The sequence below is a fragment of the Ciconia boyciana genome, chromosome 10 (assembly GCF_034638445.1).
Source record: "Ciconia boyciana chromosome 10, ASM3463844v1, whole genome shotgun sequence".
Classification (NCBI taxonomy): domain Eukaryota; kingdom Metazoa; phylum Chordata; class Aves; order Ciconiiformes; family Ciconiidae; genus Ciconia; species Ciconia boyciana.
Genome location: NC_132943.1, coordinates 39110964 through 39255142, shown reverse-complemented (window position 1 = coordinate 39255142; position 144179 = coordinate 39110964). Strand labels below are relative to the sequence as shown.

Genomic DNA, 144179 nt, shown 5'->3' with positions numbered 1-144179 from the left:
CATAAATATTGTGGAGCTGCCCAAGGTCAAGGAATAACTCACAGCAGCCTTACCAGGCCTGCTGGTTTTATCATTCATTTCTCCATCCCTCCTGTATGAAATTCCTTTAAATTGTATCTGTTGCATGTCGGGACCAGAATGCCCACATGAAAACTGACCCTCCTGGCTGGTAGTTTTGCATTCACTTAGTTGTCCTTTCAGAGAATTATGGCCCCAAACTGGAAAGACCAGAAGAAAGCTACTTGGAGATTTCAGCCCATTAGTTTAAAGGTAAAGAGTAAGATGAATGGAAACTCCATTTCAGTGGCTAGCTGGGGAAACCTAGGGGTGCCTTAGGACCTGTGAGCAGGCAGCGTCATTTGCCAAAATTATTTGCAACTCTGTCCTTCTGCAATAAAAAGGTGGACTTCACCCTTCAACACCAAGAGCACAGAGAATAGCATGACTGCCTCAGCTACAACCTTTTAGCTGTCTCTCCTGCTTCTCACCTTACAAAGCTCTCTTGTACTAACCACCCAGCAAAGCCTGCCCTTGCGCACTGCATAGTCCTAGTGCTGATCTCCTCATGAGTCTTAGTCACAGCACTCAAGGCTGCTGGATGGAGATTTTGTGATTCAGAAGGAAACTGCTCAGAAAAATAGGTGGACTCACCCCTGCCTGAGGGCATGGAAGGCACATCCTCGTGTCTGAGTAGCTCAACACACCATGCTGTGATATAAACCTGCTTGCTCACCACTGCCCAAGATCAGAGACTCCAGACATGAGCACCTGGCAGAAAAGGAATTAAGTGCATAAAAGCTAATTGACCAACTATTTAGAAGGCTTAAACTCTTTTAAGGGATAAAAACTTAGGTACTTTCATTGACATCAAGATGCTGGTGCTGTATCATGTCTGCAACACTCTGAGTCTGCATCTGCACGGGCCCAGAGATACATTTTTGATGCACTGATGCCGGGCACAATCAGGAGGTTTGGCCAAGTCGTGCTGAAGGCTTTGATTTTTTCCATCCTGCTGCAGTAGAGAGCTTATGGGTTAAGAGGAAATCCTCCAGCTGTCCAAACACAAAAAAGGCACAGACCACAGCCGTGTAAAAAACCAAAACAACAAACACCCACCTTGTCCCATGCTTTAGCCACCAGCCAGCCTGTGTTCTAACACATGAAGTGATTCTTTTGAATTACTCACTGTGCCAGATATGAATTAATGACCACAAGGCTATTTTTCTGCTAATTCCCATACTCATTTAGACTCTTTCTCCTTCCCCTTTCTTCCACTTGGTTATTCTAGCATGTTTTTCAAATGCGTCATAATTAATAACATTTTCTCTATAATCAACCTCTCCTATGTTCCTACCAAATTTTTTTTGCTGTCTTCTCTCCCCTGTTACTCTTTATGAGGAAAGGATTTTCTTGAAACCATTATCCAGAGTTAATAACCTAGAGACTCAAATGTTCTTAAGAACACTTACCTCCTCCAGGGTTGCAGGAGACTGCAATTTCACTGAGGGACAGGGGCTATCCTGAACACGAACAGACCCAAATAGTGCATTCAGAACCATCTCGATTTTGCTGAATTTCCATGGACCCCTTCTCCAACGAGTTTCATTTGTCCTGGTACCCTGTGGCACTGGGAGGAGGGAAGCTGGTATCAGAATCATGAAAGAATCAAGGGGTATTACCCACCTCCAGTTCAAGCCAAATCTTTGGCAGGTTCCTGCTCTCACTGCAGGGCAGTTACAGCTCTGCAATTCGCCCATCTTGGGCAGGACTGGCAGGCTACAAACCTGCTCAAAATAGCTGACATCAGTCTGAGCCAGTTTTCAATGTCTGACACAGCAAGAAATAAAGACACATTGCTTCCACCTTCCCTCCTTGAGATGGAGGTAACCCCATCTCTGTTTCTCTCCCCAACCCGAGAAATGACCACATTTCCAAACCCAGGCAATGACAGATTGCAAAATGTAGATTCAGCACATTTTGCAAAATATCTCGACTTACACATCAGCATAATGGTATTCCTCCTCTCAGGAAAACATTCTGATAGCCCAGATCAATCTATTCACAAAGGTGGAGAGAATTTCCTTTTAGCCCTTTAACAAAATTATCTCGGTCATCAGAAGATCGGCAGTAGCAATTGGCTTGTGCCTAGCAAATTTGCAGACTCTGCTTTTTTGCATGTGTGGATTGCTTTAAACCTCACTTATATAACACTTATTTATCACAGCCGCACAGGCTAATTCATGTATATGTATTTAGTATAAAAGCATTTGAATTAATGTTCTCAGCTTGTTTACTTTGAAGGACTGAATGCCCCCTCAGGAAGACATATTGATCTTAAAGGAGGCCGTTCTCTGATGAACACTGGTTCCTGCAATATTTATGGCATCTGAAGCCTTTTCTCTACTCTTGATCTTTTGAAAAGAGATCCCGAAGGAGGGTGACAAAGCTCGGAGAGTGGAGGAGGAAGAAGAAGTACAAGAGGGGTCCCTTTGCTCCAAGTGCAACGTCAAAATGTAAACAGGAAGGTGATCAAGGACTGTGGTCGTTTCTAAATTAAGCATTTAAACTGTATATTAATGAATATGAGAGGAAAAAACCCATTGAGCCAACTTAAGAGAATGCTAGGATGGAAAAAAAAAGATCTGCAGCTTTTCTCAGTTTTGCAGCTCAATTCTGCTAATTTAGGCCATATCAACTGTGATTTTGAGGCCAGCCAAAAGAACTGATGTCAGTGGAAACATTAGAAAGTCACCCCTTCACGGTCTAGCACTTGCCATCTTTCTAATTACTCCACATGGCCATATTTATTATTAAAAATAAAATATTAAATACTTTTCTGGCTTCTTTTTCAGAACTGAGTTTGCACTCCATATGGGCTGAGAGAATGAGGAGTGCATACTTGCTGTCCATGTAAAGTTCTCCCTCCTCCTCCATCCCGAAGGGAAACTGCCGTTCCTTGGTTGGTTTTTGTTTTTGTGGCGTGGTGAGGAAGAGAAAAGGCAAAACACAAGCAGAAGGATCTTAGGGCTAGATCCAGCGCTCCAAAGTCTGTGTTGAAATACATCGCTGACCCACTATTTTGTCCGTACTCATTGATTCTCCTTAGCATTCTGCTTCCTCACCATAAACTGGGGTAATTTCTCCTCCTTTCTGTCTTTGGGGTAGTTGCAAATCACCAGGTGCAGGACCAGTCTTTCAGGAAGTTTAGAGCGTGCCTAGAAAGTGGGATCCTCGTTCTCACCTAAAGCCATTTTACTGCACTACAGAGGATGGGAAACACACACACAGATCTTGCCCAGACTCCACCAAGTAGCTATTATTCCTATCCCTACCGATCCCTCAATGGGCAGGAAACATCCAGTGTCTTGTGGGTCAGCTTCCTATAGCAGGAGAAACCGGTGCTGTCAACTGTGGCTACATCCCAAATTCACTTCACGCTGTTTGTGGCTATAAACAAGCCATAGAGCAGTGGTGGTTGGGAACAGCAGGCAGGACCACTGCTTCCCTCTTCAGAGACCACCACTCTCAGCCCATGTGGACAAGGAGCGAAGGCCAAGGCAGAGAGCAGTTTTGCTGCTGAGGTGGTCCCCACTACCTGGGCGACCTGCCTCCACGCTTTTAACTTGCTTTATCACATGCCATATACAATCATAGGGCTAACCCACCTCATATCTACAAGTTGTTATGGATACACATATGTATTTATATATGCTGGGATAGGACAGGTGGGCAAGGTATGCTGCACTGTTACCAGCCGCTTCTCTTCACATTCTGTTCCCACTTGGGAAGTGGGAGTACAGGTAATGAGTAGAAAAACACCCGTTTCACCCATTTCTGGAGGATGTGCTATGATATCCTGCAAAACAAGTAATAAGCAGAGTCATTTACACCGCTCTGGTGAATGGATGAGGTCTGTGAAGCTCCCAGCTTTGTGTTGTGCCTCCCCCTCCCCCTTCCCTTTATTGAGAATTTATTTTGTCAGGAAAATCCATGCTAATGTCAGAAAGCAAGGCTGAGCCATGGCTGGGAAAAGATGAGGCCAGGGACCAGGGTTACATTGTAAAAGATGCAGTTTTCAATCAAAGGGCTTTGTTGCACCTGGATAAAAAGAATTTGATGGAAGATTCAACCAAAACAAATTATTCATAGGTGTAATGTGATGGAAAAAGTAAAGACTCAGAAAAAATAAAAATAAAAATAATTGTAAAAGCATTAGCTTCAAAACAAGTCTGGAAAGTTTGACTCCTCAAAAGTGACTTGCATCTGACTCTTCCTTGCAGGAACAGAGGATGCAGATGGGATTTCCAAAGAGGACAATAAGGGGATGATGGAAGTTTAGAAGATCAAGAGCAGGATAAAGAAGCTGATGATGACACATACACTCTTGTTTGTACCTTTTCCACACAATACCAAGGAGATGTGTCTGCCTGCTATATTAAGATGAGCTACCGAAAGAAGATTTCTCCCCATAGACTTACCCAGTGGAACTGATTGCCCCAAGGTATTTCGGTGTCCAAGAAAAAAAAATTTAAGAAGCTGTTACAAAACCCATTAGTCATTTCTCTGGGTGACTGGAACCTGTATGCAGTCATAGCCTGTGTGCAATATATATCCTCAGCTACAAACCTCCTGGAGAGTCTTATTAAGACAATCCCTCTAATTAGGCAACCAGAGTTGACAGTTGTCTCGGGCATCCTGCACCGACCTGAAGCTCGGCATTTCCACAGTTCCCCGCACCATCACCCCCACCGAGAGGGGACTGTAACACATGTATCGAAGTCCCCTACCTGAAAGGTCCCTCTCAGCTGGGCAAAACAGTCCAGATCTCTGTGGCTCCAGATCAAGGGTGAGTAGGAAAGACCAGAAGCTGCAGAGGCAAAGCCTGACGCCTGTCAAAGTCAGCACTGGCACTCACCCTGATTTTGGCAGAGCTGGGATTTCTGCATTCATTTTGTTTCGATGTCAAGATGAGGGGGAGGGTTGAGATGTGCTGTCAAGACTTCTACCTGAAAAATTAAAATAACCAATTTCAGGTTAGCTTTTTGTTTAGTTACTTGGTGAAACTTGTCACCAAAGGGCCTCTTTCGGCTGTATAAAGCACTTCCCTGGCTTAGTCACATGGAAGATAGAAGTCGGAGCACTTTTCTCATCAAAATATTTGTTTTAAAGGGAGATCAGAAAACTAAACCACAGCAGAGGCTCAACAGGAGAGGTGGGAAAAGTAGTGTTTACCAAGTAGTTCAGCACTGGAGAGGTAAACGGACATTTGAGTTCATTTCACTACATAATGTTATTAGTTATATGAAATTAGACTGTCAAATACAGCTCTCTAAAATGCAAGGGGAATGCAAGAGGGCAAGAAGGAGAACGAACACACAGGGGACAAATCACTGTCACTCACAAACGAGTGCCTGGCAGACTCAGAATTAAGTTCACTCCTCAGGGCAAGCCATCCCCAGCTGTTATAAATACATTTTAATGCCCCTGTCAACGTACGGAAAGAAAGAGCCAGCCTTCCCCAACACAGTGTGTCAGGTGTTTTCTGTCATTCAGAGAGCTTGAAAGAGCCACATTTAGATTGCAGTTTTGTCACTTCTCCCTCTAGCAGTTCTAAGGCAGCTTCTCTACTGGTCGAACGGAGCAGGCAGTGATTTTGGACCAAAGCCAGGCACAGGTTGCTGCCTGCTCCAGCTCTCGGGAAGCAGCAATAGCTGGACAGTGCGGTGGCTGCCCACTGCTGCCAGGCTCCACCTTGCATCGCTAATGCAAACAGTGAGTTTGTTGGACTCCTTCAATCCCCCTCTGGGCTGTACTGCAAAATCATCATTTAACAGGCTGCTTGGCTTTTCCTCGGTGGACTGACGTGGCAGGAGGACTCCAGCCACGCTTGGGTGGTAGGGGAGGGCGAGCCTCTCTGGCTGACGGCCAGCTACAGGAGACCTCGCCCAAGCTTACACCGGGAGCTGTTGCTTCCTGGGAGAGCTGTTCCCAGAGGGGTGAGGTGAGGTCAAACCTCAAGCTCTGAGCAAAAAGCAACGATGCTGCCCAGTCCCCAGAGTATGGTGTTACCTCCCTTTTCCCGTTAGTCCAGGTCCTACTGCCTTCCCTAAGCTGCAGCTCAGCTACAAACAACTTTGGGGTGACTGTGAGCTAGGTTGGAGCCAATTCTCTTTGCTACTGCTTTATTTTTCATTTCTGAAGAGCCCTGCAGCACTTTCTTCAGAAATGAATGCCAGGAGGGGACTTTTCCCCTTGCTGTGCAGTGTTACAGCTGCAAGCCCAAAACACCATCTCTAGCAAAATCCGAGCCAGCGTTTGGGCTCCTGCCAGGCTGCAAAATGGAGATTGGCTCTGCTTGAGATAAGCAGCTCTCAGATACGGTCCCATCAACCCAAGAGGAGTGAAATCGCATCCCACCTTGTAAATGCACTTTTGGATTTCTGCTGCCTTTCACTTCCCTCTGAAACATGAGTTCGGCCCCAGCTAGACGGTGATCTCTGAGCAGGTAGGAAATACGCTGTGTTTAGCACACATGAGACCAAGCACAGACATAGCCATGAATAGGCAACCCAAATGGGAGACTCTGGAAGAGGAGCTCATTTCAAAGAGAGAGCATTTCCATGAGATGAGTGGGCTATTGCAAGACAGCCCGCAGTCAGCTGCCCATCCGAGGAGCCAGGCCTACAGGGCAAGACAAGCTTCATGCTTTCCCTTTGGGCTCAAGTCAGTATTTTGTTCTCTTCCTGGCATTAGGCCCGTGGATGACATGGCACACCCCTCCCTGCCCTCCCCCAGTTATACCAGTACAACAGCTTGCAAGACTTTGCTCTAACCAGAACGCTGAAACAAAACAAAAAACCAAACCCAACAAGCCTTTGAAAGTCACTGAAACCCTTATCACTGCACTGTTATGACTGGAGAGCATGGCCCCACAATTACTTGGATGACAACAAGTGTGAGGTAGCAAACATCCCTTTTACTGCCAGGGAAAGCCAGCAGTCAGCATGAGGCACCGATTCAGAGCCACAGCCTACTCCTTGGCAGGCAGATGTTGCCAAGGTCCCACTAAGTCACTGCTGAGGATGATAAAAATGAGCTTGTTGCTCTTGCATTGCTACTTCTGTTGCTCTGCTGACGTGACTATCTGACCTTGGGTCTTGACTGGTACAAACTGGCATCACATCCTTGAAGCCAATAAAAAAGATGGACAACTGCACCAGCTACTGATCTGATCCACAGCGATGCCCAGGGCTGCGGGACAGAGGCATCCTTTGGAAACGGAAAGGCTTTGTTCTGATGATTTGTTTCATTCTCATTTTATTTCTAAATGGCTCTTGTTTGCCTGCAATTGCCTCAGCAATATTCACGTACAGTAACATGCCAACCTACCACAAAACATCTTGGGAAGAGATATTTCACTCAGCTCAGCAGCCCTTAAAGGGAAGCGTCTGCTGTCAGAGGCGTGTGCTCATCACCCATTGATGCATGGGCCTGTCTGAGAGCAGACTTTGGTTCAGCGCGTACCCCCTGCGAGAGGGAGATTTTATCAGCATTACTGTTGCGGCAGTTCTTTAAAAACCAACGTGGGAACTCATATTTCTGGAAGCACATGTATGCAATTTACAACCTTACAGCCAGCAGCACCACGACACAGATTACTTAATCCATCATTTCCTGGGAGGGGAAGGCAGTTGCTAAGGCACAGGGAGGTTTCAGTTGGGTGAGACCTGGTCATTATCTATAGAAGTAACTGCTTCAGAGAACACACTCTGCTTTCTAAACTTCAGCTGAAAGTAAAATTGCATCCCCAAAACTGGAGCTCCCGTCCTGTCCCACCCTTAGCCAAAGCGTGGGACACACAGCCAAAGACTTCCATCAGAAATGCCACACCAGAAATTCCACTTATATATGTTCACAAGACACACAGAGGTAAGTAGCAAGTCTCAACAGTTGGCCTTATCCTTCTGAGCTTAGGGATGCAGCACTGGGACCAAACTAATGTGCTACAAAAGAGAGACTCTCCTGTCCTCTACCACATGCCATTTTACTGTCCTTATAATCAAAGGTTTTTTTCTAGTAGATATAAAAAGCCACCACTGATGATGGCATAGCAGCCTAAATTATTTCAAATTGCTTCTCCATTTGCTATGATTATTAACCAGCAGCACAACGAGAGGAAGAAAAGTGTTTTCTAAGTATATACTCTCCCTCTGAGAGACCTGGCCACAAGGCTGTATTAGGTCTTTCACAAGAACCCACTGATCTGATCAGAGGTGGTTGATAATTAGATTGAAAAGAGAGTGTCTGCTCTTTATTGGTGAGGGTCAGGGATGCTTATACTTGGTTTCACTGAGTCCAGGTCTCTGTCTAAGCTAAACTTGAGATGGTGCCAGTTCTAGATCATCAACTCAACACTAAGCTCCATGCGAAGAATACCACATACAAAATTAACACCAGGTTACGCAAAGTTATTGCTTTCCAGCCTCTGCACCCTGTGTTGATTTTATTTCCAACTCCCAATCCACAGATACCCAATTTTCTCCAGGAGTTTCTCTGGGGGCCTGCATGCAAAGGGTGCCGGGAGCACAAACACGGGTCTTTGAACAGCCATCAGTACAAAATGTTATGTATGTACTTGCTCAGCACTTCAAAAATCCTGCCCTTGCTTTCTGAGAGCTGGCTGCCCAGGGCTCCCACAACCTCCTTCATCACATGCAAAGTGACACCATCTTCATGATATCCAGAGCTCTGATTTTCTAATACATAACTTATCTTTTTCATATACAGCTGAAGAAAACTATCACACACCTCTCCCAGGGCTTGTAACCCACAAGGTGGAGGCTTGTGCTGACATACTCCCAACCCCCAGCACCACGGAGCACCCGATCCAAAGAGGCTACGTGAACTCTGAAAAGCAATATGAGGGGGGAATTAAAAATGCTTCATTGCATTTGCAACTCAGCAGATTGCATGACAGAGATGTAGGGTTAATTAGGCTACATGTCCTTAGAGATGTGTCATCAACAGTGGTTCCCCACCTCGCCCAAAAATATTATCAAAATATCAATATTACCAAAATCTTCTTCACTGAAGTAATTTGGTATCAGTGAAAGCACGCTCATTTACATCAGATCCTCAGCAGTTCCCACTGAGTGGGAGAAGGTGATTTTTCTCTTGGACACAGGATCACTTGCTCTACCACATTTTCTGCCTTAAAAATGTTCACTAGCCTGGTGGAGACCAGGAACTCCAGGTTTTGGTGTGGAAATGTAGGAGTAAGGGGAGAAAGGGAGAGAAATTATGACTAGCCTGAATCTGTTCTTTTCTTTCAGCATATCAACACAGAGCTTAATGGAGTCATAATGAACATATTCTTGGGTACATGTGCTTTTCCAGCAGGCTTTGCAGCTCTTGTATAAGACAGACAGCTCCATCTCCTGGGATATAGCTTAGTCCCAGGGCCATTAACAGAGTCCTTGAAAGGGCTCATTCTTTTTATTCTCTTTTTTCCCCAGTGTTGAAGAATCCCCCGTGAAAGTATTTGGTGACTGTGTGGGAGTGGGGGGAAGGAGAACATCTTGTTTTGCTTGTTTTGAGACGTCAGCCCTTTGGAGATGGTTAACACAATGCTGCGAACAACTAGCTTGCAGGCTTGGGGCTTAGAAAGACCATAACCCGCTGATTTGTTTCAATGGAGGCTTATGTTTGTCCCTGGATTTCCCACTCTTGTGGGCACTGTTACGCAGCCAAATCACTGTCCTTGACCAGGAGCAAGTCAGCGTTCCTAGGGAGCTGGCACTCCTGCTCCCAAGGAAGTGCCCCCTTTGGTCTCTGCTCAGACTGGGGCTCCTGGTGGGGTTTCCCGTTTGGAATCAGAAAAAAGAGAGTTGGGCTCCCAAACTGGAAGCCTCTGGGGCTTTGGGTTTTTATCACTTATGCTGCAACCCTGAATGTCACTTGGCTCTCAAATCTGGGGACCGATGCACAAGACTCACAATAAAAAACACAGGGTTTGGTAAGGATTGCTGACTGAAATCACAATAATAATTCGAAGGTGTAGGGCATATAACTGTGTAAAGCAAAATAATTTAAGAAAGTACATTACAAGAGTTAATACCCAAAATTAATAACAAACTCTTGAAAATAAAGCAGAAAATGGTCTAAAAATACTTGCTGCAAGTCCTTGTAATGAAATAATGACAAGATAAAACTGCAGCTATTTTTATTAGAAAATATTATTGAGTTGTTATGAGGACAGCGTCTAGCAGCTTCAGCTAGGGCAGGACTCAGTTACAAAGGAATGCACATTATACCTCAGGGTATATAAATTCCCACTCCAGTCAATATCTCTGAAGACAGGGCCTGAACAGCTTTGCCAAGGAAAGCCTGTTGTTCAGTCCTGCAGAGGACCCGCTGACCAGGGCTGTACACTTTCTGTCATGCTAGTGTGACAGTTTATATCAGCTCTGAAACTAAACTCGTGACTCCTGAAGCATTGACTGGTACTGCCTTTCAATATTAACAGAGCTAGGCTGCAGTGTGTCAGACCAGGCTCGTAGTTAATGGATAAGCAAAGGCATAACGCTGGAGGACATTAAAAGGCAAATCATTAAAAAAAATTACTTTATAGCTTTACAATAAAAATGGGCATATAAAAGAGGTTCAGAAGAGATTGCTGCTTCGTTCTAAACCAAGTCTAGAAATTAGCTAGAATTTATCAGACAGCTTTTGGATCAGAGCTGCAATAAATGCTGATGTAGTTGTTACTGCAGGTCTCTGATCTATTGTTCAGAATAGAAAATATAAACTTATCTACAGTTTATCTTTTCCTTTGGGGATTTTTTTTTCATTGCTTTTCCCTTTGCTTCGAACAATTAAATGATCCTATAGATAGTGCCCGCTTGATACAGGTACCCCACAACTGGAGTGGTGTTACTCTGAACTCTGCAAAAATAAGCCGTTGCACTATATGCTGCAGAATGCTCATCAGCTCATGCCAACATGGGTCAGTGACATGCTTGGGTCACGGGAATTGCCCTTAATCAGTCTTAACTATCTGGGGAAGGAGGGCACGAGGTAAGAGGAAAGTGTGCAGAGGTGCAAGAAAACAAATTTATCGCTTTCCCCAGCAAGTAACTTATCACATCTCTAACAGCTAATGATCTGCTTGCTGTTTTCTTATGCTGAAGTTCCATCTTTTGTGGGATAGGAATTAATCTGTACTGATTTACTAAGCAATATTTTAAAAATGTGAGCTCCTCTTTCTCATTTCAAAGCCAAAGCAGATAGAAAATAGAAGCTCCAGGGTAAGATTTTTCCACAAGTTCCCATCACTATCATCTCTCCGCTCTTGGTAGCAAAGCACCAACCGGCCCCTGATCTATACATGGCTGCTTCTGGTGCATGTCAGTGCCTGTATGTCTGTGCAGCCCAGAAAGTGCAGAATGAGGAAAGGAAGGAGCATATCCAACTGCATAGCAAGGTGAAGAGCTATCTGGAAGGAACACTAATTTTAGCCAAGAAGACTGTTTCAGCTAATAGAGATTCTGTAATGACTTTTAATGTTCACACGGGAAGAGTCACCCTTTAATTTCAAGGGCCTGTCCAAGATGCTTCTTGGCAGTAAAGTGTGTGGGATTCGCTCCAGGTAGGAGCATCACCTTGCCAGGACTCAGACTGAGATTTCAGGGAACCGAGGTCTGCTGAGGCACCCAGACCTTCACTCATGAAGTCTGGCACACTGGCACAGACCATGGGTATGTATTAGCCTGTTAACCCTAGTCTTTCTCATAAAGCTCACTGCTCCAGAGAAAGGTGACATTCCCCCACATGCTGGCCCTAGGCATCTGTGTGTAGCCACACTGGCCAGGGAGAGTGGAGGTCGGGAGGGAATAAAGCCATCCTGAGTCTGCTGGCAATCATCTTATAACCTGAAGTGTGAGGTTTAATTACCCGTGTCATTAGCTTAGCTTGCTTCAAAAGTAGTGTTTAACAGACACCATAAAGACTATCATACAAGCTCATTATCTCCTGGCTAGATGGAAAAAGAGAGGTTAATTTGGCCAAAATTAATAAACAAAGCAGAAAACAAAACACAATACAACCATGACCTAGAAGCAACCGGGTAAAGCCAAATGCAGTCCTGTATTGGAAAAGGTGGTTTTGGAACAAATGTTTAAATGAAAATAGTGAATTTCCTTTACCCCACTCTTAAATAAGGGAAATTACAAGAGTTTTGACAACACGAATATTCGTAATATAGATAAACATGTCTCCAACAAGAAAACTCTGTGGGTGTGTTCATCGCAGGCAGTGTGTTTTTTGGTACCTTTAAATATGAAGAGAGCAGCTCCTTTACTCTCCTGACTTGCACAATCCATCAGTGCCTGCACAACCCTGGGTCCCTGCGGGCTTCTACCACAGCTCATTTCCCGTGGCACCAGTTAGCACTTCAAATGCACCGCCAAGAATGAAAAATGAAAAAATAAATTGAATTTGCCAGGGCTCCTTGTGCCAGACAAAAGGAAACGAAAGAAGAAGGGAAGGGAAAACCATTACTGACCTTCCTCCACTGCCAGGACACTTGCTGGGGGAGAAAGGAGCCAAGATGTCTCTCTCTATTTTCTCGGGAAGAAGGGAGTTAAGGGGAAGACTGAGAGCCAGTGCTGGTGCCAGGCACCACGTGGACAGGGGCTCCTTGCTGCCGCTGGGTGGGATTCACTTCTGCGCTGCCTTGCCAATGTTACCGACATTTCCTTCCTGCAGAGACAGAGCCAAACCACGTGAGATGGAGTCAAATTAAATTACTGGGTGATTTCTGTGGCTTGCACAGACGGTCTGGGGGATGGAAGTGAAACAGTCCCATGGAGTTCCCCAGACCGCAAACTGGTTGGGAGCCCCACGGCAGCACAGACCCAGCAGCCGTGATGCAGTACTTGTGGCGAGAGCCTGAGCCCTGGGAGCCCCAGGGGAGCAGGAAGGTTGGGGAACGCAAAGAGAAGAGGGGCAGACTCTCAGCAGGGCAAACCTGCCTTGTTCCGCTCTTTCCAAGGCCATTTGTGTCACATGACCACCTATCTTGTAATCCACAGAATCACTTACAAATGCATCAAAGACTCCCCTTTGCTTTCTGAGGCTGCTTCATCCCACCCCATAAAGGCACATATCCATTTCCACTCCCTCTCCCCCTCCAAGCTTACCTCATAAAATGTTTTTTAAATGCATCCCACAGTGCCAAAAAAACCCCCCAACCCCCAAAAATCCCCCGTGTCTCCTCTGCTCCAAAGAGCAATTAAATCCCATTACCCTTCAGCTGGCTCACTCAGGCACAACGGTCACTGACAGCCTGTGAAACTGTCATCGAGCGATCATTGGCATGGTGGCTCCGAGCTGCTGTCGCTGACCCACCAGCACTGCTCAGGGAAGCCTCTGTCACAGGTTTGCTTAAGGTTCACTCTTTACTTGCACAGAGCCGTCTGCGGGGACGGGCATGGTTGTTTTCTCGCTGCAGGTGGGAGCAAAGAGCACACCGCAAGCACCTAACGCCCAGGGGGATCCATGGGCTCGTGATTACGTACCTATCTCTGGAAGCAAAAAACCCACCACAGCCAACAGTGAAACACAAAGGCGAGGCTGCGAGCTGTCAGCAGCAGGCTGCACACATGGCAATGCCATCAAATGTCCTGCTTTCCTTCTGCGTGAATTAGCAAGGCAGTTTTACTCCACTTGTTTTGCAGCTAGGTTTTGTGAAACATGTTGAATTCCCTTTGGCTCATCTGGCCTTTTGAAGGGTTTCTAGCAGGCCCTGCAGCCATGTCATCTTTATTAGACCCTAAAATGCTGGCTGTTTCCATCTGCCAGTCACACGAATGCATCCCGAGACTTTAGCAGCACATCACCACGTCTCTGTCTTCTTAGTGGGAGCGAAGACAGCCTCGCAGTAAAGTCAAAACCCACCAGCACAACACGTGACAGAAAATAATGAAAACTGGATCTTGATTAGCCAGGAAATTACCCAAAGAAAGGGGAGAGGTAAAGGTTTGGAGAAGAGTCCCCAGCAGACAAAGCTCAGCCAATCTAGTCTTGCTGTGGGCTCAAAGGTGGCTTTGCTCTGAGCCACAAGCAAACAGAACTAAAAAAAATACCTTACTTGAGCAGTCTAAGAGGAAAACAAAAAAAGCCATCTGGAGCATCAAGTCTGTCCCACCTTGTTTCAGGCAACTCCAGACAAGATATAGGGCTATCTTACAGGGTCAGGCCAGCTCACCCATGGGCATGTCAGAGGATCATACCTAGAAGAGACTTCATCCCTTCCCAGCTTAGCCTTTATAATAAGAAGTTGAAGTATATTCCCTCTGCGCTGTTCATCAGTCCCTGTACACGACTCAGTAAAGAGCACAGTGAAGACAGACATCACTTCTCTAAAACCTGCAGTCCTTAAGGTGTACCAAGTCATGTATCAAACAATAGTGACACCTTAAAATCACAAGTGACTTCTGAAAGCGCTGGCCTCTATTTTTGGAAGGCAATTCCTTCCCTTGAAGTATCTTGTTTAAAAAAATAAGTTTTTCCTCCCTTCTGTCGATACTTGTGACAGAATGATCGCAAGGTCTCAATTACTCTGTATTCGGTGTGCTAATCCCCTCGGAGGTAACGTGTTGCAGTCACTGTGAAACCAGGCACTTAATGAGATGATTGAAAATAGTAATCAGGCACTAGGTGAAACGCCTCTACCTAACCTCTGGCTATTTCGGATTACTGACTCTAAAGGACAAGTTGAATTATTTTTCTATTGCATTTATTCACAAATCCATACAAGCTTTTTATCCTTACATCAAAAATACATAAGCAAGGTGCTTCACTTCACAGAACTACACTTACTGTCACAGCTGAGACAATAGGTCAATGTGGCTGAAGCTCTAGATATCAAAACTCCGAAGAAGAGGGTTGGATGGACTTGTGCATGCAGATATGGCCAACTTACACGGCAGATCTGTGCTTCTTGTTAAGGGACCTTTCCCCTTCCTTGAATTCCTCCTTTGCAGCCCGTTCACGTGGTGGTGGGGAGTTCACAGACAAATGCCGTTACTGAACGAGTGTAACATCCCCGTATTTTCCACGCTGATGTTTTCCACACTGATGTTTTCCCCGGCAGGAGCAACTGTGACTGCAGGTACAGGGGAATGGCCAGTTTCTCCACAACCCCAAAGTGTCCTGGTTTCATGTAGGCAGAGAGCACTTAGTGCCTGTCAGTAGAAGAGCTGTTGGCACTGGTGGAAGCAGGTGGGAACCGAATCTAACAACAGGGCAACGGCCCCAGTCCTGGCAAGACAAGGACTCTCATCCAGAAGCTTTCACAGCACGTCAGTGAGAAAGAAAGGGAAAATCTAACGAAAAGCCTAAAACTGGTCTGCATGGTAGATGATGTTTCTCCTATCTCCTTACCATGAGATATGACCAGAAAGGAATACAAGTAAGAAACTACATGGTCTCTAGGAGAAGTCTTGATGAGAACAGACAAGCAAAGGAGCCTCCGTCTCAAGCTGAGGGGAAGTGAAGAGTGAGAGGCAAAGATCTGCCTTAACGTTTTAATCTGTTTATGTCTACCCCCATCAGCCAAGACCTTCTGGGGATGCTGTTTTCCTGGGAAGACTCCACTTTTCAGACCAATAGCGTAACAGAAAGCCCATACTGCAATTCCTTGCATCACTCCTCCACAAAGCAGGGCATTGCCTGTTCACAGGTAGGACGTGCTCCACAGCTCCTGCACGTGCTCCACAGCTCCTGCACCTGAAGGGCCTGCATCCTCCACACAGTTTTTCTTTTACAGAAGCGAGAACCACCACCAGGTATATAACCACTACATTTCAAGACATAAATAAGAACCTAAAGCAACCGGACCAATTTCCCCATTAAATGCATATTGCCACCATGAGGCTGAAATGAAGGCCTGGGTCTGAATGTATTGTTGACAGGAATCCATTTCCAGAGGCATCAATTATTTACGATTGCAATAAATCATTTACAAAGCGCTGTAAATTCCAAACAGGGTTGAACAAACACAAGGCTTCATCATCACCCATTTCTCTTACAGCCAGAGCTGGGCTGGGAAGAGGTGCCTATCTTAAACAGGATTGATTGGAGGTATTGTACTCAGGGTTTTGTACTCTGAATAAGGGGTAAACTTCATAAAATAAAGGGTAAATCAAGGTTAAACCTCATTCAGGCAGTTCCAGGGCTGCAGTGTTAACTGGTAGCAACGCTTGAAGTTGGTAATTTACAGCCAGTTTGGGGATGCCTGGAGGAGGTCCAGACACACCTCTTCTGCTATGGAGACGTGTGTGCACAGAAGAGGTTCTGACACCTCTTGAGATGATCAGGAAATGCTCCATGGCATCTTCTGCCTGACCTTGGAGGCTCACTGCGCTGACCTGTGGCTATGCTCAAATCACCTGGTTAGGGACAGCCCTGATCAGTGCGAGTCTGTCCACCAATATTAGGACTCAGAATTTCTCATTACATCTTTTTATAAACAAAACTTGGGATGGATCCTGTGAACAACGCCGTGTGAAGGTTTCATACACTAAGTAATCTGCTAAACAGGAGTGAGCTTCTACCCAGTGTAATGTGAACTGCACAGTGAAATGCTGCAGCCAACTAACATGAGGTTGGATCTATTCGAATGCTCCCCAGCTGAAGTCTGATCCAACTGGGGGAACCCACTGCCATGAGTAACCTTTGCAGTAGAAAAATCAGTCTCCTGGACTTTGGGAGCTTCTACAGCTTGGCCGTTATCCTGCAAATCCTTTCCTTACAAATAAATAAATAAAGCAATAGATAGATAGCGCTGACACAAGAGAGCAGCAAAATCAGCGTGCCTGTTTAAATCATTTGCTGTTCGGGATATATTTTCTCTGCCAGACTCTTACTTTGAGCCCTGTGGTTCACTTTCCCTTTTTTTTTCTGGACTGAAAACCTGCTACTGTTTTCTCTGAGAGTCTGAGTGCTGCTGACTCCTTTGTCTGAGCCGCTATTAGTCATTTGGGGCTAATTCCTGCCAGGGTTTTATTCACTGCAAGACCCACAGAGGGATTTAAAGCTTTGCAGCAAGCCGCAAAGGCCTCATTGATCATTTAGCCAAACCCAGGGCTCTCTGTCACCTACCCACATCAGCCCAGAGTGACTCAAGCAAGATGAAGGGTGACATGACACTGTGGTGGATCCAGCCTCGAGATCAGAGCCTGACCTCCAGGTTTGAGAAGCCATCTGGCCCAAGAAGGAGCCACGGGCTTGATTTCTCTTCACAGGGCACTGCTGGCAATGTAGTAAAGCAGAATCAGGCCATTTGGAAGCAATGAAGGCTGTGATCCAATGTCACAGGACTTGGCATTGACACTTACACCACTGAGCCAGCAGTGATTTTACCATACAGATATACCTTGAAAACATCCCCAGTACGCTGGCAGTGATTTGGAGAGACATGCTGATATATTGAGCATGACCATTGAGTATGCCATATATCATGTTTCTGTGCAATTTTAAGAATTGCAGTATCAGCCAAATCTCCACAGAATATTAAAAATATGAAAGAATTTATAAATATTTCACATTAAAATTCACTGCTAACAGTTTGCAAACTTCCTGCTGTAGCCTAATGCAGTCAATGGGTGACTCATTTTCCACACTTTTGGGGTCCATTTATCTAGTTGTGTAATTTCCAAATTGCCCACGTGTTGTGGGCAGTAATGGTTTTCTTTGGGGTCCATGCAAGGCACATAGCACAATATGTTCCTGGCCCACAACCTACCCATTAGGCTCAGTCCTTGAGATTATTACAGATAATGAACTGCTGGGAAAGAAACATGAAGAAGAGCAATGGAAGGGCAGGCTCTCATGATGAACAAAGGCTACTGAAGACATCAAGAACTGATTCCCTTTCTCTCTCTCCTTGCCTAATGGGAAACCTCTGCCATGTATTACTTCCAGCCAGGCTGTCAGTCCTGATGGAAGTCCAAGGGACCATGTACACATGTCCCTTGGCATGTACACATGTACACATGGTACCTTGGCAAAACAGGGAGCCTTGGGCCATGTATCCAGTCTGAGTCAAGGAGCTCCACCTTATCAATGTGCTTGCAGCTAAAACGGGCAAGCTGTGCTCTCCTAGCACGGACAACATGCATTGTCTGCAAGGGGTCTGGAGTTTTCCCCACAAAGGGCAATAAATGATGTTATTCCCAGCAGAAAAGGACAGAAGGATAATTAACTTTCTGTCTGTTTGATTCACATGAAGGCATTTGAAAGACATTTTGGGGTTTCCCCCCCTTTCTTTCTGTTCTGCTTGATCTGAGAGCATGCCTTTGCATTTTGCCAGCAGGTTTCCTTACTACGATATTTCTAAGCTGTGATACTTATTTATTTGTGAAGGGAAAAAAACCGCACAATTTGTCTCACTTCCTTAAGACAAAAATAAATTATAAACACTGATGTGTTTCCTCTGGGAATTCCCACTGTATTCCTCTGAGAGATACTTCACTTTCTGAATGTCCATAATTGGATGCATCTACACGTGTACATGTGCATATTCATATGGCTATTCTTAGAATACATCTATATCACCTGTTGTAAGCAGATACAAAGCCACCACGCCTATCCTAAAACCAGCCAAATGCCATTTACCTGTGTGAGAATAACATCAAACCTGTATTATCATACCCATCACTGCCCGTGGCAAGGCATCATCCTAGCTCAGACTTTTCTGGCCCTCCTCCTTGAATTTTTCTAGCTGAGTCTAAAAGTTACATAATTAAATAGCTGCATCTGCTTTGATATTTGGCTAATTATCACTGTCTTCTGGGTGACCTGAGATCGCTTGGGTTGCAGCAGCAGCAGCAGCAGCAGCAGTCCTGGGAGTATTTCACCTCCCTTTTGAAGCAGCCAAATCTGCAGCCTAGGAATTCTGCTTAACTAAAAATTTCACTCTCCACTTCAAATGTATTAAAAGGAGCCACATTTTTTAGAAAACAGTATGGAAATATGGCCCCTGTATTGAGCCTTCTGGCAGATGCCTAAACATGCAGGCACCTGAAAAACTTGGTGAAAGCCTTTTAAAATCTGTCTCTGATTTTAAAAGTCTGGTTTCCCAAACTGCTCAGTTTGTCATCTACCCACAAGAGGTCATCTTGTCAAAGACCTACTCCTCACTGGCCCCACCTGATACAGGATGGGGAGGTGGAGAGAGGTAATATTGACCTCCTGGCTCAGAGATGTGCAGCTCATTCCACATCTGTGGTCTTGTTCCCCTTTCCCTGAGATCTCCCCATGTTGCAGAGCTCAGGGAAGCCTGCAGGAAAGCAGTAACAAGGACATTCTTGTCCCTTTCCCTGCCAGGCTCAGGACAAGAGGTCAGATGCACACAGTCACCCAAATTACTCACACAGAGACCTTGAGAAAGGGAGGTAGGCTTTACCCAGCATGCACATTAGCTTTGGGGGTCAGTACTTGTAGAAGGTAGCTGCTAGCTGCAGCACGCTCGGTACCACTCCTCACTCCAGCTGCCCTGTTGTCAGAGGTACGTTTTGGGGACCCAGCACTTTCAAATACCACAGAATTTAGCCGAATTTTGGCGAGGCAACCAACCAAGGTTGGTTGGTTGTCTCGCCAAACCACTGCCACTGCCTTGCCAGACCACTGCCAGTATGTCTGCCTACCCAACTTGCTATGGCCCACCAGCTGGTGGCAAAGCTATTTGCTATTCCTTGTGATAACCTCTCGCTTGTCCTCCAGTACTCATCTGCCCTGGATCCCCAGGTTGCATGCATCTGTAGCAGCTTAAATGGACCCCAATCATCTTAAAAGTGAACAATGCATACCTGTGGCAAAAGTGAGCCCATGGCCCATGCAATTATTTGCAGACAACGCTCCGTCAGGCAAGATTTTGGGTACATTTCCTGTTTGCAATCCTATCTAAACACAAACCTTCTAATTTTCCACAAACCCTTTGAAATCATGTCCCTTCAAGCTTGCGAAAAAGTCTGAAAGTACAGAAAAGTTCTTCTATGCAACTCATTCAGTGGGAACCCCTACAGCAGAATGAAGTAAACCAAAGCTCTTGCCCAGAGATTGGGAATTTTCCAATTCAGGCTTTTGTGGCTCCCACCCATCTGCATTAGGACAATAGCGGGGCCATGTTTGGCTCTGTGGCAAACTCAAATGCAATTGGCAGAAATGGGGAAAGAGATATAATTGTGTTTCTCTGGGGAAAGTGGTCATTAGGAGGGTATTATCTGGATAGTCGTTATATAAACTGTGGCTGAATGGGCTCTATTTACAATAAGAAAAATTGCCAGAAAGTGATCAGAACATATGCGATCTGATGAAAAGGCTGCACTTGAGCAACATGAAAAGCCAATAATCTGTGAGGAAGTAGCTGTTTGATAGCTAGGAATTTTAAGCAGGGGTAGTGCTGGGGGAAGGATTTCAAATCTAATCAGACCATCAGTTTCAAATTTCTCAGTAGTCCCAAACCTTGTCTGAAATATGGAGTAACAGGCAGAGAGAAGGCTGCTGCAGCCCATGGGCCAGGTTCAGACTTAATTTATACTTTCTGCAAATCCAGTGTTTACACTAGCGCATCCCCTGCCCTTTGGTATGTAACCTTTTCACAGAGGCAAAGTCCTGTCCTCACACATTCACTATCGAGGAGGTCATACACATCTGAAAGAAGGAATCTGTCCCATTACACCACAGTTTGTCTCATTAAGCCAACGTCAATTGTGACATCTCTGAAATAACTTGTAACAGCCCCGAGACTCAGTCTCTCAGTATGTCTTCTGCACCTGCAGCCACAAAGTGCTGGATCAGCCCCAGTCAAATCCCTCTTTCACAACTTGCTGAAAAAGGTTGTGTGAATGACTACAAGATATACACAGGAGGTTTTACCTTCGATACCTGCCTTCATTGCACATTTCCCAGCACGGATTCAAGAGCAGCATTTTTCCTTAAGACAACACTTTCTAGAAAAAGGCATAATAATTTTTTAGCATTATCTTTGTGAATTTGTAAGCATAGACTGGGACATAAAAAACTTGGTCTATCAGAGGAGCTTAATTTAGCTTGACAGGTTTGGACCTTACAGGGAGAGTTCTGTAAGGAATTTAAGTAGCTCAGTGGAGTCAGGTACATACTTGGGTTTCTGCTACTAGATCCTTCATGAACTATAAACCACCAAACCACCACAGACGTGTTCCTCATGCAAGACCACAATCTCACCTAGCCAAAGAATCAGCTCCCTATGAGTTTTTGCCATAATTTGTAATTAATGTAAGAACATAAAACGGCTGCACCTCCAACTGTTTTCAGCTCATCACCTTCCAGCACTGCACGTGATTGCTGTGTGTGTATAATGCAGTGGATTTATTTTTCATGCACATGTTCCAAGTTCTATTGAATACGTATAAACTTGTGGTAACCGTCTGATTCCCACTCATTCTTTCTTTCCCACACAGGTTTTTACAGACTCCACCACAGGGAATCAGAGCTTTCCAACTTACTCCTCCTATGAAAACTAAACTCTTGATGAGCCTTGTTGCCTTTTCCTGAGCCTCCTTCCATTCTACTATATTCTTTATCAGATGCAGAGACCAGAACTGCCTACAGGATTCAAGGTGTGGGCCAGCCATGGATTTGTACAGCAGCACTGAGAGATGTCCCCTACTGGTCTCCCAGTCCCACCAGTATTTTGGGGTTTCTGCTAAGCATTGGGCTGAAATTTTCATGAGACTTTCCATTGTAGCCCTAATCTCTCTCTTCATTGGTAACGGCCAGCTCAAAGCCCACCATTTTACATAAGATGTTAGGTTTATTTTCTCTTAATGGCATTTTGTTACATCATGTTTGAGCTCACACTTTACTGCTCACTCACAAAGTCTCATGATGTTCACAGGCTTCATCCCCTACCCTGAGTAACTCTGTACCATCAGAATAGAGACAGGCCCCCTCAAAGAGAGATTTGTATCTTCCCAAGACAGACATTTCAGATAAGCAAGATGTGGAAGACACTCTTTCTCTCCACAAGATGTGTAACTTTTAGGCAGCAAAAATTAGGCAGGATGAATGCCGCTGTGGAGCTCTAATCCCTGAGTTCATGAAGGCAGGCATAAGAAAGCCCCTGTGATCTCTATATGACCTGACAGAAAAGTGGGTGTGCAATTCCTGGCAGAACAGGATTAGTATTAGAATTAGTATTGGAGTAGGATTCAAAAGACACAAGTTTCAGTCCTCTATCTCTACAGACTTTCCCTTCTCCTCCCTTGTCAACAGTGCTGAGAACCACAAGACGCAGTGCAGCATACTCTGCAGACACAGCTATTTACCTGACACCAGCTCAGTGACTATGGAACTTCCACTTTTGCAACAAGTGTATATACCTTCTGGGGGTTTAGTCTCAATCTTTTCCTGCTCTTAAATGTAAATCTTAAATTTAAGGTCTGACAAACCTCTTCTCTGTAGATCACTAGCCATATGTCCCGTTCCCATATCATAATGGCCACCTGCAATTTTACACACAGCATATGGAGGGAGATACAGTTGTATTTGTGTGAGTCTCATTCATTCGGCATGATTAGTCCTCAATCTTCCAGTGCAGATGTGAACACATATGGCCACTATCCTCATCATGCTCATCAAACAAGCAAGACCAACTTGTTCCTAACTTCAAGCTTTAGAGTACGTACAGACAGACCTTCACCCTAATTTCCCTGCTTGTTATTTTCCTTCTCTGTTCAGCTAGACAAATGAACACTGCACTCCCTGCACTGAAGAGAGAAGCACAAAGATTGTTCATTAGGAAATGACTACTCATCTGATTTGTGAGAAATGCAGACAGTTTTGCTCGATTTCTTTTTTTAATGCATTGTTCTCTCAAAAAAAACCTTCCAGCTGCCCTACACTTACATAAGGTTGTACTTACTCAATATTTAGATCGGTGACCTTTAAGGAAAAGATGGGGTATCAATGATTCAATAGTGTCTCCCTTCCTCTCAGAGTTAATGGTGAGCAATATCCAGTTCTGCAGTTGGCTGGAGGTTGGTTTTGATAAGGCGACAGTGAGATGGTCCAGCTGTTCCGCCTATTTGTATTGTTTGAAGATCTGATGCTAAACCACTGGGCACAAAAGAAATAATTTTTATAAAGCTGTTTGAAATTGTCTTTAATTTATCAGCTTTCAAAATAGTCCCTCTTTTAACAAACACTCTTGCAGCACTCATACTAAGAGATTTGAGGACTTTTCTGCTGCATTTGTAAAACCAAAACCATTTTCAAGACCACTTTTTGAAGTTTAATGAGAACAGCATTTTCTTTTCAAATTAAAAGAGTAGTCACATGCAATTTCTAAGATGTTGTCAAAACTAGACAAAAAAACCCCTCACAACATAGAACATATCGATCAGCCATTTGAATGCTCCAGAAGTGTTCTGGTAAAAGTCTGCTTAGCATAATTACACTCTATGCAAACTTCCCCACCAGCTCAGCCAGAAATTGGATGCTGTTTATCCTGCCTTAGCAAAGAGATGTCTGGTAGCATGGACCACATTCTTAACTGGATGACTACCTCATTGGTGCTACTTGTTTCACAGCAAAATACACAGAACACCTACTATGCCATTCATGAATGCATTACATTCCCAGGATGGCTGGTAGCCATTGCTTACATCCTGAAATATTAGGATATACGTATTTTTGCTTCTTTTCCCAAATGCAAACAATGAAAAGAGAGTCAGCGCAGGGAGAGAAGAAGAGAAGCTACAAAGCTATTTGATCCTTTCGTATCTGAGAAAATAATCCTCTGGGATCTCCATAACCCCAAAGAAATTAATGGAAAGTCTCCCAAGAGGATTCACTAGGCCTCAAGTGAGAAACTCCAGCCCCATCATGGATATTCACAGATGTATTCTTACAGCACTCTAACAGAACAGGGCATCCCTGCTTTTTCTTCTTTATCAGGGAGGGACTGACATAAAAGGCAAGGTTTGAACGGGATTAATACTCCTAAAATGGCCATTGGTACAAAGTATGATTTACAAAAGCATGAAGCTATGAAACTTCCCTGATCTGCATCTTTACATACCTCATTTACTGAACAATTTGGTCCTAGGTGACTACTGCTCTGAATGCTATCAGCTTCCTGCAGCCCTTTTCCCCTTTTAGCTGTCAGAACTGCAGGACCACCATGGCTAAGACAGCAGCACGGAGCTGCTCCTTTGCATGCATTGCTCACAGCTTGTACCTAAGCACCACGTGGATGCACCAGGGCAAATCAGCAGCCCACAACAGGCTTGCAGAGCTACCACTGAGGATGTGGCTTGCCTGCAGAACATTTACTACTGGAGATTAGGCATAAAAAGTAAAGAAACCAGCATGACCCTGGCAACTCAGGTTGGATTTGCAGGATTGCCAACAAAGGGGGAGGACAAGAAGGAAGCACAATGAAAAAAAAAAAAATCAGTAAAACCTTTTTAATTGTAAGCAGAGCACATTTTTGGTTGTGTGACTGAAAGGCAATAAACAGAGAGCCTAAGACAATAAGCACAAAGGCGTTTTCACAGAGCCTCTTCTCAGATTAAACTTAATTTCCTACTAGCTTGTCATTACTTTGATTATAGGACTGGTACTATTGGTGTGTCATAGCCTGAGATGTAATGCTGCCAACAGCGAGTACATTGCAACCCCTAACCAAGCGGCATGTCTAGGAAGTGCACCGCTATCACTGTCTGGAAGCACTCTAGAAAATGGCTCCAACCTACAGGATGCCAGTTTGCCAGCAGGCATTAGGCAAGGGAAATTGTACTGTAACTCCACACAAGGAAAACCATGGTAGAGCTTGGTGGTGTTAGAATGGGACTCAAAAACCCCAAGTTTAAGTCTTGACGTCGCAAGGGGCTTGTTGCATGAGACGGGATGGGGAGGCTGTCGGGCCTTTTCGTCCTTTCCCTGTGTCCACCACAGACACCGAGGGAAACCAGGGGTAGAAGAAGGGGATGCCGTCGGCTCGCTGGTCTGCTATCAGACCTCAGGGGCCTGAGATGCTCCAAGGAGATCCATGGATAAAGCACGTGCATTTTCCTCGCAATCACAAACATCCGCAAATCAGCATTATCAATCTGCTTTGAAGAAGCCACAACTGACTTGACGAGTCCAGCACTGTAACAATTTAGAGTACCTGCTGCCAAGCTAGCTACTCACTAGCTGCCTATAAATCTTGACTGACATATGCATATGCTATGTTTTCCAGCTTTCTATCCTTTGTTTTGTAATCCCAGAATGATTGCAATTAAGGAATACTATCTCATCAAAATGCCTATCAGTACACTAGCTTGTAAACACTTGTAATAAGTATGGTTAATAAAATACAGTTTATTAGCCAACCTTGTACAGTATTTTTACAGCCTTTTCCACTCATCATTGAGAAAAATAAATCCTTCGCAGCTGTGCTAGAGCTGGCATTGCTGCCAGCCTCCCTTGGTCTCACCTGTAACAAGGTGAGCAATTAAAGTCCTTATAGGAGCAGCAGGGTTTTTTATTGCCTGCCACAATCCCATCCTCTGCTCTTCTGACTGACTCAGAGAGGAACTGCCACAAATGTTTTTTCAAAAATAGATCAGCAATGAAACTTGCTTTTGTTGTGTTAAATGATGGAAAAATTTAGAATCTCAGCTGCTTGACAGTCCTTGTTTCCTGTCCCAGGATGCCAAGGAAAAATCTGGTGGCCCCTCAGAAGTCTGGTGGATCAAAATCCCTGGTCAGGAGTGTGGACTAGCTGCCTGTGAATTGTTGCAGTTAAAATGGTAACAAGCAAATAGCTGGAAGTAAGTGGGGTGGGGGGAAGCCTTCACTCCATAAAGGTCTCAGGAATCAATTAGTCTGGACTGATGGTAGATAAGTGATGATTTATTTGGGGTTTAAGGGAACTATAAACGTTTTGCTTTTATTTATGCCATGACATTGCTTGTTCTCAGCCACCAACTGGGCAAATGAACCACAAAATAGGAACATTGTAAAAAGCTTAAGCCATTGATTCAAAAGAGAATGTTTTACTTAGTGGAAAAACCATGCATAGTCTTCTCTAGCACAAGATGCTGTTTTGTAGGAAAGCCTTTTTTTTCAAAGGTACTTGGTGAAGTCAATTATCATGATATATGGAGTTACTTTCTATGAGATAAACACAAAACCAAATGCTTGGCAGTAAACATAAACCTCGCAAGTTTTCCTTCTCCTTCTGTCCTTTTATCTCTTTTTATTACCACATTCAGAAGTATAAATTGGTAATTTATTGAAAAATGAATGGTAACATTCTCCAAAGCAGCACTATTTGCTACCCATTTTACTGTGAAGAGAGTCTGGTTTTAGGAGCTTCTTTCTTTATGTTTTTTAACACAAGCATAAACAAAAATGATCCTGAAAAGATGACTTAAATATTTTCCCTCTTTCCTTGTTTTCTTTAAAAAAAGAAACACTGAAATAAACCCATGGAACGGAATAAGATTTCTTTGTGCAAATACTTTTCCCTGTCAGGGCCTGATGTGGCATGCCAGCACTGCAGCCTGGAGGAGGTACCACAGATAAAAAGATGTGTCCAGGGCACCTGGGAACCAGCCAGCAAGAAACCTCAGCAGCTTCAGTCTGAGATCCTTATACAGAGTAACAAAAATCCCTTCAACCCCAGCTACGAATTTAGACTATTCACCTGCTTAAGGCAGCAAAGTCATCAAAGGGATTACCCCTCACTAGCACCCAAGGTGCTAGGTTACACTTACTACCGGGTGTACATCCCCCAAACAGCAGATCACTCCTTCAGATAATGCTAGCCGTCATTTGCCCAGAGCAAGGTTTGCAGGGAAGGTGAATCGCTACAAGCCACACAATTTACATACCTGGAAAAAAAAAAATCCTTACTCATGTTATAAAGCAACCCATGCACTTAGGGGGCATGTGAGAGAACCACTGAGCAGCAGCTCTGATCAGACAGACCAGATGAGCTGGTCGTCCAGCTTCCCAGGTGTTTCCCTTCAGAGGAAGGTAACATAAATCAGGGGATCCTAGGAGAGGAGCTCAAGGTTGTAATCCCCTCCAGCTGAGGAGCAAATTAATATGTGGTGCTACTAATTACAAAATGCTGTAAATACATATTTTACCATACAGCCTTTCAAGGTTCACTGTAGAGTGTAAGCTCCTGGTCTTCCTGGGGCTTTTCCTTATCCAAGTGCCTACAGAGAGATTAGCTGCTGAACTGAGGACATTCCTTGCTGCCATGAACACATTCTAATGAAACCCATTTTATTAATATTTTCACATACGTAAAGTAACTCAGCTGGACTGGAAACTGTCCACATAAATCCTCTGTCACTATACTACTTACACTCTAATTCTTCTGTTTCTACAGGGCAAGTCACTCCTACCTTCTGCTATGTCCTGGAGTTGAATAGACAGTGATAACTTTCCATGGGACGGGTAATTAAATTAAATCCATTCAATTCCAGAAGTTATCAAAATTCAGAGGGAGCAAGTCTTTGTCTGCTAAACTCTCAAGGTTTGTAACAGAGAGCCTAATACTCTATACAATTTGTATAATGACAAGTGTATGAAAATTGTATAGGACTTTTCCATAAGAGCAGCATCCTGCATTGAGAGAAAATATCTCATTATAAATGCATCCTCTGAAGCACTCTAACCCTCTAAAAATACAGCCTAAGAGTGAAGTCACACTGTATTAAGCACTGCAGTATTCTATTTTATACAGTTCTTATGCAACCCCATTCACCAGATGCCTTACACAGTGCCCCCTAAGGATTCAGGCATCCTTTCAGTCATCCTCTCACCAGTGCAGAACAACACGTGAGTGGAATTGGGGGTGGATTTGGATTAGGTTCTCTGCATAAGTGGATTTTATACAGCTGCCCATTGCTATGGGTTAATATCGGAGAGGGAAGGCCAAACACCTCCACTGTGCATGGCAGGGAAAGGCTGCAGGATTTGTGTTTCAGAGAGTCACCCACAAAAAAATCATGAGGAGATGAGCCCTGCTCTTCAGTTGAGCCCCAGGAGCACTGCAGCTGAGCACAGCCCTTAGCCTGCAGCTTTTGGAAGCTGTTATGATGGCTTAGAGACATTTAGGCATGAGGCCCAAGACCTTGGCCCAGCTAGATAGTACCTGAGAGAACTAATGTAGGATAAAAGCAAGTTCCTTTTCCAAATACTTTCTGATGCAAATAGTTACTACGTGGGAAGAGAAAACAAACTCAAACCCTGAGCGGTGAAAGGAAGGTCATTTAACAGGTGAAGACCAGGGTTACACCTTGATCCCTTCCTGCTGGCTAGAAAGGCCCTTGGAGAAGGCTATTGTTAAAGTGGGTATGATACTGCAAGTCCAAGGGCCAGGGGGTTTTGCTTGGGCAAATCCCAACTGGCAAGGGATGTCTATGGACAGAGAATGAGATGTGGCTGGTCTCCAAGGCATACTCTGGCTCTTTAGGAAGTCTGTAGGACTTGCAAGTGCCACCCAGTGTCCAAATCAAGCTTAAAAGTCACAGCTGTAATGATTGGAAGGTCAGACTCCAGCCCAGCAAATTGGTGAGAAAAGGGTCTTAAATCAGCATAACAGCGACTAAAGACAACTACCATTATTTATTGTAACATGAGTAAATCTGTAATACATCCTCCCCTCTACACAGGATTAATTCTCAGATTAGCACCAGAAAGCCATTTAAAAAAGAATTCATATACAGCACTCAGTCTTAACACATGAGTTTGAAAATCTAACCAATGTGGAAGAGGCTTTCTCCATCCTCTTCTCTGACAAACATAACATTTCTGTTTAAACACTGGGAGAAGCCATTCTGTTTAGTTAATCCTGATCTGTTGAAGAAGATATATTAAATCAACACCTGTCACTTTTTAGTAATTCCTTAGAGTGAACAGCCTTTGTGATGGATTTTCTCTGGCAAGGAACGTAACAGAAAGGGATTGTGGTAAATGAAGGAATTCTGCAGAAAAGCCACTCCCAATTTAAAGCAGATAATGAGCACCAGAGCTAGTGTGGAAGCAATTAATTCTAATCACTTATGAGACAATAAAATTTAATTATGGGTTCTTTGAAAACTAAAAACCCAACAATTATTGTTAATAGGCTTTTCTTGATGGCAGATAGTGAACAGAATTTGTTGAGGCTGTTTTTCCTGCAGTTAATTTAAAAAAAAAAATCAGCTTTTAGTTAAAGATGCCTAGGCTTACACTAATATAAGAAACAGTGCTATTGCACTAAATTTAGATCCCACAGGACAGAAGTACAATCTTTGAGGAACTCTTGGATATGCTTTTATATAATTGGCATTCACCTCTCTGCTGAGGTCTCAGATCTTTGTTATCTCTTCAGAGGTACTTTCATCTCAGAACAGCTGGATGGCTCCAGCTTCATTTCAGGTACATTCATGCTAGTAAGAACAGCAATTGCAAGGGGTTGTTTTGTCATGCACTCATTTAGGTGCTGTACGAGAGCTTTAGTTGGGGAGTAACAGTGGTGGTAACCCAGACCACAGCACAACCAGGTGACTCCTGCTCTGTGTTGATGTGGCTGTGGCCCACATTCACTCTCTTCCTGCACCAGATGCTGCTGCAATTTCAAACAGAAAATGAACTACTTCCCCTCCCGTCTAGCAGCATATCTCACCCAGCCTGAACTGCATGAGGAGAGCATGAGGATGGAGAAGGACCATCAGTTAAATTCTGGTATTTCTCATTTTGATGCTCCACTCATCTGTTTCTCTCCCAGCTAGCTATGGAGCATGACTTCTCTTGCACTTTACATAGCTTCCCGCCCTTTCAAAGCATAACAACCTCTGAGGCTATCATATCTACCAGAAATGACTTAAAAGCATTTACTAACAAATGTAAGCTAACAAATCTGGAATTTGCCCAGTGATTTAAAAGTTAGTCCTTCTTCCCCTGTATTCTCTATCTGTGCCCTTTGGGGCCTGTGCATAAGTGCCCTTAGGAGTCTGTATTTTCTCTGTCTGGTTTCCACGGTGCTCAGATGGTGAACAGCATTACTATACTATATGTTACTGATGTCCATGATAACATGGGCATATACCTCCTCCTCACCACCATTACAGAACTTCTTTGCTTACCTGTGCCAAGCTCTAACAGCCATGTTTTGTTGTCCATATGAAAACTGCATAGGAGAGACTCCCCACGAGATACTATTGCTGAGGCACCATGTGCTTGGGTATCCACACAGCAATTCTGAATGAGATATAAATGATACAGCATTGCAGAGACCTTCATTTCAGGATCAACAGCTCAGGCTAAGCCGCAAAATAGATAAATACTGGTGCCTTTATAGCTGTTGGAAGAGCACTACAAAAGATTTCAATGCTTATTTTAGGATATACTAAGAACTCAGACCTGCTTGCAGTAAGAACACACTATTTATTTGCTTTCAGCTGACCACATCAATGCATTCAAAATTTGCCTAATGGCTCAGGTTTGACCCTCAGCAAAGGTCACATTTTGACCGCTTCACCTCCACCATTCTTTCTCACATGGATCATGAAAGGCAGCAAACACTTCATCCCATGCCCCATGATGCTTAGTCAGAACATAACCCACTCTTCTAAGAGTTGTTCCAAGTGCTTCTGTCATAAGGGGATGGATTGTAACGCCTCTCAAAGACAGTGAAAAGCAGAGGGCCATTTTAAGCTATAATGAGGTCTCATTACTACAAGAGATCTTGAGGGACAAGAGCTTGGCAGCATTTAGTAACGCTCAGGAAGTCAGAAAAAAGAACAAGATTGTCTAGAGCTGGAAGAGCAAATGTTTTTCCTGAAAAGGCTCCTGATTCTCTATGGTGAATACCTTGGGCAAAAGCAGTGTAAAATCAGCACAGCAACATTACGCTGGCTTTGCGCTACTGCAAGCAACTCTGTGGAGACTGACAGAAAACCATATCCATAGAGTTTAAGAAAATTCACACTATAGGAGTAAAAAATTGACCTTTAATAACAAGAAACTTTCCCTGGGAGGAATGAATTGTGCCAGAACTACAAACTCTTGGCACTCCTTGAAGCTCCCTGCAAAACAGCTCCACTTGCTACTCTTGGATACTGTCTTAGACAATCCAGAGCATTCATCCAAGATTATGGTAATCCCAAAGCACTAGCATTATTCCCTAGCAATTATTAATCTTTTCCCCAAAGTACGTTATCATAAAGCTTGAACATAATTTGCAACAAATGCTTTTGTCTCTCAGTTTCATCTTTACAAACTTCCCTGAATGAAAAGAGTTTATCTCAACTGGCATTATCAGAATTCAATATATTTTCATTATGAGGATGAGTGAAAGTTTAGCCTACCTAGTTAATGACAAAATATCATGTTCTCCATTTAATTAGGGCACATTAAAAGGTTCATATTTAAATTCTCTTAAATGTAAGGGTGAAACAAATGTTACACAGTAACTAGATTATTCCCTATGAATTACATTATGTAGTGTTAGACATTGAGATGCAGAAGGAAGGAAACCAGAGGCTTTGGGTACTATTTGGCAGCTGACTGTTGTAGCATAGCAGATTTCAATGTCCTGCAGATGGCTACAGCAGTAGCATTCATATGCTTCACGTGGCATGGCAGCACCTCCTGTCCTTGCAGAGATGACAACAGCACTATGTCTGCTTGAAAGCTTCCCAAGGTCCGGGGCTGCTCTGACTACAATTTGGTGTTATAAACACTGTAAACAGAAGGAGCCAGAGGTGCTTTCTCCTTTTACCACCTCATCTTGGTTGCATGAGCCCACCCCCCTGCTAGTGGTTGTTCGCATCTGACTGGGATACAGGCAGCAGCTGTGTGTCAAGCCACTGGTGTTGCACACACACTGCTGTTGTGGGTTTTAGTACAGTACTAACTTCCAATCCCTTCCCTACCTTTACGGATCACTTTATTATAAAGATATAGAGGTGCTGAGCTCCCAACCAGACTCCTAGATGCCTCTGATGCAAGCACAGAGAACCAAAGCACAAATAGGCTTTTAAACCCTGAGAGTGCAAAATACACTTGGTATGTGGGAGAAGGAAAAAAAGATGCCTTACAGGCTGGTGGCAACATCCTGTCCAGGAAAACCCAGCGACCTGCAAGCCAAGCAAGACTTATTTCTCTGCTCACCGCCAAGAGCTCTTTCAGATCATGGAGTCTTTCCTGCTTGGCTACTTCCTAGGACTTTCAGAAACCTGATTTTGACTGTTTCAAATGGTCTCAGAGCAAAGAGGTTTCTTAAAGCTTTTCACTATCTTTTTTCACTTCTATAACGCATATGCTTTCATCTTGCTGTGTTTTAAGACCTCTACCAGGAAAGCAGAAAGTGGTATCAATAAGTTGTCTTCTCTCTTACATTCTTTTCTTCCAACATGCCAAACTATCACTGCTTTGCTACTAACCTGTGCAGGGGCTGACTGAGCAATCTCCAAGTGATTTACATGGTGCTAACTGCAGAAGAATAAATCCAGGAAGGTGATCAACTGGATAACGAGCCTGACCTCCATAGTCAGCAATGCCTCCTGGGAAATCAAGCCTCCAGAGCTTCCCAGCACTTGACACACTTGGCGAGCTACGGCTCCAGAGAGTAGCTCAGCAGACTGACTACTGAGAAAAAAAACATCTCTGTTACTAAAAATTAGGTCCCTTCATATTTCATCATGGCTCTTGCCACCTTTTCTTGTGCTTATCTCAAAAGTTGTGCTTTGTACTGTCTCTTATACCTTCATGTGTCTCTTTATCAACCCTCTTTTAAGACAGTAAAAAAGAATAAAATTATTTGACTGCTCATAGATTAGCAAGTTTTTTGCTCCGAACAGCATCCTCTTTCATCTGTCATTGTCACCCTCCCCAAGATTAATAAGAAAAAGACATTTATAAGGCAGAATCTGTTGAAAAAAAGAGATGAGCTTGGTACAAAGGATACTAATTGTAACTTTTTTTTTTTTAGATCTGCATTGATCCCAACAGCTGTAGATACTTAAAAATCTTTTCCTAATGTGTCCGCACCTTCATTACACAAAGAAGAAAAGCATATCAAGAAGCACATTCAGCCAGCATTCAGTGTTTGCACAGGGTAAGCTGGGGATGATTTCCTGGCTCCTTCTGACCATGGCAGGAGTTAGAGTTTCATCTTGCAGCAGTCAGAGCAAAAGGAACTTTTTTTTCTTCAATAGGGGAAGGGGAGGAGACACCAAAAGGAGATGGAGGAAAAGACAGCTCAGGGGATGGTGTATATGTAGATAGGTCTGATTAAGTGTGGAAGCATATTAGTGTCACCTGCTTTGGAGGAATGGGGAAGGCACTGGTGTTTAGCACCAGCAGCAAAACATTAATACTACTGCATAATTAGAGAGTACTCAGCATATATTCATCTCTTGTGTGTTTTTCTACTAAATTCCACTCTAATTATATGAGAGTCTGTGGACAACAAAGAAGCTGTGGTTTAAGTACCTGCAGCTGCTGCAATAAGTAACAAGAACGTATAGAAACATGTATACATAGATACACACACACCCACACTGTTAGCTAATTGGCAGGAGCACTGTTTAAGAAAGTTGAATTAAGAGCAGTAAAGGTTTTCCCATTTTCCAAAACTGGCAGCCCCTTCTTTAAAGTTCCCACCTCTTTGACATTTCTTAGCCTGCTGCTCTATCATCTGGCTCCTCACTTACATTTCACATGTCCCTCCTGGGGGATCAGGGCTTCTCCTTTCTCTTGTGTACATGCAGCTGAAGAGAAAGAGCATTTGCTTTGTCCTGCTGCTCTTTTCCCACCACCTCCTCCCCTCTGAGGAACACAGCAGCTCTGCATTAAATGATGCATCCACTGTCAAACATAAGAATGATGGTTTCCTAACAGACTAGTGTTCATCAATGCTATTAAAAAAAAAAAAATTAAAAAAAAGAACAGCAGAATCCAGGCCACGCAGAACTTAAGAATGAGAAGTTGTCACAATCCAGGGCATTTATTTAATTTTCAGTTCACGAGAAAAGTGACAAAATAGAAGAGGAAGACCAAGAGAATACACATGTTTTAAGATGTCACTTTGTTCACTACTAGAGGTAAAAGCAGGGTGGGAGGATGTAAGATGACACCAGTTATTAATGGGATTTTTGCCACTGAAAAAAAATGTGGAGGATGTAGTTAGAGTGCTGCTTCACTAACCAACATTAGTCATCCATTTCACGACTGAATGGGTTAACACTTGATGGCTTCGGGCTGTTCTGGAGTTTTGGTTGGTTTTTTTGTTTGTTTTTTTCTTTTTTTCTCTCCTTTTTTTTTTTAATAACATCTCTACTCTAAAAGTGCAAAGCTCTCCCTGTGCACAGCAGGCAGGGTTGTGTTCATCACAAAAGTCAGTACTGAAGAAATGCCCATGACAAGAGCGCTTGGGATGTCAACCAGATCAGAAATAAAGTCCACACCTGGTTCAAAATTTGCTCTTGGCACCTAGCACCAATTGTTCAGAGAGTCCCATGATACCCAAAGGCATCACAGCCTCTGCCCACTCCTTTGCACTTTTCAGTAACAGCTCTCATCAGATTTTATATTCTTCCTGAAATGTTTTAGAATTAATTTTAAAAACCCCAGACTATCTATCCACCCTTATTCTCCCTCTACACTCGAAGCTTTTTGGGACCCAAGGGAACTTGAGAGCACATGTAAGAAGCAGCCTAGGTTTGCTCATCTCCTCAACACAGCCCTAAGTGCACTACTTTCAGTGTTGATAGCTTCAGAAAAAGCATTGCTGGATGGTACCCAGCTCCACCACCATATATCTAGGGCTAGCTGGCAGCGGTATTTCTTGGCAGGGCCTGCAGGTATTGGGGGATACATAAGAGGTAGGTAACTACAAGCTAGCAGTGCCCTGGGTCCAGCGTCTCAGGCAGACAGAGCATGGCTGAAGGAAAATGCTCCACTTTAGCTTACTCTAGCAAGTATCAGAGAAGTTGTCCAACTTTGAATCTTCCTGGCTCCAGGGTGTGCTGTGTACCTACTGCAACATGGGAGAAAAAAAGACAGACACATACATTCCTTAGCTGGTAAACACTTAGAGGCAGGCACTGTACGTGCTGCAGGATGCAGTACCATTGGCCATAGAGCTGCTGAAGTCTTTTGCCACGCAGACAGCAAGTGATAACATGCACCATGTGGCACAGTGGGTGTCTGCTCCATGGACAGCATTTGCAGGCATTGCCAGAGCTGAAAAAGCAGCAGAGAAGGCTGGAGTGAAAGTGAAGGGGTCTCTTAACTGGGAGGGGTAAAGCACTGCAACACTTTCACCTCGTTTTGAAAGGATTCAATTTTAATGCCCACAATCATGGCACAAAATGTTGGACAGCAACACTCAGAAGTCTTTGGGGAGTTCTCCACTTTTGAAGCCAGACACAAAGCTGAGAGAGAGCCTTTATGATACAGGGACAGCCACCTGAAATCAGAATGTTGAACCAGAATTTAAAAAATAATAATAATAACAGCCTGAAGGACTGAGCAGAACTTGGAAGCAATTCCAGGACACATATACAGCTTTCCTCTCCCATCAAATCTACAGGCTGAAGAAGATGATTCTTGGCCAGGGTTAAAAACCAAACAAAAAGTAGCTGCATCATGCCTGTCAGCTGTTGCAGGGAATCATGGGGAATTCATGTTCATCTGTCTTTTAAGAGCTCCTATCATGCTCATCACTGTAGCAGGCATCCATGGTATCATGGGGTGGATCAAGCAGGAGGATGTTTAATTGTTACATAAAGTCAAAATCCTCAATAATCAGCAATGGAAAGAAAGCTACATGTCTTTCTATGGGAGTCTGGGGCCAGGCTCTAGTAGTCCAGCATGAGAATAGCTGGGATTATGGACCCAAGGAAGGTGTTTATAAAGAGGAGCAGGCTTGATTATGAAAAGAAGGAACAACCCCCACATAGGATCATTTGTATCTCCTTTAATCTCCTCTGCTATGGTGGTGTCTGGATCTACCCATCTAGTAAGTAACTAATATTTGATCCTATCTGGAAATGTGGAGAAAATGGTGGAGAGGCTGGGGAGAGGATGGCTTTCCAATGAGCCATCAAAAGTATTGGCTAGGAATTAGTTTGTGTGAGTTGGAAAAAACAATCAGTGCAGATCCTATAAAATACATAGAAAGACGGTTAGGTGGATGATCTGAGATCCCTTCTCTTTTGTGGTGCCAGAAGCAGTAAGATTGCAGGTTGGAGATAGTTCTTCTATGCAGTGTTTCCATTGTCAAACTGTCTGTAGTGGAAGAGACTCCTGGAGTCCAATTTCCCAGAGTATTTGACAGCTTCAGCAAAAAGCTTTGTCACCTGTCAATATAAAGCAGAGGAGGACTGAGCATTGCAAAGCTTTCTGCAGAAGGCTGAGTAATAGAGCAGGCTCCGCAGTTCTACATTGTCACCCTGAGACTACCCTATGCAGGTCCAGTCCTTGAGTCCATCCAATTTCAAGGTGACTGTGCATGGGTGTTGGCTCCAGCCCTCTGGAGCCTGCCTGTCCAGCTGGAGACACGTAGAGGTGCTGGGCTTCTTTGGCAAGACAGCTCTGTCCCATGAGAGCTGTTGTTTCCCTCCAGAGCCCAAGCCTTTAAGAGAACACAGGGTTGTTTTCCTCTCTCAAACGCAGAGATTAAAACTCTGCAATCAAAAGGGTTCAATGAAATGCATCAAGCAGGTGTGGTAATAAATCTTGGATGGAAAGCCCTGTTCTGGTTGTCAGTGTGTGTTTTGCTAGTAGGCAAAGGGTGGGTCTTCAATTTCCATTCCTGATAATCATGTTTGGCATTATCCTGTCTATGAACTTACAGTTTGGCATTCTCTCTGCTCTCCACTCACTCCAATCACAGCAGAAGATTTTGCACAGCTGGACACCAGTTCAAGTCACTGGGTTCCATGTCAGCACCCACTGAAATCAATGGGAATTTGGCTGCTGTGCTTAATGAGAGCCAGATGAGGCTCTTTTGTGACAGTTGAAGCCACTTGCAAAGGAAGTCAAGGTACTGCTGGCAGCAGGAGTCCCACTTTGCATTACTAAATATCTCTTCCCCTATCAGTATGTGAAAGGGGTTTGTCAGGAGCTACAAACACATAATGACTGGCAATTGGGGGCTACAACAGGACAGGCAGCAGTTCCACATGGATGGCACTTTGGAACTCGATTGCCCTAAGGATCATTCAAGAAAGCCCAGCTACATCCTGCTGCAAGGTTTAAGGACCCTACTGGAAAAACATCGCACCTAAAAACTGTTCCCATGCATAACTTAAACAAGTTACAGGCAATCCTGTGCAAGAAGTTTGCTCTGAAGTGAAAATGATATAGCAACAACTTCAGCTGCAGTACAGGACTCAATATTTTCTTTTTTTTTCTTTTTTTTTTCTTTGAGCAATGTTATTTTGTATAGTAGCAAAAAGAAAATACATTCAAACAATTGTGTTGCCATGATTTTCAGGCACATTATTATTTATCAGAGATAATGAGGGTCCAAACACACTGGAATCTAAGGTCACAAGTGCTTGAAAGCTCTGAAGGCTCTTATGACTAAGAGGAGAAAGAACAACATGGGAAGTACCTGGAAATTAGTGAGCAGAGCAATCCCGCTGTCAATAGCCATCCTCCGGATCACATAATTATCATGGACAAACTTGGTGTTGCTGTTAGGCAGGTTAATCACCAGATCTATTTTCCCATCCCTTACCAGCCTGAAGAGACAATACACAAGACAGTATCAGAGTGTGTCTTGCTTAATGAAAATCTATGATGAATAGCACAGGCATGCAGGTAAACAACACTGAAAATTTTCAATTGAGTTTAGTCTTACGTCCCAAGAAAGGAGGGTTGGGGGGTTAAGGCACTAAGCTGCGACTCAGGAATTTGGGCTTTATTTCTGTTCTATTTGGTGATGCAAAGCAATATTCAGCCTTCATACAGCTCAGCACAACTCTATTAAAGGTATGACCGGCTGTCATTAAAAGCTAAATATTCAGATCCCACATACCCTTGCATGAAAATGTAGCATGGAGCAATACATCCAAGCCATATTCAATAGGACTCTTCAATGAGATGTTCATTAATTAAGCTGAAACCTCCCTGCTGTGGCAATTCCAGACAGAATCAGATAAAACAAAACTTTTGGATTGAATCCTAAGTCCCATTAAATCACTGTCATTGACCTCAGCAGGGCCAGCAATTTGCCCCTTGTATTTGCTGTCCTGGATGTTAACAAAAATTCGACAAGGTGAGTATTGCCCTTACCTCCTGACTGAAGGGAGGCTGAGACTCTGGCTTTCCTGCGATGGCCACGCCACAGGATTTGCCGGGATACCATTTGCATTGAGCCAGTCCGAGGTTGCTTCTGTGGCATAAAGCTGTTGAGGGAAAAAAAGGTTACTTACTCTGTGCTTCATAATACAGGAACTTTTCATTTAACTCATGTGGGCCTGACCCAACATGCAGCCTGGTTGTCAGAGATGATTTTGGAGGGCATTTTCCATCACAAGGGTGTCTCTCCATATAGAGACACACACAGAGAACAGCATGACTTTCCCAACTTTCTGTTATCTGTGATTTGCCGATGGATGATAGTCAATGAATGGTAGTAACACATCCAGAAGCAGTTAAGTGGCTTAGGAAAACCTAAATCCCTCTGACTTTCAACAGGGCTTAAGTTCAATCACTTCCCGCCCCTCGCCTTTTTCTTTTTTTTTTTCTTTTTTTTTTTCTTTTTTTTTTTGCCTAGCACTAAGTTTTGAAAGGCAGAACTGTAAATCCAGCAGTTACACTAATGCCACTGAGGAAAATAGTACTTAAACACTTAATACTAAAAAGCTCTCCCCATATTCTGTGGCCATGTTGTTAGTTCCTTTTCAGTAGAGGTACAGATGCAAAATGATGCAGAAGAGTTACAAGAGGGATGTAAACACTACAAATTTCGTATGTCTGCTGCTTGTGAATATCACTGAAGATGAAGCACTGTAAAGATCTTCTCCATATAAAAGGCTTCCCCTTCCTCCCCTCCTGTCATACGTGGCATGTTTTTGGCATTTTTGTTTCTTAGAGAACTTAGAGGAGTTTCTAATGTAACATCTTGGCTGCAGGCTGATAGCAGAGCCAGGATTGTTCTTGCCCTCATGACCTAGTCCTGTTTATTCAATTAAACAATCATGAAAACTTTTAGTTGGGTGATACCTGCTGACTTTATGGGTCACTTAGCTAAAAATCCCTGTTGTACTTCCAAAATGTCCTTTTTCCTCTGCCTCCAAATAAACTCCAATGTTCCCCACTCCTGTAGCAGGCTGAGTACATTTCAGGTTTGGAAAACTCTCTAGCTTTAAATAACTGAAACCACCTACCTTGAAACCTTCCTCATGCAGCAGTTCTGCTATGCTGAGGAATCTGGGGCGGAAGGACTTCTGAAAAAGGAAATTTATTAGATACAGCATCAAAGCTAGGATTTAGAAGTAGTGTTTTGTTGGACAACACAGAGCTCCTACAGACTGCCCTTAAGAGGCAAATACGCCTTTCTGTGCTAAGAGTGTGTTTGTCTGTGTGAGAAGGCATGTCTGAATGTGCATGTACAGTGCCTTTCCAAGAAAACTGTCTGGATCCTGAAGCCCAAGTCACTCCCAGCTAAGAAATATTTTGTTACAGCACCAGGATAAGTGTTCCCATACTAAGTTTGACTGCAACTGCAGAAGATTTACTACTGCATATGAAATATCTGGGCATCTGCCTTCTCAAATACACCAACTAGAGTCTCTTCTGCTCTTATTTAAACATCTTTTCAATCATTGCTCAAACATTTGGCCTTCTCTTCTGGCAGATAAATATATGGACAGGCTTTGGGCTGCCTTTGAATGCTCTGTTTGCAAATTCACATGAAGAAGAGCCTGTGTATATGTGAGTTCATTTCTAACTCCCATGGGCATATAGAAATGGAAAACACAAAACCACTCAGGAGACTGGGACACCCTATTCCCATGAGGACCCGAATGCCCAGGTACTTAGGGCGCCTTTGAAAGACCCTCTCATAATGCATACCCAGATCCAACATAATTTAGAAGAAGTAAAGACGACCTCCTATAGACATCTGCACTTGAAAAGGACATTTTAGAGCAACAGGTGAGTAAAAATTTGATCCCAGCATAACTTTCTTCGGGATGTTGCAGGTACAGCAATGCAAAGATCAGATGCAACACATGCCCTTCTCACTGCCAAGGCAGGCCAAACCTCGTTTTTAACCTTAGCCTGGTCTGGCCATTTGCAAGTAAGATTATTGCAAGTTCCCTTGTCCCTGCTGGAGTTACTGATAGCTTAACCTTTATGGGTGACAGAGCAACATTCTGAAGGGTGAATGATTTCCTATGAAGAAAAGGAGTCAACAGGGGGTTTTTTTCAAGCACTCTGGAAAGAACCTCATTCTGAAAGCCATCTTGTTCTGTACACTAACTGGAAAATATAAATATACAATGTGACAGGGTTGGCAGCTTCCCAGTCAGAGAGAACGGTTCTGCCTTCTGGTCAGGGGGGCTGGCTTTCACAACAGTATTATAAAGTTCTATCAAACATGTACTGAACACTTGTGACACATAAAACAGCCTCTCCATGAAAAGAAATTACAGCTGTCAGCTTGCATCGGAGCAGCCTCAGATTTACAAGCTGGCTGAAAGGACCTGTGTAAGAAACCATTAGTTACTAAAGGTGAAAAGTACAAGCAGATTTATTTAGTGGAAGATATTTATTGTAGGAGAATTGTATTCTTTTTCCTTTATTGGGAAAGTTCTATTTCTTATAACCTCTCTCTCATGTTTGCTAGCATGCCTTGCTATTTGTAAAGGGCTACATCCTCAGTTAATTCAATACAGCTACGCCAGTTCTCACTAAGATCCAGCTCAAAATGAAGCCAGCTCATCTCCTATGATAATCTTGAATTCTGTATCCAAATCCACTGTGGAGCATGCAAAAATTCTGGTACGTAAGGAACCAAGGCAGAAGGTTACCTTGAAACAACAGACTTGGAGTGCTGGGATTTAAAAATAAAATACTCCATCAATGCTTTCCGCATCTCATGGTCACCAGCACAGATGTAAGACAGATGCACTCCATCCCAGAGATATCACTGAATAGCCCAATCAGGAAAGAAAATAAAATGAGCTTTTCAACTCCTTTTGCACAAAATATAAATTATTTAATGGCAGACTCAGGGTTTCAGCATCACATATTTCTCAGAATTGTGAAAAGAAAAGAGGTCAGATTATCAGCTTGCATAAACTGGCCGAGATTCATTTGTCTAACAAGAAAGACATACTCCATCTACCCTAGGAGAGCACCAGGCCTTTAAAATCCTGGGAAGCCTTGACCTGCACAATGTCAGAGTGCTCACAAGTGAAGGACAATCCAGTGGGCTCACGGCCCCGGCTGGCTGCCCAACCTGCCTTGTGCAGTCCTGCAGATGTCGAGGAGCGCTCGCCTGTTTGACCTTAAGGATGATTACTTTGTTAGCAACATTTCTGCGTGGCCCTAGTAGGATTACTGCTGGAACTGCAGCCTGTAAGTACACCAACACGGAAGCCCCTCTGCAAGGCTGGGTTCATTACCTGGGTGTACTGGGACCTGTTTGGACTGCAGATCGCAGCACAGCCATTTGACTCTTGATTTGAAAAATACCCAAGTGATACATTTGCAAGGAAACGAACATCTCCCTCTCTACTATTGTTAACTACATCTATTTGACTTTCACCCTCAAGAAAGCAGCCTCCTCTCACCTCAAAAGAATTAATAGCAGTGACATAAAGGTGCAGTATACTGAATAACCTAAATATGTTGAGCCTAGACACTTTTGAGGGAAGCAGAATTCACCACCTTTTAGCTTCTCATTTCTCTCTTTGCAAGACCTAAAAGTCAAGTCTAAAAATCAGAGCAAGCAACTAATCATGAAGCAACGAAGCCTCCAAAAGCTGGGTATGTTTTGAGTTCACCATCCACTGCAGATGAAACATAGCACCTTCCTCAGAGATAACCAAGTGGGCTGGTATATGTGCTCCTGACAAGAATCAGCCCTGAGTGCACCAGAATAGTTTGCAGAAACCATCCCACAGTTTGAAAGCCAGGAGCCTCTGCCTCGAGAGGGACCTCCACCCTGTCCCCCCCTCACAGCAATGACATTTAAACATTAAGTGATCATGGAGAGGGGCGACCTGGTATCTGTCCTTCTGAGCCTGTATTTCCCCTCTGAGGATACACTGACAACTTGGCCAGTTTGAGGTGCATGACCTCATGTTTGTGATTAAAATGAGAACAACGCTGCTTGTGTTCACAGCCCACCTTGTGCCTCGATCCTTGTGCCTCTTGTTTCTGCAGTGAAGGGCTCCCCTTTCCTCCAGCCTGTAATACTCAGGGAAGACCACTCAGTCTACATGTCAGGTCTAGGTCAGGATTTCAACCTTCCCTTCTTACAAGGCTTTATTTCCCCTCTCTGCCTGCAGACCTGGTGGATTTCAAAACAGACCACTGAAAAGTAGGTAGGTGACAAACTCCAGGAGTGGTGAGGGAGCAATACATGGTTCTCAGCATTTACTTTACACTTCTTGTTTTGGAGTTTAATTATATAAGAAATATGCTGAGATGAAGAGAGACCTTTAAGCAATTGATCTGTTGTTTTCAAGTTTCTTTTGCAGGAAAATGAACTGTAAGCCACTCATTAAAAAGGACAGAATCTTGTTACTTTTAAAAGGTTTGGGGGGTTGAGCTTTTGGGGTTGTTTTTTGGTTTTTTTTCCTTTTTTTTTTTTCTTAAGACCTTTGTACAAAGAACATTTGGCTCAGTTTAACAGATACTGACACAGAACCTACATAAATGCTTTCTATAGCTAAAATTACTCTTTGTTGCCTGTTCCCTTTTAGCTGCTATCAGGAAAATAGGCTTAAATTTTAAACACTGGGCTCTCTCCTTTTTTCTTCTCCTGGCTTTTCCCCTTTTTTATATGCTGTTTAAAACCTGCACTGATTAGATATACAGTAGATATACAGTACCAACAGCCCAGAGTTTCATACTGAACTTTTAAACTTTATCTAGATAGCAAGCAAAGACTTTTCTGCTAATTTAAGGTAACTTAGAGCAACAGCTTCAATCCAGAGATGTGTGTTGATATGTGTATATTTAAGGACTAAGCGGTAATCTGTGTTAGCAGAAGTCATGTTCCTTTCTGGCCAGTTTTCACACACTTCCTTCACATCCTCTGCTGGCACAGACAGCCCAACACATTTTTCACACCCCAGTTGTCTGACAGGAAAATTCATCTATTCTATTTTTTTGTTTTATTGCAATCATGTAGGGCATAAGCTTATTACAAGCACAACAGGCAAATGGCAGGAGGCAATCAGTTGTCTTTATGGGGCCCAAGAATGTTCTAGTTGCAGTGGAAATATCTGAATTTTTTTGAGGAACATACACACATCTCAAAGTTTACAAGTGTATCTGACTTCAGCACCTCCTGCAGTTGGTAACTATCCTGTGATAAAGAACCAACACTTTTTGCTTTTCTGCCTAGCTACCTTTTCATCCTGAAATGCACATCCTCCTTACTGATACAGAACTGTGAATGGTGCAGGGCTGCTCATAAGGCAAACCTATCGGGAACTCCCTCATGTAAAGGCTGTTTGCAGAAGCCATTGCACTGGAGGACATTCCCATGACACCTTTTAAACTTTCTGCCACATATAGCAATTTTGAGGGATGCTGACAGCAAAAGATGAAACCCTAAAGTCCAAGCTCTAGTCTGGTATGGAATCATTGGACCTGCAGAATATGCATCTGAGAGGTAGTTCCTAAGAGGAGAGAGCTCTGGCAAGATACAGAAACCAGAAACATGACTCCACTAATGTAGTGTTGGTTCTTCCTTTCTGAGTTACTTACTCCTAGCTGATAGGAGCTGCATGGTAGGGAACAATATGGGCCATCATCAAACAGGGAAAGGAATAATGGCAGCCATGCCTCTAGGCAGCCAGGAAAGCAGACTGCAGGGTGAAGACTGTTGTCCTTTAATTCCTCGCCCCACTGCACTCAAGTATATTCCCATCGTGACTCCAGTGAGGAGAGGAAGGTGACAGTGCCGTACCTGGTGGAGGTCTCATTGCCTGACAGTGTTACACCGATACCTAGCCCCACAACACCCTAACAACATCATGTTTTCTACACCCTCAGATGATGCTACAGCTCTGCCTGGAACGAAATATATGCATCTGTGGGGAAAGCTTAGCAGGTCCAGCTTTGCAGTATGGAAACTGTCTCACTGTTTTGGGGGGGTGGAGGGGAACTGGTTTCAAAAGGGCAAGAAGCAATGTACGGATGAAGGGAGTTGGAAAATGTCAGGATTGGAAAGTAGCATCCCCAGGGCTCCCATTTGGGTGGAAGCAAGGAGCGGGCTCCGAGTTCTAGCTGGGATGTTTCTCTGAACTGATCACCTACAGGCTTTGTTCCCCGCAGGAAGGTGGCTTCTAACTCTCCCATCCCAGGCCTCTGCTTGCAGCAATCCCGGGGGTTTGCCCCCAGCAAACTTCTGCAGCTCCCAGTAGAAACTATCAGGCACCAGAGGGAAAAAACCAGGTCAGCCCCAGGGAATCCAGTAAAGATCTCTCCATGGTGTTTGTTCCTCACTGTCTTATTGCACTTCAAGACGGACTGCAGAGACACACACTTAAGCCATAAAGACACATGAATGAAAACAAGGCAACAGTTACTAAGTTCCTCTGTGTCAGTCCTTTCTCAGCTTTGATTTTTAGGACTCACCTGGATTCCAATCAAAATTCCTTCCTTAGGAAACGTAAACCCTGTGGAAAGCATAGCCTTCTGGAAGGCAGAGTACACATCCTCCCCGAAGCATGCGACCTGGGAAAAGGCACAAAGAAGGCGGCATGAGGGGAAAAAACAAAAACAACCTAAAAACATGGCTTTAAAGAGAAACAGGAATTAAATTTTTAAATAAGCTGTTTTGACTTCTTCACGCAGAATCAGACTGCTTTTGCATGGAGTCTGCAGGCAGGGGAGGAAAAAATAAATCAGAAAATCATTGCAGACAAATCTCATAATTTTAATGAAGCAATAATGAAGGAATAAGCAACGCTTTAGTTTCAAACAGCACACCAAGGAGTAACAACAATTGATTCCACTGAGTTATGGGAATGCTGTACACAGCCTCTGCTCCAGTGTTTGTGAGTGCACTGCAAATTGTTTAACATTATCTAATGCTTAAATACCAGTGAGTGTTCTGCATGCAGGCATGTTTCTCTGTGTGTACACTGCAAACTGGGGTAAGACAGTGCTTGTGCTGTCATGTACTTCTGGCATTTCTTGGGAAGATAAACCATGGTATATAAAGATGCTTTTTCCATTAAAAGTCCACAGGTGTACAAAATTCAAAGAAAATGTTAGTATGTACAAAACAACAAAGCAATCATGCCAATTCATAATAATTTATTTTATATAAACAAAAACTTGATAAAGAAATAAAAAAATATCATTTAGCAGTCTCCATCATTTAGAACTGCCTATAGAGCTCAGTTGCTTACAGACTGTCATATAGTAATGATCTTCTGTAGAACTAAATTGTGTTCCTTATCAAAATTTGATGACAAAAAGAGGAATGCATGAGCTTTTGTGAAAGTTAAAAACAGGAAAAAAAAACCAAACCAAACCTCACTTTTTCTGGACAACTCCACACTTGTTGAAAAACAGTCAGAAGCAGAAACTGTCACAGATTTTTCTCTTTGAAATAACAAATCTACACACACACACAGATGGGATAAAGGGGCTGACTGAGAATTGCTCTCCCATTTTCCTCTTATGGTCCTTCCCATCACAGAGTGAGCCCTCACATTCATGGTCTCACTGTTACCATGGTGAGCAGAAACCAGTATTTCAAGCAAGAAGAAGAACAAATGATGATTTGCCAGATCTTCTGAAGTAAAAAAAGAACAACCAAACAAACAAAAATCCCACAAGGGAAGGGATAAAAAAGCCATGACAACTTGTATCTCAGCTTTTCTCTAAAAACTCATCCTTGAGTGTTCAGTCTGTTCTACAGTGTATCTGGCTGAAGGGTTATGTATCTCCTGGACTTTCTAGGGTGGTGGACAGCCCCCTGCCTTGTAGGCTTGGACCAGGGGTTTCCAGCCTGCTGAGAGAGGGTTATCATTATGGCATGGTCACAACAGCCACAATACTTGAAGAGACCCCAGCACTGTGTCTTCCACTGTTGTGGGAACCACGACTCCCAGCAAAATACATCTCTGCCAGATAGATGTGACAAATTCAAGCCCAAATCAAGGCATGTGTGTGAAAAATGTCTTTGAGGAATAATTGAGCATTTTACCCAATGCAAGTTATTATCCTTGCTTCACTCATAAGAAAGACCTTCATAACTGTCACTTTTTATGGCATTTGTGAATATGGATCTTCCCAACTCATAAAAGTTAATAATCCCACCCTTATGACCAAGGTAATCTCTAACTCCATATAAAGCTCAGAAAAATAATTCTTGCCCTTAGTTACATTTTTATTCCTTTTTTTTTTTCGGGGGAGGGTCTGTGTAGTCAATTTTGTTCTGAAAATAAGGAAGTCACAGAATTCACTTGGCTTTTTTCTGCCCATTAACTACATTGAAAGGAAATCTTCTGCAATACTGTTTTCCACACATTATAAAGAGCAAAATAAAGTAATTCTGGAGAGATGTAGGAGAACTAAGGCTGTTCTTACCACGTATCTGGGTATAGTGCTTTTTCATACTAAAATGATAAGTCTTTCCTAGTGAAAACAGCTCATGTAGACATACCCAAGCGCATATCAAATGAAGCAGCCCAGGCTCTGCCACCTGCCTAGCTACGGTAGAGCAGAGTTAAGCCTAATCTAATTGCCTCAGTATTTAATCATTTCCCAAATGGACTTTCTACCCAGAATAAATCTCTTGCCACCGCAACTCTTTTCTAGATGTAACAGAGCAAGCAAGTTTACAGATAGCTTGGGTATACCTACAGAAGCTATTGACAGCTCAGCAGTAACTCATAAACAAACCTCTTTGTTCTAGATGAGTTAATACCTCTTCAAAGGATGCAGGTGGAAACCTGTACCCCTTGAGGGGTGAGGGCTCCCATCAGTGCTGAGCCTATGCAGGAAGAAGAACAGCTTTGTGCTTTTACAGTGTGCCATGCATACACCAGAGACACATTTTGGAAGCACCTCAGAGCCCTGCTGTAGAAAGAATGGGTAAATTAGCGCAGCCTCCCTCTCACCCTACCAACAGTCAGCACTGCAGTCATCACATTTTATTCACTCTTTCTCACCTTTTGCACCTTGGGACATGCCTTGATGGTTACCAAGCAACAACAAAAATACCACCACACATATTTGTTGCCTTTAAGTAACTAGCACGTTCCAAGAGCAAACGCTCATGACCTGGAGTCTCGATATTGTTATTCTGGCATGTGTCGATTGGGGGTTTTGAAAACTGTAAGCACTTGTCTGTCTAGAAGCAGGTGATTCATAAAATGGACTGACACATGGACAACCTCCCAGAATCCAACAGCTCTCAGATAAACTCATTTCAGGCTGTCACAACAACCAAGTCCAACTCAGGGAGCTGACATGCAGGTAAAGAGGGACATCCAGTGGCTGAATAAACTGGGTTTTCCAGGACAATGTGTTTTTACAGATAAGAAAGATGTTTTCAATTTTCTGAAGAAGCTACAGATGCCATCATGATTCAGGCAGTAATAAGATCACTTTCAAAGATTCATGATGTTTAAAGGCGACTTGGTTTAAAAAAAAAAAAAAAGGCAAATCTAAAAGATACCTCCCCAGTAGAGGCCATTTCACATCGGAGAACAGGGTCAGCATCTCTCAGCCGGGACCAGGAGAACATTGGGGCCTGGTGAAAGAAAGAGCCGGGGGGGAGGGAGAAAGAGAATGAAAATTTAATGGGTCATTTTAAAAAACCCAAAACTTCAGCTACACTTGGACGTGACAGAAAGAGACAGACATGAATTAATCCAAAAAAAGATAAGCAAAGAAGTACTTGGCGAATGAGTTCCCCCAGCATCTTAATAATGGACTGGAACAAATAAACACGTATTTCACCAATAAATCATCCTTCTAACTCTTGCAGTCCTGCTCACATTCTGATGGCAGATTTCTAATCTGTGGTAGCCCACTATCACTATCATTTTTAGTACATATTTTAAAACAGAAAGGTTGTGAAGCATCTAATTTGTGGAACAAGGAGAAACTAGCTGAAGCCAGTCGGGTTTTCTGAGAAAGCTGTTCTCCAACAGACATTTTTCATTCACAGGAATCAAACCATTCCACAAGAATGCACTCTTTTTGTGTAAACCAGATGAAACTTTGGAAATGATTTTCAGATTTTCCCTCTCCCCTCCAAAATACACACCTCTAATTTTTTTTGATCTTTTGTATGAAAACCCCTGATCATCATCATTGTCTGAGAACTTAGGACACTGCAGTCTGAGTTCTTTTGTCTAATTTGACCTTTTAAAAAAAAAAGGAGGTGGGGGGGAGGAGTGAAAGAAATTGTCTGTTAGAGAGTCAATGACCACATGTGGCCAACATGGAACAAATCAAGAATTTTCTGCTAAGGAATAATTTCCTACAGCGCTTCTCTCCATCTTAAAGTACTAGTGGCATTTGCATACAGACAGCATCCTTGTTGCTTAAAAAGAATCTATTTTTAAATCCAAAGACATAATTCTGTTCTTGGAAGTCTCTGAGGGTAACACTGCAGACAAGACAGCTGCTGTTTCATGACACCTAACAATGACCAACTAAAATGTGACAGCAGAAATTCATTGCAAAAGGTTTCTCAATAACTGTTGTGTCTTGGTGACTTTTAGATCAGTTTTGCTTCTTCTATAAGTAAAGAGAAAATTTTTACAGTGGCCAACTCTACAGTCTCAAGCTGAGATATGGCAGTCAAGGTGGATTAATGCACATATTGTCTTGAAAGGTAAAAAGCAACAAAAGCCGTCCACTAGCTCCCTAACTTTTGTCTGCCATGAACGTGAAAATGTGTCAGCAGGAGCAGACTCTGGTACTGCAGATAAATCCTATTTAAAACTTAGTCAGTCATACTCTACCCAGGATTTAATCTTAGTCAGGCCATGATACTTGCGTCACTCTGCAAGCAAACATGTTTCAGTCACTAAAGCTAAAACGGTGGGACTCCGAATCCACAAAGGAGCAGCTATGTTGAGAAAGAAGAAAAGAATTTCATATTCTCTTTTCAGAGCATTTAAGAACTGCTGGAGAAACAAAATCCCATTTCCATGCAAATATTCCTAGCAATAAAAACATAAAAGGACAGAAAATATGATGCATGAATAACGAGAACCAGGTTTAACTGGAATATTTTTTAAAGTTTAGCATTTCCAAAGGCATTAGCAGGTATTTTATTTGACAAATCCACACAGAACACAAGCAGTATAAAAGGCTTTGTAGTGACGTTTTCAAGAATATAGTTGGGTTTTCCGCTCTGTAGCCAGCATTCCCAGGAGAGACAAGACTCTTGACAGTTTAGCTAACAACAGTGCAGAAGCCCCAGGTCTAAATAATAGACATTTATAAAAATAAGACTCAGAAAAATAAAAAAGTCTCAGATTAGAATTTCAGATAATGCCTATCCGTGGCATCAAAATAAAACGTAAAGCTACTTCTAGACTGACTGGCTTGCCAATAACATGAGCTGGCTGGGGCCACAGATTTGCCTTGCATTTTAATAGGTCTGAACATTTTATTAGTAGAAAGATGTTAGGTTTTTTCCTTCCCTCCATTTTCACTTGATATGGAAGCTATTAAAGCTTGAAAGTTTCTGTATAAACAATTCTCATTATCCATTGTGTTTTCTGCACTGCTGTTCTAGATTTTTATGATTAGGAACTTCAATTAATTTTTTTTCTTCCACTAAGCATTCAAAAATATCTACAGTACACTTCGGTATCTTGGGTGCTATATAAGCTAAGTAAAAGTAAAAGCTTAGCCCCACTGAAATCAAAGGAGCCAAGACTTTCACCCCCATTTTAACTGGTGGTCTATATAAAGGGATTCCATGCATTCAACAGCCCACGTCCCAAATCCTGAAGATAAAATCTGGGGGGCACTCAAAACACAAATTTGTACATGTCCACAAATATATTAGATAGTATTATGAAATAGCCTGAACTTCAGTGTTCAATTCTGCAAGTGCATATTTATTATGCAGTTCATAAACATGACTTAGAGTAGGTTAGAAGTAAGAGATAAAGGGAGATGGATTTTGTTAATAACCACTGGACAATTTTCCTGTGACTTTTCTCTAAAATTCCAAACGTACATTATCCTAACAGAAACTGCAAAAGGTCAGTTTGGCCTTTGGCCAATGAGTAAATTGTTTTCTCTGGGCATTAAAGTACTAATTGCCTATTAATGTGCTAGGTGCTGGTTCTGTTGTGGGGTTTTTGGTGCTCTTTTGGAAACCATACCTTAATCCCTATGTATTTGGAGGGAATAATGGGATGCTCCAGTGTGGGGAGGGATGACTCATTAACTTCTTTTCCAATCATCACTTTTGTGGCCACATCGATGAAGTCCACACCCAGAGTCTTCGATACAAAAGGGAAGGAGCGTGAAGCCCGCAAGTTGCACTCTATCACCTGATGGGATTCAAAAGGAGAAATACCAGGGTCAGGCACTGTGCAATGAAGAAACAGATTGATTCATGTTTCTGGAAATCAGTCCTTACTCCTCTTGGCAGAGATGCTCTTCAGACTGCCAAATAAGGGACACAGAAATTGTATTCAATATATGAGGGATGGGTAGTGGCCAGCTTGAGATACAAGGAGTCTGCTGTTCTGCAACTGAGTTTCATCCCTATTGTCTGAAAATTAGAACTTTGGAAAACGTGTTGTACTATACCCTAAGTTAATGTGCAAGAGGCATGGAAACTTGTGCACAGGCATTAGGCACAACCTTTAGAAGCCCACCTTGTTCTTTTTGCATGGTAACAGCACTTTGTGAATGACTGGGCTATACTTCTTGACTTTCCTCATCTACATGTGGAAGTCATTCAGGGACCCAAGCAAGAAACAAAGAAGTTCTGCATCCTGCTGAGAAGTGCACCATGGGGATCAATACCAAGAAGAAGAATTGCTGTGAGAATGAAGGGGAAGTGAGGGGGGACAAGAATAGGTAAGTTAAGACAGAATGGAAAAGAGGGGTTATCCACAGATAAAGGCAAGCACAGCTGAGGGAAAGCAAGGAAGGAAAAACTCCATTCTGTCCCTCTGTGGAGTTTCGGAATAACTATGTGTGAAACAGACGAAAGGTGAAGAACAGTAAGTACATTTTTCTCAACTAATAGCCCAAACAGGATCTTTCACCAATAATGCATCTCTTCTATACCATGTCAGGTTTTCTTTCCATTCACCATTTCCTCAGCCATACTCTGCTCACATTCCTCTGACCTTCTTCCATTAGCAACAGGAAGCCAACTGTTACCCATAAAGGGTCAGACATCTATTGTGCTTCTGTTACGGATAGCTACCAGGACCACGCTATTTAGATACAGTCTTTATATTAAAGAGTCAAACACTTAAATTGTCTTGCTTTCTTTCCAATGACTTGGAAGGCTTATTTTAATGATTGAAGTAGCTAAAGATGAGAGATGATCTCAGAGATCTAAAAGCAATGGTATTCAGTTCATAGGATGAGGCGCAGGTCCCAGTGCTGTCCATCACATTCAAAAGTGATAATTTTGGGAAGGACAACAATCCACAATAAAACAAAAGCTAGTGCTGGCAGACAATGCAACCAGGCTTGCTTCACCCTCAATGGCTACCCTGCTGTAGGTAGGGGAGGATGCTCTCTCCAGCACAGACAGGGAGAGCTGTGTGACTAGGGGTGGCACAGGTGAACTACAATCGTCAGACAAGGCAGGTTAGAAACTCACAGCTGCTACTGCCACAGAGTTTCCAAGACAGGGACAGCAGGAACCATGCACCTAACTATCAAAGTAGAGCCTGACTTCCTCCAACAGTCACAAAAGTTCTTACCAGCACATCGTTGCCTCGCACCAAAAACTGAATGTTGAATGGACCAGAGATGGCAAAGGCATTTGCAATCTTTTTTGTAGCAGCTTTAACCTACAAAAATAAGTAAGTAAAAATGCATATATATTTTTAAAATAAATAAATAAATCCCACAAAATAGACAGCATCATGTCAATAAATCACCTCACATGTGGATTCCTTTAAATGTCACATCTCTCTGCCCTAGTATATTTTTTCTCTATACCCTCATTTTGGCAATAGCATTATCTTTCAGAAGGAGCCATGTTTAATTTGCCTGGTAATCTAGAGCCCAAAGCTCCATTTGAGGGCAGAAGTAAAAATGCAGCTTTGTGTCTATGTGTGAGAAAGCAAGAAAAAGAGGGAGAAAGAGAGAAAAAAAGCCTGCCCTGTCTGTAGCAATTTCTACACTGCACACTGGAGCCTTTATACGTTTCCTGGTGAAGTAATGAATAATTATGTTTTGCCATTTGAGATTACGTACTCAGTTTTACAAGTGTCCCAAGAGTCTTTCACCTGTCCCATCACAAATCAGTGGGAGGTGTGTCAGCAGAAATACTCTGGAACAAATTGGGAGAAAACACTATGGTCTTATTTTCTAGATTTGTCAAGAAATCACGTGCCATTTCCATACAAGCGTTTGAATAGCTTTGCTCCAGGAGATGGCTATTTTCAGAAACAAAGCCTTGGACATTTGTCCTGGTTTCAGCTGAGATAGAGTTAATTTTCTTTATAGTGGCTGGTATGGGGCTATGTTTTGGATTTGTGCTGGAAACAGTGTTGATAATACAGTGATGTTTTAGTTGTTGCTGCACTGGTCAAGGACTTTTCAGCTTCCCATGCTCTGCCAGGTGCAGAAGAAGTTGGGAGGGGACACAGCCAAGATAGTTGATCCAAACTGACCAAAGGGCTATTCCATACCATGTGACGTCATGCTCAGTATATAAAGCTGGGGAAGAAGAAAGAAGGGGGGGACGTTCAGAGTGATGGCGTTTGTCTTCCCAAGTAACCATTACGCATGATGGAGCCCTGCTTTCCTGGAGATGGCTGAACACCTGCCTGCCCGTGGGAAGGAGTGAATGAATTCCTTGTTTTGCTTTGCTTGTGTGCGCGGCTCTTGCTTTACCTGTGAAACTGTCTTTATCTCAACCCACGAGTTTTTTCACTTTTCCTCTTCTGATTCTCTCTCCCATCCCACCAGGGGGAGTGAGCGAGCGGCTGGGTGGGGCTTAGTTGCCAGCTGGGGCTAAACCACGACAACATTCTGGTAGAGTTGGAGCACAGACCATTCCATCACAGCTCTTGTTAGCTTTCAAGCAAATCCTTTCCAGGATGATATCACAGGGGATGGCACATTTCATTTAGAAAACGCATTTTGACAACTAACTCTGTATCACTAAGTTTATTCTCAAAATGAGAAAAAGTCAAGTTTAGGTAAGGTTCATTCATCCTGATATCCTTTCCAGAAAAGGCAGGCAGCTAGAAAGTCATACACCTGATCTAATCATTTAAGGACTGTGGGAGAAGAAGTAGAAAGTGAACCGTGGCATATATATGCATTAGACACCCCTCTACTGCCATGGTTGCTGGTCCTAAACCAATGAAACAAAAAAATCCAATGGGTGTGAAAGCGTGTACATCTACTGCTTAAATTGATATCTACTGCTTAAATTGATGGGATGCAGTTCAGATGATCCTCTGTGCAGTATAGCCAATCACAGGGGGCACAATAACATCCTACATTTGCACACATCACACTGGCCTTTAAAAAACATTGGTGATTTGACTTCTCCTGAATTCCTCTTCTAAGTTCTCCCAAGCAAAGGGGGAAAGCAGATTCAAAGTCTTATTTTCTTTTCTTTTTTCAGTGCTACTGCAACACCTACCTTCTCCAAGGCTCCCTGGCTAACAGTCTGTGTGGGTAACATGAGGGTGGCATCTCCAGAGTGAACGCCTGCATCCTCCACGTGCTCTGAAATAGCATGTGAGACAACCTGCATACAGTAACAAGAGAGCAGTTAGTTCTCTCATGAGAACTGTCCCATCTCTCATGAGCTGTCCCATCTCCATGCCCTTTGCTAAGTACAGCCCAGCACAGTCCCCTGCACAGAGCTGTATCCAAAAGAGGATACAGACAGGGGAAAAAATGGAATCTCCCAAAATTTTGGGGAGAATAGGCTTGAAGCAGACACAAGGAATATGAACAAGGGGATCATGTTAGTGTCTTTCATACTGTGGTTAAGCAAACTGCGAACATGAAAAAACCTACCATGGCCTGGAGATCCTAAGGCTTCCTTCCTCTCTCTAACGCACATTGACTCGGAAGGTAAAAGCTAATTAGGCTTTAAACCAGCTCTCTAAGTTCTCCTTGCCACAAGCACGAAAAAGTTGTCATTCTCCAGCAGAAACACATATGGACTAACTTCATTTGTATATATGTTTTTTCCACTCTTCTGTGGTGTTTTAATCATGGAGAAAAGCAAGCAGAGGAAATTCAGGCCTAAGGATTTAAATTGAATGAATTGCATCAAGGCGCACTACCTTGATACCGAAAAAGTGATCTTGTCTGCTGGTTAAAAATGAAGATTGGAAACAGTTAAATGAGAAGTTTGTGATTTTTTTGTGAGACCTGTCTTTAATTAGTAATGAAATGCAAGGTGAAGTTGTAATAATAAACCAGCTGTGGTAATATCGTAACACATGCTGATACAATTCTGATGAAAGTATTTTGTGAAACCAGTGATTTGCGAATCCACTAAAAATTATATTCTAACGGATTCATTCACATGGTTAAGCAATGCTTAAAAAAATAACTCTTTAGATGAATACAATAAGGTAGGTTGAGCTTTTCAAGCACGATGTTTCTGAACCTAAGATGAATTAATCTTTTCTTGTTTCTCTACTCTTCTCAGCACGAATCCATGGCTGTATAGTAAATCATTCAAACCACACATTTTTGCAAATCTCCGATCCTGAAAAAAAAGTTTAACATTAAAGAAAAGCAAAGTTCTTACTCTTCCTGCCTTGGCTACGGCATCCATTTCCACCTCACGGGCTTCTTCAATAAATTTAGTGAGTACCACAGGGTGATCCTGTCATCAAGACAAGACAAAAGAAGAAAGTTTTTATTTGAGAGTATTTGGGGACCATCCAAGCACTCCACTATTCATCACTGGAAAAGCTTTGGAAGCAGAATCCCACAAGACCAATCTATTAATATCCTTATTTCCACAGATGAGTGAACTTTGCAAAGAAATAACGGGGGGAAACTTGGCGTGATTTCCCCAAAGCCACTGATGCATTAGTTTGAGTCCTCCATAATGTCACCACGACAGGGAAATTCGGGGCAAAACCACAAAGTGCTTTTAGGTGAGACCATGGTAGAAAGACAATAGTGGGACACATGCATGGATCCAGTGTCCTCTGATCCTGTCTCCCAAAGATATTCCTTACCTCCAAGATCTTCAATTCTTCCTTCCTCTGAGCCTCCCAGTCACCTCACTGGGCATACTGCTTCACAGAGTAATTGATTCTTGGCATACTTGATGACTTTGTACAGTGGCCATTTGCTCTTTTAAAAAGTTACATATTTTAGGCAATAGATCCATTCCTTTCTCATTTTTCTGCCTGGTTTCCTAAGTCTCCCAAGGGAGAAGTTGCCACTAATTATAGCTGGCCAGGAACAACCTGTCCTTGACTCTCAACATATTCATTGGTATACATGGTTTTCCCTCCTCTTCTTCCTGCTTATCTCGGGATGCTAGCACACACTTCCCACTCTTCCCTAATGCTTTCTCCTTCCAGCCACCTGCTCCAACAGATGGTTAAAAATCTAATCCACATTCTTCCAGGCCAGCTTTATGTCTCAACATTTTACCTGTCCCATCCACTATTAACTGCCTGTTATTTATTAGAGAATAAAATGGAATAAATGACAGTCTGTGCATGCTCAAAAGGCTCCTCTTGAAAAAATATAAAGCAACTCCAAAAGTTACAAGACACAATTCCTTACATTGCAAGGGTAAATTCACAGGCAAGGACAATGTCACAGCCTACACTGTTTCATAAATTTAGTGGCTTGTGTCCTGAAACTTTCTGTCTTGCTGCAGTTTTTCACCAGAAGATTTTATATGTGCATACATCCTTGTTTACTCCAATCTGTCTCAACTCGCACAAGAAGTTTTGAACATTACTGACAACATAAATGCCATAAAGACACAACACTGTAACAGCAAAGTAGCTAAAACAACTGAACAACACTGGTCAGGCACTTTATCTGGAGATGCTCTGTTGGGTGGAGCAGAATTAGGTAAAGCTTTGTAACCAGAAAAAATGATGTGTGTGTCCAACAAAGATGCTCATATTCAGTTGTATGCTCACAACTAATATTGCTAGCTTCTGTAGAACCACTCACAGGCCATAAAGCCTTGACAAGGCTAAAAAAAGTGCATAAGCAAACTCCCTAATTTAGAAGCAGAATACAGTTCTTTTGTTCTAGTTTGCTTTTTGCTAGCTTAGCTTCAACTATACTATGGCTTTTGTCAATATAAAAATACTGGATGAAGAACGAATTCTTCCCTTAGCAGTCTGACTACAGTAGCAAAAATTTAGCATGTAAATCTAGTGTAAGTCTCTGCAGGATCAAGGCCAGAGCACCCGAAGACTCACGGTGTGCAACTGGTCATGTTTGCAGCAAGCATCAGTGCCTTGTTTGTGTAGCAGCACTGGACATCGTAAGGGTTCCATGGGAGCATCCAGTCTTTCCCCTAGGAATGCATCGCATATTGCCAAGACTCTACAACTTCAATTCCCAGCAGGGTGTCCTGTCCCAGGGATGAGACCTCTCAGCAATGAAGAACGTTGCCCAATTCAAGTCAATCAAGCTGGGACAAGTTAAGCTACCAAGGGTCACTTTCTTGGGCTTCAGCCTCCTTTAGGGCATCCATTGCCATCACAAAGCCATCCAGCAGCAAAAGTGATCTGTCCCACTGAACATGGCTTAGGGCTGCTGCCTGGTCTGCCTCTGAGTGTGTGGGGAAACACGAAGCAGGGTACTTAAGATGAACTACAGAGAGAAGCTAGGTGTTTTGGGAGGCTGAGCATTGCTGAGGATCTGGTTGCTACCACAGGTTGACCCTGTAAGTCTTTTGAGAATTACTTACATAATTCCTTCTGATGGAAGGAACAGTGGTACTCTCCCGCTTTCAAAAATTCCTTTAAAGTTGTTCAAAGATGATAATAAGCGGGCTGCTTGCCTCCACACTAATCTGTCCTTCAGGATATTATTACTTTGCAAAGTATCTCCATTTCATTACATCTTTTCTTGCTGAAACGCTAAACTTGCATCATTTGCCTCATACACTTAAAAACCACATGCTTTTGTTCTGGTTCAAGCTTTAACCACCTAAGAAATCCCCTGAGTAAGCAGTAACGTGTCTGGCTTCCATAGCCAGTTGTGTTTTCAGAGAGTTCTTTTTTGATTTATTTATTTTTAACTCCAAGATTCTTGTGACAGTAGAGTTATGGTGCTGCGGTACTGTTCTGAACAGTGATCATTCAAAAAAAGGGGAAAAAACCCTCAGAAGACAGACCAAAAGGTGAGGCTAAACTCAGAGACTGTTGAGAGGTCAGACTTTGAATTCTGTATGTTCTTCATTCAACCTTGACCATTTCACTTTCTTCTCCTCCCATATTCTCATCTCTCCAAACATTCCTTGTACAATAACACTGATAGGAGGTATAGAAGAAATAAAAGCTTTGAGTTGTTTACTATGTTCTGAAGCATTCATGTCTTTGGGAAATTGCTCAGATTTTTCTTTTCTAAATTCCAACATACTAGACCAAATCCTTCCCTTTGCTAGAAAAAAAAGACACTTTTTTTTCTAAATCCCCAAATTAGCTTTTGAAAAACATTTAAAACGGAAACCAGAGCTTTCATCTTCTGTATTACATACTCTGCAGATCAACAATCCCACTGGATTAACAGTAAGCAGGCAGCAGTCCTGCTTCTGTATCAGAGGAAAATGGAATGCAGTACATGATTTGGAGAGTTAAATGTCACAGCAAAATCTTGCAAATGTTCCTGCATTTAAAAGGGTAAAAAAAAAAAGGGGGGGGCAAAAGATGCTATCAGTTCTATGCTAGTTGGCATAACCTGCTACTAGCAAGCTTGGATAGGGTAGGAAGGGTCCCAGCCCACTTCTCTACATCTGTTTATATAATTAACTGGTCAGAAATGGATGCCTGGGTACAACAGTGTTATGGTTTAACAGCTAACTGCCGTCCCCGCTCCAGCCAGGCATCCCAGTGGTATCAGTAAGGGTGCCTGCACAGGCTCCCATGGTCTGCCCATTAGGGAACAAACTGAGGGGTCAAACTCTAATTTCACTGGCTCCACTCCAAACAAGGAAAGGAAAGAGTGAGGAAGATGCAATACAGAAACAAAGAGATGGAAAACACAGTAGAGGTGAAACAAATACAGCAAACACAAAGAAAAAGCAGTGGCGGGCAAGGACTTGTACCTGAGAGACTCTGGTGGCCTCTGCTAAGAACTTCTTCATTTCCTCTTCTGTGAAAACTACATTCATTGCAGACCCACTGTGAGAATGGCAAAGAAAAGAAAACAGGTCAGCTTCCCTCATGACTTCAAGAGAGATATCAGAGCATTAGACACCACAGCACAGGGTTGCCAACTACCTTTATATGACAGACAAGCCAAGCAAGCTTCTGACTCAAGCCACTTGCTCTACTCTTGTCTCAAAGAAAAGCAGAGCTGGTACCTAATGAACCTCCATTGTACTTCCCAGAGAAGACAGGTGACCTCCAGAACTATAACGAAGAATCAAATAAAGAACTGCGGTTGTGTAGCCTTAGCACTGCTGCCAAATCTCCTTTCTGACCTTTAAAGCTCCCCCTAATCTGGAGGAGATGGCTAGTCAGCCAGAGAGCCCCACTAAGTACCCAGACTTTCACCATACTTGCAGTTTAGTTGTGAGCTCAGGACAAAACAGTTGCTTTGCTCACGTTAGCCCAATTGCTCATCAATGACAGATGAAGCGAGGAATGCACAGGCCAGTGGTGATGGTGCGACAGTGTAAATGCAGATGAAAATGGGCTGCTATTTGCTGGCCATTTTGCTGTGCCCCTCCCCTAACGTCTTAGACCTTAAGGGAGGGGCATAGCAGATACAGATACCATATCTGAAAGCTACTTTGAAACGTAGCTGTCAGTAATATCAGAGAGGGGGATTTGGGAGAACATGGGTTGAGAGTCAGTGATTCAGGTCCCTTTCAAAGACAAGAATCTTTTAAAAAAGATGTAACTTCCACCATTGATGTTCAGCTTCCCCTTTGTTTTGGTGGGCAAGCCCACGGAGGCTGTGGGGAAAAGTGGAGGAAAGATCTATGCCACAAAATCAGTCACTTTAGCCTAAGATAAATAGACACAAGTACCTAAGTGATTATACTTACCGGACTACCTCTTCAGCTGATGTAAATCAATAGAATTCAATTAAATCCATGGACCTATGTCAGCTGCACCACTGAGGATGTGAGCTGGTGCACACAGTACATAACTAGCAGGGCAATGCATTTAGTTTTCCAAGGCAACAGGCAAATATTAAAGGCCGTATCTGTTCAAAGGATGAAGATGTCTATCCGTGGACCTGCTGCTATTCTGTAAATACAGGCCAGACAGTGTGCTGTGCTAGGGCTTTTCACTTTCTGTTTCCTCAAGTTTTACATCCTCCAGTTTCATCTTTCTCCCTGAAGTCCCCCTAACCTGTCCAAACACTGTTTAGCAAATACGTACAGTGGAAAGGGCCTCTACTGAATTTAATACGTATGGAAACAACAGGCTAAAAGAATTGTTCCCTAAAAATCCAGATAATTACATCAGGAGCAGTTTCTAACTTATCCTCCTGACCTGAGTGCTGGTTTTTAACTTTGCTTCGCCACCCCACTGCAAGCTTCAGAAACTGGATAGAAAAGTCACATTCAGCAGTCTCTTCTAAAGGATATTTCCTTGAGGGTTGAAAATATAAGAAATCATTCTCCTTTTCTTCTTTTTAAATAAAAAGATATTTTTTTTCTCCCCTGAAAATGAATACTGTGCCTCTTCATTCTGATATGTGTCTCTTTTTCATATGAAAGGGATCCTGTCTCCAATTTATTTTCACTTGTAAACTGTGCCCAGCAAACTGCCTCTCTGTGCCTAGTCATCTAGCTATGAAGAAACGCCTCGCAGAGAAGAGTGATCATTCAGAATGTGAGAGTTTGCTGTGTGTATGCGCTGGTGTAACTTCTTCAAAAAGTCTAGCTGTTGGAAATGTGTGGCTCTGTACAAAGTCTATTTAAAGAGAAGCAGCTGCCACAGCATAGGGCCATAAAACATGCCTGTAAGCAGAGATGCTTAGCAAATAAGAAGCTGAATTCAAAAGACGCAGTGTCATTTTCTGAAAACAGATGCCAACCCCAATAAATGGCCTCAGCATGCTCCCTTCTGTTTTTCCTGGTGGCAAACAATCTTCTGGCTTAATAGTACAGGTAGTAGTCTCAGGAACCTTAAGGAATATCGCAGATGGTTCGTGTTTTTGGCCTTGAGATATGAAAAAGGTAATGCAGCTAAACAGACATTCTTACAATGATGTTCTACCTTTGACCTGTGCCTGATGGACATAAGGGATCCATTGGCTTCCTTTATTGGTTTGAGCAGTTGTCCCACCTGTTAAGACGGGCAGCTTTACGTCACATGCACCTAGCATAGCGTTTTCCACACATCCCCTGAAATTACTCTCCCTTGTCTCAAAGAGACTTTTGTAGTTCTGTGCTGGTTTTGGCTGTGATAGAGTTGATTTTCTTTATAGTGGCTAGTGTGGGGCGATGTTTTGGATTTGTGCTGGAAACAGTGTTGATAACACAGAGATGTGTTAGTTGTTGCTGCACTGGTCAAGGACTTTTCAGCTTCCCATGCTCTGCCAGGTGCAGAAGAAGTTGGGAGGGGACACAGCCAAGATAGTTGATCCAAACTGACCAAAGGGCTATTCCATACCATATGGCGTCATGCTCAGTATATAAAGCTGGGGAAGAAGAAAGAAGGGGGGGACATTCGGAGCGATGGCGTTTGTCTTCCCAAGTAACCATTACGTGTGATGGAGCCCTGCTTTCCTGGAGATGGCTGAACACCTGCCTGCCCGTGGGAAGGAGTGAGGGAATTCCTTGTTTTGCTTTGCTTGTGTGCGCGGCTCTTGCTTTACCTATGAAACTGTCTTTATCTCAACCCACGAGTTTTTTCACTTTTCCTCTTCTGATTCTCTCCCCCATCCCACCAGGGTGGAGTGAGCGAGCGGCTGGGTGGGGCTTAGTTGCCAGCTGGGGCTAAACCACAACAAGTTCATATCCCCAACTTGACGAGCTCTGATGGTTGAGCCTTACCTCAGAACATAAGAAGGCCTCAGCAAACATGGGTAACTCACAGAGCGTGCAAATTCAACTGCATCTCTCTAAAGAAAGGGAGGAAAAACGTGCTGTGAACAAGAAAATATTTTAAAGTCATACCAAAATTTCAACTCTAACTGTATTTGCACTTTACTAGCCACTAAGATTGGGGGGGGGGGGTGGGGGGAAGTAGGGAACTACAGCCTGGAAGGAACATAATACATGACTTCTTGGTTCCAGAGTTGTGATCTTCAGACCTTCTCTGTCCATAGAACTTCACCAGGAAAAAAAAGCAGTGATGACACATCTCTACTCCTTTTCAATCTCCACCTGCTAGAACAGTTTTCAAGACCAGCAGGACAAACCAGAGTAGCCTGACAGTGGTGCTAACTTTTGCTGGGTATATACCCCATGTTGTGTAAAGGTGATTTAAAGACACTTCCCTTCCAGTTTCCATCCCACTCCCAGTGATGCTATAGCATCACTTTACAAGGATCAAAAAGTTCTTCAACATCAGCAGTAAAAAAACTGTCAAATGCCTTTGGAATCTTGAAATGTATCAGTAAGTCGGTTTGCCGACTTCCATTAAATCTGCATCTGCAGATGCTCATAGCAACTCCCAGTCGCTTCATCGTTTCCCGGATGCACATCCCAACTTACCAATGTGCTGACTGCCTTCCAGGGAGCCTGGGCCACATGCAGCTCATCCAGAACAGCCGAGAATATGGCGCGATCTTCTGCCCGGTTAATCTGCAAAGGATTTGTGCCAAGGATCTTCACTCCACTCTGGTGGAGTGGCACTGCCAAGTTATTGGGAATCTGCCCGCCTACAGAAATAATGCAACCACTGCATCCCTGTTGGCAGAAAGAAAGGAGCACGGTCATGTCCAAGTTAGCTTAACATTAAGAGCTGTTATAATGAGGAATCCAATATTTAGATTACATCACTTTTCAGGTTGTTATGAGCAAAGGCAGATCATAATTGTGCTGATCCAGAGGCACCCAGGCTGCAAAATGTGATTCAGAGTGTGTAACCTCTCTAAAGCAGCAATATCCTCCTTGATATCACTCAACAGACAGCAGTAACTTGAGGTCAAATTCCCCAGGAAACCAAAGAAATCTGCAGTGTTCACATGCCTTTTGGCATCAAGCCAAGATTTTAACTTCTGCTAGAACCACAGACTGTTACCTTGTTTTCATGTCATGTTTAGGTCCTTCTGCTTTCCCAGTAAGGCAAAGCACTGAGCTGACACATGCTCCCTTGCTTTGCAGAGGAAGGGTGCTGCACTATGAAAACCTCACACCCCACAGTGAAACTCAAAACTCCGCTCGGTGGGGTCAGGTCTCCCTCCCGTGTTCTCCTACACATGTGAACATAGGGACCATCACTTCAGCCGAGCCCCCTCTCGCCCCCCTGCTGCAACCTTTGGACATAGCAGCATGAACAAACAAGATGTTTTAGGTCCCCTTTCTTTCTCAGTCCAGCTCTTCCGAGAAAACACCCTCTCCCACGCTCATGGTCAGAGACTTCCAGAGTAGCAGACATTCATGCAAACTCTTTTATTACAGAGTTGCAAGGCAGTAACCCCCCGGAGAGAGACAATGGGAAAACACCTGGACTTTTTTTTTTTTTTTTTGTTATTTGCTTAGCAAACATCCTTTCCTAGCCCCAGATGCCAGCCTTTAAGGAGCGCTCACTGCTGACCCCTTGCTGGCCTGTACAAAGCAAAGCAGAATCTAGTTCAACAGAGCCCAATTCATCAGGTGAATTACTCTGGCTACACTTAGCCCTTTATTTTAATTCATCCTCATTATTCCTGACTAGCTCCTCATTTCTGGTAGTGCATTCAATAGTAACAAGTATTTCAGCCGAACTGTCACATATGCTCATTTCTACACAGGTTATTTGCAAGCGCTTCAATTCCAATTCCAGAAGCGGATGAGGCAGGACAGGTAGCATAGCATCCTCCAGCCACAACAGCACATTTCATGTTCATCACTGAGTGACCACAACATTTTAAGTGAGGAAATAATAAATGGCAAATAACAAGAGACAGGTGAGCTCACTTGTAAACACACATCCTTCTTCAGGTGCAAATATGGGCATGTTTTTTACATAGAACCCCTAATGCTTTCAAGTACAATCTAGTCTGGTGTGAAAATTTTCAATAGTAAAAAAAGGCCTTAGAGTACCTGCAACAATTATGAGGATATGAATTATGCTTAGATTACGTAATAATTGAGGGTAATTAAATAATGGGCACTTTACTTCCAAATTAAAGCTGGTGAAACTTTGCCCAAAGGAGAATCAGGCCCACAGTACAGCTGTAGTGAAGGGCTCTTTTGAAGCAACTGTGTTTGACACAGTTTTACCCACCTCTAACAAATGAGAAACATAAATCAAGTGATCCATGGTTTGGCTCTATCTTTTAGAGTATCAATGTTCTTTTAATTAACAAGTGTGTTTTTCCTGAAGAAGGTTAGCCCCACTGGCCTTCCTGGAAGAGGAACTTCTTAATGAGGGATTTAAAGGGATTTAGAGTGGCAGATCTGTAAGCTGAGAGCAGGATGGACTAGAAGTGACTGAGAAAAAACAGATGATAAATGCCAGTACAAACCCTGCTCAACTTTAATGTGGTTAATTTCCTACCATAATAAAAAGCCACTAAAAAGTCTGGCATTTAAGCAGCACTTACTATCGCAAGGTCTACGAGATTATTATTTGCTGCTAATATGCAGTGCTGGAGATTTTTTTTTTTTCCCTTTTCACAATGCAGTCACTTATGGGATGACATACTGCTGCTGGCCAACAGCAACTGCCTGAAAGAGCTTAGGACAGGGAGTGAAAAATGCCTCATTAGCAGAGGGTAGAGCAAGGACAGAGACTGTTTTGTGCCCACATGGGTTGTCTCATGACATCAGAGCTTGCCATCTCCAACTCAGAAGAAAAATCTGTTCCTTACTGCTTCCAGACCCATCCAAAATACAGTACTTATCTCTAGTCCCCGGACCCCTTATCATCCCACGTGGACAAGAACCAGACAGTGAATAAAGCAAACCCCTTCTTGCAGCTTGGAATGGCTCCTGTTTGATAACAAGTCACCAAGTCATAGTTTTGCTGCCAAGGTCAACCAACATCTTAATCTATCCTCAACGTATTTGAAATGTGAATGTCCCAGCTAACAGCTTCTCTTCGGCTGCTGCTTATTTCTTCCATTAAAACAATTCTAGTCACTGAGCCTCTAAAATCCAAATACTGCCTACATCAAAGTTGGGATGGCGTTAGGGACTCCAGCCCCAAGGAGACAGAGGAAATCAAGCAGATAGCAAAGAATCATATACTCATTTCTACTCAAAAAGAACCATAAATTGAGACCCAGCTGCTGCTTACTTCTTCCTTTAAAATTCTGCTGTTATTTCCCAAAGCACATTCTCGCCCAAAGAGCAGCCCACTGCTGTGCTAGGGAATGGGACTGCTCCACTGAGAAATGTGGGCACACAGAAATGGACTCCACTGCATATCCCTTCGTCATCAGCCATATTTTAATTATAAAGAAAATGAATAACAACCTTGCCATTAGATATCTTTAAAATATATGCTATACATAATCTAGTGAAAGAAGCCTAGAGAGAATTATTTTCCCCTTTATAACAAAAATCAGTCTTTTTATTACTACCTTGCTTTTATGTCATTAGTAATAAAGTTGGGTTTTCTTTTTCCCTGAGTTTGAAAACAAATTAGACCATTAAAATTGTACCTAAGAGCCTCCTTTAGTTTTATGAATTGTTTCAGAATGATCCTAGAAACTGAAAAAGAATCAGAAGAGGCCCTCAAGCAGATAGATATTAAAATAAAAAGGGAACGTCTTCTCTGGAAACAAAAAGCCAATAAATCTGAGGAAAGGATTTATTTTTTTTTAAATTATTGTCCTCATAGACTACCACCTAGCTTTGCACATTCACAGTAAATTAAACTTCCCTCCAAAGCACGGCTCTGTTGTGCAGAGCTTAGTCTCCGGTGAGTCAGAGCAGCTGTGAATGTCAACTGGAGAGGGAGAAGTAAAAGGGGACACAAGGGAGAAAAAGAGAAGGGATAGCTGAGTATGTCCCTGGGACAGGACCATGCGAAGCCATGAGCAGCTCTTGGTAGGCAGGTTCCAGCCCCCTCAGTCTCGCTGGTAACCTCGCTCCTCTATGTAGCCTAATTTGCCTAATCAGAAAAACTAGATAAAGTCAGTGCACTTATTTACTTGAGCTTAATAGTTGCCCAAGGTTTGCTGCCAATCCTAACAATGTTTAGGAAGTTGATGTATCATCTCTACTGAGGGCAAAGGGTTGTGTCCATTGTTTGCTGATGGTTTTACCTACAGTTTGCCAATAAGCCTGGCCTTTTCAGAGTATTTGCCACTATTCTTTGTGCACTGGAACACTAGAGGAGGCTGATGAGCAGGAGAGTTTAAAAGATCAGTCTGAAATCATGGCACTATTCATGCTTTGTATATGAAGCTGGGAGAGATGGTTATCTGTAGGACTGGTCAGGGATCTCAGAATCAGATCCTGAACTTTTAACTTCATCATTTCCTTATGGACTGAATTCCAACTGCATTTGCCTGAGGAAGTATTCTGTTAACAGGATATTAGCATTTGGCTCACTCATTTAAAAAAAAAAAAGACATATAGCAAATAACATATTTTACACTACACTCTGCTGGAGGTCTGGAGTCTGTCCCCAGGTCTGCCTATGTCCTTTTGCATGAGTCTTTGCAGTCTCTCTACTGCTCAGAGACTCAGTTTCCCTACTTGGAAATTAGGCATAATGATACCATATCCTGTTGTCACTACTTAAGAAAAGTGTTCTAAAACAGCTGAGTATTTATTATTCATCTCGGGATTTATTAGACAGCACAGTCCTAACTTTGGATGTTTAGGCTCCGACCCTGATGGCTTTAATACCTCCAGAGCAAACATCAAATTGGCTGTTTTCATACCCAAGTCAGACTACCATAATCCTCTGCAAACTCCCAGCATCTCTCTTCTTCCCCTTTTTATTCCCACCACCTCAGCTCCTGCTGCCTCCTCCCTGCCCTCTCTCCTCTCACGATCACTTTTGGGTTTACTTCACAAGCAGGACAGACTAAAAACATGCCCAGAAGCATGAGCACAGTCCAGCTGATGAACACGGCTGACTGAAATTGCCAATAGTATCCTTCCCCTTCACCTCCAGGTACCAGAGGATGCTGCTATTAGACCTTGAGATCTGCAACGCCTCCCATCATAAGCAAGATCAGCCTATGAACTGAGAATCATGACTTCAAACTCATCAAGCCCTGCTGTGACAAGCAGGATAACACAAGCTTCAATATGTATGCATTATTCTTTTCATATATTTTTCTTGCCCAACTTGCTAATTACTAGCACTATGTGTTTAAATGAGTAGTTGCTCCCTCATCACTACCTTCTCTTTGATCCTGCAGTAATTAGATGCTGTGTTTCATCAGTGTTATTTGTCTGACAGACTGTCACACCAGTTTCTTCCACGCCCCAAGTTCAGAAGTTCAGTTTTGCTTAAGTAAACAAGAGTTCAATGCTTATAGAGCTGAGCCTCATGGATAATCCTAAAGCATTCAAAAATCAGCCTTTAAGACTCCAGAGAGCCACCAGAGTCTTTTGGCCTGTCCTAAAGCTATGCTTTCTAGTAACAGTCTCTGTTTTTGTGAAAGTTTAAAGAAGAGGTAAAACAACACACACAAATAGGAAAGTATGAACATGCAATCTAAAAATTGTCCTAGACAGTATTTTGCAAATGGTTTAAGAACAGAGCCTGGAGACTGGGACTTGAGTTCTGATGTGCTTTTGCTTGGTTCCAAATTTGGGAATGATCAAAACGTAGCCAGATCATAAAACCATTTTAGAAACTTGCACTCATTGACAAAGGGGATGAGCTCGAATTGTCATATACTAGGAAAAAGAGCCAAGAAAAATCATAAGTTTAACATGAACTGAGTTCTGCAAAGTTGCTTCAGCAAGTTACACAGCCAACTCGCACTAAATTTCAAGGAAGATGAAGTTCCTGTAAGCACCTTTGAAAGCCTCAGCCACAAATCCAAGATGAGTCTGTTACCAGTTAGAAATCAACATTTTCCAGATTGGGACCAACTCTTTACATTATATATCCTCCCTTTACCAAACCTGTCTGGGATTGTTCTCCATCTCTTAGTATCAGCACTTCTGAGCACTTGAAAACTCCAGACAGACAAGTGCAATGTCTGGGCCCGGAGCTGGAACACATTTTGGTTTGATGGCAATTCCAATGCCCCTTCCTGACCTGCCTGCCTGCATGCTGGACCACATCCACCACATTGCCACTGTATTGCAAAGCCAAAACTTCAAGTTCTTGAGCACGTGTTAGTGTTATGCACATAACTCGTTCTACTGCTTCAGGGGGAGTACTTGTGCTTAAAGTCAAGGATATGCTTAAGTGCTAAAGCTCAGCACCACAAGGGCAGAACAATTTGTGCGATAAATGACTGTGCAGCAAATTAAATCTGCTTGTAAATATTGCACAATATGGCATCTTGCAAAATAATTTAATATTTATTTGGCATTCATTATTGAGCAGTCTGCTAGGAACATCAACGATGTGTAAAATGCAACATCAGGATCCAAACCAAACAGCTTTTGCTAGCAAGCTCTCCCCCCTCACCCCCAGCTGCTCTGCCAAAGCAAGCTAGTGACAGGAATTTTGAAAAGTTTGGTTTGCTTCATGGCTTTTTATTGTGCTTCTGCTTTTCTTTACCTCATATTGGTAGATGTCCAGGATCCTTTCCAATGACAGCTCCTCAAAGTACAGTCTGTCACACTCATCAAAATCTGTGCTCACTGTCTCCGGGTTGCAATTCACTACGACGGTCTTGTTGCCAAGCTGACGCAGTGTGCGGATACTGGAGACAGCACACCAATCAAACTCCACGCTGCTTCCTGCCAGGAGACAAAAAAGTGGGCAAGGAAAGGAAGGATACAGAGAAGAAAACATAAGCAGACGTTCTCAGCACTCAAAAAAGAAAAAGAAAAAACCCCAGCATTGCCTCCTGTCAGCTCAGAGCAAGAAATCTAATTGTCCTCCCATGGAAACTAATCATCCACAAACATGAGACTCCAGGCACAACAGGTAAGTTGGCTCAGCTGCTCAGGAGTGACAGGCCTCTATAACACGTCTGTCATCCTGCGCTCATAAACACTCATGTCTGCTCTTGCTGCCCATCCAGCTACTACTGCCTCCCAACTAACGCGCTTTGAGATAAACTTAAGAGGCAGAAGCTTAGAGATGACCAAATTGAGTGTCCATTATTATAAGACAGCCCTGTTTACTCCAGGAAACACGAAGCATTTGTACAGGTGTGGTTTAAAAAACAGAAGACTGAAGTGTTTTTTACCTTCCAGAAGAGCAGAGTATGGCTAACCTAACAGAAAAATTACGACTCAGTGGGTTTGATCTTCCTGTGTGCTGACTCTACATAAGAAAAATTGGTAGAACACCACTTTTAGAGACACCCTGTGATCCTTTTATCTTGGTTTAAAGGCCACAGTGACTACGGCAACACTGTGGGGCAAGCATGTCCTACTCCCCTGAACCCTGAGTAAGCACTGTGGCCACCTCTAGAGGAAAGAGGCACAGAGGGAGTCGCCTGGTGCTCAGGTGAGCACCAGGACTTGGTGCTTGGTCTTGGGCAAGCAGCAGGACTTGGGACTTGGGCAACACTGCAGGCTTCAGGCAATGCTGGAGTCCAGACTTGCGCTAACAGCTACTGTCCCATAAACTTCTACACTCAAACATCTAAGAGGGGTGCCATAAACAGAGAATGATGCATGTTAAAAAACATCATTAAATGGTTATGCTTACAGTCTACAAGAAAACCTTGGCCTCATCATGATGTGTTCACAGTCATTACATGATTGTTAACCACTGATATCATTATTTTTATATATAATTGCGTGACAAGATACATTGGAAATTCAGGCTGTGCTTAATTGCTGCCTCCACCACCTAGTCACAAAGAGATGGCTGTCACAGGTCACTCACTGACAGGCACACAATTCATTTCCCTAATTCTGTCAAACAAGAACCTCAAAACATGCCTAGGCCTCAGCTAAAACCCCACAGAAAAGAGATGGAAATCAAATCTGAAACTGGATGTTTCCCAGAAGGGTCACCAGATGCTCGTTCACTTTTTGTATTCCACTTCCATTATTCAGGTATTCTTATACACATAAGAAACCTCAACTTTGGGACACAATGGTCATCTGGAGTTCCCATCTGACTGCTTTAGATACTACCTGGGAAAAGAGCTGAACACTTGTAAGTATATTCCAGCCACATCCAGTAATGGCCATGTCCAAACAGTGGGAAAAGGGAAGACACCAAATAGTTAGTAATACTAGTAATGACTGTTGTAACATAACCAGACCAGACACTGCTCCTCAGAAGATAATTACTACATCAATACAGGCATGTTTTTGAACTCACTTTCAGGTTTCAATCCTGTTAAATCTACATGCACACCTTAAAATTTACAGAGCACTCTGCTGGTCCACACAGTTGGTGGAACAGCTTATTTATACTGCTTTCAGGGCTGACTTTCACACAAACAAAACCCCCTCCCAGGGTAGGAGATAACCTCCTGGCAGCCAGTGAAGAGCAAGCATTGCCTTGAATATCTGAGCAATAACCCTATGGAGCACAGGTCACACACTGCAGCTCAGACTTTCAGTGAGCCAGAGGCCTTTACGTGTGCATGAAAGGTGCATCAAAGCAAGCTCTGAAGTTCAAGAGTGTGCCACTGCACCAATTCACATCATGTTTCTACTTGGCATATTAGTTAACAAGAACAAGAAAACTTCAAAAAAAGACACTTTGGTTTAGATAATTTTCTTTTTAAATACAGAATATAGCATGACTTTTGAAATGACCTCATACTTCCCCCAAATAATTTTATTTCTTTGCAGAAGTGTCAATATATTCAAGATTTGCCTGTAGTATATTTCAAAGTATTTTCAAATAAAATTTATAAGGTTGTTTTTTTAATCTAAAACTCAGTTTTCACAAAGGAAATAAGAATCTTGTTTAAAAAAAAAAAGTAACATCATGTTTAACTTCCACCCAAATCATTTAGTCCCTTCTGACCTGTTTCTGTTTTGTAAATGTAAATCCACAGGGAACACTAAGTTGATCCTACTGAATTATGATTACCATTCTGAAAGCATAGAGGAAAAGCATGCTGCTTACTTGCCTTCAAAGGATAACAAAAGAAAAAAAAAATCAATTTGGCTATTGCACCTAGGAAAAAAAAAAATAATCTTTTAGAGGTGCAAGTAATAGTTTCCTTTAGCAGCCTTTATTTAGTTGCAACCTCTTCCAAACATCGTCTTGATCTAATCAAAGCTACAGAACAGGTAAGACCAAGATCAGGCCTGTATTGCTAATCTAAGCAATTAGGAGTTTTAGTTGAACAGTGCAAAATGTATTCACATACATTCGATCAAATTATTAAACAACACGGCCATCCTTTTTATGTTCGTTTTTTGTAACCATGCTACACAGCATGTTGACTGGCAGAAGCATTCACAAAAAATAAGCATAATCATGGAGCGTTCCTCCCGATTTCACTCATCTCAACATTCGTACTGGAAACTGAGTTCAGAAAGACACATCCTACAAACAGCAACAGGAGTGTAGCACGTGACCTGTCCATTCAAGCAAAACAAATGGATGCAGTTTTAAATTTCAGCTTTCAAAAACCATCACCACTACTTGTGAGATGCAGAGCAAAAATATTTCTGAATAACAAGCAGTTTTTTTCTTGTCAATAATTGCAAGCTATTTGGAAGGATCCATGAAAAGAAAAAGTGAAAGTCATCATATACAGAATTAAGCAGTCTGTCTACCCAATACTCATAGCCACGAGGAAACTCTTATGCCGCATAATCATTGGAGTGGGCTGAAAAACCAGCATACAGAAAACTGCTTATACAAAAGTAGCTGAAGATATCAAAATATTTTCATAGTCACCTACACTTACAGTAGAGGAACGTAGTAGTAATAGTACATAACAAGATAGTCACGAGCTGGCAGTAAACATATAAGATAGGTGTCGCAGCAACAAACTTCTATACAAGGTATCAGGTTCTCAAGGCCTTAACATGTGAAAAAGTAAGGTTAAAAAAAACTTTGTGGAAATCAGAACTAAGTGACATGCTCTTCAGTTTCAAGTGAAAAATAATAAAATTCTCCTGTTTTTTCCAGGGCATGAAATGAAGTCTCCAAGCAAGTGTAAAAGGCAAACCTTGTGTTAGGAATTGATGTCCTGTGCACTGTGCTCTGGAGGGTTTTGTCACCATATGAGAAGAGGAACAAATGAACCACAAGAATATCCAAAGAAGGCTTGAGGGCGCAAGGAGAACAGAAGAGTTGTAAGAAAGATTTACCTATGTGATATGGTCCACAGCCCAACACCATCACTCCACAGTCATCAAATTTTACATCGTGTTCCTGAGAAGGGAGGGAGAAAAGTCATTAGGCTCTGTACTCCACACTTTTCAGAATAAACAGTTTCTGGTGCTCAGCCCATATCCAACAGTCTGATCCTTCAGGGCTCAAGTCTGATCTTGTTTACTGCAGTGTAAATCAAGTGCAACTCTACTGGAATTAGTGGTGCTGCACCCAAACCAAAGGAGACACAGCACCTCTGATTTGGCTATTCAAGCAGCCCAAGGAGCTATTAAGTTTCACATAAAAATGAATGCTAGGATGAGATGAGTGAAACATGAGTTCTGCATTCCCAGCACCTGACCTGTGCACAGAGAATGCAAGTACAGGTGATATAAGAGAGGATCATAACAACATAGGGGCATTAACACTAAATGCACCAGATCAGTACTTGAGCAAGAGAAAGTTCCAGGCCTGCTGTAAGGGGATTATATGTAACACCATCCAAAATAATTGCTACAGAGACTGAGACATCTGCAAGATCTCCAGAAATAATGCGGCACAGGGGAAAGAGATCAAACTAGACAGCAATGAGACTGTTGTTTCCAAATGTGCCTACCTGCCTGTTGTACGTGACGTAGAGGTAATTAGTTACCGCTGGGTATTCTGCTGCCAGTGTGTCGATCTGTACAGGGAAGAAGAGGAGGCAATGTGACTTGGACAGTGCAAGATCTTTCTCACATGTAGGTGTTTTGGGGTTTTCCTTTTCCTTCTTTCCTTTTCTACTCCCATTTCTGTCCTATTATTTTTCCATCATGTCTTTCCTCAAAAGGAGGTGATCTGAACTGTAATGTGCTGGCAACGCAGCCTTCCCCCCAGACTTTACAGTTCAGTCAACAGGAGAGTCTACCATCTCTTTCTAAGCTGCCGTTTTAGTTGCACACCTCTTTCATAAAACACCTTCACAGCCCAGGAACTTTCCCCATCCATCCCTTCTTGCCAAGGCCCTCATTCTCTGGTTAGTTTGGCAGCGTTAATTACACAGATCTCCATTCCTTCAGGTCTCCTCTCCTCTTTAGCTGCACCGTCTGGGATCTTCACACTATACTCTTGACCCCACCTTACTCCCACACTGAATACAAACATGCACACAATATCACTTTGAGATCATCCTGAGTAGCAGCCAGCAGTGCAAGTACTAGGTACTTATGTCACAATATAACTTGTGCTTTGATAATTAAATGGTACACAAAGCAAGAGTGCTTTTCAACCACCCCTTATTTGTAGTTTTCAACAATTTCTTAGGTAATTAGTCACCAGAGAGCCCAGAATAATAATTTGCCTACTAGGCTGTTCACAAACTATTTGTGTCAACTACTTATTGCATGTTATACATGGTAACTAGTCCGTCTAGGTCACCAGCGATTGCTGAAGTTCCCTGAATGAACAGCTGAAACATTTCTACACAGAATACTGAAGAGGGAACACTATTAAAGCAGTCCTGACATGAATTTTTACATGCTATACCATTTAAAAATCTGTCCAATCTTCAAGTATTTTCAGGAATCCTCACTGACTGTCCAAATCCTTGTGAATAATGAAGAATGTGACCTTATGTCATTAGCACTATGTAAGTGTCTGCTGCTCATTACTGCTGCTAATACTGCAACTTGTACTTCATGGCTCAAGAAGAAACATATGCTTTGAAGCCACAAATGCAGGCATAAGTAGAATGACCTTATTAAGGGTACCTTGGCACACAAATCAATCCAGCACTGCAGTGCCATATGCAGCTGAAAAAACGCACTGCAAGACCAGGCACGTTTCTGTGGGCCAGGTGAGGACAGAGAAGGAAAACAGCAGCTGGAGAACAGAAGGAGATTTGGCACCTGGAATTGGGCCTGAGGATGCAGATGGGCTCTTTCAGAAACGTTCAGTAGTTTGGGTTGGGGTTTTTTTTCCTCTTTAAGGACAAAAAAACAGCTGGCGGCAGTTTAATACCAACACACCTTAAATGCAGCAGCAGAACACCTAGCAAAGCACTCGTGACACTGCCATGAATACTAGATGAGCTCATTATGCTCGTGCTATCACAGTGAATAGCAAATGAACCCATAACAATAGGACACTTCAAACAAAGTATTACCCGGTAAAAAGTTACTACCAAGAGAAAAGACATATTACATTTTTCATGGTCACACCATGGTGGGCCAGCATTCTCAGCTTTTTCCTGAAGCCAGATAGCTGCATTTCCCCCTCAGCCACACAGAATATGAACAAGAACATTCTGAGTCTCTCTTTGGGGATGTTCATGTCATTACATTGATGCCTGCAGTGCAGAAGTAACAGCTACGTGGGTGAAATTTGTTCTCTAATGTCAATGTCAAAACTCCCATGGATGTTAACAGAGGCAGGGGTTCCACTTTGTTTACCTCAGCTGTTTCTAAGGACATGGAGGTCTCCTGCTCCTTGCACTCTTGGAAGCCCTCACCACGAATGGTAATGTTTCTCACGTACCTGTTTCACCCAGGGCACTATATTCTTCCTCAGCCTCAGCTGACGGCACTGGACTTCAGTCAGCCTCAGGCATTTCCCAATCTGCTTGTCTGAGAACCCCATCTCTTTCGCTCTCCTCAGTGTCTCTTCTGGAACTGTTTCACTGGGATTAAATAAGAAAAACACCTCTGCATGAGGCTTTACAGGAATACTTAGAAGATATATGAGTGCTTGTGTCTTCCATACTGTATAGAATTGCTATAGGATCATGCACGTAAAGGCAAGAAAAGGAAGAAGATCCAGCTAAGCTATGCATTCCTCATACATAAAAGATCTTTTTTGCACTGGGTGCCCCCACAAACACCTATCAGGTAAAGTCTACAGGCAGACTACTGATGGTAGGAAGTGAAACACTTTCTTTCCTTGCATTTTTGAGACAGGAATGAGTGACTCATGAGGTCCATCATCTCCCAGGCGGCATTCTCCACCAGGCTAGTACAAGGTCACTGTATCCACAACAACTGTATGGTCTTTTACCATTACAGCCTCCACGGAGGACCTGCAGTGATTCCTTTCTTGGATTCAGTATCCCCACAACTCCATGCCCACACTTTAACTCAATCTCTCCCTTACACTCCTCCTTGCAGCCTAAATTTTAAAATATAGGCCTCACCAGACTGGGCTGAATGAATAATTATGTATGTACTCACATCTCCTGCCTCTCGTTGCAGCCACCCACTCCACACAAACGCATGAAATTCCTGAAGCTCTGGGACGAGCCGTTCAGAGGCATAAGTGTCCCCCAACCCTGTTGAGCTGGGGGACAACTTGCCTCAAAACACTACAATTTGTCCCAAACAAACTCTTATTTCTGTTGTTGAGGATGCTCTGCCTACCTTCAGAAATGGCCAGTCTTTTGAAAAAGCATATGACTTCAGAGATATGTAGTAGAAATGACCTTCAGAGGCTCACACGCAAGGTAGGTTTTTACTTCTGACAGTTTCAAGTATACATTTTCCATATAATTGGTGCTGCTTCTTGCATCATGAAAAAGGGGAGAGTGGGATAGACAGGGTAAAGCAGGGGCACCTTTTTGGATTTCATATTTGCAATCAGGGTCTCTCAATACTTCCATATGTTCTTGTTCTCCTGGTTTTGCTTTATAGGAGTCCTAGTTTTTGCTGTTAATTTCAAATACGTTGCTTTCCCTGGCCATCTCTGCAGCTCAACAGTTTCTTGCCCATTTTGCTTTTGATTTTTTCATCTTCTCCATTCCCCCTTTATTCCCACCACCTTTTTCTCTCCCAAACTATCTTTGTTCCACTTTGTTTTGACTCCACCTATAGCCCTGATAGTTTCTGCCTATGTCTGTTTCTAAGCTACCTTTTCTAAGCTTAGCTTTTGCAAAAACATTAAAAAAGCCTATGTATTTTTATCAGCACTTTTGCTTTTCATCTTTATTGCCAAGAGCATCCTTGCCTGCCCAATAAATCAATATTTTATGAGCAAGCAAGCTCTGAATCAGGAAAAAAGAAATGATTAACAAACAAGCAATTTTCCTAAATCAGAGCTTTTGAATTATGTCCTTTGCCTGATGGTATTTTTAAATAAATAGCATTATGTTATTTGAGTGGGAGGAGAGGGGTAAGGCCGCTTTATTGGAATGTGTCAGGAAGCTGAAGCATGAAAGAGAGTCATTGGATTGGATTGGATTTTCCACTCTGGCTTAGGCACAGAGCAGCTTCCCTGGCCTCTGTGTAAGTCAGGCTAGCGTAAACCAGGTGAGAGTCACAGAAGTGTCAAACTAGCTGTTCTGAGAGCAGAACTGGGGACCAGAAACTTTTGGGTTCACATCCCTGGGTAGGGGAGTTTCCTCTACGAATTCCCCAGTGCCACCTCTCCTTCCCCTGCAATATGAGCACAGAGTGCTCCACCTGCCTACAAGAGCATAGCAGACAGCTAGTGAATATTTGCAGGAAGGAAATGCTCACTGTAGCTGCTATCTTCTGCCCTGTGTCCCAGCCTGGTGCTAACAACCAGCCTGCTCTGCCCTCAGGGGCCTCCAGGCAGGAATACCACCTACACCCCGATCTTCTCCACAACCCTCTACCACATCACCCTTCTTACTCCAGATGCTGCTCTTTGCTAGTGTCAGAAGGAAACAGGCCTGCCTAATGCAGCAGGTTGAGCTTCCCAAGTTTTGGATTTAGTTCTGGGTGCAGACAGACTTCCCAAAATAAGATCACTTTGCAGCACCACAGTAGTTCCATTAAAGCCTGCGGTTTCCATGCACTAACTCCTCCACTACAAAATTCCTCTGCTTCTCCTCAGCCCTTTCTACTTTCTGATCTTAGCTCAGAGGCAGGACTTCTTGCACGAACTGAGAACGCCAGAACTGAAGGCATGAATGGGTGTTTTAAGGGAGGAAACACAGCAAGCAAAATCTGACAATTCTTTGGCAAAACAGATGCTAACCATTGCCTGCTATTAGGAAGAATGCAACCACGTTAAGATTCCTCTCCTAGATTCAGCATTCCCTAAGTACAAGTGAGCAGACCTGATGACCCCAAGAAAATGAGCCTGTTTCAGTGCAGTTTGCTTCCTTGCTCTCCCTCCCTTCTGCCTCGGAAACACACATAGCTGGCTGTCATTTGATTACTGACAGAGAAAGAAAATTGCCTTCATTTTCAGCTTGTTTCAATTCAGTTTTTTGTATCTCATTATAACAATATCATTCATTGTCACCCCCTCCCAGCAGGGTGGGTAGAAGAGAAGCAGTGATTATTTGGCAACATGATTCATTTGCCTTGGGCTAGCAGCTTAAATTAGGTTAGGACACTTACTAATCCATGCAAAAAGGTAACCAGTTTTGTACAGGACAACCGGTGTGCAACAGAAAAGCTGAGCACCTAAAGGGGAAATGAAACCGTGCATTTTTTCCCCTGCTACTCCCAATGCATGATAAAAATAAAAGATGTCGCTTTCAATGTGGCCAATAAAAAAGATGCGGTGGGAACCTCTATTCAAGCAGCACCTAGACAGGAAGGATTTGCTCATTTCTCACCACCATGGAGGCAGCTTAATATGGAGGACATGCCCCCAGCTTACCACAAGGCAGGAAAGGTTAGAACTGACAACCCAGCCCTGGGCATGTAACAGTTTTGCCATTTAATATTGTCACAGAAAATCGGCAAGAGTCAAACACCCAGCAGTGCTGCTTTCCAAGCACTTGAAACAAGAATCTGCCATGAAATGAGAAATTGCCAAAAGCCTCTGAGGCAGCTCCCAGGCACTTGGAGGCGCAACCAGAAGAAGAGGCAGGCAGAGTAAGCCAGCAGAATTGCTCCACCACATTTAAAGGGAACTGGATCAGAGAGCTGCAAACCCTCAGCACTGGTATGGAAATCAGGCTGCCTCTCTATACGTACTGGACACACATCTTTGTACCTGGATAATTTCCATTTACCAATAAGGGTAATTTTTAGCATTTATATCTCAAGATTCATGGAAAGAATATAAAGAAACATGCAAACAGTAGGTAGGGTGATGCTTATCTTACAGATAGCAAATCTGAGACATGCAGAGGTTAAGGAGCGATGACTTTTAAGATCCAGCATTGACCTAATTCTGTTCCTACCGCCTTTGCTCAAAGACAGCCCTTTAAACTTGCTGGAGACACTAAAGCCAGCAAGAGCAGAATCAGGCTGATCTCTTTGAACGCTTGAGTGCAAATAACTCTTCCAAGAGCTCACCAGAAATCCAGCACTAAGAAGAGAAGGAAAAAAGTCTCAGTTCTGGGTATTCCCAAACACATGACCCAGTCCTACATCACTGCCTCCCACTTTCCCCTGGAGCATCACTCACTCTTCAAACACAGAGCAAAAAGTCTTCCAAAGATTAAACTCCCTCACTGGTTTATAATCAATTCTGAAACAAGGGAAGATTAAGTGGCCATAATTCCAGACTCCTGTAATGCTCCTTTTTCCTAACATTCGCCCTTGCAAAATGACAGTCGGAAGTTTTAGAGCTTCAAAACCAGACTATTAGACTTCTGCACACTGCCATAATCATTTAGTGGCTGTTCACTTCCTTGGAAAGTTAAAGTCCCCTGCACATTCTGCAGTTTATAAACCATACAAGCCTTTCCTGAACCTTGCTTATGCCTCCGTTTCAGCTTCCAGTGTTGATTTGTTGTTGCTTTTTGTTTAAAATTCCACCCTGTCATCTTTGGAACTCCATCCACTCACTTCTTCAATAATAAACGATAAAAGGAAATGGAATAAATTCCCCTTAATGAGGAAATTTTCACCTGGCACAGAGGACCTGGGGAAATCTATTAACTGACTGGAGGAATGCTGGCAGCATTGCAATTACCAGGAGAGCCTGCTCGCTTCAGCACGGCCCTCTCTTCCACTTGACTGGCTTTCATCTGATCCACCAGTTTAGGAGTAATGCTAAATAAACATGCCGGCAGAAAGCCCCAGCTTGATATGGGAAGAAGCACTCTTCTTCTTGTCTCCCAAATCAGGCTCTGCTTCATTTTAGATATGTTGTCAAGTTTATGGCTATCTGCATATTACTTAGGCGCATGTTAATGGGTCTTGATCAAAAGGATCAGGAATATTTTGTGAACTAAGGGCCAAAACCTGAGCTGGGAGCATTTGGGACGCAGCTATTGCGTCAGTTAACATCTGCCCTGTAAGCCCACAGGCTCATCCCTGCAGGTCACCTCTGGTTTATCTCAGCAGCTATTCATGTGGCTTGGACATGCACATAGGAGCTGCAAAGATGAGCACACTCTGGCTCAGCCCACCAGTCTTGAACTCAGCTCCTCTTAAATCTGGAGGGGGTGGATTTAAGCCCAGACTACAGTTTCCCTATGGCAAGCAAAGTGGACCGAAAGCAAGAAGCACTGGAAACAACAACATGCCTAATGCCCAGGCCTGACAGAGCTCTTCCTTTCTCAGTAGTCATAGACCTGGAGGGTTTCAAAAGCCTACTTGATTTCAGGCTGGATTATGTACAAAGGCATATTCTTCCTCTTTTCCTCATTGTCCTGCTCTGCTTCAAGGCTCCTAGTGGCTTCCTTGATTGCTCCTGATGTTTTACAAGATTTTTGAACATGCTATAATTAAAATAATGAGATTGCTGTACAAATTCTCTCCTTCTCTTCTCAAGGAGACAGATTGTTACTGTTTTTCCCCTCCTGAGAAACTCATGAGATAACTGACAAAAAGCTGTCAAAGGAGCGTTTAGGGAAGCAGGAGCTGTAAACCAACAAATCTCGCTCACTGAACAACTATCATTCCACGCTCTGCATCTTTAACATTCAGGTCCCTGGGATAATAAATCTCATTGTGGACATCTTGATTTAAGTAACATGAAGCTCACACTGTGCCCTAAGACCTAAATGACTCACACCTAGGATTAAGTGATGCGCTGAAGCAGCAGCTCACACCAAAACACAGGCAAGAAATGGGTCATAGATGCTTCCTCAAAGCCTATTTTCTACCCCTGGTAAAAGAGAGCTTTGAGGTCTTTTCTGGGATGCCATGGTACGGACTCTCCTGCTTCTGATATTGTACGTACCAGTTACAGAGATTCCCCAATGGCTTTTAAAGAGCGATGCCTGTATATCCTCTCTATCAAAGGAAAAATGCATATTGCATTTTTACAAATGTGCAGATGTTTTGAAAGAAAATACAGCTGTGAAATTACCACCAATGGCTCTATAAGACAAATAGAAAGTATCTTATGTCAGATCCACACAAAGCACAAACAACAGTGCTGAATAGCTACTTATATTATATTCTCCTCATGTACTGAATTCCTAATTTGTTCCTGAGTCTTCCTTGCCCCACAGTTCACAAAGATGACAAAAGTAATCTTCCCAGTTAGTTAAAAGCAAGTACGACAAATATGTCAGTGACAGCTCCTCAAGCAGTATAAATCAGTGCAGCCTCGTTTAGCGTCACTGGACCTGCTCTGCTTTATACCCACACAAGATCTGACTTATGCTCTCTGACCTGTCCCAAAACCATGCAAGTCAGCAGAAACACTGCTTTTGAGAAGAGCAGGTGTGCAACAACCACTGTGGAAGAGCACAGGTTATTGATGGCCTGTCTGATGTTTCCTCCCTGCATTGTTTCCCAGGTCACCTGCTGGAGCCAGGTTTTCATTACAGCACCTGTATTTCTGTGGCTACTCCACCACAGTCACGTTTTGAAATCAAGTCATGCTTCCAGCAAGCAGCTTTCAAAGCACACCTTTCACAGACCCAAGGACATGAGCTTCAAAAAGGAATTTGCAATAAACAACTTCTTCCATGGGCCACTGAGCAGAGCACCTGGCTACAAATGCTGGGCTGAAGTGGGTCTGCACCCTCCCACTTTTTTCTGCTTTCCCCTCTATTAACCCGTGTCTCTTTAGGAATGACAAGAGCAATACTCAGGACTTGCACTTTCCCCTTTCAAGCAAACCACAGGCCAGGAGGTGTTTTCACTCAATGCCCTTGCACAGAGCAAGGACACATTCTCCTCCAAAACAAAGCTCCAAAGTATAACGTTATCAAAACATGATTGGTGCCATCATTTCCCACTGGTAGTAGGCTGGCTAGTTTGGTATCCACCAAAAGGAAGATCTGCTGTTTTCATTAATTTGAAGAGTTGAGATTTAAGAAGGCAGAGTTCAGGTCACTGCTCTGCCAGACTGTCTTTGAGACTTTGGACAAGCTTACCGTCTCCATGCTTTGCTCCTCAACTGCAAAATGGGGGTTTGTCATGCTCCTCTTTTCTCACTTGAATTCTACTTTACAGCCTTCTATCAATATTGAAATGTTCCTCTTTGGGCAACATACTCACACTTCTGCCTGTTGCAAGATGGTCCAATCTTCCCTGGGTCTTACTCAGATTTTCCCCAGCAGTGAACTCAACCTCATTACCTCTCCTTTTCCCCCAGCCCTATGAGCTCCCAAGTAATGGCAAATACAATCAGTTGAAGGTTCAATTGCTACAGAGATGCCTAAGTGACTTAGGGGCACAAGTCCTACTGATTTTCAACAAGGCTTTTGTCCCCAGGTCACTTGGGCATAAGTGATGATTTGACCACAGCTGCCTACCTCTTTACCCATATTTAATGGTATTTGTCATACATTGTCCTTGCATATAGCCACAGTTCTCAGGGATCACAAAATCAGGAACAGATAAAAATACCACGGCCACATACAAACAAATCCTCACTGCAGATGGTCAAAGAACAGACGCAAATTCCAAAAGAGGCTTTCCCTTGCACCCAGACCACCAGTGTCTTGAGTCGAACATGCCCCAGATGTTACTTTCAAGTCTGGGCTTCAGCTGTGCTCTTGGGGATGATGGTGTTACTGGACCTTACTGCAAATCTGACTCGCTCTAGACTGGGTCCATATGCCTGGCCTCAAAGTCACATCTCACTCCTCACTGCCTCAGACAGCTAGACACGGTCTGTTCAAATTTCCATCTCCTTCACAAGCTGTCACTGTGATGAACAGCCAGTAGGGTCACGCCAGGGCCCTTCCCCTCCATTTTCTCTCACGGGACAGGCAAGGCCAAATCTAGGGAAATAATTTCCTACTAACAGCATATCCTATTGCACTTCCACTGCTCCGTACACCATCACCTATTCATGGACTGACTGCATGGGATGGTGCTTGCTCTTTCCATGTGTGTATGTATATGTGGTTTTGTTTGTGTGTGTGTGGGGGGGGGATTAGTTAAGATTACATTACTGAAGGTATGAAGGTAATAGGTCAAAAAACAACAAAAAGCCACAATATAAGTTTCCACTTAAAATGAATAATATGTAGGTCACAGGAGAAACAGCAGAGGCACATGTTTGACGTGTGTACGATATTACTGGATATTCTTGCAAGTACTCTCAAAATGGCCACCTTTTCCCAATTCAGCTCAGGCCATTCGCTTTCCTACAGCCAAATCACATAACCTGAAACAACTCTTTCTCCATCTTAGAGGGCCCAGAGGCAGAGTCAAAGGGAAACATAGCTGCAGCATGACAAAAGCTATAGAGTCTCACCAGCACCAGGTCCAATCTTCTTTGGAAAGAAGTTTGCTGGGACAAATGTAAATGGGACAGAGGGTGCCCTTCCCAGTCTCTGCCTCTGCAAATGGCTGGCCTTGCCTGTACACCACTGAGAAGGGACAAACATTTATAGGTCAGAAAGGTTTTTCCCCCCATAACATTATCCCATCCAACCTTTCACGCATGGAAACAGACTCCCTGCATAAATCAGTGAGGCCTTCTGCTCACCTCTGAGTCACTCCATGTGGTGAGGATGCAAGGAAGCATGCGGTGTGTGAATGCTGCTTGCTGAACTGCTCACAAAGGCCTCCACCTGCCTCTGATCCCCCTTCCCCATCTGTCTTGTCATATCCACTTCTTCTAGCTCTGAATTTCCTCTTGGCAGAGACCATCTCCTTGTTACCAGTCTCTACAATAGCTCTGCAGAGCCCAAATCAAGACTCTTGGCAGAGATGTTACTCCAACTGCATCCAAAACCTCACTGCAAAGAACCCCCAAACCAATCCAGAGACAAAAAGGAAGGGATGGATTCGACTGAACAGAGTGAGCTTGTAACCAGCAACAGTGCCTGGGAACAGGGCAACTACTTCCGGTTCTGGTAACTGTGTTTCAACAAGAGAAAGATCTAAAGCAATGACAGTGTCACAGCTCATTCTTTTCAATTGGAAATAATCCTGTAGCACAGGTAAAACTCATGCCAGGCATGCCAGGGACTGGAAACAGCTGGCTGCAGGAAAAGCACGTGTGCCAACTCTCATTTGCATCACTCAATTAGCTTTCCCTCAGCTATTGCAGAGATGTGTTTCCTGATGTGGCTCACTGGACTAGCCTCTTAGTTCAGGTCAGAAGTGTTTTTCCCTGGCTCTTTGCCTTTGTGCCAACGTGCCTTCAACATAATGCAGCTGGAGAGTCCATCCCCTCCCTCCAACGCAGGTTGTGAGGTAAGAGAGTTTCCTTGGGAAGGTTTGAGCATGGATACCAGAGTGAAAATCTGCACTGATAAGTGAATGAGACTAAGTTAATTTATGCCACCTGCAATCTGAGTTGAATTGCACAAATCCACTTACCAGGGACACAACATTGGTTGGGTATGATACAAATGCCAGGTTGGATACTGCAAAAGGGCTTGCTGTAGCAGGCCAGCTATAGTGTCTGCTGCCTAGTCACCAGAAGGATGAAAAACTATGTGGGATGGTACCAGCTACTGATCACATTACTACCAGTACTATTGCCTGCCACCCACTGCAGAGAAAGGGAAAGCAGCCTCAGTGATATAGGACAGTTTGGCACAATTAACCTCTGTGGAGTGATGCTGGATTTATACCAGCAGAGGATGGGGCCAACCTCTGGGGTCCCAAGTGCATCATTCCAGAGCATGCCACTCCAACAGTGAGGAAATTCTGGATATATTGTTTTTCTTTCTCAGGAGCTGCACATATATATTTAAGGCACTCGAGACAAATGCAACATGGCACGGATGTTAGAGGGCAGAAACTCATGCAGCCAAACAACAGATTTCTGTAAATAATCAAGCTACTCCTTCTCTTCGACATCTCCCTCCGCATTTACTTTTGTTTAGCTCCAGATCCAGCTTGTTCTGGGGGGCAAGGGAGAGCAAGAGCTGCTCAATTAAAACCGTGCAGCTGGTCAAAGCAGCAGAAATCACAGCAGCTGAACTAACTAGCACCTTAGTGATGTACTGGCTACGGCGCGCTCCCAGTGCCATCATGTGGTGAAACGTAGTTAACACAACGGGTACCCGAAGCAGAAAAGCCGGCCACCACACAGCCAATAACTCAGCAAGGAGGTTCTCCCAACCTCATAAACCATGAAGGGAAAGCTCAAGTCAGCAAGAGGCTGGAACTGAAATACAGCCCAGCGCTTTAATTTACTGCTATCTTTCCTGCTTAGTTTTATATGGTCATTTTTCTTGAAGAAAGAAGAAGATTTATATTTAAATATGTCTGGAATTATAGATGTTTGAAAGGGCAGTACAAAAGCGACACATACTGCATGATCACAGCAAGGAAGAAAAGCTTAAAAATCAATTGGCCAAGCCAGAAAAAAATGCAGTGTATTTGACCCTCAGGTGTAGTAAGTCAGGACAAGTCCTGTGTTTGAAGGCTAGCTCTGTCCTAGGTACGTGAGTGCAGCCTGCTGTTACTCATTGCAGGCCAGCCACATTCCCAGCCTTAGCCTCAGAGATACAGTGAGGATTTTCCAAAATGAATCAGAACTTCCATGATCCCTGAGAACAGCCAAGATGCCTAAGCACTTAAATAAGTTACTTTACCAAAAAGAGTGTTCTCAGAAATTTCTGCTGTCTGCGTGAGGCAGTGAACTGGGTTTTAAGACAACACTGCTTACTCCAAGTACTGAAATAAACTTCTCAGCACTGACTGCATCTGTGCTCAGGGCTTACCACAGGTTTCCCAGCAGAAGGATCCTGAGAAGGACCTTTGTGTCTTAGGACAAGGCTGTTGGTTTTTCTTACCTGTTCAGTTCCTTCAGGACCTTCTCCATGTTCACAATGCTGCGCATCTTATACAGGAACCATTTGTCAATGGCTGTGAGTTTGTGAATGACATCCACAGGGACGTCGTTATCCAAGGCCTGCCAAAAATAGGACAGCATCAAACAGCCCCTTTACTACATGCTTTGTAAATACACATTTAGTCTGCAAATAGGTAGCAGCAGCTATATAGCATAAAGACATAAAAAGTACTGTAGACTAAGCTGGACAAATCAAAGGTTCATCTACCCCAGGATCCTGTTTCCCACAGCAACAGAAAACGTGCCCCTCAAGCGGTGTAGGGAGGCACCAGCCACTTCTGCACATGCTTTGGTACCAAAAGCTGGCTTCTGTTTGAGCAAGAGAGAGAGAATTTGCTTTTCACAGAGCCAACAGCCAAACTTAAACTCATGGCAACAAGGCTTGGCATCCACTGAGTATGTGCCTTAACTACCTACAGCAAGGCATATTCAGCCTGCAGTGCCGACTCTTCCACCTGCACCCCTTACCACTCGAGTTGCCTAAATCTCAGACCCACTGCCAGCCTCCTAGCTGCAAATGCTGAACAGCAAGGTCCAGCTTCTCAGCTGTGGTGGAACTTTTTGCTTTGGAGCACAAATCTTGATTTACCCTTGAAATACAAGACTGAATCAAAACATATGGCCTTGAAACACCCTTGAAGCAAGGGAAAGTCCAGTCCTGGGTGACATGCTGCAGCTACAGTGTAACTCAGGCTTCCCTCTCTGTATCTCAAGTTAATGTCAAGATCATTCAAATTCCCCTGCATTATCTCGCTGGAGCTATTTGGGGGTTTTGTTTCATTTTTATCAAACTATTTGCAACCATGGGGTAAAAAAGAAGCCCACAGAGTTATTATTCAAATGACAATGTTTTACAGAACACTGAAGTATTAAAAAAATAATAATAAAATTCAGAGGAATATGCTAGAGAGCCCCCCAATACATCGTAGTGGGGGGCAGTTCTATCCTGATGCATTGCAGTTGTATCTTCTATCACTGATACTTCTTGGGTCTCACCAGTGGTGTACAGTTACAACTCTCCTGATAAAACAACTATAATCAACCATAATGATAATATCAGCATGGTATCTTTGCTGAGCTGAAGTAATCAGGCTCATTAATTTGTTACCACGCTTAATTGTTTTCTTGCAGGGCAGCATCCCTGGAACAAAGCCAGGGCAATGCCACTGAAGAAAACTCCAGCATTCATTCAGACTGCACCCTGCCATTATTCCTCCGAGTTATCAAGCTGCGGACACAACATTGTACCATCACTGCATGCTTCAGCACCGAGATGTGGAGACTTTATGCCAGCTGAGAGAAATGCACAGGTCACTTCAGTGCTGTGCTCCAAGCAGGCACCACCCACATGGACAAGGGATGGGTAATAGCTCTTATCAGGCACTGCAAAATACTGACACCACCTTCTACCTTTTCTAAAGGATTTCCAGACAGCTTGCCTGGGCCTCCCTCTCACAATTATTCTCTCGTCCTGAGAGGTAATAAGCAGCTGACTTGAATAGCCTGCTTGCTCACAAGCAGTGGTGAAAACCTCTAATGTACATTTTGCTCCTTTAGAGTAACCAGTCACTTACACGCTGAACCTGCAGCTAGTGCTTGGCACCCAACAGCCACTGCTCTTCCAAATGCCTACAAAGAGAAGGCTGGGGCCATCACAGAGGTCCCTGAGCACTGGCAGTAACAAGGCTAGGCTTCTCACACATTTCTGGGTATAATACCGGTATGAGGCTACAGGTAAGGGGTCCCTCCCATCCTGATTCCTTAGTGCTTGGTGGGTAAGGTCACACTGCCACATTAGTGGGACGTGAGCAGGTCTTTCTTCTGCCCATCTACTTTCACAAAACATATGCAGACTTACATGTCTTGAGGATCTCCAGCCTTCAGTCAATGGTCCCTGAGCCACACATACGCACACAGGTAGCATGATCACATACACTTAATCTGCTTAGGACTCTTTATTTAAAAGTCCTAGGGATCTTCAAGGGAAGCTGAAAAAGCCAAATTCTTTCCCCTCCTTAATCAGAGGAGGGGCAGAGAAAATAAGCCATCTTCACCCCTGTGGCATAAATCTGGGGACTGGGAGAGAAGAATGAGTTTGCAGACAGTTCTTGCTCCCAAATCACCACACTACAGGGGCAAATCAGGTTTCCAGGCAGAAAATCCCTGTAGGATTTGATCAGGGGCCCTGGACAGCACTCGGATGGCTTTACTCTATTCAAACCCACATGAAGGAGCAAAGCCTAAACACACGGTGGAAGAAGGGGGAGGAGCCACAGCAGGACAACGTGACTTTAGAGCCCTGCTCACCTTCAAGAGTGGACCATCCAGTAGACACTGGCCTCACACTGGGAAGCCAAGGGGTTTATAGGACTGCCTTCACACCGTGAGTTCAGGGAACAAGCCTAGTCTCCAGGCAAAGCAACGGAGGGCAGCGGAGCTGCTCGTGCTGTCTCTAGGGCCAGCACCCTTGTTCCTTCAGTCCCATCCCTGCTCCTCACCAAAGGAAGTATTTAGCTGCCTGTGGACAGGAGCAGAAGTGCAGACTAGCACGTCGGTAGTGCAGACAACTACGAGATCAGGGCCCTGGTGTGGAGCACGGATCGAATCCACAGCGTAAGTCTTCTGAGGCCACTCGTACACAATCCCTAAGAGGGTCCAGAAAAGATCCTATACAACCTGAGCAGCCCTGCTCATCAGGCAGTTACATCCTTGCAGCACTCAGCCACTCTGGCCAAGGAACAAGTCTCATCTATTTCAGCCTCTTTCCTAGTGCCTTCTTTTACATTACAACAGGGAGACCCATTACCACAGCAATAGCTCTGAATGGCAGCTGAACTCCCTTCCCTTTCACCTAAACAGTTACTGTTTTCACCATCCAACAGACAAAGGAGAGTGAAAAAGTAAAAAGCTTTGGAGAGCTGACTAGTGGGGCTTGGCGGGAGGGGGGGCAAGGAGAAGACATACAACGAAGCTCTGTCCTGTTCCAAACAAAGCTGATGGCTAACGGGGACTAACTGTTGGCCTTTAAATGTCAGCAAGCTGGAAAGGGATTTCCAGGCAGGCAGCCCCAGCTGCCAGAAGTACCTCTTCCTGATATTGCTTGCCTCAGTTATTAAGGGGGACGAATTAGTGCACTGTGTCAGGCAGAGGCAGCTCTTTACAGGGAGGGCTTAAGACTTTGATCTTGCTTTTTTCAACAGCTCCCAGTGAAAATGCCACCAGCTGGGAACACTCAGAGTGTTCAATGGGACCCAAACTCACCTTCATCTCCCCAGATCCCCTGTGTTAACATGGGGCTAAGATTAACCTTTCACAAAAGCTCTCTGAGCCACTTAGAGAGACAAGAAGCAAGATTTTTCTCTCAGTCACAAGAAAAAGCTATAATAAAGACCAAGCACAGCTGATGAAGGATGTTCTACACTTACGAAGACACACATTTCCCCAGCTTGAAAAGCAAGAATCAACAGCTGGACAAGCCACACATTTATGGAACATCTTGTGCTTTTCATTCAGGCCATTTATAAGAGGAACACCTATGTGAAAACCTTTTTAGAAACACAGCACAACCTCAGCTCCCCACACTCATGTGGAGGATGTAATGAAATGTATCTACACATGAGCACAAAGGGCTTAAAGACTCCACCACACAAAGTCAGGGGCACAAAAAATAGTAACTGGAAGTTCCCTGCCAGGAAGGTTTGCAATTTTAAAAAAGAACAACAGGTAAGTATGAGCTATAAAAGACAGCTGCCCCCTCCTCTTCATAGAGGGTATGGACAGATGGACAAGTTAGCTGCAGCAAAACCAAAGTGTGAAATTGCACCTACCTTGTAAAGTAACTAACCCCACATTTACCATGTGATAAACACAGGCGAACACCATGGGGCTGAAGGAAGAAATAATTTCACACCCTAGCTCCCCTTACAATAACACCCCCCATTACCCAGACACCTTGAAAGATGAAGTGATTTGCCTGGTGTGACAGGAGAGGGGTTAAAAGAATGCTATGGGAAGTTGAGCCTATTTCAAAGAACAGGGGATTTCCTGTATGCTAAATTTAATATAGAGTTTTAATTTTTTTTAGTTTCAAGCCCATACCAATGCAACAATTGCAAAAAGACAGTGCTCTCACAGACTGCAGCTTGCCGTTCTTTATCATCCTTTGTTTCAGTTCTCAAAAGGATCTTCATTTTTTCCTTCTTCCCTTCCTATAAATGAACGGTAATCTGCAAAACTGGCCAACTTTGACTGATTTACTAGTGTAAATCAGGGCTGAACATCAGCCAATTTTTAGCAAACAATTATATTATAGGAACAAGCAAAGGAAAGTGATCCAGGTCTCCACCAACACTCAGCTACAAACTGAAGTGCCAGGACACAGGAATGCACCTGCTGCTGAATGCAATGAGCATTGGCTAAGACTGTACCGAAAGGCAAACACATTACCTGAATATAGAAGATGCAGGAACATAAAGATGTCAGCAGGAAAAATTAAAGTCCTATACCCACCCAGCTATTATGTTCTGCAGAGGAAATTACATGACAGAGAATATCTATCTATACTTTAACAGCAAGGATCCTACACAAGGTGGTCCCAGTGTGCTTGACAGAGGGAAGCAAGGGGGTGAAGAATACTCAACCTCTGTCACCTCAGTTGACCCAATCTGGTAGCTGTAATTCAAGGGACATAGGTCAAGGACTTTCTATCTTTTGTTACCTTGGCTATTGCATATATCCGAGTGCTGGACGGCTCAGAGAGTTCCTTCTGGAGATCTACGATGGCTGGCCAGGCTTTATTCATAGGTAGATGTGAAGTGAAGCCATCTACAGAGGGGTGGCACATTCTCAGGGCCTTTTGGAAGCTCTCTTCAAAAGTGCAGCCAATAGCCATGACCTGTAACGGAGAGCACTTCCACATTAGCTATGGTGAGCTGCTGTCCAGCTATCCCCTGAATAACAGAGGATTGCAAATTTAAACCATGAAGACAGACATACAGAAAGATTACAGCCTTTGGACCTCCTCCCTAAGATAGTCCTGCTGTCTTTAAGACAGGCGCAGCTGACTGAGCCTTGGGAGTCCCACTTCTAGGCCTGACACTGCCAATATTATTGACAGGGAGTTTCAGACAAGTGACTCCTTTCTGCTTTCGTCTCCCTATCTGTAAAATACAGGAAGCTGCTGCTCTCCTCTGTAAACTGCTTTGAAGCACTTTAGTAGAGGGAAGCATTATGCAGCAGCATGGGTGTAGTAATATAGAAGGATATTTCTGTTTAACAACCTGTTAAGAGATAGAAACTCACAGTGGTATTTTTAAGGTTCGGAAGAAATCTGCTCCTCTTCCTTTAAATTACATATAACAGTGACTCTTCTCTGTGAGGGCTCTCTTAAAGGATTACTGCTCCTTGGCATAGCAGCACTGGGGTTTCCCTCCTTCAATCTTGACATCACATCCAATAAGAAGACAAGCCTTTCTCTGTGGAAATCTGCGAGGTAACAGAGCCCTTTCTCAAATTTCTACATTTTTATTTCCCAGTGCAGTGAAACACTAACAGCATAAAAATCTTCTCAAAACCAATGTTGAAAAATGTCAAAAGAAAAAAATAATATTATTTTCTGTTTTCTCACAGCTCCAGGCCCACTGCCCAGCACAACAGAGCTCAGGAAAAACCAGGCCAGGCCAGACTGTTCAATTAATAAAAATGCAGTAGGTGCTGCGATCTAGCTTCAAGTTCAGGCCTAAGGAGTTGACTGTGCCATACTAATAGAGACAGAGTGGCAAGAAACTCTTTGCTTCAAATACACCCTCTCCTACTCACAGGTCCTGGAGACTGAACTTTTTGCTGACTACCTCCACCAGCTGCAAACTGCATCTCTTAAGCTTCTCCATCCCTGTTTCAGTTCACTCCCCAGCAGTTATATACCTGTACAGTTGGAGCACTGACTCTTCCTATAGCTCCTCCCTCTCCTTACCCAGCATCCTGCCTTGAGAAGGACAGGGGGTTCATGCAGTTCTGCGATTGTGATATACAATATTTCCTCCTGCAAATGTGTATGGCCAGGAAGTGTTTATAGCTGATGGTGCACAAGGCAACTGTATTTAGGAACCCCAGCTTTATAGAACAGTCCAAAAACCCCTAAGTAGAGAAGGTTAATATCAGTAAGCATCAACTCACTGAAGAAAAAAAAAACAACAAAAAAAAAACCAAAAAGCACCTCACTGCCATTAAAAGCCAAAACTGCCACTGGAAAATCAAGTTCTAATTAATCCTTCCAGTTGTGATGAAGGCTTGTTGTCTGAGCAAGGTAGAATTGATAGGTAGAAATGTTAGGAGGGTCTCACATGTCAAAATAATTTAATAAAATAGCCACTTGAAAAGCATTAGGAAAAAAAGGCAGCTGAAAAAATACACAATTAATTAGTTTGCTTTGGTAGCTGATATGTAATTAACTAATTAAGTGGGTAATTTACTCATTTTGCTTCATTTCTCTTCTCTTAAAACATGGTCTGAAAATGCTGTTATTGTCCCAGACACCTTAAAATCAGGGTTTAAAAGTCACACTGTCATGTTCCAGATATAAGAGACTTAATCACTAAGAGAAGTCAAAACTTCAGAGCAAGATTACAGGTTGTGTTTGGATTTCAAGAGCGGAAGTAGGCTGAGATTTGGCATATGGTTTTAACAGAGAGGACAAGTAACTATGGGAACAACCGAGAGCTATGGCTCATCAGCATCACTGAAAACAGACTACAACTCTTGAAGTTATACTTTAATTAACTGCCACAACAGAACCCCAAACAAAAAATAACTCTGAGAGTCCTGTAGTGAGTGTTAAGAATTAAGTCAATCTCAGGTGATCCAAAGTGGTCTCTTCCCTTAGGAGTCAAACCATTTATGAATCCACACTGTGATATCCAAGATTACACAGTCCTAACTCATTTCAATTAATTATAGTACTGGATAAAAATCATTTGAGCTAAATAAATATCTTCAAAAGCCATTAGGTCCCTGAAGATAGATATTCTGAGGGTTTCCAACAAAGAGAAATGGCTTCCCCAAGTGGTGGAATGGGAGGGAAGGAGAGAGTCTTGCACTCACCTCTCCCACACTCTTCATGGAGCTTCCAATCTGGTTGGATGTATGCTGAAAACGGTCCAAATCCCAACGGGGTATCTTCGTAACAACGTAATCCAGGCTGGGCTCAAAGCAGGCAGACGTTTTTCCTGTCACCACGTTCTTGATTTCTGGCAAGGGGATTCCCAAGGCAATTTTGGCAGCAATGAATGCTAATGGATACCTGCCATGGAGGAGAGGTAAAGAATGGTAGAGTGGGAAGTATTTTGCTTTTGCAAATCCCAGGAGTGGATCAAATTAAACAGATATGAGGTGATTTTCCCTCCTCAACACAACAGAAGGTTACTGTGCTCAAGTACAGCAGGGTCCGTCCAGCTTCCCCCCCTAACACATTGTAGAGCTTCCTACCTAGACCTGGAACTTCTTTATTATCTGCAAAGCCACCATTTTAAATATTTGTCATACCCACAGTGAGACCACATAAACAGATACGTTTTGCTGCAGTCTGTCATCTAAAAAGAAAACAATCAAACGCCCACTGTCCAACATCATGGCTTATCTCCAGTCTGCTATGGCACTTCAACAGCCACAAGAGTTGTTGAGAACTGCAAATTAGAGATTAATTTGTGCCTCTCAACAGCATCTGCAAAGTGCAATTAAGAAGCCAATTTTTAAACAGCCTGCTCTGACCATCCTTATCTTGATTAGTTTAAGATTAGCCAACAAAACAAAGGCAGCTAGCAATACCATTTGCATCAATCTGACAGACAGCTCATTAATAACTGTGTCCTCCGGGTCCCAGAGATGATTTGCAGCCAACATAGAGTGGATATGCTTTGTAAGGACAGCTATTAGGCCCACACACACACCTCCTGGGGGTTCTTCCATTTGTAGTAACAGCATTAGCAGGCTGGAATGGACCTGGAGGGCTCACTAACCCCTTCTTCCATCTCCCAGCAGGACCGACTCTCCAAGGGTCAATCCAAGCAGATGCTGACAATAACTGTTCTTAGAAGCTTCCCATGCAGAAATCTGTACCTTACTGACCTGACCACTCCAGAGTTCTCCCTAACAGCCAACTTCAGTCTTCCTTGCTGCAAATTAAGCCTGTGCCTCCTTGTCTTAACTGCATGGAGAGCAGACGTAGGAACTCTTCTTCCTTGCAGCTGTCACTTACGTATTTAAATAATACACTGATCCAAGTCCCTTATCGTAATTCTCTCTTTCTGTTCTTCTCCCGTCGGTTTTTGTTTATTCATTTGTTTGTTCTGTAGTATTTTTGGTTTTTTAAATAATCTTACCCTGTCGCCTTGGAGGCCAAAGCTGAACTTCTCGAGAGTCTGGCATTAACTTCAATGATGTAGTACTCCAGGGAAGTTGGATGCAGAGCAAACTGGATATTACACTCTCCCACGATGCCCAAATGTCGGACAACTTTGATGGCACGATCCCTCAGCATCTGAAATTCCTCATTAGTGAGTGTCTGGCTTGGAGCCACTACAACAGAATCCCCTGTTTGCCACAAGGTAGCAGAGAAGGAAAATGAGAAGCAGTTCAGCAGCAGTAGATTCTAGCCACACAGGTCACTTGCTTTGTTAACCCATTGCTAGTAATGAAGTTACCACTGATATTCAAACCTGTGGATGCACAGTTGATGAAAAGGACAGATAGTTACAGGCCCAGAGTTGGAGAGGTCAGGCAATCTTATGGAAAACAGGATCATAGGAGTAGGTTTAGCCTAACAATATCTGTTTCACACCCTAACTGGCTGTATCCAAGACCTGAAGAGTATTTCTAGAGCCCACTTCATTGATCACAAAACTATGACAACAACAGCAGGCAGAAGGGCACTGCATAAAAAGGTTAACGAGCCATTTCCAGTGAGCCACCCTGTGCCCAAGCCTACCTGTGTGGACTCCCATAGGATCAATGTTTTCCATATTGCAGACAGCAATACAGTTATCAGCAGCATCTCTCACAACTTCATACTCTATCTCCTTCCAGCCAACAACTGACTTTTCCACCAGAATTTGTTTAGTCATTGCAAATGCCTGGGAATATGTTAGGGAAAATGAACAGTAAAAAAGAAAACCTTATTAGAACATGTTCCATATTTAAGACTTCTATGGCTTATCTCCAGACATCCCAGACCAACATGAAAATTGAAAGATGAAGATAAGCGAAGTTCATAGCACTGATGACAAGCACTTTATATTTCTCTGGGTTTGTTTTTTTTTTTTAAATTTTACATTAGCTTCATTTGAAAGGCATAGAAAATATTTATGTGATCTGGTGGGAAAAAAGGCAGGGCATGTGAGCTTGCAGTGGCATATAAATACCAAATAGGAATATAAAAATATCTAAGGCTTCAATCATGCAACAGACACATGCTTTTGTTTATGTATGTGGGCAGCCCCACGGACTTCAACAGGAGAAGTCTACAGAAAGCTAAATGACTAAGTGATGGGGAGCGTGGGTGCCAGCAAACACTACGTAATTAATAGCCCTAATAATGCTGCTTATCATTGGCATACTAACCAGAAGCAAGATTCGTGATTTATTCTTAAACTAATCTTGAAAGCACTCCTCAGCACAAGAGACAAAAATGAAAAATATAGTTTGTTGGTAAATGAGCATAATCTAAGTGAATAAATGGCCTTAATATTAGCAGATAGAAAACATTAATCAGTTCTCGCTTAAAATCCTAGAAAGTAACGGGCACATTATCAATCCATCCTTTAGCAAAGCTTCTTGTTTTAATGCTGCCCATGAATCAGTCTTCAGTCTGGTCCCCTCTGTAGTTAGCTCAAGCTGTTATTCAAATGTTGCCCTTAGCTCAGTTGCCAAACTTGCACAAAAAAAAAAAAAAAAAAATAAAAATAGTTTGAGGAGTGGCACTTCACACCCGGCCTAAGCAGGCACTGAATTTGCAGTGATGTAGCGGGAACACCTAACCACACTTGTAAAACAATCTACGCTGCTCCTGTGTTACTGCCTATTGCCTTCTCTCACTCAAAATGAGCAGACTCAGGAGATATGAACTCAAGGCCAGATTACTTGAACTAGCTGTGCTATGAAACATCTATAGGTGTTCAGTTATCTGAATTACATACAATTCAGAGTCCAGTGTCTGAAAATCCAGTTCACAGAATTACTACAGATCATCTTCATAACTGAAAAGAACAGTTTCTGCTGGGCTGTGGAAATGAGAGTCCAAAGTTGAGCTAATTCAACAAGACCCAAATTCTTTTTCACTGTAAATTTTGAAATATTGTTCTTCATTCAAAATGCTGAAGCTCTTTTAGTACAATTTTTGAGAAAATGAAAACATTTACTTAGAAAGTAAAACAGAATCAGACTTCTGGTAGAAAAAATGGAAAGTTTCAGAAACATTAAAAAATTTAGGAAAAATATGAACTGCTTCACTCCTAGAATTTTACAGATAATAAGATGTTTATAAAGAGCAGCCGTTTTACAGATTTCAGGGAAAAATGGAGATGTTCAAAACCACTTTTTTAAAAAAAACACTAAGAAATGCTGATCAAAACCAGGTTTTCCTACTGAAAAATATTTTGATGTAAACCTTTCAGACAGCTGCACTCCCAGGGTTTCTGGGTGAATTTCTATATTCTCTAAGCACAGACCACGTGTGAGCTTGGGCAAGCAGTCTTTCCAACCTCAGCCATCAATCCGTAAGATGGGGTTACTGTACCAACTGCCTCCTCCTGCATCTGTCAGTCCTGTCCACTGAGCCTCCCTGTGACAGACACTGCCTGAGCAGATGTTTGTTCAGCACTAAGCACACTGGACCTAAAGTCTTTTTGCATGACAGCACTGTGGAGGAATACAAAAATGTCATTTTCACATACAGCTCTTACTGGCATCAGGAGTATTTCTTTCTAGAGATACGTGAAAGATTAAGAGGTTCAGCAAATCAGGAACAGACAAAACCAAGAATTTTAGAGACCAATTGTTCCTAAAATTGAGAGACCAATACTTCCTAAAATGCTGCATGTTTTCCAAGGAAAAAAGCTTTTGTTTTGTTTTCCGCAATTATCTGTTTACTTTTCACAGCAAATTTATAAAAAACAATCCTAGATTTCCTACAGAAAAAGAGCTGTCTCTTCATAGCCATAGACAGCTGGTCGATGTCAAATTATGAAGTGTCATCCCGTTAAAATTCTACATGAGCTTTTGACGTAGCAAAAATACCGTCTTTAGACAGAAACACAGCAAAGGTCCAAGCCTCCCAGCTCTTCTGTCCCTGATACTACATTATCACTCAGCATTTCGAATATTTCAACTTCCTTGACATCCTTCATGTGCCATTTACTCCTGAAAGTAGGTGAATATAGTCCACTATGTTTCTTTTCAGACCAAAATTGCTGAAACACTTGCTCAAATTATGACTTGTCTCTCATAAATTTAACAGATCTGTCATGTAACCATTTTCATTATCCAAGTCAGCAGGAATTATGAAAAGATAGCATTAGAAGGAATCAGGATAACATTTTACAGATAAGATGAAAGGTAGGGTATGTACAATTCCAGTGTCTGTGACTACTAGAAGAATACCTAAGAAAATCAGATGTCCAGGCCCTATTCCCAGAGCTTGCAACTGCAGACGTACCTTCATACCAAGGTCCAGCAAACTTTCCTTATCAGGACATATGCCTGACCCCAGACCACCAAGGGCGTAAGCAGAACGTATCATGACTGGGTAGCTAATCTTTTCAGCTGCCTTCAGAGCATCTTCAATCTTAAAGGAGAGGGGAACACATTTCAGAGATATGATAACAATTAAGATGAATAAAGTCTTCAACTCTGGTTACACGGTTAATTGGAAATCCCATCAGTAAGACACTAAGCTGTCTGAAGATAAAATAAAAAGAATAAAAGTTGGCTTTGTAACATTGCTTTGTTCTGCCAAACAGCAGAAAACTGGAACATGGACTCAAGGAAGTGACTTCTGTCCTTAGTTGTGTGGACTTCCTTGCTGACTTTCCATGGACAATGTCCTTACCTGGTCTGTCTTCACAGACTTTAGCATGAAATAACCCCTCCAACAGACATCCTGGTTTAAGACCTGTTTGGTTTTCTCCAAACTCAAACAGGCCTTCCCACTGAACCAATTTTTTGTTTTCACCCTCCCGTCCTCAAGAAGGATTTCGGTACTGCTGATTTTGAGGACTTGAAAATCTAAGTCTAAATGGCTTGCATAAGATTAAAAAAAAAGTAGCCATTGAAATGTTATATATTTTTGTGCTGCAGCACAGAAGTCACCCCAACCTAATTTACTTTTCTTGTCAACAGGTAAATTAGCTTAGGCTTTCCAAGTGCTTAATTGCATTTTTCATTCATTTTAAATCATGGTGAAACAGCATCAACCACTGTGGAGTGCTGATGAAAGCATACAAGCTACAGTATTCACAGCTGTATTCAGCTTTCACTCAACAAAACTAGACAATTTTTTTTTAATAACTCAAATGGGCAACAGTAATAGTAATCACATCTTCAAAATCGACTGATTTACCGATTCCACTGCAAAGCTAGGAGCAATCTTTTCATTTAGCTCAGTCAGTTTATCGGAAAAAAGCTTTCTATCCTCTGTAGCCATGATGGATTCAACTGATGTACCTAGGACCTTCACACCATACTCCTGCAGGACTCCTTGCTTGAAGAGTTCCACTCCTGCAGAGCAAACAAAGCCACAGTTTTGAGGACTGATGGTAGATGAAGAAGAAAGTACTCAGAAGATATCTGACTAGCTGACAACTTGTCTGGTCTCATAAACAGCTAATTTTATTATTCTTTATCAGTATTAGACCTCAGAACCATAACATGAAAGTTTCTGTCCTAAAATCTATGGAACCTGGGACTGTCAGTAAAGTTACTGCTTGGCCATAATCTGCAACATGGTTGGATACTGTTGCAAGAAGCTTAAATGAAGCGAAGTTTTCCTTCTGATCTCTGCCTCAAGGTGGTCTGAATATCCTCAATTCAGTTATGATAACTAAGACTTAAGCTGCAAAGCAGGATATCTGACTTACTTCTAAGCATCAAAACCAGCAATTAGGTGTTATGTTCACAGCTTAGCAATTACTCACTCCCCCATGGTCAGTATCTCTGCCTGTATCACTTAGTAACCTGGGCAATGTATGAGGCACATGGGTCTTGCATGTCTGCACAAACAGAGTCTGCTGAACACATGGTGAAAACCATGAGTTTGCCTACCAAGGCACCTGTATCCTACTCACCACAGTTGAGAGCAGTCTGGCCACCCATGCCCAGAATTAATCCATCGGGACGCTCTGCCTTGATGACCTCTGTGACAAACTGTGGAGTGATGGGGAGGAAGTAGACAGCATCGGCCAGCTTTAAGCCAGTCTCATTGGTCTGCACTGAAGCAATATTGGGATTCATGAGGACAACTTTCACATTTTCTTCCTGAAAAATGAAAATCTGCATTAAAACGAGGCATATTTGGAAAACGAGCTAACAACAGCAGCAGCAAGGAGAGATGGGGTTCAACAAGCAATTTACCAACAGCAGAATTTAGAAAGCTTGGTTCCTTACATACTCTCCCATAAGGGATTTCTGGTATCTTGTACCAGGCTGAGTTAATGCCAATTCTTTACTTTTGTGCCTCTGCCTGTCTGTGAATCTTGAGGGAGTGGAGATTCCCACTTGATTCAGAAATTTGCTTGAAATTGTTTAACACATTTAGGAGTAACATAGGGGAGACAGGAACAAACTCCAGCATAATCATGTCTGTCTTCTGTTAGAAGTCAGACTAAAAGTGACAAAGCAAAAAAAAATTAATCAAAACCAATCTTTTCTTGCCAAGCAGTAGGTCTTTGATCATGGGTAACCAAGTAGTTCTCAGATTTTTGTACTGACTAGTAACAGTACAAGCATACATTTTTTGCTTTGACTTTCCATACAGATACTTTAATTTTCCTGGTGTTATCACTTTAAAAATCTTGTCTCATAACCTTTTTATTTGATATTGCACATACTAAAAGACAAACTCTGCCTCTATATGCAAGACAAAGGTTAGCCAAAACCTCACACTGTTTTTTGTCTGTCACAGATGAGAAATTTAGAGGGATAATAAAGTTTGTCTGTTTCCTGCTACACCAATGGGAGTTTTGCCACTCTTTTGGCTATAGACAGAAATTCACTACAGTTTGCTCAATAACAGAAAAGCCTGAGTCAGATCTGGGCAGATCAAGTCTCCTCACTCTTGAAATATTAGTGTGTAATGAGGAAGCCAACCAAGTTTTGCTAATAATGATGAGACCAGAATGTGGCCAAACTTAAAAAACACGTCAACCACCAGCAGATAAAGAACAATGTATTACTGCTTTGTTGAAAAGGTGGACTGGGAAGTGCAAAGGCTGTAGCCTCATTTTTATGGGAACTCATTCTAATATCCATCAACTTTTTGTAAGGCAATAAACTTCTACAAACAAACAAGCCATTTGCAAACAGTGCTAATTATAGGTGCAAAATACATTTTAAGAGAAAGATTTGCTGTATGGAAGTTGTGGAGGTTAAGAAAAAACAATGAAGGCTCTCATTAAAAACAGGAACTGTGATCAGAGATTAAAAAAAAAAAAAGAGTTAAAAGAAACAGGAAGAAGGTTGGCAGACTAAGTCAGCCATTCCTCGACCAAATGCTACGGAAGCATCGCTGGGACCAGTACAGAAATCGCTATTTTGCCCCAGTTCACAATAAGCATGAAAATGCCATAGGATTTTTCTGTGTTTAAAATTTGTGATTGCTTGACCCGTTGGCTTGGGGGAACAAATATATAGCTTACCTGCAGCAGTCAGATTCTCACTCAAAGCTCTAACTGCTCAGTTCAGGTATTGGATAACATTTCTTCTCCTTCCTTTGATAACTTAAAATATTGCCTTAAAGACTGGCTGTAAATTTCTGCTGACCTTTTTCCCCATGAAAAGTTGGATTTTTTTCACTGAAGCACACTTTCCTTGGAAATGTGTGGAACAGGGAAGGGAAAGAAGAGATAAAATCCTTATGGAAAGTATTTTGTATTTAGACAGATGACCCCAAACTGGGTAGTTTACATGGTGGTGCTGAGGAAAAAGGGTAGATCTCTAACCAAAACATTCTTCTCTAATACATGTATTCAGGAATTCATAGCTATAATTCTGTTGTAATGAATGGAGAAGGGAGAGGTATGTCACTTCCCAACAAGCTGGAGTATCTGTACATCTCAGCTGTTTCTTTCCTACTTATCTGGCACAAGGTGTCTTAAGGACCAGCTAGCAGTGATGAGGAAGATAATTAATGAGAGAATTAATGCTCACTGTGCTAAGAGAGACACATTGTACTGATATCACATCCTATGGCCCAACTGTTCAGGATGTTGGATTTTAATCCACTTGCTGTTCGCCCTTGCAACCCCTTTCCTTCAACTTCTGCCTTTTTAATTTTTTATAAGCACATAGCACTCTGCGCAATGGCCACCCATCCTGATTGGAGATCTTTGTTACAACGTACTTAAAACAGTGAATTAATAATACGTCAGGAGGGCTCCATTCCTCTTTTTGTGTAATATCCACCTGTATTCAGACCAGCTGGGAGAATCCCCACAGCAAGTAATCCAGAAGGTTTTTCAGATGACCACAAGCCAGCCTCTGTTGTTCACAGATGCTTCCAGGTCTTGTTCTTCAGAGGATGTTCCTGCCTTTGATGAACATTCTTGCAAATACAAATTCACTGACTGGGGAAGTCCCACCTCCAGTGGGTTTTAATCTTTAAAAGAGGCACTGATTTAACTGTATAGGACTGAATATTAACAACAGCATCTTCTTATAATGAATCAGCATTCAACAGACTAGGAAGAACAGCAGTACATAACAGAATGAATCAGAACATCCAGCAGTGAGAATCCATATTGATTATTTATTTAAAAAAAAAAAAAAAGGCGAAGTCTACGGAGAAAGAAATCTCTCGTCTCCTGTTAATTGTTCCTGTTCTTTCCCACCCATGCTCTGCAGCTTTCCCCTGGCAGCCACTGACCAACTGCTTTCTCTCCCACACACAACTGTAAATCACTCTGCCAGAGGCAAGGTCAGGAAGTGCAAGCACTGCCGCTGGAATGGCTGATTAGCCTGCAGATTCGAGCAGCTGGCTGGTGGCCATGGGAAGGGAAAGTGCACTGTGGGAGGTCAAGCCAGGGAGATTTATCATAAAAAACCCTCCACTTTCTTCTAAAAACCAGAGCTGTTTGAAGGACAAAAGAGGAAAAAAAGGGAGAGAGATGCCTCCTTTCCAACTGAGGTCATTATCTGCACTCATCAACTCTGGGATCCTCCAATGCTAACTTGTTCTTGTTTTCTTGATGACGTGGCCACTTCGAGCTAGTAGCCAGCAATAGCAATACAGGACACAAAGAAAGCGTATACAATACAAGATGTGTTGTAACACTGGGACCAACCCAGAGCAACCCCAGATTATATTTAAGATTACTGTAATTGACTTTTTTCCTTCCCTGACTCCAGGGTCAGCCCAGGAATAGAACAGCCCTGACGTCAGAACAGCCTCAGAGCCACTCACAATCATCACCTCATCTGAAGGCAGCTGCTGAGTCTGCTCTAAATCTGTCAGACCAACCTCTACAAGCCCTCCTCCTTCTTCACATGAGGTTAGACATGAACTAGGGGGCCCAGGTAACTGTTGTATTACCAGTAATAACCCCATCACAGGAATACTGCTATGCTTCTACACCTTCTCCTAACATGAGCTCTTCCCCTAACACCCTTTCTTGGTGCTTTGCACTTCTGCAGCATGAAACAGCCAGAGCGAATTAGACCCCAAAACCCACCTTGTGAGTACACTACACAGGATCCTTCAGCACAAGCACTGTTTTAAATACATACATTTATCAGGCACCTGCAGAAGTACACATGCATTTTTGTTTGCTTCAGAATAATACAGCTCTCCAAGCTTCAGAAAGGGAACATCAGAAATGGGGTAGTAAGTTTACTGGACAAAATTCATCCAAAGGAATGACTTTTCATTCATTCCTTTCAAGATTATGAATCTATTCTGGAAACAAAACTTCATATGTATGAACTTTAAAAAGTTCATCCCATTTAAAATAAATGCCATTCAGAAAAACTGCCTTGATAAGGGGTTCAAAATCTTTTGCATAACAGCCTTGACAGCAGCCAACCGTTCAGCTGTTGTTATTATTTGTCTACCTTGCAGTGTGTTGGCATATCACAAAAGTTTCAGTAATTTCAGCTCAGGTGTAGCTGACCATATTCCTCCACTTCCATTCAATATGACAAGCCTGGAGTGACCAGTCACACATCACAAATAACAAACTGCTTGCAGACTCCAATGGAAACCTCAGAAATGTCTCTCTTTGGAAGGTAATTCTGAGTGATTAACTCACATGACTCAACCAACAAATTCACAAACAAAAAAAGTCTAAATTTCCCTACAGTCATTTTTTCTCACCAGCTTCCCTGCCCCAGTGATACTACAGTTGGATGATCATAGTTAGCTGTGAGAAGGGAAAGTAAATTACATGAGGTTAGTATTTTCAGAGTATCCTCTCACCTTCATGGCTTTCACAGCCTGGGATCCAGAGTAATCAAATTCCCCTGCCTGACCGATCGACAGACCCCCGGATCCTAGAATGAGAACTTTGGAGACCTAGAAGTGTCAAACAGCATGAAAAAATTCAGTCCCATGGTAGTGGATGTTGAAATGAACAGAGACTATACAGCACTGAACAGCCTCAAATTACAAAACGTAACTTCTAAAAAGAGAAGAAAAGTCACCTCCAAAGCCACTGCAGTTTTACTTCTAAGAATATTTCTACTGGACTTCTCCCATATATCTCTGATTAGAGAAGCACATGACTTATGCATAGGGCATACAATAAACATGTTAATTGTATCATGTGCTTATAGACAACCATGCCTCACTTTGGCTGCCCACAAAGTCCAGCTGCCTTCTCAGATAGCAAAATTGTGTGAAATTCAGCTCATACTAGGGATTTCAGATTTATTTGCTAAGCAACAGAGCATCAACATTATGCTGCTGGCACAAAATCTCATGGCCAGATTATCCCAGGGCACCTCATACACTGCTACGCGCGTACCTTCCTTGGGATAACTACAAAGAAAAACACATGAAACATCAGCTCTTAAAACTTTCTCAAAGAAAAGGGAGTTAATAACACAAGAGACACCTGATGACCGTGAGACAGGCAGCTGACAGACCTTTTGTAAGGGAAGCCTCCTTTGACTTCCATGGTCAGCTTTTTGTGCCATTTTGTACCATGCGTTCAGTAGGAATTAACAGGCTCCTAGCCTCACTGACAGGCATGACTAATGAGTATCTGTACACTGACCTCCACTCTGGAAGCTGTCGCTCTCGCCTTGGGCAGGACTGAGGAAATGGTACTGCCTTTCCCTCTCTTAACCAGTGAAATAAATGTATCAAACAGGAACTAGGAAAAACAAGCACATGTATTTAATTGCCAAAGTGAACCTAAATAAATATCAAGCAAAGAAGGAAAAAACAGGCCATTTGTGAGCTCAAACTATCAACTCTGCTCTGCTGCCTTCAGAAGGTAGATTTACACCATCAGAGAAGAGAGGATCATTATTTGAAATTTATTTAATAACTTTGACATATCTGACAAAGCTGCATTCAAGAAAGTGAGGTCATATCAGGACGAAAACACATATCAATCACATCTGTATGCTCTGCTTGTATATGGCTGGCAGTGTAATGAATGAGCATGCATTAAAAGCTAATATACAGAAGACCATACACTTAACTAGCTCAAGGGAACCATCTGGAATGGAGCCTGCTACAAAGCTGGGATCTGAACAGGTATATCTAAACATCAGTTGTGCTAAATCAGTATTGTCCTTCCAGAGGAGATCCCAGAGCAGCTGTGAGAAAAGTGTTCTCCAGCCAGGCCAGGTAGGGGAGGCAGGATGACCACTGCTGGCATGCAGGCAGCTGCACGCAGTGGGACAGGCTCCCCACCTGACCCCACACTTGCAGAGCTTCTGTCCACATGGCCTCTGAAGCTGGCTGCTGGGAATCACCTATGAAAGGAGTATGGATGGGTCCTGCAAGCCTAGCAGGATAGGGACTATGTTATCAAACCCATCCCAGCAGTGGGAGTGCACAGACTCGGAAAAGACAGAGCTGAGGGTTGTTGTCAGTTCTCTGAGATTCACTTGTCAATCAGATTGCTAGGAAACTGCTTGATATCAAGAGATATACTTGCAGGTTTAATCAACATCATCAAATTAAGATTAAAATAAGCACTTCTATGTATTCTTCCATCTTCCTCTCTCAAGAAATGCTAAATAGTTTATTTATGTTCAGACATGCCTCCTCTGCCTTCCACATCCGCTGTTGCTGCTTAGTCATACTCTGTGACTACGCAACCAGTTGTTATAGAATTTGTGAGAAGTCACAGATGGGGGATTAAAATTTCATTTCACTTAGGAGAACCAGAGTGAAGAAGTGTGAATCCATTTACATAACTCTACAGTAATTATAAAATTTGAAAGTGGAACTAAAATGTATTAGAAAATTAATGATTTTATTACAAAGCATCTGGCTAGTATTTTTTTCTGTTAAGATAAAATCCTTTTCCTTTTGCAATCACCCCAGGTACAAGAGATTTGAGCCTGATCCTGCACAGGCTTAAGCACTTCAGTAACTTCCAACACACAAATAATCCCACCAGGACTCAAAGCATAGACATCATATGAATGGAATCATTGATCCAAAGCACACAGAAGTCAATAGATGCCTTGCTGCTGATTGTAATTAGCTGCGGATCAAGCTAAGCAGACACAAGCCTATGCATGACTGGGTCCTCTGTTAGGATCCTGACATTTCCAAAACCAAGATTTGGGACCACCACCAACATAAAGACTTGTCACTGTAGCTGATACATATCTACACCCCCTAGGCCATCTGAAAGCAAGCCCAAAGCCCAAATCAACTCTCATACAATACCTCTGTGTCTCTTGGCCCAGGATTTGCATCTGGGTAGAACTGTGCTGTGAAAATCGGTCTGGTCTCATGCATAATTCCCTGCAGGAATAAAAACAATCATCTTGGACACTTCCTTGCAACTGGGCAAGAGAACAGAAAGCCACACCTTTCCCCTGTAAGCACTGAAGGCCAAAGGACTGGGGAGTTTCTAGGGGCTGCCAAATTTACACCCATTTCTTTCCCAGTCTTCAAACAATGTCTTCTCTGAGGAGTCATTGAACCTATTGTTCTTCTGCTAACACTCCAATGCCTGTATAACCCAACTGAGCTGTGTGTGGACGAGAAGCATAGTGGAGACACCACTTCCACTACAACAGCAAACACTACGAAGTTGTAAGCACTTAACAGAGCAGATAGGCTAGTCTCCCTCCAGAGGTAATCCTGGACCAGGCAGAGAAGAAAAACATACACGGTAAGAAAAGATCACCTTGGACAAGGCTGTAATGGAATGAAAGGTTTTACCATCCTGATCTGGTTGGTTCTGATACAGGAGAGATGGATTTGGGTCATGCTCTTTACTTCCATAACTCACTTTAAATAATGACACAGGGCCTTGCACATGATCTCTGCCCTGGGTTGTTTTCAGATCTGTGATGAAGTGGGACCACTGCTCTGGACAAACAATAGCTATGAAGGACCTAAACTGAATTTGGAGACAGTGCTTGTGCTTGTAGTTTCACTTGGAGCCAGGAAAAACAGACTTCTCATTTGCGTAGCCTGACAGTACGAAGCAGTGTGATCCACTGGGAGACTACCCTGTAGCTGTCATTGCTTACAGCCCCCGATTCCAGATGGAAGTAGAGAAGTCCCTCAAGAGGGAACCCAGGAAAAAATAGTTCTGATACAGCCTGCTTCCCTTAGGAATGGACAAAAGAGTCCCAACAGCCCCTATAGAGCAACAGTGCCATCCAGAGCTACAGGGTGGGATGCTGGGATAGGACAGGGATGAGAGATGAGCTACTGACCACAGCTGATCCATTATGGTATGAGTTTCTGCCCTCAGAGTAAAGAATGTCATCAGTCTGTCACATTTTCCCTGAATGCTCATGTTACTTCTAGTTACATACAAATATCTTTTAAAAATATTCACTACGTGGCTTGTCAGTATTTGGAAACCTGTGTTGGCCCTGTCCAGCTGTGATGGGTCAGGTCAGCCACAAGAAATGTTTTTTTCTCTTTCAAACAGAAGAATGCAATAGACTGCACATGACAGCCCATCCAACCCTGTTGCTGTTTGTGCATCCCATGCTAAAAAAACATTGCTCCTTGTCCCCCTCCATCTACGAAGGTCTGGGAGACTGATGATGCTTTGAGACTCACAGAAATGGTCCTTTAGCTCACATAAAATAATGTCATGCTTCTAGATCCGGAAGACTCATGCCCAACCTTATCACCTGCTTTATGCAAAAGCACCATCACACTTGTCTCCAGTCTTCAGCTAAAGCAAACACGAAAGGCCTGGGGATGAAAGGGTTCAGTTTGTCAACACAGCTAAACCAAACTAATTTCAAAAATTGAGCCAAACAGCTGCAAGTTTTTTGCATTAATATCCTGTTTGGTAACATTTGTCTCTGTTTAGATACGTCTGTAAGAATAAAGAAAATAGCAACTGACAAACAGCAAACTTATTCTAAAACCATCAGCTGGAAATTACTGTTCCTCAATCCTGCAAAGTATAGCCAAGATATGCCAGAACAGCACTGTTCAATCTGCCAGACTTGATGTGGGGCATTTATACAAAGCAATGGAGAGGCATATTCCTGTGGGGGAAATTGCTTTTGAAAATACCTTCTTTTCAATGATCTTCTGATAAATAACAAGACTTCACTGACTTGTACAACACTGGGCCTAATGGACAAGATTTAAAACAGGCAATTACAAAGCCTGAGATCTGTCTCAATGTCTGTCTGACCTTGTCAAAACTGAGCTATGGGATATTGTTTTCCTTGCTATGCTTTTCCCTGCTCAGCTGTGAACCTCCAGAGCCCAGGCATTTTTAGATTTTTTTCCCCTACATGGATGTCACTTGACACGAGACCTCTACCTTAGATCCTGTAAGTTGTTCTCTAGAGGTAACTGCCTCTTTCTCTCATGACTTTAGTCCTTGGAATTCTATTTACAATAACAGACCAAATTAGACCGCAATATTCCTTTTCTGTGCTGGGCAACACAGAACCAACACAACAAAACAGTGACACAGGTTAGCATACCTGCGGCACAAGTCCTAAGACAACAGTAACTGAGTGAGCACCACTAATGGTAGGGAAATCACAGAAGTTAGTAAGGCAGCTGTTCAAGGGAAATCAAAAGGTCACTATTGCAATCCTACACTTTGGGCTAGTATGGAGAACAGTGGTAATGGTTCACCCCATTTTGGGCTGTAAGGCAGAGCCCCAAGTAAAGTAGATGGTCAGATCATCAAGTTTAGTCCTGATAACTAATTGTTAGCTGATAGCTGACTATCTGATAGCAATCTTCCAGGAGGTGAAATAAAGTGAGACAGAGCCTTCGCTCACTAGAGGCTGCTACGTGGAAAGCATGAGCTCACCTCATTCGTTTGATCGTTGGCATTCACAAAGAGAGGTTTCCAGCCAGGTGGGAGGGTAGAGCTGTCGATGGCATAACCGTGGTTCTGAGCAGTGATGACAGCCTGTCCATTCACTGCATTCAGGACAGGCTGGTTCTGTCCTCTGAAAGAGAAAGGATCACAGAACAGGGGACAGAAGCACTAGATGTGTCCAAACACCACAATTAGGAAAAGCTGATAACTGTGGGCTATACATAGCAGTTCAATAGTAGCTGTTCAATACTGGCAGCCAATCTCAAAATGATAAATCCTAGGAGAAACTTTGCTATCCTTCAGATTGAGGGGGATCAATTACATCACATACTTTCAAAACACCCTCAAAAAAAGCAATGCATGACACAGCAGTTTAAATTGAAGGCAAGGAGAATGGCTGGAATGAAGAAGTAATGTTACTGCCATGCTAGCTCCCGTTAAGGCAATTCAGAAGCAAAGCACTGCTGCTCTGTGGCCTTTTGCAATGCTGAGCTGGTCTATCTGGGCCCTGGGAAGCAGAAGAGCTGCTGCACCTGTTGGCCATCTGCATCTTGTAGGAAGTAGCTCCGGCTGCTATTCCAGTGATTAGGTTCCCCATGCTAATTCCAAACAAGGGCTCTGGGCGATTGCTCTCCAGGACCTAAAATGAAAAGGTTTTCAAGAGATACTGGAGTGTCTCTGTCCAGCAATTCCAGTATAAACCATGCTAGTTCCCTCACAGCAGCCACACAGACTTGGGAAAAAGCTGAATGCAAGGGTGGCAATAGCCTATGAAGTAAAGTTTCCTCCTCTCCTCTGCTTCAGACGGAAGCCTCAGATCACAGCACGATGTCTCGGTCTACTCGAGGGGAATAAGCAATGACACTCTGCATTACAGCCATTTAGTGCATGACATTATTTCAAATGGGAGCACCGTGAAATCAGGGCTGTTCTTTCATAAGGTCACAGAGGTCCTGAAAGAGCACAGGGTACTTTAAGGCACTGGTAAGGTAATCGTGGTAATCATGTTTACTATGTATTGTTCACCAAGGTCTGTATAGCCTTATTGTAAATACTGGTCTGGAGACAACTCCCAGTGGACTAAGATGAGGAATATCCCAGGCAGCTGAAATGACTGAACAACATTTGGTCCGTAACATGTTAGTACAACCAACTGTTTAGATTTCAGGCACTTAAAAAAAAGGCAAATAAACAAGAATAATTGGCCTATGGCTATTACACTGTACCTTTCTGACATTGTGAATCACCTCCTGGGCCTTCATGGGATCCCCTGGACCTCCGGAAATTATAAGCCCATCATACTCCATGCTGGTGAAATCATGGTCCCATGGAACCAAATGCACTTCTGCACCTCGCTGGGAAAAAAACAAGGGAACAAGAAATGAAGGGAGGAGGGGAACAAATGAATTTGTGTCAGGAGGTTGTTCCCATGTTCTCATGTCCCAGAGGTTGAGTTTGGATTTCAGTCATTCCTTTGCCAGGGACAATGAGGCTTCTCTCCATTATCTGCCCAGATTATTTTCACAAAACTGGTAGACTTAGTCTCTTTGAGTCATCTCAGTGTTTGTCAAGTTTGTCTGAAATTCACTAATGGGATCAAAACTTACTAATGGAATACAAAATAAGTGTGTATGCACACATGTAAAATATGTTCACTTTTACATGGTGCATTCATCCTAACTGCTAAAATAGGGCTTCACAGCCTCGTTCTATGACATCCCAGAAATAGTTCTGCACATCAAAAATGGGATGAACATCCACATTAACTAAAAAACAGAAACAGGGAAACCCTGTACATCTAGAGGATGAGAGGACACCGCATCCATTCCTTCTGTGTGCCTAGAGGAGCGAAGACTGCTACACCACTGTGCTAACAACAGGAAAAGATTTTCACAGAATCATAGAATTAAAGAATAACTCAGGCTGGAGGGACCTAAGGACGTCATCTGGTCCAATCCCTGCTCAAAGCAGGGGTAACTTCAACTTTAGGGCAGGTTGCTGAGGGCATTGGTAAGTTGAGTTTTCAGCATCTTCAAGGACAGGCACTCCACAACTTCTCTTGGACCTGTGTCAGCCATTCACCACACTCACTGTGGAATTTTTTCCCCCATTTATTTATTTCTGACAATGTTGGGTTGATCTTCCTTGGTTGCTCTTTAGAGAGACTGTGCCTTGTCTTTTTAAAGCTCACCTTCTAGGAATTCTTCTCATGGCTGAGAGGCTGCTGCACAGGTCCTCCTCCTTACCCCCTCAGTACAGTGTACCATGTTCAGAAAACACTCCCCAGTCCACAAAAGTAATCCTAAAATTGTACCTCATTTTAGGAGGGAAACTGCTACTAGAATGGATGTGTCCAGGTGGAAGGAAGGCTAGTGAATACAGGTGAGGCTTTTACCAAAGCAAAACAAGAGATGAAGGACATAAAGCACTGACCTACCTTTACCAGCAGACGGATAACATTGTGCTTCAACCCACAGTCAACAGCTACAACTTTAATTGGATTCCCTCTGCCATAAACCTTGACTTCCTATAAAAAGAAAGACCATGCTGTAAATGACAGATCACCTCCAAAACACAGGGAAGAGGAGTAGAATAACTTTTCACCAACATGCAGCAACTGGTACTTAACAATCAATTTACATGGAAATCTCCAGAAGTACTGCAGACATTAGCGTTTCCTTCGTTTTTCTGTGAAAGTAGAAGTTATAATGCTGTTTTATATACAGTTGATTACAGCAGTGACAGCAATCCCTAAGAAATCACTTGTTTCCATAGCTAATGACAAGCTTTTTTCCTGTGTTTCACCTCATTAGCAGTGAAGCAGCAAGCCAGTTCTCAGAGATTATTGCAGCCCAAGAGAAATGCCAGATACACGGTGAGCGATTTTCAGCTGAAGTGAAGTTATCCTGCTGATGCCAGTGGAGTAAGGCTACTTCACACCAGCTACAGGTCCATCACATTAAACACCACCCTGCCCCTCCAGTCACAGTATGACCAAAGCATAGCACAGCTGGAGATATCCTACGAGTGACCTCTAGTGCATCACAGCAGTACAGACCAGGCCAAGCACACCACTGAGCACGACCTATGTTCATATGGACCTGACAGTTTTACATATCAGACAACACTTCTCCTCCTCTTCCAGCTGCTGTTCCTTAACCCATTCCACAAAGTCAATTGTCACCAGTCCCAAATCTGGACCATTATGCTTTGTACACCCACTTATCTGTTGGTCACAACCAGCATGGAAGACAGTGGCGTCAAACCACCGTACCCTATATGGGCCTTGATACTGCAACATGCAGACATATTGACAGACAGCTGTAGCACTGATGTAAGGTTATTTATGGACAGCTTCTTTCTGAAGCTTGCTGGATTATTTTACTTGTTACATGACTGCAGTTAGGACCAGGGATGTTATTCATCAATAAGCACATAAGGCAGCCTTCTTCCTTCTAAAAACAAACTCTGTGCTTAACTTCAGTTATGGTCAGCTTCTGAAAGCTGATATTGGTAAGTGTACTTTATCCAAAGTGGCTTTTCTCTTGTGCAATACACCACTGGAAATGCCTTTTTTTTTTTTTTTTTTTAACTAAGTAACTCCCTTTTAATCAGTTTCCCCAGCATCCATATTTCACAGCTGGGCCCCTTTATGAAAAGATGCTAAAATCCATGCCCAGTATTCCTAGTGCTGGGTGATGAACTGAATCTTTTCATAGGAGGATTACGACCAGCCAGAAGGAAAAATAACCCCTCTACAGGGAACCCAAGATGAAGTTTATTAGCAGAATGTTACAACTCCACCCTCTGTGTTATCCTAACTCAGTTCTTGTTTTAACTTTTATCTTCTCAAAGATTAAGATGAAGAGATTTTTAGGATGCGAGAGAATGTCCTATGTGAGGACAGCTCTGATCATCATCAGGAGTGACTTACTGCCATGTCAGGAGCAAGGGTGGAAGAGATGGGGTGCAAGGAGCCAGCTGCCTTCACTACAGTGTTTCAAGCTGCAACACATGAACTGCCAATGATCCCTAATCCACCTTTGAGGACATGACTCAGGACAGAGCCAGTAGTGTTACCACTATGGTTGCAACTCCTTCTTTGTAATACCGAAAGGAGATTTTTGTATTGGACATGACTCAGGACAGAGCCAGTAGTGTTACCACTGCGGTTGCAACTCCTTCTTTGTAATAGTGAAAGGAGATTTTTGTATTGGAACATATCTTGTGGTTCACACTACATAGTCAGATGGCAAAGTACCCCACAATCTCTTTCTGAGAATGAGTAGAATGGAAATCATATTGAAACTGGGTCTTGTTAGATCACTCAAGGCTTCCGATATGAAGCTGTGCTTGACATCAAATACAACAGTATCTTCACAGTCACCAATACACAAGTGGATCCTACTTCCACAGTCCATGGTGGAACTGTATCACTGCACAGGAATTGTATGCGTCTTCTATCTGCTGTCCTTCAGGCTTCTGGGAAGTGGGTTTCAAAAATCTCAAGAAGATTAAGGTGCCCAGTTCTCACAGAAACTAACTTAGTGTCATGTGCCAGAGTCCCTTAGTAAAAACACACCCTCCTTTTTAAAAGGGGTTTTGGAGAACCCTCAATTCCTCACAACATCTAAACTTAAAAATCTGCAAAACATTATGAAGCAAGGATCTCCCTCAAAGGTTCTCCTTGGCTGTTCTAATGGCCAGAGAGAGTTGTGGGACAAAACTGCTTCGAGGTACTTTCATTACCTCACTCTCAAAACTCTTCCCTGTCCAATCAATTAGGCTATGATTTGTTACAACATTTCCTTCAGCAGCAAGACTGATTTTAGGTGTTGCTGTCTTCACAACCCTCCCCCCACTTCTCACACTTATTATTCCTCTGTACTGCAGAGCACTGACCCCTGCATCTGGCCAAGAGTATGTCTAGACAGAAACCAGACTGGGAACTGGATCAGGGAACTGTTAAAATATATTCCTTCTACAGCCAGAGGATTTCCCTCATCTGTTCACGGCACAGACTATAAAAAACTGTCCTAGTCTAAAAGGATGATGTGGGAAGGCTGTGAGCCAGCAGTCAGGGAGAGTAGAAACTCCTGCTGGCAATAGTGCTGAGAACAAAAAGAGTACGTGGGGCTGTATGTGCAGATAGAAGCGACCTTTTAGCTTCAAGTGGTTAAATGCCCACCTGCTTTGGGACCCTGACCATCACATGCACCAAAATACATCTCTGACGAAAGCTCCTGCAAAATACTGGCAGTTTGCTACATTCCCTGCCCTGTATAGGCAACATTAGCAAATAGATTCTATACCACTAGCACCTAAGAAGGCAGGGGGAAAAATAATAATTAAAAAAAAAAATCAATCACTCCTAATGTACAATTGATAAGCAGATTCCTGATCTTACTGTATCCTGATTTACATGAAAATAGCTGTTTGGCAACAGATAGATTATCATGTCCAGTAATTACCAACTGAACAGCTTACTTCATTTTCAGCTTTATTTGTGATGTTGCTTTTTAAGCCTATAAAATGAAGTTACAAACATAATGAGACCGCCAAAGCTCCGTTAATCTTACTATATCTCCCTTTTAGAAGCTATTTGCAGCGTCTTTACAGTAATTCTGTCTTAGTAATTGCAGAGTTTAGCATCAGCAACCTTACCTATTTCTGAGTTACTGCTCCAAATGGCTCCACCTGCATCTTGCAATCATAGATCACAACCTCAATAAGCAATTGCCATCCTTCTGTGTAGCAACAAGGCCCTGACTCAAAATACAGTGGAGGCATTGGCATGAGTTGGTGAGATCCCCGAAGATGAGATTTGCACGGCGGCCTATGTATTCCAATGGCATCCCAGGTAACCAGTTACTACTGTAAATCCAAGCCTGGATGGAGACTGCACTTCAAATTCCCACCTTCTCACCAACTAGTCTGTTGAGGACTGCTTTGTGCTCATGCCACTAACACACCAGCTTGTATGCAGAACAGTACACAAGCAACTATTTGCAGAGCTCTTCCAGAGCCTCACTGATCTTGAAGGAGCTGCAAACACCATAGTAAGCATGGAATTTGTAAAAGGGACTCATACACTCAGTTCTTACTTCAGTCAATGGGATTAAGCACCCAAGGCACTCTTTATCCCACAATTAAATCACCAAGAGTCCACAATTTAAGATGTTATCCCTTGCATTGGAACAAGAATAGTTACTATTTTTAGTGTAGGCCTGGTTTGCTACATCCTCGTGATTTGTAATGTTCTCAGCTTGTCATCAAACACAGTTTGCATGCCCAGCTAACAGAGTACAAACTTAACTGCTGTTCTGTACATATCTATAGACAAAGCAGCTAATGCCAGTAATATTAGATCCAGGGGATTCCTAACTTGGTCTCTTTTTGAAGTCTCGAAATATCTTCTGAAGTCACCTCAACAAAATTATGCTTGAACACAGATTATCAAATGTTATTGTGAGCCCTCCTGAAATTTATTTAAGGAAAGCAACCATTCTTTTTATTAATTCTTCTTATGTTTAAAAATGTCCACCATATACTAGGTCTAACTGTATCCCCAATACTTCTCAATCCTGTCTTTGTAACACATAATCCTCTGTTCAGACTACATCCAGCTCAACACAACTCATTTTACGTCTTCAACGCTGCACCTAAGGAGCCATGGGGATTCTACGAGGATGATCTTGAGACAACAGTCCTTCAAAGGTCTGGAAAGGTGTATCATTTAAGAAAAGGTCCCCAAATTGTTTGTTTAGAAAGACTGGACGATCCCCAGAGCAACTGGGGAGCAGTTACTACCTGGAGTGTATAGCCCTGGGACTACAGAAGAACTTCTTACCTTTGTTGAAACTTCTGCAATTAAGTTTTGCTTATTTGGGTCTGCAAACTCCATGGGCTGACCTTCAAATTCAATCTTCCCAAGTACTGTGCCCTGTGGAAATACACCAGTAAACAACAAAGCATGAGCAAAGGAGAAGTTGTGAACACTGGGACAAGGTGCTGACAGGCACAGCAACTGGAACAGCTGTTTAGAGATGGTTTCTTGGCGGCTTATAACCATTTCTAGCCTCTTCAGAAGTTTATGAGCCTACCTCGATATCAAAAATCTGTTTAAAATCCTTCCTTCAGGGGAAAGGCATTGTCAGCAGTTAAATTTGTTAATAGGCAGTTTGGCAAGCTGTCGGGTAACAGTGAAATGGGTTGCCCTCCAAGAGGATCAGAATTCAGATCCCCAATTAACTGTTGTGTAGATCTGAGAGTAAGCCACAAAGCAGTTTGAAGCTTTTTGGTTTTGGAAACCCACTGTGAGGTCTTCAGCCACCTCCTGTGGATAGCTACAAGGCAGCAGAGCTGGGGTAAGGCAAAGCTACATAGGAGGCAGGTCAGCACAACCGTTTTCCGAATAAGCTATTTTAAAAAAATAAAAAAAAAAAACCCAAAACAACCACCACCTCCAGCAAGCTCTACTCTTTATTGCTGTTACCACCTCACAGAAGCTAGGACACTCTTGCTCTGGCAGCAGCATATCCTTCTCCACCTTCTGCTTATTAAAGTTTCAAGTGGAAAAATCACTGTTTTGGTTTTGCCCTGCTCCTGGAATAAGTGGGATTAACCTAGCGTTAACCTCTTCTCAGCATGGGAACAGGGTGTGCAATACAGAACTTTTCAAGGATGGAAGGGGAAAGTAAAACAGAAGTCAATGTTTTATTGTAACTTTTAACACATAACACTTCCATGATAAAACATGTTAAACTCAGCTCGTCCTGTGGATATCAGGCCAACATGCACACCAGGATTGCTCATTGGGTTTAGTGATACTTTAGTGATCCATGAGATACTTCCATGGTTGGCTATACCTGAAGTATCCTTGCCATTTTCCTAGGGTAAAAGCAAGCATCTTGCATTGCTGTGCGCACTACTAAGGGTAAGTTTTAAAGACAGAGTTTTGCTCTTAACAGTGGCTGACATCCTATCTCATCTTGAGTAGTACCTTACACCAAAAGCTACTCCAGGCTGCTTTGCGTGGAGTAGAGCTGAAAAGGTCAGCATCGTCTTAAACAAGTCAGGTTCTTGTGAACCACAGAAACTGCTGAGTGCCACCGTGCAGTCAGGCCCATAAACGCTGATGACAAAGTCCTAAAGCCATTGCTCTCAAACAGGAACCCTGTGTCTTACCTTGCTCCCAGATTATTCATCCAAATAGTTCCCTGCATTTACCTTTAGAGTCAAATTTAACAAGTCACTGCTCATTTCTGCATTTATCATAACGAAGCCCTGTTCTCACTCCCGATTTATAAACAGACATGGAGTGAAATACTAAGCTGGTTTTCTCAACTTGAGAAGACTGGGAGAAAAGGCTACATTACACAATATTTTAAAAGCCATAAACCAACACCACTCAGCGTCCCAGTATAATGGGCATTACTACCATACACTGCTAAGTTACAGGATAAACATTGAAAGCATATTTACTTTGGATGAAAGGAATGCTGATCCATTAAACAGTATGTCTCAAGAAAGTAGAAAAATGTATTGCCATTTTCTACTGTATTAAACTGCACTTGTCTGCTGGCTGTAACAGCAGGACAATGCCCTATCTTCCCATAAAAATTCATTTCTACAAATATTCCTCTATTCAAGCTGGGTCATTCATATTTTGCTCTGTGGAATGAAAGGGGGTGTGGGCTTGGACTGCAAATTGATCACCTAAAGAAAAGAGCAGCTTCAAATAATCCATTACAAAGGAAGAGGCTCCAAGGCACATTTACATTCAGACTGGCTTTGATCACTGTTTTAGCCAGTGTGAAATGTACCTTAACATTAACCTCCATTCAGTAACATAATCCTGCTCATGTCCTTCAATTGTCTTCTCTGGTTTCCAAGGGCTAAGTAACAACTATTAAAAATAATAACAGGCTTCAGCCAAAGAAAACCAGCCTGAGTTAGGAATCCAGCTTAGGTTATTGTAGGCATTCCTTTGTCTCTGAGGAGCAGTAGAATTTCCACTGACCAAAGGTGGTGCTGTCTGTGAACTAATATCCACAATATCTCACAGAGTTGTTGCTCTCTCTGACTGTTACTGAGGCAACATGCAGTTGACACTACTACCTGTTGTATCTGACACAGCTACCTGAGGCCTTTCATTTACATCGGCTTGTGCTGGTTCACTTATGTAGAACATGAAACCCAGAGCAGAGCCAAGGAGAGGGAGCTCCCTGGGATCAGAGCATTGCCTCAGCTGTACAGAAGACACAGAGCCTTTGGAAGAGCACAGGGACCTGAGCAGCATCTGAGGTCAAGGCAGCCCAGCAGCAGCATTGCTACCCCCAGTTTGCTGCACTGTTAGAAAAAGGGCCCAGTAATAGCAAGGTTAATGCAACTGGATCAAGGGAAGCAGATCATACCTTGTCACGAATTAATTTGGAGAGCATTCTGGTATCAATCCCATACAGTGCAGGCACCTGAAGAAAACAGATGAGAAGGATAAGTTAGAGAACAAGCAGCTAAGACAGAGGAAGACAGCAGCCAGACCACTTTGCTGAGAACATGTCCTTGTTTAAGGAGCTCTGGCTCTTAGCAGCACTATCACCAAGGCTGCCTCACTTCCAGTTCCTCACTTCTCCTCCCTATTCCCACTCATAAATAGCTTAGTTCTTCAAATCTAGCTTCTGCACTAAAAAGCACAAAATAAAAAGTTCACGTGGCAAATATCTGCCTCATTTATGAGCCCCATTTTGCCTTACTTATGAATACCTAACCCTCCCAGCCGTCACAAGTCAGCGGCAGTCTACTGACACATCCTTGACTCCTACAGCTTCAAGTCAGTAGGGTCCTAGCAGCTAACATCTCTCGAGATTACGACCTCGGCAACTACTAGGAGCAGCACTACAGAAACTTTTGACAAAAGAATAGAATATAATCTAATGTGTATCGTTTTTACAGAGAACCAAACATCCCCATCTAATTAACATTCCTTCCAGACAGATCTTTGAAATACCATTGCACCCTGAAAAAGAGAAATGGATGAGGAATCAGAGAACTAAGGAACACAGAATGAGCCCAGTACAGACTGGTGAAGACATCTGAGGAGAAGAGTGGTTACCAGCTCAAAGCCCGCAGTTCTTTCCCCTGTTCCCATACATACAGGTCCATTCTCACAACGCAGTTACCCTAGATTGCTCACCTGTTCTTCCTGCAACCACTCTCCCAGGCTCCTAGCAGCCTGCCAGTGGCTGTACTCATTGCTGTAATCCAGCACCAGCAAAGCTGAAACCTGCAGAGAGAAGAAACATCATTTTGCACTGAAGGATCACTCTGTACTTGCTCTGTACCTTCTGAGTTTTCAGTATTCATCCACTGCAAACCATATCATGGACAGGACAGGAAGCTAGGCAGAAATGGCATGGCTGCTCTAATATAACAAAAAGATAGCAAATCTGAGTCTTCACAGGGCGAGCGCACAGAACATGTACATGGCAAAGGGGTAAAGACTGCATGCTCTGTCATGATTGTACCTGGGCCCTTTTACTTAGGAAAAATAAGGTGGCTTCCAGGTAACCAAAGCTGCAAATTGCATTGAACTGAGAAAACACTTCTCATTAGAAAGAAAATGGAAATTTAAGACAAGACAAAATGTTTTATTTTGATCCATTTTTTGTTTAAGAAAGCTTTTCACTTTTAAGTGACATTTCATTTCAAAAGTCAGCTCCCTTTTCCAGTGGAGTTAGATAGCTTATAAAGGAGTCATTTCACCTCAGGACAGTAAAGCATTTCACTGGTTCTGCAACTATATGGTTTTGTTTCATTTTTCAGTACTGCCACCACTGCATGGACGCAGCCCTGCTCCCAGCCAATATCCCCTGTCACCACAGCGTAGATACTGGTTCCTGCACTAGTACATACGGCCTTCTCCACACAACTGTCACCTCCCCTATTTGTGGTAGTATAGGCATATAGAGAAAAGTCTCAGCACGCAGAAACTTATCATTCTCACTGGCATTTGGTCTCTCTGTGGCAACCAGTCCTGGGCAAACACAGATAAATATGAGGCAGAAGGGAATGTGGAAAAAAAAGCCATCCAGGACAGCAGTTCACAAAAACTGTAGCATGTCTATCACTGATGGGAAATACACTGCTTTCAGACAGCACATGGCCTGGTATAGAAAGCCAGATGGATTACCTTTTGCCACCATTCCTCCAAAGGACAATATCCAGAAGAAGAAAAAGAAAGGCTGAGTATCATTGATTCCTTCTAACTTCTGTGAGGGTGCCAGTTAACTCTTGTGCACATACACACACAAACACAGACAATCACTCAGGCTGCGAGCAGCACCCTTTGACCATCTCTGCATCTCCCACGGTTACCTTGATCCCGTCAGACTCCAGAAACTTCCTGAGGCCCATTTCATCCAAAGCAGCCGGGTCAGGTACTCCACCATTCCCAACTATGGGGTTAGCCAATGTAAGAATCTGTCCTTTGTAGCTGGGATCTGTCAAGGCTTCGGTGTATCTAGACGAAGAAGCAATAGAAGAAAAGTACATTGGTCTGGAGTTGAAAGGAAAACAAAAGAGCCAGTGAAAACAAGACAGGTCTGAACTCCCATATGACAAAAAGACAGAAATGGTATTCATGTGAAAGCATTCTCAGTATAAAAGCAAACACATCTGTGAATCTACCCTGACTTTGCCATCTGTGATTAAACATTTGACACTGAGAACAAGGAAAGGCTTTGGCTTCTCATGTTTCATTTAAGAAAAGCACAGGAGCTATTAACAAACTCAGACTCCTTGTGATTTAACATAAGGTACACAACTACACAAAGTGTAGAGCGATCACAGAACTGCAGTAAGTGCATGGCCTATCACTTGACCCACAGATAATGGCTTAGGCTTGGTCATTCTCTGGGCCCACTATGTGGGCAGTGCTTTGTCATTGCTGTGTCCTCTCCATGTGGTGTAAGAACTTGCCCCTCTCAGTGACAACAGAAAGCTCAAACTGAAAAGCCAATAGACAACAGAGCTGTTTGCCCAGACTTGGTCCCTTCCTCAGTCTGCAGCTTGCAGGTTTTGAGATGTTCAGGGCTGTAACTGCTCTTTCTGTGGGGGAGCAGGCATACAAATCTATGCCTATCTTTTTGTCTGGGAATCAGGGAAGCAGCTGTGAATCATCCTTGTGATTCCTCAGTACTAGTCTGGGTTCTTCTCTCCTACCTGCTCTGTCAACAAACCATGCCAGGGTACCACTTCTGCAGCTTCTCCCAGCAGAGGCCTGGCCTCTCTTCTAGGCAATCTCCAGGTTCCCACCCACAGGACACCATACATTTCATCTGACAAGACTCTTAAGTGCTTGGAAGTTGATTTGTGTATCTCTGAAGAAGGCAGGTTGAAGGCAATGCTTTAGGATTCAGCAGTCCACCCTGGTCACAAGGACCCAAAACATGTCCTTCTATCTTTAGCCCAGGCAGAAGCCCCAGGAGCAGCAACTTTGTTCAAGCACCTGCCTGAATACCCTTCTCAGCAAGGACAGAACTAGAAGTATGGTGGAACATTCTTCTGCAGTGGAGGATCAAACCTAGGATTTTGCAAAGTATCAGCTCTGGATCCAGTAGACCCAATCTTTCAACCCCAAAGAGGGGAACAGGGTAAACATGGTCTACATGTCCATGCTCCTATTCTTCAGCTTCAAATTAACATGCAGTCCTTCACTTTCTCCCTCACTTTTCTAGCACACTGTTGCAGCAATCCATTAAATGATTGCTGTCTTTCAACCCAAAAGCAGCTGTAATTTAGCAACAGATGAAGTTATCCACACAAATATTTAGCCAAATGTATAAAGACACTTCAGGATGAATCTGCCCTATACAAAACATAATTTGTTATTGTCATTATTGTTTAAACAATACATAATTGGCAACTCCAGCCATCTACCAGATATCAGCAAGTCACAAGAGACATTTTTATGGAACATCAGGCTTACTGCCAGAAGATTAATTGTCCAACATTGGGAAACTCTTCACAAAACCCGGAATGGTTGCAGGCAGATATAGACAGCCCAGCACACCAGCCAGCTCTGAGAAATGACATGTCAAATGAACAACGGCCATGAAATATTTTCAGGTAAGCCTCTCCTGCTGTTCAAATCTATACTTCCTACTGCAGGTAAACAACCGCACAAAGTGCAGTGTGATCACAGAACTGCCGTAAGTGCATGGCATGTGCACATTTGGCATTGCTCTCTCCTTCCGAGTCAATTGGTTATGCTTTCAAAAGACTCTTTGTTAATGACAAAGCTAATGTAATTAACCTTTGCGTGTTATTTGTAATCAGCAAACAAGGACAGAGAGCCATTGGGTTTGGCTGGGGTATGAAGGCACAGCTCTGCACTCAGACGCGATGCCCTTTAAGCAGGCACAATGCCTTGTGGAGCACAGAGGAGCAGATGGGAACACGAGCTCCAAAGATGCTGCAAGGTCTAATCCTTGCTGTGCCTGCCCAAAGGCCTGCCTGATTTCAGTAAATTCCCGTCAATCAGTTCTCTCACTAGAATATCATGGGAAACACACGCAGACTTTTTGGAGGCAAGTGCATTTACTGAGATGTTTCAAACATGGGAACATTTTAAGGCTTGTAATTCTTCTTCTTTCTTAATTGGAAATCTCCTCTCTTCCTTTTTGTTCCTATACCAAACAGATGGCTGCAACACTACGATTTTTTTTTTTGAGCAAACGTTTCTGAAAAGTTCATCCTCATGCTTTTCTAATGAAAATTCAACATTCCACCCCCAAAACAGTGCTCTCTGCCCTCTATTCCAGGGTAATATGACAACATTTCAGCCAGCTTTAGCTACTTCAAGCCTGGAAGCTGTACGCACATAAAGTGCTTTGCCTCCCAGACATGAATCAGAACGTGGGAGTCCAGATGAGGAGACGAGGTGCAGAGCAGCATATTAATCATCCCAGAACAGAGCCTATGCTGACCCCACTCAGCATGTAGAAACACCCACTTCACAGAAAGCAGTGGTCTGAAGCTTAACAGCAGCCATGGCAAAATCGACCCCGTACGAGCCTCTTGCTACCTATACTGACAAGTTGCTATGTGCCCAGACAGTCTGTAAAAGGCCCCAACCCCAGGCACCTCCTTCACGCAGGCACTTAGCCTCTTACTGTGTCAATGAAAAGAGGTAGTTGGGTTCCTCTGGATATATAAGGTCCTGATCTCCATGCTCAGGAGCACTAGGCAGAGCTACAGGGTTTCTTTCACTGGACAGCAATCCCTGGACTAGTAGCAAATATGTCACTTTTATAATCTGCAACAATGCTGCAAACTCTTATCTTCCTCTTCTCTGAATCAATCAATCAAGGCCATGCTCCTGGAGAGTGCTCTGAAGATACCACCTCACATTTTGAATGTTCCCTCCGTGCCCATATGCTCCCCAGCACAGAAGAGATCTCTCTTTCACAGGCATCCTCTCCAAATGACTAGAAAATGAGCAAACACAGCTTCTGCTGCCACAGTAACATGTGGAGAGGAAATTAATCCATCAGGTCCTCCTTGACTTTTGTGATGTGACAAGATTTATTGCCCATAATCTATCACCAAGAAGAGAACTCTGGTGCCCTCCATCATTCTGATCCATATTAAACAGTTGCTTGTTGGCAGGTATATTAACATAGCCAGTAATTAGTGCTGTCAAAATACTTAAATAATTGCCTCCTAATGCAAAACTTTGCAAACAGATTCCCCTCCGCAGCAATTTAACATTCTCACCAATGAGATAATTTAAAAACTCATCCTGTGAGTACTGGTTTCTCCAAAGGAGAGCAGAATTTGGGGAATGCAAGGCAGCTGGGCAAAGACAGCTATGAATGACTGCAGAAAAAGCTCAAGCACCAACAACCTCAGAGCTGTCTCACCTCCCCAGGAACATGTCCCTCTCCTAACCAAAAGCCTCATTCCTCTGGGCAGATTTCCTCTGCTCAAAAGCACTGGCAGCATTTGGCTGCCATCCTAAGTCAGCCACTGGCTTCTACCACTCAAGAGGACAGAGAGTCATGATAGGTTAGGCAAGAATCTGATCCTACCTTTTAGCTGGAAAGGGCACAGAGTTTAAATGCATCCTTAATTGTGGTATGAGCCAACAAGTGTCATAAGGGATCGGTCATATAGGTGACCAACTTGGGAACCTTGGGATTTAAAAGTTTTGCACTTGGAAACCAAGTTCCATTACCCAGAAGGTTGCAGATGATTCAAACCTCTATATTTGATCAGAGCACTGGAGGGAGAACAAAGACAGCTCCTCTGCTCTGACTCAGCAATGGCTGCATTTCAATGGGAAGTGATCAGATCCCTACATACCTCACTATCATGGTTAGTTATATCACTCTTTGAAGTTGCTCATCACCACAAATGCTGACACAAGAGGACTGCCTGAAGTCTCTTCATTAACTCTCTCTCTGTGTCCCTGGACTACAGTGTTTTCTTATACAGAACACTACATACTTGGATCAGGACCCTGCAAGCTTGGAAAAAGCAGCTTTCACACTTTAACAAGCTCCCAGAGAAGTTTTGGTGCTTATATTTCATTTGCTTTTGCCTTACCCAGAAAGACCAGTGTTGAATACGACTTCCCCTGCTGTGGAGGATGGATAGCCAAAAGAATAGCCCTTCATCTTCGTCCCATCTTCCAGCACCAAGTTCGCTGTCTGCGCCTAGAGAAAGGCACATGAAGAAACTCAAACACAGGAGGAAAAGGCTTGATGTTTATACAGGTAACACCTAGGACACCTGCCTTTCACACCTCACATTGTAAGCATTCCTGCCCCTCTCCCATTCCCAGCTGCCAAGATACTGTCTCTTTTACTAGTCTCCTGATGCTCTTTTTCTTTTTCCTGCACTTAGGAAACATTGTGCTCCTAATGAGGGCAAGGCAGCCGGCAAACCCTCACCGCAAGCAGAGCATGTGCTGCTATTACTGTGGGATCATCCTTCCATATCACTTTGTTCATTTCTTCCACCCATTATATCTTGCAATTAACCAACATCATAACTCTGTAGGGAAAGGATCACCTCTCTCCTCAATGTTTGCAAAAGGCTTGCTGCTGAGTACACTGGCTCTCATCCAGCTGTGACCTTTTATAGGTGCTTAACTTCTGTTGCAACTGTACAGCTAAGTCGCTAAAAGTAAGCGTATGCTTAGTTGGACTCATGTCAGACAGCAAAATTCAAAATACCAGTCCATTCTGCTGTAGGACACAAGAAAAGAGGAACTCGTGGATCAGACAGACACTCGTGGTCTCAGTTACCTCAGGGATAGGCACAAATTGTCCTGGAAGAGGTAGATATGAAACAAGCAGCCTAGAGGAAAACTTCCCATAAAACCGCACCTCTTTCAGAGAGTGTTTAGCAGAACTGAGTCCCATACTAACTGTGGGATCCCTTACAGGCTTAATCACTATTTTACAGCTGAAGAAAATGGGACACAGAGAGTTACTTTTACAAAAGTCGTTAAGAGATTCAGTGGCACAGCTGGGTCTTTGCACATACCTGACTAAACACACCCTCTTTGGCCTCATTTGGAAACTAAACCTTTCTTAACCTGTCCAGGAATAGGATGGGAAACTGCCTGGGAACTCCAGGTTCTGCCAAAAAAAATGAGTATATGCACAACAGAAATGACAGAATGAGTTGGGAGATTCCTTCAGACAGCAGGATCACTGATGACATGCAGGGGAAGAGAGAGAGTAAGTAAAGCTGGGAATAGATTTGCAATGAATTTCTGGGCTTAAAAGAATTTGGACAACGAACCTTTTGGGCCCTGAGAAACTTCCACTTCTGGAATGCAAGCGCAGCTGCCTTCTGGGCACAGAGTTGCAGTCACAGTGACCACCAGTGCAAAAACCCAATGGGCTGTGCCACAGGAGATGTGCCAAGCGTGTCCACCAGGCAGCAGCTCTCACCATGATTTAACTTCATATTGGGTTTTTTTACAGAACAATTCCTCTTACTGGGATTTTTTAAAAGAAGAAACAAGATCAATTTGCTGTAGAAAGGAGCAGGAGAGCTACTTTCCATTAGCTGTAAATCAGATGAACAATCACAGCAAGGAGAAATTTCATTCCCAGCATTGAACATTTTGTAACAATCATGGCAAACATTCATCTAGAGCTCCTCTACAGTTACAAATACTGCACAGATCAATTACTAATGTACTGCAAAATGCACTAAAAAAAAAAAAAATCAAACTGCACTGCCAAGTAATTGAATTCTATGCATCTGGGATGCTTTTAGCCTTGCATTTTTTCCTCATTAATGTCAAACATTCAGTTATTCTCAAAAGGTTTAGCCATCATTTTCTGAACCTTCCCACACCATTGGATGGGATAGTCAGCAACACCAAAATCCCCTCCCTCCCCAGTTATAAATATAGTTTTGGTGGCTAAATCCCCTAGATTTAGCCCAAATAAAAATTAGTTTGGTCAGCTCCCTAATCTCACTAAGTCTCTCATTATAGAAAGCTGCCATACACTCAAAGCATTACAAAGCACAGAGGTCACCTGGGTGCCTCAGAGTGGGCTTTGGACAGGACCTCTGCTCTTTCTGAAGCCTGCCGAAAACCCAGCCCACACTGCCGACATGGGAGACTGACTGTAGGAACCGTTTTCTCTCAGCCTTGCTTTCAAGAGATGGAGCCCTTCCCCCAGCAGGCCACGTGTTTGAGTCCACCCAAATATCAACTCTAGTTCAAGCAAGTCCTACCATTTGTTGGTACAAGTTAGGGTAATCATCTGAATCACAGTCACAACTGCAAACATAGCCTGGGAGAATCCTTCAGGAAACAAAGTCCACAATGGTGGAATGACCAGAAAAGTTAAGATCCATCTAACTCCTGAAGGCCAAAAGCCAGAGCAATCACTGTGACCTTTAGAGCCTCACCATCGCTATAGAACTTGACAGGAATCTGCATGTCTTTCCTCTCATCACAGACCACCCACCCTTCTACACACCAGACCAGCACAGAAATAACTTCTGTTGAACAGAAGCCCCCATTGTACTATTAGAGCCCCTATACAGTGTTCAGGTAATGCAGAAGAATGTCCCTGAGCAACCATAACCTGCCTGCAAGTTCAGCTATAGCAAGGAATAGATGTTCAAATGTTTCCCTCCCTTACTTGATTTATTATTCTTAATTAAGTGGTTGGTTTGTTTGTTGAGCATTCTAGAAGCAATTATTCTTGCTTGCATTTCCAGCGGCAGTGTTAGCATGTCCCTAAGCTGCCAGCCTACCTTGTCTTTTCAGCTTTGTTTTTAATGTGAAAAGTGATTTACAGGCTACAGGGAAGGCCAGCTGGCTCAATCAGGGATTAGCTGAGAGAGATTTTCACTTTCAAAAAAACAACAAGCAAGAAATAAGCAAAAATCCCAGAGCTTCCATGAGGTCCTTTTGTCTCCATCCTTCTCAGAAGCATCCCCATGTAGCCTCAGATAAATCTCTGTTGTAGTCTCAGCTAATATGTTTCTTCCACACACACCCCCCAGTGTGAGACACACCATTTGCAATCTGATTTCTCCTTCCTACATGCCAGTAGCTTTACCTTTAGCAGAGCTCCCTGTGCTCCAGAGAGGCTGCAGGGCTCTTGAAGAGCTTTGAGGATGGAGATGGATAACAGAAAGGGTCATGCTGTTGCTGCGGTATTGCTAGATTTTGTGCATTTTGTCAAAGCAACTTGAAGAGTTAACTAGTTCAGGTCCCACTTCACTAAGCACTTCACACATGAAGTAAACAAAGCGCTGTAGCAGTTAAAAAAAAAAACCAAAACCATCAAACAAAACAATAAGAAAGTAAAAAACCAAATGAGTTCAGTTCCAGTTAGTTCCCTGCTCTAGCAGCCCTTCCCATCTACAGGATGGATGATAAAGATCTGCAAAATCTCAAAAGATCTGCAGTACAATTTGCTTTTTAAAGTGTGTCTGCTATAAAACCCTGTACTGGAAAGTGAACAGGTAATTTTTCCACTTTTATACTGGCCTCACAGAGTGACCACTCAAGGAAGTCAAGATTTTCCCCTCCAAAGAAATCACCCAGTTTATCTCGGCAAGGCCAAGCTGAACCCTGAATGCTGGGCTGCTGGAGGACTATGAGTATGCCGAGTACCAAAGCCAGGATGGACACTGATCTATGGCTGAGACACAGCTGGGACACGATTTCAGTGCAGGCCAGTTTATTTCCCTCCAGTAAGAAGATGATAAAACGTCTCCTTTCTAAGGCAGTCCATGATTCCACGCAGCAGAACAGCCTCTGCCACATTTCTTGGCACACAACTCTGGCTGGCTATGTAACAGCCAACATATCAGAAGCACAGAAGAAGCCAAAAGCCACCAGATTTCTTCTACTGGTGCCAGGTATATGAGCATTTAGTTGCCTTAGTTGCCAGCTGGTGCCAGGACTGCGCTACATCCACTCTCTCAAGACCAAATAACCAGCAACAAAGGAGGAGTTTTCTCTTTGATAGAAAAATGTCTCTTCTTGTGAGCACTATGCCATCACAGGCTCAAAATCTATCTGGACATTGCTAACAGTCAAGACTTCCTTTGCCAACCCCTTTTTATATATATAATTTTATTTTAGCATATTTGCTTCTGGCTAAAATTAAGAGAAGAAGAAAGGGCAAGAATAAAGAATGAATCAAAAGCCAGGTCAGTGTCTTGGAATACACTAAAGATGATTCACACTTAGGCTAACTTTAGGAAGAAGCTTTGGATTAGTTCCTTTACCATCCAAGCCAAAGAGAAAGCAAAGCCAGAAACGCAACACAGGTACCGTGTTAGAAAAGTCACAGCTCCTACAACTTCAACTCTTCTTAAGGCTGTTCACAATAATACCACAAATATTTGTGACAAAAATCAAAGGAGGAGGGGGAACCAAGCCAGGTGAGACACCTAGCAGAAGTTACTGAGCACTCCAGAAAATGAGCACCCCTTCTCTCCCCCACAGTAGCAGCTCACTAAGTTCCCCCCATCTCTAAAGGCAACAGGCCCCGTTTTACCTCCCCTTCACTTTCACCTTCAAAGAGAGAGAGGTGGAGTAGCTTGTGACTGATCTTTCACCTCCTCACCCATGTCTCTGCCTCCCATGCAGTCATTTTCTCAGCTACTTTTCACCTGCCTCAAAATATATTTGAAGAGCCCTTTTACAGTAATCGGAAATAGTTTCTAAAGCCAATGCTCAAAAATTTTTCTCCTCTCCCTCTCATTTCTAGCTATATTTTTAGCTAGCTCCTGGTAGTTTTTATAGCTCTCCCAATCCTCTCCTTACTGAGCCAGCTATACTGTTACAAGCCACCTATTTATTGCTCGTACTACTCTTTACATCCCCATTTAACTACATTGGCCTCAGATGAGCATTAAATGATACGAGCTTCGAGCTGCAGTCTCCCTGCCCATTCCTGAATTATAAAGAAGCTTGACTACCCCAAAACCAGTGATGCTAAGCACGCCTACAGAGAGCTCACAGGGGTCTCCGATTTGCTCTCTGTGCCCCTCTTTCGCCCATGGATGCTCCATCTCTCCTTTAGAACTGAAGGATGGGATGCAATAGGGAAATACAGACCTGCGAGTCCCCACATCTCAGACTGCTCACCTACAATAGTGTTTCCCCACATATACTGAGTTTAACTGGACAGAAAACAGTCTTGGGAGAATTATTAGGCACTCTACTAAAACTACCACCTCTCCCTCATGCTCTGTAATACTTTACTTAGCTTATACATAGGTTAGAAACATGTTTTCATTGTATTTTGTTATGCTCCCTAAAATAGCCCACTGAGAAAAAGCAATAAAAGGCAACTAAATGCTCATTTAAGCCTGCAATAATGGGAGAATGGGATCATTACCTATACTGCCATTAGCCCACACACCTTAATTACTTTGCATTTCACTCTTTCTCCAAACTTCTTACAAATATCCATTACCTCTAATGATGGCTGGAACACTAAACCCAGCCATAAGTCACTACTTGGTCACTTGTCTCACAGCTACAGTTAACTTCCACACTCTGACGCAAAGCTATGCAATAGGTTGGCTTTTTAGGACCGCTTATCCTTAAATTTTCCCTTGGGCCTGCTGCTTTACTGCTTGCATATGTATATTAGAGAGTTTCTTCCACTTCTGCTTCTGTATGTCCCATGGAAAAAGGTGTATAAGCCTGACACTCTCTTAAAGTAAAAGCCCCAGGCCAGGAAAGGTTCAAGTTTTTGTATTGCAGATTCTGAATTGAAACAGAATCACGTGGCCCCTGGCAAAGGTGTCATTAAAAATCTGAGCTAGGACCTCAAGAGCCACAGGCTCCCAAACTACACTAAATATCAGCCTTCTTACTGTCCATGAGTTCAAGCATCCACTCTGACAGCACAAGCTCCTGTAGGTATTGAACTCAAATAATCAAGTCTAATAAGGAAACAACCTTCCCCAGTGTCAATGCCAAGCCAGAAGATGTCACATAATATATGTCAGAAAGAGACTTCTGGGGTTGGCCGGCTAGCACCACACCTTGTGGTGAGCCAGCTAGTCACTGTGCAGGTACAAATGCTCCACCGGAATCAGCACTTCAGGTGCACAGTAGGTCTTGGCTGCCTCGCAACAGATCCTGTCATACACCTTGAAACAGAAAGTGCCCAATTCATTCTGACCCATCTGAGGTGTATTTGCGATTGCTGGGACTGAGGTTAAAATAGCTCCCAAGGGTTTCACTTGGCACTGCTTTCCTAACAGTATTCATTCTCCTTGCCTTCAGCATTGGTGTCGTTGGCTTTAAGCAATCACTCTTTAGCTTTACAAGCACAGCATTAGGTAGATGCTAGAACAGCTGGTACTGTAACTCCATCAGAGCAGGACAGCAGTTTTCCATGAGCATGAAACTTCTTAATTGGATGCTTCAGCATTATGAGATATGACCTTGTAGGTCTGTCGCTGTGCAGTCCTTGAATGAGTGACACCATCAATCTGTCATTTAAGATGCCAAATCCAAACTTCAGATGCTAATCCATCAGTATAAGAATGCATCGGATCCAGTCTGCTACAGGTGCCCACCAGAATTGTCCTGGGATGTGTAAAGAAAGATGGTGTCTCATCAGAAGCTGAACCAGCAATCCCAACCATGGGCTACAAAGCTTTACCAGCAGAAGATGCCTTTTACTGTAGCAGACTTATAACCACAGACTAATGTGTCTTTGAACTCACTTCTCTGCTCATCACAAGCCTTCAACTGCTGTACTCTACAGAGCATGTCAGAAATAACTGAACCAGCTCCAAAAAGCAAGAGAGGTATCAAAGGCAACAGAGACAAGCAAGGATGGCATTCCAAAAGAACTCTTCAGTCCTGCTTAGTTGGCTTGACAGTTTCTAAAACCCTAGTGAACTTGAGTGTACCTGCATGGACTCCTGTTCTACAATACATAGCATCAGCATACTGATACTACAGGCTGTCACCAGTCATAAACCAAGTGGCCAAGTATGAATCCTGGGCTCCTATCCTCTAGACACTGTGACATTTGCCAACAGCACCTCTCAGTGCATTCACAGGTTCCACTCATCCAGCAACACTGGCATTAAAATTGTCTCCATTTTCTCCTATCACAGGCACAAAGCCCAAAGAGAACAGGTTGTTCAAACTGTGTCACAATTTGCTTTGTCACACCAAGAGACACTTTCTAGGCCAGTGCAGAGATTTCAAAATGGAACAATAGAAGCTGGCACCTGTCCTGGAAGATGTGAGAGAGAGCACTGCCCCATCTGAGGCCTCTGACATAGTTTTAGTATGCCGTCAGTGTCAAACCAACATAGCTTCACCAGCCTGAGGAACAGCCAAGGAACTTGCTCCTCATGTCAGAGCCCTACTTCCTCTTCAAATGGTGCAGCTGTGGAAACTGGTAACCATGATGGCCTTCTAATTCACAAGTAGGACTCCTGTTGTCATCACAAGGAGGAATAATTTCCTCCTAAGCCAGATCTGATTGCAGAGTCAGGATCAACCTGCTGGGAGGAAAACTACTGTGCTGTGTTTTAAGACAGTGAACAAGGTAACGGTTCATGCCTGCTGTGCACTCTTGGGAAGAGGAAGACAGGTCCATTAGCAAGAACACAAGTCACAACACAGTCTTTGTTTTTAAGTGCAGGTGAGACAAATCTAAACAGAGAATTCATGCTGAAGGAAGGGATGAAAACAGGGATGCCTCTTTCCTCACCCAGTTTTTCTCTGCAGCCAATTTTTGTTTTAAAGGTAATGGGTCTGTTGCCAGGAGCTCAGAGAACTCTTGGAAAATCAGTGGCTGTGGGACAGGTAAGAGAAACGCTATTCCTCGGTGGACAGAAATGATACTGATCAGCCCTCTACTCCACCCTGCCAGGTAAGGCGACATCCACTGGGTACCCGCAGCCCAAGTATCTAACAGCTCTTCCCCACCACCCGCTGAAACATCACTCCTCTGGTTGGTAATTCTATTACACTATTCATTCAACAGGATACACTTGCAAGAGTGCCCTTCTCAATGCAAAGTGCATGATGACAAAACACTGCCAGTGCTACAGAATTCACACAGAAAGTCCCATTTCACCACTGCACTCTGCCACACCTGCCTGAGTTACACTAGCAAAGCTGGTCAAATGCAGCTCTTGTAACAGAGAACAGAAGAAAGTTGGGGAAGTGAATTAAGAGGTTTGAGCCCCAGTAAATCAAGAGCTGATACACTGATGCATTCACAAAGAGTTGTCTACCTCTCAGATTAATCTCAGAGCCATCATGGTTTCCAATACATGGAATTCATTGGACTACACTGGAATACATGGAATACATGGAAAATGGATCACATTTTCATTGGAATACGTTGGAATACATGGAATACATTGAAAATGGATCCTTTGTGGATCCAATAGGATTAATCATATGCTTCAAGTGATGCATGTTTTTAAATATCTAGCTGATTCATGCTCATATGAACTGAAAGATCTGCTCTGTTAGCTATCAGTCCTATAGAAGGGTGGGGTGTTGCCAAAGAAAATACCATATAATAATTAACTGAAACCCTGAACTTCCACCTTTTGGTGCAATTTACCCTATAATTTCCATTCCAGACTACACAAAAAGTGTGTTTGCTTAGCTAATAAAACCATTTAGCCAAGCAACCCCCTTGCTTAGGGTTCAGACAAATCTCCTTTGGTTCAATTTTATGTGTCTAGGTAAGCCCTGTTATCTGCAGCAAGCTATCTCTCAGCATGCCAAACACATCTATTAAATCACAGTAGCTCAGTTACTGTTACCTTGATGCTCGACAACCTGGTACCGGTCCTTGAGAAACTCCAGTGATCAGCAGACACATTGCAAAACTCCAATCTGCCTTTCAAAGTCTTCACCACTTTGCAAGCTGTCAAAATTCTTGTCATCTTGAAAGCCGCCGATGGGTAACTAAAGCTTAAAGAAAACAAGACAAAACAAAAGTCTGCTTGTAGGTATTTCTTCAAGATTTGGTGCAGACAATATACTCTTGCAGATCACAGGGGAAGAGAACAGAGACACAGCACGTGTGCTGGACTGACTGTACAGCGTGGCCCTACACCGTCCCATTTATTCTGCCACTAAAAGTCTCTGGTGCAGCCCCACCTCCTCCCGCCCCTCCTCAGAGGGGTGCTTGCTTAGACACCCTTGCAACACTTTTCTTCAGGTTGGTCTCTGAGCACTGTTGTAGGGGTTGCATCACGGGCCAGACACTAGCTCTGCCTGCTCGAAGACAGCAAAACCTGCTAGAGAAATCACACCCATGGCAATGAAGACAGTCCTCACGCTCTGAAACAAACACTTTACATTTCAGTAAGAGACAAGGAACAGCACCACTTGTTCTCATAAAAGCACACGGACTAGGCAAATTAAGAGAGTCTGTTCATAGTGTGCTTTTGGGTGCTCTCCAACGTGTGATCTGGGGTCCGCATGTTAGCTAGTGGGACAGCCTGTGACTGCTATAAGCATACTTGTACTAAAAGAAGTAAAGTGGGAAGACCAAATTCTGTGGAAAGTCGTAGTCTTCTTACTCTGGTTTTGGACAGTACACAGTCACCAGAAGCACTAGCACAGGTCCCAAAGTGCTGCTCCTCCCCAAATAAATGAAAAGGACATCACCAGGAAAAAGAAATGGCTGCAAGAGAAAAACATCTTTTGGTAAAATTTCAGCTGGACAACAGCTGAAATAAGGTGAAATGTTCCATATGCTATCTCCTAACTGACTACAGACCTTTGTGACTATCACATATTTCCTATAACCGTGTTCCTCATTAGCCAGACATGAAAATGCCTAATGAAGACAAAAGCTGTGGGAGAAGCATGCACATTATTATTCTTGAAGAGCTAAAATGGTAAGGCATCTTTTGAAACCCAGGTGATCAAAGCTTCAATTAGCTCAGAGCAAGAAAAAAAAGATATACAGACTTTTTTTTTTTTTGCAGCTGGACACATACTGCTGTAAAGGATTTAGGTGACCTTTTCTAATCACTGACAGTAATAATCAGGACTTCTTTGTATAGAGTGGTCTTATGTTAGCTTTATACTGCCACGAATGTCATGCATAGCATTTGGAAGGTTACAAGCACTACCCTTTGTTATGGCTATACTGAAGGGCAAATTCTGCACTCCGTTTTACTCTCTACCGACATCTGGAAGTTACTTTGGGCCCTGGGTATACACGTGTTTGAACTGGAACCAATCCACGCTGGCAGTTTCAGCACCCTAACTGCTAATTCCTAACTACCCCCTTCCACCATGTGAGCTTCAATGTAGCTGCACAATGAGGCAGATGGATCCAGCTAAAAACTAACCTTTTCCTTTCACCATGAGGCCATTCATGAACACGGAGTCAGGAGCAAGCAGAAAAAGGACCATGCCTTTTGGCAGAGCAGCATCTTTTGCCAGGTGAAAACAGCTGCATAACCACATCATGAACAGGATTCAGTTTGTCAGGGATCTGCAGTACATACACAGATCTAATGTGGCAGCTGTGTATTAAGGATGAAATGCTAAATGGGGGAACAATAGGCAAAAAACTACTTTTCTTCATCACCCCCACAGCAAGGATGCCCCATTGACTACTGCTATAGATTTGACCCTGCTGTCTTCCCTTTTTTTCATCCACATTTTATTATCAAAATTGATTAAGCCCACCTCAGACCTTCTGAGATTAGAAAGGTTATCCCTCCAGTGTTAGAATCACCTTCCTTTTCAAAGGCTCCACCATGATGGAGGAACTTCCCTTTGCCAAAAACAGGAAAAAACATCCAAGCTATTTGTCTCACTGCCAACGTGCTAGAAAGAGGCGATGAACTGTTGACTCTTTAAGGCCAGAAAATATATCAGGTATTTCTGAGAGAAGCCTCAGTTCAGAAAAACCTGTCAACATACAAACAAGCCTTCTGTGGTTTGGACAGATCTTAAATATGTGCTTCGCTTAACATGAAGACCAGAAGAGGTAGCATCACTAAGAAACGGGAAATCAATAAGGAAAAAGAAGCCAACCATAGAAGAGTGGAAAAAGGAGAGCAGAGACCAATGGTTTTATGGAGATGCAACCACACTGCCTGAGCTTAAAACTTGCCTGCCAGTACAAGACTTGCAATTGTATCATCCCTTCAGGAAAGAAAGTTTGGGCAGGGGCTCTGGAAGAAGGACACATATCAGAGAAATCACAAATGTAAAGCCATGAAGGCAGAAGATTCACTCAGACAAGAACAGTTCAAATACTGGGGGGGAACGGGGGAAGTACTTACAACTCAGGCTTCCTTAACATGGTCTTAGACTTTGCATAGCTGTTTAAAGAAAGTCAGACTGCCTTTTGTTTCATAATCATTTATGTTATATCATACACAGATAGGGAGTAGGACAAGGAGAGCAAAGTGCTCATTAAATTGAGGAGCTTTTTCTTACTGTTTACAAGTGAAAAACACCAGAAATGAAATTCATCACACAGTCCCACTGTACCATAAAAATCAAACAAAATCAGTGGTCTGTGGCTTTGTAAATCCCCAGAGCCAAGATATTCAAAGAAAGCTAAGTGCCTACATTTTCAGAGGCTTAAAACAAACTGCTTGATTTTCAGAAGAGAAGTGCTCAGAGCACTTGAGGCCCTGCTTAGGTGCCCCAGGACTGGCACCCCAAAATGGAAGCTCCCAAAGCCGCTCATCACAACTGGGAAGCTCTGCTATAAGCAACCAAGCTATGCAGGATTTTTCATTTTCAAGTTCTCTGTAAAAAGCACAAGATAGTTCTGTTCTTACTTGAAAGACAAGAGACCAGGGCCAATTTGTGGGCACGTTGGCCCACATTCATGTCAGTGCAAGTCCCAGGTAACTGCCTCCAGCTCAGTGGAGCTCCGGTGGCATAAGTCTCCCCTGGATTGGGATCAGCGTAACAAGCAGCCCACATGAATTGCTTGGACTCTCCTTCTTGTAGCTGAGATCAGAGACGAGGCTTTTTCCCCCAAGTGTCCTTCAGATGCTTTTGGAAATCTCTCCTGCCATCTGTCAGGTTGTGTGTGATTTCTGACCACCCTGTCTTGCCCCAACTAAAACACATTTCAAAAATATTGAGCGGAAAAGCAGAACAGTTGAAGATGCCAGCAAAACTGAAATTGTCTACTGCCACAGGGAACAAGACAAATACTCTCCTCCATGCCTACAGCTAGAAGAAAAGCCCTCAAAGTGATTTGGAAACCCTGTCTTCCATTTCAAGGCAAGTTCCACTTGCTTCCCAGGGAACTTATAGGAAGAGTTTTGAAAGCCTGAAAAATATTAAGATTTGCCATACATTTTCTCATCAGGTGTTAGTTTATCAAGCAAGATCACTGCAGTGGATACAACAGTAAGTTTGAGCTAGATAGCAATTTTTGTTCACAACATACTGCTAACAACTCTATCAAACCCCATTACCTCAGAGACCATAACTTACTTTTTTTGCAGTATGGGGCAGGGAGGGGAATAAATTGAAGTTATCTTGTTCACATGCAAATGAACTAACAGCATACAGGCATCCCCTATCACCTCATCCTCTTGGATTGCTGCAGGAGAGAAAGCAAGCTCAGTTACACTTTCAGATCTACTGCTTTGAGCCACGCTCAGATCAAATGAAGCATTTCAAGCAAAATCCACAATGTTTAGAAAACACGGTAATTGTGATGCAAAGTGCGACAAGCCAAGAATTTCAAAACTAAGGCTGATCTTCACCTGAGTATACGGAGAGAAACTGAAAGGAATAAGAATCAAGGGCAAGCCTCACTCCTCTGCTTTCACAAATTCTGCTATTTAAGACACAGCCAGAATGTTTTTTTTCCACATAGGTTGTTCTATTTTAGAGGAGGTCTGGGGGAAAGGGGTATTTTAAACTTTAATAGGAGATGTTCATAGCAGATCAAAATACAATCTTTAGGTTCAGGTGTTGCATTTTGATTCACCCTCACCAACTCACATGATTGTACATCCTGACATTTTTCCTTCTTCCTGAAGTCCAGCCAAACAGTAGCAGTTCATTATTAGAGAACTTCAGCCTTCATATATGAAGCAAAAAAGGTTTGTAGATGTGATAAAAGATTTTAAGACATGGTTCTGACCTCAGCACAGAAGATAAATTTTAAAAAGTTATATTTCAAATTATAGCAAATTCAAGTCTTGTCAGATCCTATCTTTTTCCAGACAGAAATTCTGCATTAGCAGAAATTGATGGTTTCATATATTCATTCAGGATTTCTGGACAGCTAGAAATACTGGCTGTGTCCACTCTGTCTGCACAGATTGACTCTCTAGAACTCACATATGGAGATCAAAGTTTCATGGAAGCATCAGATCTCCTGTGTGTGTGCAGCTCAACAGTACACCTGCTTGGAAGGCAAACCTGGCACTGCCCTGCCCTGCAGTTGGAAATTCACATCACATGAACCATACTGCGTATCCACAGAGATATGACTGGGAAAGTTCATGAAACCCGGCAGAACAATACATGCAGGTTAGTATGAAGCATGATTTGGGGGAATGGCTAATCCATTCTGCAACACCTGGGATCTGACAGCTCCTGCCAACTGGTACCTTGACAGAAGTATACTACTGATATATATATATATTAGAAAAAAGATCAAAGTTTGGCCATAGCAATTCCTCTTCCCTTTCAGTCTCAGTCAAATTTTGAGTAAACAGCAGACATTCAAGCCTGTATGCTCTCTTATTGTTTCAGAGTGCCTTCATGTGGCATAAACATTGATAACCACTTTCTTTGCTTGCCTAACTTACTGACAAGCCAAATAAGCCTTATTAAAAATCCACCTGCTTGATTCCTCAGAGATGGAGAGACTGGTTGTTATCCAAAAAGCCAAGCATTGCTGATTGTTGACTTTTCTTTCACTTATTATTCTATCATAGACCTGAATACATTTGGGTAAAACTGTGAGCTTTCATCCTCCTATGCCAGTTTCAGTAAAGCATAGAATGGATGTGACAATAGCCCAAGTAAACTAGACTTCACCCTAAACTCTTTTCTACCTTGAGCTTCCCAAAGAATACCAAATTGCTTTTAAACTAATAAAAGACAGGAATGATTGAATACCAACTCAGACAATTTATTCTTTTAGATGGAAACAATTCCAAGTGACAAGGCAAGAAGAACAGGAACTAAAAATGGACTGCTCCTAGCTGCTCACTGTGTCCTTATAAGTGTGCTCTTGCTTGCAGCTTGTTTTGCATCCAACTCAGTGCCTTCCTGAGATACAAACTGTCCAGTCCTTTCCGGTCCCTAGTCCTTTCTACCCCTGAGACCTGGCTTTTTGCTCTCTGCTTCCTTCCACAGTTTCTCTGCATGAGTAACATTCTCCCAGCTCCTTGATGTGACTCTCCTGCTCACCACACTCCATGGGTCCTGAAAGCTGCTTACCCTTCAGCACGCTTCAGAGGAAAGAAGTCACCCTCCCTGTCTACAGAAGTTCAGTTTCCCCCCATTACTACTCACTTACAGGAACACAACAAAAAGTAAGAATGAACAAATCAACTGTTGCTTTTTTTCTTTTTTTTTAATTTGCCTGTGTGGTAGTGGCAGGCACTCCTCTTGTAATTCCCTCAAAATCTCTGTGATCCCCCTGATTTGTCAAGCAGTAACACATGAGCCTGACAGGGCAGCTGATGTCTTACTTTAGAGAGTAGTTCCTGGTGAAGGCAGTAGGCCTATTTGTAAAGTCATGCACGATTTTGTAAGCATGGCAGCATTCAACTGTAAGATTTTAAGTGCACAGTTTTACCCACCAGATTAAAATGTATCAGGGCAGCATACCCTGCACTCATCCACAACTCCACTCCATTGTTTCCTTATGCTGACCATTTTACTTTGCAGAGAGTTTCAGAAAATCTGCTCTTTTCAGTTCCGAGTGTCACTGAGAAAGGCCTTCCTGTTGAAGAAAAACAGCTGTTGAATAACATGGTTGAGTAAAAATTGTTAGGGAGAACATCTGGAAAAATTTAACTCACAGCCATCATAATGATGGCAAGTTCATATCAGATCAGTTACATGATCAGATGTTTAGGGTTTTTTTGCTTTTTTATACCTTCACACATTTATTTTTTTCATCGTCTCTATCTACTAGCCAAAGACTCAGCTAAATATGGAGAGAATACAAGGGCAGTTTTATATGCTTTCAAAGACAAAGCTGTAAAGATTTTATTGATAGCTGTAATTGGATTGTAGAAGTCAGCCTGAAAAGCAAAATTAATTCCTGTCTTTACACCTTTTTGCTTTGTTTTCATATACTTTTCTACTTGATTCTTCCTGCAAGGACAGATTCTGACTGCCATCTCTGCTAACTAGCACCTTGCACTAGAAATGGCAAGAATCCGACCAAACCTTAACTATTTCCTGCAGAAGGGAATAATCAATATGAAAAACAGTACAAAATCTGTTTTTAACAGCAAAACAAAATCTTATTCCTAAGTCCCAACCCTGCAGTCCTCGCTCACAGAAAATATGCATATCTGGGTGAAAGAGAACTCACAGATCTGAGCCCTGAGCCAACATAAATTAATGGAAAACACAATGTGCAAGTGTTCTTTGAATAAGATGCGCAACCCCCGGGTTGGTGAGGGCTTGAGATGATACAGTGCAAAATTCAGCCTGTTCTCCTCATGGTTCTTTGGGGGACAAAAGCCCAGTCTGAAGAAATCATGGATACGTTCATACTTTCAGACGGAAAACAGTAACTATAACTTGAAACATCTTCCTAATTCTGATTGAATGTAACTTTTTGTTTGGGAGTCCAATAATTGTTTTAAACAGAGTTGCTCAAAATCTGATTTTATGACATACTGCAAGTATTTATCTGAACTACTGCAGAACTTTTTTTTTTTTAGAGAAACGTATTTTTCCTCTTAAATTAAAATTTTCCTTCTGTTTTTTTGTTTTCAAAACACAAACTAAAAAGCAAATTTCAGTTAAAAAAAAAAAATATTTTAATTTTGGTATTTTAATTGAAATGTCAAAAAGCATCAGAATAAAACTGAGATGCAGTTTCACTTTTCTTCAAAAATATTAGTCCAGTCTAGCTGACAGCTAATAGTAATTTAGTTCTGCAAGGTAAATACCTAGCTGTGGACACAGACCCTCATGCCTAATGCACAGCTTTATAAAATGAAGGAAACATGCCTCAAAACAACCAAAGTATCCAGAGGCAGTAGCAAATACTAGAGGGATTCAGGTACAAAACTGTTAACGATCAATCAACAGACCCTGTGACAGTTTCAGTTAACATCTTATATGATAGTTTGAAAAGCTAATAAAGACTTTCCATTTTGTAAAAGGAAAAAATACTGTAACAAAATAATTGAAAAATCTCAAACCAAGGCCATGTGAAAGACAGCTTTAAAAACAAAACAAAACAAAACAAAAAAGGCAAATTTCTTGTTAATTCTGAATTGACTACCTTGGCACCTCCCTTCTTTTCCAAATTTTGTGTATAAGCAGTAATCAAGACAGCCTTTTGACCGGTAAAGTTTATATAATGCTTGACAACAAGACTATTATATATCTATTCCCAGGTTAGAGAAAATCCATTTTCAAGGAGATTAAACTTTTCTTTAAGGCTTGAGCAGCCCAGGGTACACTCATCTGCTGTCTGGGATATGGAGCCCATGCTTCACCCAAACTTCACAAAGATAAGGCTCTTATCTTCAGCAAGAGAAAAAGAATCAACGTCTTGAAAATGGGTCAAATTCCATTGCCACTGGGATTAGCAGCTCCTCTTAGATCAGCTGACTTGGAAGAAATAGAGAAAACCCTTGCAGTATCCAAAAGAGACTGACATTATTCTAAAAGGCCAATTTCAGAAAACCCTTAGTTAGCTAAAACTGAGTGCTGCCAGAAGAGCATTGCCTAAGGGGTAATAATGACTACACAAAGTGCAGTTTGCTCCCGGTGCCACGACTGAGCACCACACCTCAGACACAACTCTTATTTTCATGTTGATGCAACCAAGGGAGACTGGCCCCAGGAGTCTCGGAGCTACCCGACAGGAGTCTGCAGTGTCTGACTTCAGTCCGGAGCTGAACTCTATTTACCGGAAGATGTTTGGAGGCAGCAAGATTTCTCATTCCCTGACATTTTCTAAAAAGGCATTTTTACAAATGGGGGCCGGGATTAGGAGTCATCCCTTTTCCTTTGTGATTCCAGAGGCTCATACATTCCACTAGCTTGTTCCCGTGGATCACTAAAAAGGCCAAACTGGCTTTACGAAATAAAAACAAATCAGAAGGGCTACACAAACACTGTCTCCCCCGTGCTACACATTCTTTACACAGTTTAAAAATAACATGACCTTACAATGCAAGATTAGCTACATTTGCTCAAGATTCATGGTACACTTGCTTCCTTCTGTGGCAGTCCTATCTTGGGTGAATATTTGATAGCTTATCATACCCCAGTGTGTTTGTTGTAGGAAAGAAAAATAAAATTGACTTGCCCTTGATTACACTACAAATAAACAGGCTTTTATCTAGAATGAAGGCTACGACAAACTGTCCCTGAGTTGCTAATTTATGCATATAAAACTGTGTATGTGCATTCGCACAGGCATGCACTGTGTTCACTGGACAGTTTTGCCATTTTACTTTGACTTGATAGTCCTTTTTTCCCAGTTAAATATAACTTCACTGAAATCAAAACTTCTATGACCAAATTGTTTTCATGGGCATTTTGACCTGGGACCGACAGTTTGCTTCTTGGTGGACATCTACAGAGGATCTTGGCCAGACCCATCACACACCACCCTGTGGTCTGTGATCTCAGATCTATGACTAGGGAGACCCAGAAGGGAAGTAAGGAATTGAGTAGAGAGAGAAAGCATCCATCAGAAGAGATAAGCACCAGATCAAAAGAGCATGTTATAGACAGATGTATTTCCTAGAACAATGGGTCCTCGCAGCTAGGCACTCTGAAATACGATTCACAGTAACTGCCACTGGTAGGACAACTACCCATTCCCTGGACTATAAAAAAACCCAAATAAAACAGGTTCATTGTTCCCAGCATGTTACTGGGTCAGGCCTAAAGCTAGGCTCATTTTGAGGAAAAAAGCAGCTCTGCTGAAATGGTGGAACACATGACGAGTCCTGATGATTAGCTTACGGGCTAGTACCTTAAGTGTTTAGGTAAAGTATCACCTCCTAGCCTTATTCAACCAAGCTTGTCCTGAGCAGGAAATACTCTACGAATAATATGTTCTAACATTTCTTTTACTACAACAGATGTCATATCCAGTGACAGGGTGTGTGGGAATGGCTCAAAGCTGCGCCAGGGGAGGTTTAGACTGGACATTAGGACATTACCGAGAGGGTGGTCAAGCACTGGAACAGGCTTCCTAGAGAGGTGGTCGATGCCCCAAGCCTGTCAGTGTTTAAAAAGCATTTGGACAATGCCCTTAATAATATGCTTTAACTTTTGGTCAGCTCTGAAGTGGTCAGGCAGTTGGACTGGATGATCATTGTAGGTCCCTTTCAACTCAAGTATTCTATATGAGAAGATACAGAAAGTTTTCTATAGAAAGCTTTTTCCCTAACGTCAAGAGAATAAAAGTGAATTAATCTTCCCTTTGGTATAAACATATTTACTCTTTGAAAAGGAAATACACAACCTTTCTCTCCAGCCTAGTATCTTACCCTTTAGCACCAGTCTATGCAGTGCTAGATGTTCCTGGCTTTGGTGGGAAGGGGAGTTAACATTTCATAGGAGTTACTTAACATGGCCTTGGCCTCTCACCATATATACAGCATCCCTGATCAATCAGCATTTTCCTTGTTGCTTCATGCCTGGTGCTCCACATTGGAAGGATTTGCAAAATTTGTTTGTCTTTTTTCTTCTTCTCACTCCTACTTTTTTTTTTTCTTCCTGTGGTTACCCTAGGGGAAAAAAAAAGATAAAAAGCTTTGGCTGTTGTACACTGGGCTATGCACTGAAGCATTTGCTTTAACTTACAGATAGATACGTACTAGGCAGATACGTGCCTGAGGATGGAGATCTCTCTTTAAATAGCACAGCAAATTCTTGCTATATGGATCTGTAATGTTATTTAGCTGGAAAGGGGGAGAAGGGACATGATTTTGACTGACTGAAAACCATTTTTAGGGCAGGAGAACAACGAGGTTTGAAGAAGTAATTGATGCTGTCAGGTAAGTGTTCAGGACTTTAACCCCAGAACTCCAACACTTTCTATTCAGCTAGTATTTTTATAATAGTGAGAAAACTTTATGAGTGAGTTAATTATAAGACTATATCATGCTCCATGGGGATGAGAGACACTTGATAAAGTTTTATACCCAGCAATACATACTGCTGTACTTCAACAAATACAGCCCTTTACACTAGCATTTTCCTTAGCAAAACCCCCAGAAACAGGTTCCTCCCCACAAAGACTAGTTGGCTTAAAGAGAGTCCATGCTTTTAAGCAGGGGCTTTTATCGCACACCTTAAAAGAGGGCACACAACCCTGGCAGACATGTGAGTGGGACCAGTGCTGTAGGCTTTGGGTGCAGTTAGGCTGCCCTTTCCCTGAAGATATTCTGTATTGTAATGTCCCCGTCATTCATTTCACTCTGACACCTACCAATGTTCAGCAGGGTTTAAATTAACCATCCCATGGGAGGAAATCACTATATATCCAAAGGCAGCAGGGTCCTAGTTCTTCATTCATTTGAAGAAGGCAGGATGTCAAATACTGAACCATTTTGTTTCATTCAGCTTCAGGAAACACAAAGCAAATGATCACTGAGGAAAACTACGGAGCCCCAGTTCACACTGATAAGGCCAAGGTAACACAAGGTGCTTTTTCTTCTTCCTCTAAGCATACAGACCTTGCCCCCACGAGAGCACATAACTAACCACAGAGCTGGAGACACCAAAAAGGTCTGTCTGGCTAATGCTCCTCCAACAGCCCTCTGAACTAGCTGGTATCGAGTTCCTTGCACAGCCACAGTCGGGACAGTGTCAACATGGTACAGTACTATCAGAAAAAAAACAAACCACCCACATCTGTGGATTTGCTTGGCTTAGCCCCACAAGAGTCAAAGCTGGGGCCTGAATGTATCAAATATAAGTTTGGGGTTTTTTTATGCCTACTTCAACTAAGAGCTCTAAACACAGGCTTTAGTGTTCAGATAGATATGGTTACAATATTATCAGATTTTAGTAAAATGAGCAATCAAATTGTAAAGGAGAGTAGTACAAAGGTAGCTTATTCACTTTCTTGTACTGATTTATTTAAATACTCCGTTTTCCATCTTTATCCACTGCCATAAATAAAACAAAATCAATTCTATTCATTTATTTCCACTTCCTATGGATTCCATCATGCTATGATCCATTATAACCAAAGCAATCATAAACTACCACATCCCGTGCAACGAAATTGCACTAACCTGATAAAAATCCACAAGAGCTAAGTACAACTGGAAAGTTTTCATTTCATTACTCTGATCACAGAGGTCTCAACAACAGCATGTGCTTTGGAGATCACAGCAAAGATGAGGAGTTGGCTTACATAGGCTACATGGTCAAGAAGAGCTTCAGTTTGTCATTTCTGACTTGAGGGAGGAAATAAGGCTTGAACAATACAGACCCTTCAGAATCGGGAGCACTTAAATAGGAGGTATCCATACATTGAGGTGTCCAAGATCACTG

At 42.8% G+C, this 144179-nt stretch overlaps 1 protein-coding gene across 1 annotated transcript; it reads right to left on the bottom strand.

Moving 5' to 3' along the window:
* Positions 1 to 34979: 34979 nt before the first annotated feature.
* CPS1 (carbamoyl-phosphate synthase 1) lies at positions 34980 to 132388 on the bottom strand. The gene is made up of 38 exons (XM_072874272.1): positions 132266 to 132388; positions 123554 to 123663; positions 119321 to 119465; positions 118140 to 118229; positions 117361 to 117417; positions 114795 to 114887; positions 110382 to 110471; positions 109171 to 109299; positions 108478 to 108584; positions 107933 to 108074; positions 105346 to 105423; positions 103709 to 103807; positions 102910 to 103005; positions 98567 to 98756; positions 97843 to 98000; positions 96940 to 97068; positions 94216 to 94360; positions 93611 to 93821; positions 92334 to 92532; positions 89953 to 90129; positions 85177 to 85295; positions 74631 to 74772; positions 72733 to 72798; positions 72113 to 72176; positions 68427 to 68608; positions 62291 to 62485; positions 61628 to 61695; positions 58718 to 58793; positions 55211 to 55288; positions 54083 to 54190; positions 52182 to 52271; positions 50613 to 50783; positions 47936 to 48010; positions 44878 to 44976; positions 39444 to 39503; positions 38347 to 38459; positions 37664 to 37793; positions 34980 to 36404 (listed from the first exon to the last, which is right to left on the bottom strand). Exons 1-38 carry the CDS (start codon positions 132386 to 132388, stop codon positions 36306 to 36308), a joined length of 4503 nt encoding a protein of 1500 aa, XP_072730373.1. The 3' UTR covers positions 34980 to 36305.
* Positions 132389 to 144179: the final 11791 nt, after the last annotated feature.

What these genes read in the sequence shown, in the direction of transcription:
- CPS1 (XM_072874272.1), bottom strand. Translation starts at nt 132,388, where the DNA reads ATGACAAGAATTTTGACAGCTTGCAAAGTGGTGAAGACTTTGAAAGGC. An exon ending in TGATTCACAATGTCAGAAAG is followed by an intron (nt 108,585 to 109,170) that starts GTACAGTGTAAT and finishes TTTTCATTTTAG; the next exon opens with GTCCTGGAGAGCAATCGCCC. An exon ending in AAATGGCCTCTACTGGGGAG is followed by an intron (nt 44,977 to 47,935) that starts GTATCTTTTAGA and finishes GCCTTTTCCCAG; the next exon opens with GTCGCATGCTTCGGGGAGGA.